The sequence below is a fragment of the Salmo trutta genome, chromosome 34, assembly GCF_901001165.1.
Source record: "Salmo trutta chromosome 34, fSalTru1.1, whole genome shotgun sequence".
In the NCBI taxonomy this organism is placed as follows: domain Eukaryota; kingdom Metazoa; phylum Chordata; class Actinopteri; order Salmoniformes; family Salmonidae; genus Salmo; species Salmo trutta.
In genome coordinates this window covers 17,235,139-17,367,826 of record NC_042990.1, presented here as the reverse complement: position 1 = coordinate 17,367,826, position 132,688 = coordinate 17,235,139, and the positions used below count along the sequence as shown (strand labels likewise).

General features: G+C 43.3%; 2 protein-coding genes and 1 pseudogene across 5 annotated transcripts in view; 2 read left to right on the top strand and 1 right to left on the bottom strand.

Moving 5' to 3' along the window:
• The window catches only part of LOC115173721 (RNA polymerase II subunit A C-terminal domain phosphatase), a 134,455-nt gene extending 86,491 nt beyond the window's left edge, over positions 1-47,964 (top strand). For 3 of the 4 annotated variants that reach the window (XM_029732061.1, XM_029732062.1, XM_029732060.1), the window contains one exon: positions 47,293-47,964. In XM_029732061.1, coding sequence (XP_029587921.1) covers positions 47,293-47,437 — 145 coding nt within the window. In that variant the 3' untranslated portion in view covers positions 47,438-47,964. The remainder of the gene's footprint in view (positions 1-47,292) is intronic. The other variant, XM_029732063.1, reaches the window with a different exon arrangement.
• Positions 47,965-68,628: 20,664 nt separating this feature from the next.
• LOC115173718 (potassium voltage-gated channel subfamily G member 2) lies at positions 68,629-107,806 on the top strand. Its single transcript, XM_029732056.1, has 4 exons — positions 68,629-69,174; positions 83,708-84,024; positions 84,235-84,817; positions 102,879-107,806. Exons 2-4 carry the CDS (start codon positions 83,831-83,833, stop codon positions 103,608-103,610), a joined length of 1,509 nt encoding a protein of 502 aa, XP_029587916.1. The 5' UTR covers positions 68,629-69,174; positions 83,708-83,830; the 3' UTR covers positions 103,611-107,806.
• Positions 107,807-112,177: 4,371 nt separating this feature from the next.
• LOC115173719 (PQ-loop repeat-containing protein 1-like) lies at positions 112,178-132,041 on the bottom strand (annotated as a pseudogene).
• Between the last annotated feature and the right edge of the window lie 647 nt (positions 132,042-132,688).

Below are 132,688 nucleotides of genomic sequence, written 5' to 3'. Positions count from 1 at the left end.
TGTTATCATTACCATTACTACCCATACCATACCACTACTACTACCACCTACACCATCACTAACTGTTATCATTACCATTACTACCCATCCACTACTACTACTACTACCATCACCATCACTATACTGTTATCATTACCATTACTACCCATACCACTACTACTACTACTACTATCACCATCACTAACTGTTATCATTACCATTACTACCCATACCCTACTACTACTACTACTACACATCCCATCACTAAACTGTTATCATTACCATTACTACCCATACCACTACTACTACTACTACCATCACCATCACTAAACTGTTATCATTACCATTACTACCCATACCACTACTACTACTACTACCATCACCATCACTATACTGTTATCATTACCATTACTACCCATACCACTACTACTACTACTACCATCACCATCACTATACTGTTATCATTACCATTACTACCCATACCATTACTACTACTACTACCATCACCACCACTAAACTGTTATCATTACCATTACTACCCATACCATTACTACTACTACTACCATCACCCATCACCATACTGTTATCATTACCATTACTACCCATACCATTACTACTACTACTACCATCACCATCACTATACTGTTATCATTACCATTACTACCATACCATTACTACTACTACTACCATCACCATCACCATACTGTTATCATTACCATTACTACCCATACCATTACTACTACTACTACTACCATCACTATACTGTTATCATTACCATTACTACCCATACCATTACTACTACTACCACCATCACTATACTGTTATCATTACCATTACTACCCATACTACTACTACTACCATCACCATCACTATACTGTTATCATTACCATTACTACCCATACCATTACTACTACTACCATCACCATCACCATACTGTTATCATTACCATTACTACCCATACCATTACTACTACCACCACCACCACTAAACTATTATCATTACCATTACTACCCATACCATTACTACTACTACCACCATCACTAAACTGTTATCATTACCATTACTACCCATACCACTACTACTACCACCACCACCACTAAACTGTTATCATTACCATTACTACCCATACCACTACTACTACTACTACCATCACCATCACTATACTGTTATCATTACCATTACTACCCATACCACTACTACTACTACTACCATCACCATCACTATACTGTTATCATTACCATTACTACCCATACCACTACTACTACTACTACCATCACCATCACTAAACTGTTATCATTACCATTACTACCCATACCACTACTACTACTACTACTACTACCATCACCATCACTATACTGTTATCATTACCATTACTACCCATACCATTACTACTACTACTACCATCACCATCACTATACTGTTATCATTACCATTACTACCCATACCATTACTACTACTACTACCATCACCATCACTATACTGTTATCATTACCATTACTACCCATACCATTACTACTACTACTACCATCACCATCACTATACTGTTATCATTACCATTACTACCCATACCATTACTACTACTACTACCATCACCATCACCATACTGTTATCATTACCATTACTACCCATACCATTACTACTACTACCACCATCACCATCACTATACTGTTATCATTACCATTACTACCCATACCACTACTACTACTACTACTACCATCACCATCACCATACTGTTATCATTACCATTACTACCCATACCATTACTACTACTACCACCATCACCATCACTATACTGTTATCATTACCATTACTACCCATACCACTACTACTACTACTACCACCACCATCACCATACTGTTATCATTACCATTACTACCCATACCATTACTACTACTACTACCATCACCATCACTATACTGTTATCATTACCATTACTACCCATACCATTACTACTACTACCATCACCATACTGTTATCATTACCATTACTACCCATACCATTGCTACTACCACCACCACCACTAAACTGTTATCATTACCATTACTACCCATACCATTACTACTACTACCACCATCACTAAACTGTAATCATTACCATTACTACCCATACCACTACTACTACCACCACCACCACTAAACTGTTATCATTACCATTACTACCCATACCACTACTACTACTACTACCATCACTATACTGTTATCATTACCATTACTACCCATACCACTACTACTACTACTACCATCACCATCACTATACTGTTATCATTACCATTACTACCCATACCAGTACTACTACTACTACTACCATCACCATCACTAAACTGTTATCATTACCATTACTACCCATACCACTACTACTACTACTACCATCACCATCACTATACTGTTATCATTACCATTACTACCCATACCATTACTACTACTACTACCATCACCATCACTATACTGTTATCATTACCATTACTACCCATACCATTACTACGACTACTACCATCACCATCACTATACTGTTATCATTACCATTACTACCCATACCATTACTACTACTACTACCACCATCACTATACTGTTATCATTACCATTACTACCCATACCATTACTACTACTACTACCATCACCATACTGTTATCATTACCATTACTACCCATACCATTACTACTACCACCATCACTATACTGTTATCATTACTACCATACCACTACTACTACCATCACCATCACCATCACTATACTGTTATCATTACCATTACTACCCATACCATTACTACTACTACTACCATCACCATCACTAAACTGTTATCATTACCATTACTACCCATACCACTACTACTACTACTACTACCACCACCATCACCATACTGTTATCATTACCATTACTACCCATACCACTACTACTACTACTACCATCACCATCACTAAACTGTTATCATTACCATTACTACCCATACCACTACTACTACTACTACTACTACCATCACCATCACTATACTGTTATCATTACCATTACCACCCATACCACTACTACTACTACTACCACCACCATCACTATACTGTTATCATTACCATTACTACTACTACCATCACCATACTGTTATCATTACCATTACCACCCATACCATTACTACTACTACCATCACCATCACTAAACTGTTATCATTACCATTACCACCCATACCACTACTACTACTACTACCACCACCATCACTATACTGTTATCATTACCATTACTACTACTACCATCACCATACTGTTATCATTACCATTACCACCCATACCATTACTACTACTACCATCACCATCACTATACTGTTATCATTACCATTACTACCATACCATTACTACTACTACTACCATCACCATCACTATACTGTTATCATTACCATTACTACCCATACCATTACTACTACTACTACTACCATCACCATCACTATACTGTTATCATTACCATTACCACCCATACCACTACTACTACTACTACTACCACCACCATCACTATACTGTTATCATTACCATTACTACTACTACCATCACCATACTGTTATCATTACCATTACCACCCATACCATTACTACTACTACTACCATCACCATCACTATACTGTTATCATTACCATTACTACCCATACCATTACTACTACTACTACCATCACCATCACTATACTGTTATCATTACCATTACTACCCATACCATTACTACTACTACTACCATCACCATCACTATACTGTTATCATTACCATTACTACCCATACCATTACTACTACTACCATCACCATCACTATACTGTTATCATTACCATTACTACCCATACCATTACTACTACTACCATCACCATCACTATACTGTTATCATTACCATTACCACCCATACCATTACTACTACTACCATCACCATCACTAAACTGTTATCATTACCATTACCACCCATACCATTACTACTACTACCACCATCACTAAACTGTTATCATTACCATTACTACCCATACCACTACTACTACCACTACCATCACTAAACTGTGTGTGTGACTGTGTGTGTGTGACTGTGTGTGTGTGACTGTGTGTGTGTGACTGCGTGTGTGTGTGAGTGCGTGTGGCTGTGTTCACTAGAGTGATATCATCAAGCCTCATAATTGTTATTGTCAGATTGTCTCCAATGTGCTTTATTCTCGTTTCATCACTGCCGTCTCCTCGTCCCAGATTTCACGCCGCGGTGCCTCCCAATTCAATTGCACTTATCACAACCTAAGCCGGTCTTTATACAGTGTACTGGAGAGACTTAGAGAGGAGGAACAGCAGGGAGGCGACAGCTCTACCCAGGATTTAAACCTAAGAAACGCTGTCTCTCTGACGAGGAGTGTCTTGGGCTCCAGAAGGCTCTGCAGAGGCATGATAAAGGTTTAATCGCGTTAGCACCTCTCCAGGTGGCGTGTTAGGAGCCATGAGAAGATGAGCGCCATGCCGTGCCTCAGCCATGTCTGACTCAATCAGGAAGAAATATGGAACCCACCTTTCTGTTCTGAACAGGGCTGTTGCTTTATCCAACGCTGCTCTGAAATGGACTGATTGGGACAAGATCAGTGCTGTTATGCTGTATGTCGAGGTTATACCCGGGAATTACTACAGAATGACTTACCCAGGGTATAGGCCTTACTGTTCAGTATGTTTGGCAATCTGGATTTGATTTATTCCCCCTCCTGCTGTTTTCTACCTCCCACCCCCCCACGGCCCAAGGGGTAGCTAAGCCTATGTGTTCCTGTTTGTTTGGCCTTAGTGCGACTGCACAGGATAGGCTTTTCCAAATGGTTTACATCTCTCACGTTAGACATGGAGGAGAAGAGCCGAGCACTGCCCTGGAGCAGTGGAGTGTTGATGTGGACTGAGCTCTGTCTCCGTTGACTGGTCGGTGACATCAAAGCAGCCGTACATCCACACCATGTTTTACTCTCTGATAACAGATTAAATATGAATCAGTGGTGAAGCCCACCGGACAGTGCGAAGGCGCTTGATCGCTCACTCACTCGTTCTTTCTCTTGTTTGCTCTCTCGCTCTCCCTCCCTCCCACTCGCTCTCATCTCGCTTTCTTCTCTCTCCCTCTTTCGCGCATGTATGCACACACTCGCAGTCTCTAAAGCACACATGCACTGACTTGCCCCTTCACCTTTAGAAGCCTGAATTAATACACTAAACAAAAATATAAACGCAACATGCAACCATTAAATAGATTTTACTGAGTTACAGTTCATATAAGATAATCAGTCAATGGAAATAAATGTATTAGGCCCTAATCTATGGATTTCACATGACTAGGAATACAGATATGCATCTGTTGGTCACTTATAACATTAACAAAAAAAGTAGGTTAGTAGATCAGAAAACCAGTCAGTATCTGGTGTGACCACTATTTGCCTCATGCAGTGCTACACATCTCCTTCACATAGAGTTGATCAGGCTGTTGATTGTGGCCTGTGGAATGTTGTCCCTCTCTTCTTCATTGGTTGTGTAAAGTTGCTGGATATTGGCGGGAGCTGGAACACGCTGCTGTCCTTGTCGATCCAGGGCATCCCAAACATGCTTAATGGGTGACAAGTCTGGTGATTATGCAGGCCATGGAAGAACTGGGACGTTTTCAGCTTTCAGGAATTGTATACAGAACCTTGCAACATGGGTGCTGTGCATTATCATGCTGAAACATGAGGTGACGGCGGCGGATGAACGGCACGACAATGGATCTCAGGATCTCGTCACGATATCTCTGTGCATTGAAATTGCCATCAATAAAATTACATTGCGTTTGTTGTCTGTAGTTTATGCCTGCCCTTTCCATAACCCCACCACCACCATGGGGCACTCTGTTCACAACGTTGACATCAGCAAACCGCTCGTCCACACGACGACATACACATGGTCTGCGGTTGTGAGGCTGGTTGGACGTACTGCCAAATTCTCTAAAATGACGTTGGAGGCGGCTTATGTTAGAGAAATGGAGATTTAAATTATCTGGCAACAGCTCAGGTGGACATTCTTGCAGTCAGCTTGCCGATTGTGCGGTCCCTCAAACTTTGAGACATTTATGGCATTGTGTTGTGACAACTGCACAATTTAGTGGGCTTTTATTGTCCCCAGCACAAGGTGCACCTGTGTAATAATCATCCTGTTTGATCAGCTTCTTTATATGCCACACCTGTCAGGTGGTTTGATTATCTTGGCAAAGGAGAAAATCTCACTAACAGGGATGTAAACGAATGTACGTAGAGAAATAAGCTTTTTGTGCATATGGAAAATGTCTAGGATCTTTTATTTCAGCTCATGAAATATGGAACCAGCACTTTACATGTTGCGCTTGTTTTTGTTAAGCGTATATCCCATCCGAGCAGCACCTAGTAGCTGTGAGTCAGGCTCTTATTGATGGTGGACCAGGATTCATAGTCTAGATCTGTCTACGGAGATGAGGCTTTTTATCTCTCTCGTCCCTCTGGAATATTATCATCTCTGCTTTAAAGTGGAAATCCATGGGTTGGGACTTACTGGGCGTTATTGGTATCTATCTGCTCGTCTCTCATCACATTTGGAGCTGCAGTCCGAGCATAGCAGAGGTATAAATAACGAGGATATCATCTTACTGTAGCTTTCCCCTCTCCTTCTCTCCCTGGGATCATTAAGAACGTAGTCTCTGGCCCCGGGGTTTGACGGACAGACAGACAGGACTTGGAGGCTACTGATAATGAAAATGCTCCTCTGTCTGATAATACATTGACTACTTCTCCTCTCTCTGTTTGATAATACATTCACTCGTTATCGTCACCATTATTCAGTTCTGATATCTATGGTTTGTTTAACACTGAGATGGTATGTAGGTGGTGTGTGGACACAGTTCACTTAATGGCTGTATATAGTATATTCTCCCTGGCTGTTTCTAATACCGATGTCCCATTTCTGCTTCCTGATTATTCAATCACCAAACTGAATTTGCACACTAATTTAGCACGTCCTTCAATTGCAACGCTTGTGTAACTGCTCCCTCCTCTCTCTCTCTCTCGCTCTCTCTCCCCATCTCCTTTTCTCTCTTTCTGTGGGTTTCTATAGCATGACTAGTATTGTTTTGCATTTATGAATATTGACGTTGTCATTTCACGCTTGTGAATGTGACGTAAATGTCTTGAAGTCGGTGCTTCCTGCCTCTATAAAACAGAGGGGAGATGGAGAGGAAGGATTTTACGGAAAGTGCTCGCATGTGGAAGTCTTTACGGATGCTATGTTAGTTAGGGTTTTTGGAGGGAGGTTCATTCAGAGGTTGTTGTTAAATAAGGTACATGAGGGGAAGTGTTATTGTGTTCTACTAATCAGGTGAATACCCAGCTCTCCAAGGGGGGTTGTTCTACTAATCAGGTGAATACCCAGCTCTCCAAGGGGGGTTGTTCTACTAATCAGGCGAATACCCAGCTCTCCAAGGGGGGTTGTTCTACTAATCAGGTGAATACCCAGCTCTCCAAGGGGGGTTGTTCTACTAATCAGGTGAATACCCAGCTCTCCAAGGGGGGTTGTTCTACTAATCAGGTGAATACCCAGCTCTCCAAGGGGGGTTGTTCTACTAATCAGGTGAATACCCAGCTCTCCAAGGGGGGTTGTTCTACTAATCAGGTGAATACCCAGCTCTCCAAGGGGGGTTGTTCTACTAATCAGGCGAATACCCAGCTCTCCAAGGGGGGTTGTTCTACTAATCAGGCGAATACCCAGCTCTCCAAGGGGGGTTGTTCTACTAATCAGGCGAATACCCAGCTCTCCAAGGGGGGTTGTTCTACTAATCAGGCGAATACCCAGCTCTCCAAGGGGGGTTGTTGTGGGGAGTAAAGAAGCCCAGTCAGGGAACATTTCAAATTGGGCACAGGAGACCCTGAATTGGGTAGCTTAGGGGTATGATGGTAATGCAGTGGATTTAAGTTGTAGAACACTGTCACTAACCACGTTTCTACCCACAGTTTCTATGTGGGTAAAGTCATACCCATCAACAACAACAAAAAGCTGTGATGGAAACAGGCAGTTTCAGTACAATTTAATAAATGCCGATATATCATTTGTTTGTTCGATATGGTCGGATCTTTTTGTGTCTAAAATGAATTATGCGAGAAATGGTGGTGGAAATGCCTTTATGCACAAATATTGATATAATAACCATTATATCGAAGTGAACTTGGAGTCACGCGATTATTGAGTGTGTGGTCGTCCCAGTACGACTCAGGAAACCATCCAGTTTATTAGTCTACAGATTAAGTAAATTAGTGCCTTCAAAGTATTCACACCCCTTGACTTTTTCCACAATTTGTTGTGTTACAGCCTGAATATAAAATGTATTAAATATAGATCTTGTGTCACTGGCCTACACACAATACCCCATAATGTCAAAGTGGAATGATGTTTTCTGAAATGTTTACTATTAATACAAAATGAAAAGCTAAAAGTCTTAAGTATTCAACCCCTTTTGGTATGGCAAGCCTACATAAGTTCAGGAGTACAGATTTGCTGAATAAGTTGCATGGACTCACTCTTTATGCAATAAAAGTGTTTAACATGATTTCTGAATGATGTTAGGTTCTAAATATCATAGGGAGCTCGATGGACACTATGAAAGCTTAAACCAAGTTTATTCATCCCAAAGGACAAAGACATATTCACACAAACACTGATATTTAACCCTTTTTCCTGTGCTGAGCCTCCTCCTACACATCTGATCACCGAATGCGTCTCTGTTGCTAGACAGAACCTTAGTGATATCTGTTCTTCCTCACTTCCTCTGACCTGACCTCTGCCCCAAAGTGCTCACTCCTCCCCAACTCACGGCTGTCATGGTGACTGGTACCAGACTGTGTCTTTTCTCCTCCCATAGGACCCCTGATGTCTAACAATAACATATCCAGACAGAATGTAAACGTTATACATTTCCCCCCTCTCCCTCAGTGACATGAATAAGGATATTTCATATTCTCAGAACCCAACGATGACTACCTCATCTCTGTGCCCCACGCATACAATTATCTCAAAGGTCGAGCAGCGAATTTCAAACACAGATTCAACCACAAAGAACAGGTAGGTTTTCCAATGCCTCATAAAGAAGGTGCAGGCGCCCTTCCAAAGCAATTCACTTTTAGTCCTGAATAGAAAGTTATGTTTGGGGCAAATCCAGTACAACAAATGACTGAGTAACACTCAGTATATTCTCAAGCACAGTGGTGTCTGCATTGTGTTATTTTATTTATTTATTTATTTTTATTTAACTAGGCAGGTCAGTTTTAAGAACAAATTCTTATTTACAATGACGGCCTACCAAAATGCAAAAGACCTCCTGCGGGGACGGGGGCCTGGGATTAAAATAAATAAATAAATACAATATAAATATAGGACAAAAGACACATCACAACAAGAGACAACAAAACACTACATAAAGAGAGATCTAAGACAACAACATAGCAAGGCAGCAACACATGACAACACAGTATGGTAGCAACACAACATGACAACATGGTAACAACACAACATAGTAGCAGCACAAAACATGGTACAAACATTATTGGGCACAGACAACAGCACAAAGGGCAAGAAGGTAGAGACAACAAAGCAGCCACAACTGTCAGTAAGTGTTCATGATTGAGTCTTTCAATGAAGAGATTGAGACGAAACTGTCCAGTTTGAGTGTTTGTTGCAGCTCGTTCCAGTCGCTAGCTGCAGCAAACTGAAAAGACGAGCGACCCAGGGATGTGTGTGCTTTGGGGACATTTAACAGAATGTGACTGGCAGAACGGGTGTTGTATGTGGAAGACGAGGGCTACAGTAGATAGGGGGGAGTGAGGCCTAAGAGGGTTTTATAAATAAGCATCAACCAGTGGGTCTTGCGACGGGTATACAGAGATGACCAATTTACAGAGGAGTGTAGTGATGTGTCCTAATAAAGAGCATTGGTGGCAAATCTGATGGCCAAATGGTACAGAACATGTAGCCGCTCGAGAGCACCCTTACCTGTCGATCTATAAATGATGTCTCCGTAATCTAGCATGGGTAGGATGGTCATCTGAATCAGGGTTAGTTTGGCAGCTGGGGTGAAAGAGGAGGAATTACGATAGAGGAAACCACGTCTAGATTTAAATTTAGCCTGCAGCTTTGATATGTATTGAGAGAAGGACAGTGCACCGTCTAGCCATACTCCCAAGTACTTGTATGAGGTGACTACCTCAAGCTCTAAACCCTCAGAGGTAGTAATAACACTGTGGGATGGGAAGAGGGGCATTCTTCTTACCAAACCACATGACCTTTGTTTTGGAGGTGTTCAGAACAAGGTTAAGGGAGGAGAAAGCTTGTTGGACACTAAGAAAGCATTGTTGTAGAGCATTTAACACAAAATCCGGGGAGGGGCCAGCTGAGTATAAGATGATCATCTGCATATAAATGGATGAGCGAGCTTCCTACTGCCTAAGCTATGTTGTTGATGTAAATTGAGAAGAGCATGGGGCCTAGGATCGAGCCTTGGGGTACTCCCTTGGTGACAGGCAGTGGCTGAGACAGACGATTTGCTGTTTTTATACACTGCACTCTTTAGCGAACCAGGCCAAAGACCCCTCAGAGACTCCAATACTCCTTAGCCGGCCCACGAGAATGGAATGGTCAATCGTATCAAAAGCTTTGGCCAAGTCGATAAAAATAGCAGCACAATATTTCTTAGAATTAAGGGCAATGGTGGCATCATTGAGGACCTTTAAGGTTGCAGTGACACATCCATAACCTGAGCGAAAACCAGATTGCATACCCGAGAGAACACTATAGACATCAAGAAAGCCAGTCAGTTGATCATTGACAAGTTCTTCCAACACTTTTAAACAGGGCAAAATAGAAATAGGCCAATAACAGTTAGGATCAGCTTGATCTCCCCCTTTAAATAAAGGACGAACCGTGGCTACCTTCCAAGCAATGGGAACCTCCCCAGAAAGCAGAGACAGGCTTGGCGATGATGGGGGCAGCAACCTTAAAGAAGAAAGGGTCTAAACCATCTGACCCAGATGTTTTTTTGGGGGTCAAGTTTAAGGAGTTCCTTTAGCACCGCTGACTCAGTGACTGCCTGCAGGGAGAAACTTTGTAGCGGGGCAGGGGAAAAATAGGGAGAAGCATCGGGGATAGTCACATTAGAAGGGGTGGGAGATGAGGAAATGTTGGGCGGGCAAAGAGGCTGAGTCAAATAGGGATCCTGGCTTAATGAAGTGGTGATTAACCTGTTGGGGCTAGGGGGCAGTATTTGCACGGCCGGATAAAAAACGTACCCGATTTTAACTGGTTACTACTCTTGCCCAGAAACGAGAATATGCATATAATTAGTAGATTTGGATAGAAAACACTCTAAAGTTTCTAAAAATGTTTGAATGGTGTCTGTGAGTATAACAGAACTCATATGACAGGCCAAAACCTGAGAAGATTCCATACAGGAAGTGCCCTGTCTGACAATTTCTTGTCCTTCTGTTGCATCTCATTTACATTACAATTAATACAAAAATGTCAAACAATATGTTTTTAGTTTGTCATTATGGGGTATTGTGCGTAGATGGGCGAGACATTTTTTTTTATTTTATCCATTTCAAATTCAGGCCGTAAGACAGCAAAATGTGGAATAAATCAAGGGCTATGAATACTATCTGAATGCACTGTATGATGAACTTCACAGGGCGGTGAAAGTGCACGGTGATCTTGATGCTCCTTTCCAATAAATATTGGGGGTCTGATTTTGGTGACATGATGATCGATGCATGACTTCTGTTTTCCATAATAATCTCATCATGTAGACGATCCTACCCGCGCATCCTACCCGCACAGCCTACCCGAACTGCATCAGCGAGCTGTTGGCAAGAGCGCTTGTGCCAAGACCAGAGTAGCGACATTTCAAATCAAATTTTATTTGTCACATAAGCCGAACACAACAGGTGTAGACCTTACAATGAAATGCTTACTTACAAGCCCTTAACCAACAATGCAGTTTTAAGAAAATACATTTAAAAAAAGTAACCGATAAGAATAACAAATAATTAAAGAGCAGCAGTAAAATAACAATAGAGGGACTATATACAGGGGGTACCAGTACAGAGTCAATGTGCGGGGGCACCGGTGTCGAGGTAATTGAGGTAATATGTACATGTAGGTAGATTTATTAAAGTGACTATGCATAGATAATAACAGAGTGTAGCAGCAGTATAGAGGGGGGGGAGGGGGCAATGCAAATAGTCTGGGTAGCCATTTGATTGGATTTTCAGGAGTCTTATTGCTTGGGGGTAGAAGCTGTTTAGAACCCTCTTGGACCTAGACTTGGCACTCCGGTACCACTTGCCGTGCAGTAGCAGAGAGAACAGTTTCTGACCTCCTCCCTATAGGCTGTCTCATCATAGTCGGTGATCAGGCCTACCACTGTTCACTGTTGTGTCATCTGCAAACTTAATGATGTTGTTGGAGTTATCCCTGGCCGTGCACTCATGAGTGAACAGGGAGTACAGGAGGGGACTGAGCATGCACCCCTGAGGGGCTCCCGTGTTGAGGATCAGCATGGCGGATGTGTTGTTACCTACCCTTACCACCTGGGGGCGGCCCGTCAGCAAGTCCAGATTCCAGTTGCAGAGGGAGGTGTTTTAGTCCCAGGGTCCTTAGCTTAGTGATAAGCTTTGAGGGCACTGGTGTTAAACGCTGAGCTGTAGTCAGAAGAGCATTATCACATAGGTGTTCCTTTTGTCCAGTTGTGAAAGGGCAGTGTGGAGTGTAATAGAGATTACATCATTAGTGGAATTGTTGTGATGGTATGCAAATTGGAGTGGGTCTCGTGTTTCTGCGATAATTGTGTTGTGAGCCATGCCCAGCCTTTCAAAGCATTTCATGGCTACAGACGTGAGTGCTACGGGTCGGTAGTCATTTAGGCAGGTTACCTTAGTGTTCTTGGGCACAGGGACTATGGTGGTCTGCTTGAAACATGTTGGTATTACAGACTCAGTCAGGGACAGGTTGAAAATGTCAGTGAAAACACTTGCCAGTTGGTCAGCGCATGCTCGGAGTACATGCCCTGGTAATCCGTCTGGCCCTGCGGCCTTGTGAATGTTGATCTGTTTAAAGGTCTTACTCACATCGGCTGTGGAGAGCGTGATCACAGTCGTCCAGAACAGCTGATGCTCTCATGCATGTTTGTGTTACTTGCCTCGAAGCAAGCATTGCAGTTATTTATCTCATCTGGTAGGCTCATGTCACTGGGCAGCTCTCGGCTGTGCTTCCCTTTGTAGTCTGTAATAGTTTGCAAGCCCTGCCACATCCGACGAGCATCGGAGCCGGTGTAGTACGTTTCGATCTTAGTCCTGTATTGACGCTTTGCCTGTTTGATGGTTCGTCGGTGGGCACAGCAGGATTTCTTATAAGCTTCCGGGTTAGCGTCCCACTCCTTGAAAGCGGCAGCTCTACCCTTTAGCTCAGTGCGAATGTTCCCTGTAATCCATGGCTTCTGGTTGGGGTATATACGTACAGTCCCTGTGGGCACGACGTCATCGATGCACTTATTGATGAAGCTGGTGACTGATGTGGTGTACTCCTCAGTGCCATCAGTAGAATCCCGGAACATGTTCCAGTCTGTGAAAGCAAAACAGTCATGTAGTTTAGCATCTGCTTCATCTGACCACTTTCTTTTATAGACCAAGTCACTGGTGTGGTGCTTCCTACTTTAATTTTAGCTTGTAAGCAGGAATCAGGAGGATAGAATTATGGTCAGATTTACCAAATATAGGGTGTGGGAGAGCTTTGTACACGTCTCTGTATGTGGAGTAAAGGTGGTGTCGACTTTTTTTCCCCTCTGGTTGCACATTTAACATGCTGATAGAAATTAGGTGAAACTGATTTAAGTTTCCCTGCATTAAAGTCCCCAGCCACTAGGAGCGCCGCCTCTGGATGAGCATTTTCCTATTTATTTATGGCGGTGTACAGATCATTGAGTGCCGTTTTAGTGCCATCATCGGTCTGTGGTGGTATGTAGACAGCTACGAAAAATACAGTTGAAGACTCTCTAGGTAGATAGTGTGGTCTACAGCTTATTTGCTATTTAACACAATTGTTTTTGTTGACAAAACTATCGGTAGAGTTGAAAATGTGATGGAAACACAGAACGTTTGATTTTTATTCGATACATGAAAACTTAAGCCAAAAAGTACATTTTGTGTGCTCTATGTCGTCATGCACTGATTTCTATCCACAACAAGTCTGTTTGGTGAAAACCCGACTGGTGGGAAAATGCGTGTGTTTTCTTTCTGCAGATTCTTTTATATTCGCATACGATCTGTCGCCAATTGAATGGCAATTTAGGTTTTGGATGGCTATCCAGCATCATAAGCTAACCTAGGTTTGGTAGCAAACTAGCCTCTGAGGTTGTTCTTTGTTCTTCTACATTCATTAGTCAACGTCAGCTTGGTTTCTCCAAGGATAGAATAAATAATAGAAAAGTTTACTTCTGAAGCCTTCAACCTGGAGTCCTGGAAAATTGGTTGATTGCAGAAGAGGTGGGTGAATGTCCTAGATTTTTGATCTGAAATGTATTTTGTCAGTTCCTTCTCTCTTCATCAGTTGTGTTTAAGGCACCCAGCCAGGCCTCTAAAGGAATGAGATTACAGCTGTAGCCCTGTAGTCTCCCAAACTCAACAATTACTCTCTGCTCACCAGATTGTGTGTGGACTGTTCTGACAGAAGGTGGGCTGTCCTCTCGTCTCCTTGAGGGGGGGTCTTGTCAGGGTCTGTCCCAGCTGTCAGTCCAATCTGGCCACCTGTCACTTTCTGTTTCTTTAGCAGACTCCGCCTCCTACTGTGGATGATGACCATTGCCAGTACAGAGCAGGGATCAACCTCCTTTAGTGAGCTATATACTGTAGCCTTTCAAATCCATGAATTAGTTTACCCTTGTAAAGCTAGCTATTGCTCAAGCCGTTCCCAATTGACTAGAACATAAGCATTTTAAGTCTGTATTTTTGGCTCTCCGTGTTGGTTAGTGATGATAACCTTTCCTCTGCTCCACAGTGAGTTGTAGTCTCCTCCTGGGTAGATGAGAGAGGCATGCTATCTCCTCATACACACGTCTGTAAGCTCATTTAAAGCAACCGTGTGTGGTTAATATGAAACCCACCCCATCTTCTCACTTAACACATGAGAGGGTCTCTGAACAATTCTGTTCCGTACTTACCTGTTTTGAATTTTGACTTGTGTGATTGTATTATGCCAGCCACATATTAGTGACTTGTGTGATTTGTGTTGAGCTACACACCAGAACATCTGCAGTAACAAACTGTGCTGTGCTGGTTAATTCATGTCTATTTTAAAAGCACCAATGACTTCTCAGTATGTTGATATAATGTAGACACATCAGTACACCATGAGCTGCTTTCTGCCTTCCACTGCATATTTTAGTCTTTAATTCATCCTGCATTAATTGACTAGCATTATGCAAAACCAAGCTAAGTGTTAATATAGATGTAAGATAAGTCAAACTGGGACACAGATCTCTGACTTAAAACACTACGTACTCATCGTACTGTTGCCAAAGCTTTTCTCTTGATAAATAGGTATCCAGATTTGAGGTTTTAGTATTGTGAGTTCCTGTTGAAAGGTAGTAGTGAACCAGAAGGAATGAAACATTAGATATGTGGTTCATTTTTCTCTATCAGGACAGTACGGTTAGTAAGAACGAGTGGGTTTGGGTTTTGCAGGAATCATGCAACATTTGTATATTTTTAAATGTATGCTCTCAGAATAGTTTAGCCTTTGGCGTCAACAGATAACTAACTCGTGAATTGTTTTGAGAACTTCTGTGTAAACGTTGCTGTAAAAACTCACAAACCACACCTTGCTTGGACTGTATTTTATTTGGGTGTTTTTCCTGTATCGTCACTGCCTTCCTTTCCTTCCCAGCCATCTCTGCCCTCAGGAGTGAGGGGGTTTGTTTTGTAATGTAATGCAGTATTTAGGTTAGGTGCTGCATACACTACTTCGCTACTGTATTCCTCTTCAATGTATCTGCGTCCGTCAGGATGGTCGTGCTATCTGCGTCCGTCAGGATGGTCGCGCTATCTGCGTCCGTCAGGATGGTCACAGTTTAGTCTGAGCCAGAGCATATTAAAAGTACTTACAGTTGAAGTCAGAGTTATTTGAGCTTTCATCACATTCCCAGTGGGTCAGAAGTTTACATGCACTCAATTAGTATTTGGTAGCATTGCCGTTACATTGTTTAACTTGGGTCAAATGTTTTGGGTAGCCTTCCACAAGCTTGCCACAATAAGTTGGGTTAATTTTGGCCCATTCCTCCTAACAGAGCTGGTGTAATTGTCAGGTTTGTCGGCCTCCTTGCTTGCACACGCCTTTTCAGTTCTGCCCACAAATTCTCTATAGGATTGAGGACAGGGCTTTGTGATGGCCGCTCCAATACCTTGACTTTGTTGTCCTTAAGCCATTTTGCCACAACTTTGGAAGTATGCTTGGGGTCATTGTCTATTTGGAATACCCATTTGCGACCAAGCTTTAACTTCCTGACTGATGTCTTGAGATGTTGCTTCAATATATCCCACATCATTTTCCCTCCTCATGATGTCATCTATTTTGTGAAATGCACCAGTCCCTCCTGCAGCAAAGCACCCCCACAACATGGTGCTGCCACCCCCGTGCTTCACGGTTGGGATGGTGTTCTTTGGCTTGCAAGCATCCCCCTTTTTCCTCCAAACATAACGATGGTCATTATGGCCAAACAGTTCTATTTTTGTTTCATCAGACCAGAGGACATTTCTCCAAAAGTATGATTTTTGTCCCCATGTGCAGTTGCAAACCGAAATCTGGGTTTTTTATGGCGGTTTTGGAGCAGTGGCTTCTTCCTTGCTGAGTGGCCTTTCAGGTTATGTCGATATCGGACTCATTTTACTGTGGATATAGATAGTTTTGTACCTGTTTCCTCCAGCATCTTCACAAGGTCCTTTGCTGTTGTTCTGGGATTGATTTGCACTTTTCGCACTAAAGTACGTTCATCTCTAGGAGACAGAACGCGGTATGACGGCTGCATGGTCCCATGATGTACATACTTGCGTGCTATTGTTTGTACAGATGAACGTGGTACCTTCAGGCGTTTGGAAATTGCTCCCAAGGATGAAGCAGACTTGTGGAGGTGTACAATTTTATTTTCTGAGGTCTTGGCTGATTTCTTTTGATTTCCCTGGGATGTCAAGCAAAGAGGCAATGAGTTTGAAGGTAGGCCTTGAAATACATCCACAGGTACACCTACAATTGACTCAAATGATGTCAATTAGCCTATCTGAAGCTTCTAAAGCCATGACGACATTTTCTGTAATTTTCCAAGCTGTTTAAAGGCACAGTCAACTTAGTGTATGTAAACTTCTGACCCACTGGAATTGTGATACAGTGAATTATAAGTTAAATAATCTGTCTGTAAAAGTTTTGGGAAAAATGACTTGTGTCATGCACGAAGTAGATGTCCTAACCGACTTGCCAAAACTATAGTTTGTTAACAAGAAATTTATGGAGTGGTTGAAAAATGAGTTTTAATCACTCCAACCTAAGTGTATGTAAACTTCCGACTTCAACTGTATACAGAGAATCATTATGAACATATTTAACAGAACATACAGGACCAGAAACAGTTTGAACACGTACTCATTCAAGGGTTTTTCTTTGTTTGTACTATTTTCTACATTGTAGAATAGTAGTGAAGACATTAAAAACTATAAAATAACACATCAAATCATGAAGTAGCCAAAAAAGTGTTAAACAAATCTAAGATTCTTTGAGGTTCTTCAGTTGCTACCCTTTGCCTTGATGACAGCTTTGCACACTCTTGGCATTCTTTCAGCCAGCTTCATGAGGAATGCTTTTCCAACTGTCTTGAAGGAGTTCCCACATATGCTAAGCACTTGTTGGCTGCTTTTCCAACAGTCTGCGGTCCAACTCATCCCAAACCATCTCAATTGTGTTGAAGTCGGGTGATTGTGGAGGCCAGGTCATCTGATGCAGCATGCCGTCACTTTCCTTCTTGGTCGAATTGCCCTTACACAGCCTGGATGTATGTTGGGTCATTGTCCTGTTGCAAAACAAATTATAGTCCCACTAAGCGCAAACCAAATGGGATGGCGTATCGCTGCAGAATCCTGTGGTAGCCATGCTGGTTAAGTGTGCCTTGAATTCGAAATAAATCGCTGACAGTGTCACCAGCAAAGCACCATCACACCACCTCCTCCATGCTTCACGGTGGGAACCACACAATGCTGAGATCATCCGTTCACCTAGTCTGCGTCTCACAAAGACACGGTGGTTGGAACCAAAAATCTCAAATTTGGACTCACCATTCCAAAGGACAGATTTTCACCGGTCTAATGTCCATTGCTCGTGCTTCTTGGCCCAAGCAAGTCTCTTCTCCTTATTGGTGTCCTTTAATAGTGGTTTCTTTGCAGCAATTCGACCTTGAAGTCCTCATTCATGCAGTCTCCTCTGAACAGTTGATGTTGAGATGTCTGTTACTTGAACTCTGTGAATTTATTTGGGCTGCAATTTCTGAGGCTGGTAAATCTAATGAACTTATCCTCTGCAGCAGAGGTAACTCTGGATCTTCCTTTTCTGTGGTGGTCCTCGTGAGAGCCAGTTTCATCATAGCCCTTGATGGTTTTTGCGACTGCACTTGAAGAAACGTAAAAAATTCCACAAATGTAACTTTTAACAAGGCACACCTGTTAATTAAATTACATTCCAGGTGACTACCTCATGAAGCTGGTTGAGAGAATGCCAAGAGTGTGCAAAGCTGTCATCAAGGCAAAGGGTGGCTGCTTTGAAGAATCTCAAATATAAAATATATTTTGATTTGTTTAACACTGGTTACTTTTGGTTACTACATGATTCCATATGTTATTTCTTAGTTTGATGTCTTCTATTATTCTACAATGTAGAAAATAGTAAAAATAAAGAAAAACCCATGAATGAGTAGGTGTCCAAACTTCTGACTTGTACTGTATAGACTGGATTGTAATCAACACATTATCAGAATTTATATACAGTGAATGATAATCAACCAAGCAAAATTATTAATACAGCGTCAATCAGAGTTTTCATAATGATAAACATGTTGGGCATTTATGCCTTTTTTCTTTTGGGTAAAAGAAGACTACAGAGACGGTGGATTATTTCAATCTTGCTGCTGCTTTGGGCTTTTTCACTCTGCTCAGTGCAGAACTAAAACACAGAGACAGGCTGTCAACAGCCTTCGCTGCCTATTGTCAAATTTGTTCCTTTGACGGGAATGGAAAGACGAGGCATAAGTATCGCAGTAGCATGCTTTGGCTGTTTTCTCGAACTCTTTTTCTCTTTCTTTCTGTGGTTGTGCGGCAGGTAGCCTAGAGCTTAAGGGCGTTGGGCCAGTAACCGGGCAAGGCTCTTAATAACCCTATTGGCTCGTGTAAGTTGCTCTGTATAAGAGACTAAAACATATTTTGTCCTTCCCTCTCCCCCATCCTCCCTCACTCTCTCTTCTCTTCCTCCCTCCCTAAACTGTAGCTAGACAGATGTGTATGTCTGACACTCTGCCCTTTTGTACAGGGGATTGACTAAACACCTCATTTCCATGTTGTCGTGAAATATAGAATTTCAAACTGGAATGTTCCTTTCATTTACATATTTTCTTCTCTGCCAAATTATTTTTATTCCATCCAAAGTGAAAAGCGGATTCCCTCAGGGGTTTCTATGCGGTGTTATATAATTGGTGGGATAGCTGCTGGTATAATCTGTTTTTATAGTTTTATTCCCTTTGCTTCTTGAGCCGTCTCTCTCCATCCTGCTGCTGCATGCCGCTAACTACACCAGACCCTGTCCACTGTCACACAAGGAGAGGAGTCAGGAGCACTCCCTTGCCGTTCACTCTGCATAGTCGGATGATGCAACAATGTTAGTGACGTGCTGCTTTCAAAAAAAATTCTATAGCTTACACTATTCGCTTGGGTATCATACTGTATGCAAACTACTGTTTGTCAGTTTGTCTTTTCTTAGCAAGGTGTTACTAAAATAATTAGTGTTAGCCGCTAATGCTAATCAGTAGTTAGCTGGCTAGCTAGCTTGCTAAATGTACTAACATCTAATTGGGGTCACCTGGAAACACTGACTAACTTTGGTACCTACCCTGTAAATAATTCCTCACTGGCTTATTCATTTGTTGTCATGTCAAACAACAATGTATTCAAGGTGCTGCCCACTATATTCATACTATAGAATTAGAATAATCACCCAACAGTTCAATTAACTAGGCCTAGATTTTTTTGCCCATATCATGCTGTGTGGCACAGTGTGGAAATGATAAAAGTGCAGGGAATGCAGAAATTGATAAATGTATAAAATATTTTTGTTTGGAGTTGGATTGAACAGTATAAATGGAGAAAGCCCCATTTGAAAATACGTATAAGTTGTGTTGGCACGACTATGGTCATGAACTACTCAAAAAGCATATTTAGAACTTTTATTATTCAAAAACATAAAATACCATCATACCGTGAAAAATATAGTGATGTGATATTTTGTCCGTATCGCCCAGCCCTACCCACCTGTGGAGGAAGAAGGGAAGATTAAGTGTGTGACACGTGTTTGACTGCCTTCCTTCCTGCCCCACTGCCTCTGTAGAGATACTGAGACTGCGTTCCAAATAGAACTCTCTTCCCTATGTAGTGCACTTCTTTTGACCAGCGCCCTATAGGGAATAGGGTACCATTTGGAACACAACCTGAGCCTACTGAGCCCTGCACTGTGCTGGTGCTGCCGTCTCTAGCAGACAGCAGAGACGTGACAGGCTTCTTTCAGCAGAGCAGACCAGGGCAGTCCAGCAGGAATATGTAGTATAGCGCTAGGCAACGTGTCCAGAGTTATTCACACTTCTAGCCAGGCTCTGCTTCTCTCCACCTCAGTTGTTGCTGAACAGAGCAGTGTGTGAGGGAGGAGAGAGAGCGGAGGCAGACTGACTGTGAGAAATGGGAATGCTTACTAAGGCTTTTCACAAATACTAAAAAGGAAGAGACGAAAATGCAGGAAGAAAAAAACTGCAAGTAATCTGACCTAGTTTCCAGTTCCCTTCTCGCTCTGTTCTAAGCCAGTGGTGCAGGAAGCATTTTTCTTTTTATCCTCTTAACCCTATCAGTCCCAAGAACCCAGCAAATAAGCTTTACATTTATCTGACTTTCATTTATCTGCATTTTCAGCCTTTTATATTTAGCCTCACAATGAAGTGTTTTACCATTTTATTTTCAGGACAACCATGGCTACAATCTGACAAACAGTTGCAAAACCTGATTTAAAAATGAATTTATATGAATGCTGTAAGTACATAAATGGTTTTCTCATTGGGAAATGAATATCCAACTAGTCAGTTGCAACTGTGTGGAGTTTTGAGTTTGTGACAGCAGCTTTGAGCTTATTACAGTATTATAGACACTGTCCTGGATTTCCAATGATCTATGTAGAATAACACCTTACCTTCTAACAGCTCTTGCGTAGCTTGTGAGTGTCATATAGCAAAAGATGTTGCACGTGCGAGTTCGTGATCGTCTCAACTTGTCATAGACAGCTTGTAATAGTTTGTAGCTCAAACCATTCTATGTCTACAGATGTTTTTTTCTGACCTGGCCCGGGCCCCTTCGGGATCCGCCCTTGTCTCATAAACACCGCTCTGGCTCAGCCTCCGTTAAACACAAACATTCACGTCCTAAATCCCGCCGGCGCGATGCTGGGACTCATCGGGTTAATGTGATTCATCTTCCGGTTCAAACCCGGATCCCATGTGTGCCACAGGACCGTGTTGACTGTGTTAGCCCGCTAAGCCTTCAGGTGTCAGGCCAGGTTACTCACTACACACGTGTGATTCGCCGAACCACCTCCAGTAGATATGATTGGGCCACGTATCATGGAAGGACTGTATGCGATTCTCCTTCCCCTACAGTCAGTGGGATCTTGCCATTAGTATGACTGGTGGCTCCATGGTTACTGTAGGGGAGGACTGTCTGATACCATGATGCAGAGCGTGTCAGAGAGCCCATTAGGAATGACGCATCACACAGGGCCGAACAGGGCAATTAGTTGTCTGACGAAGTACATGAAGGGGGCGAGGTGGTGTTGGAGTAGGAGGGTGGTGGTGGTGGTGGTGGTGGGAGTCGTCATGTTCTTGGCTGAGTGGTGTTATAGGCTGGTGGTAGAAAGGTGGGTGGTTACCACTCCGACTGTACCTTCATTATCTCTACAAGCCAAGTCTTACGTCTGAGAATATACCGTTTTCCCATCGCCGACAGTCGTTCTGGTTTTCCCATGTTTACTTTCAGCTTTTTTGAAGTCCTCTTTGTAATCTGTGCAGCTTTCTGTTGAAGATGCGTTATTTTGTCTTGTGCCAATTTCACCACCTGGGAGAGTTAATGAGCTGTATAAGGGCATAAGCAAACAAATAAATACTCGTCCAGAGGTGGCACACGTAGTGGCCGGGGACTTTAATGCAGGGAAACTTAAATCCGTTTTACCTCATTTTTACCAGCATGTGCAACCAGAGGGGGAAAAAACTCTAGACCAGATTTACTCCACACACAGAGACGCGTACAAAGCTCTCCCTCGCCCTCCATTTGGCAAATATGACCATAACTCTATCCTCCTGCTTACAAGCAAAAACTAAAGCAGGAAGTACCAGTGACTCGCTCAATACAGAAATGGTCTGATGGCGCAGATGCTAAGATACATGACTGTTTTGCTAGCACAGACTGGAATACGTTCCGGGATTCATCTAATGGCGTTGAGGAGTACACCACATTACTCACAGGCTTCATCAATAAGTGACGTCAGCCCCACAGTGACCGCACGTACATACCCCAACCAGAAGCCATGGATTACAGGCAATATCCGCACTGAGCTAAAGGGTAGAGCTGCCGCTTGAATGGAGCGGGACTCTAACCCGGACGCTTATAAGAAATCCAGCTATAGACTAAATTACTTATTTGCGGATAAGATTTTGTCATTTGAGCAGATGGTCGAGAAATATCAACTCCCAAAGCAGGACCTTTTCCGTTTCCTACAAGTAAGACATATTCTGAAGAGCACCACCTTAATTGGCAACCCTGATATGTCTGTCATTGAAAGAATGCTTTTCTTCCCACAAAGGAAAATGTCTGTAAGTCTGTTTTACGATGACCCTTTTCTGCTGTCGACACACAGAGGGTGAAACAAGTGTGGGAGAAAGAACTGTCTGTTACTATTGACGAAGAGATGTGGGAGGACATTTGGAAATATGCAAAAACTATATCTATATGTAATCGTACTAGAGCAATTCAATTAAGAATAATACACAGATTGCATATATCCCCAAATCGCAGACATGCTTTTAGCCCCGCTTCCTCCTCTCCTCAGTGTCTCAAATGTAAAACTGATACAGGCACCCTAACACATTGTTTATGGTCATGTACCAAAATACAAAGATATTGGTCTGGTGTTCTGCAAGAAATTGAAAAGATCCTAGGGGTCGATCTAGAATTAGACCCAGTTTCTCTACTGTTAGTTCTCCCTAGTAGGCATGTAACTTCTGTGGGTAAGAGGAGGCTTTACAACATCCTCACCTTCGCAGCGAGGAAAAACATACTTTTACAGTGGATTAGTGATAAGGTTCCCTCTATTAAAGATTGGCATAAGATACTATTTGAATGGGTGCCGCTGGAATATCTGACATGTACATTGCACTCTAAGACAGATCAGTTCTACAAAGTATGGGAACCTTACCTAAATTACCTAGAACCTGAAGTATCAGCTATTATGCTGCAAGGATTCTCTTAGAGTGGTGATCTATGTATTTCAGAAATACACTAAGTTCCATGTGGGGAACCCAAGTTCTTGGTTTAAACTGAGCTTTTTATTTTATTATTATTATTTTATTTATTTTTTATTTCTTTTTATGTTTGTTTAAAATGTATGTATTGAGAGACGCAATGAGGGGGATGGGGTGAGAGAAGTGCTGAGCGGGGAGAGGAAAATGGTGTGTGTGTACGTGCGTGCTGTTTTTTTTGCCTTGTCTTTGTTGTATCTCTTAATATGGGTGAAAATTGTGAAACTCCAATAAAAATACTGTTACAAAAAAAAAAGAAATCCAGCTATGCCCTCCAACAAACCATCAAACAGGCAAAGCGTCAGTACAGGATTAAGATCGAATTGTCCTACACCGGCTCTGACGCTCGTCGGATGTGGCAGGGCCTGCAAACTATTACAGACTACAAAGGGAAGCACAGCCACAAGCTACCCAGTGACACTTCTATGCCCGATTCGGGTCAAGCAACACTGATGCGTGCATGAGAGCACCAGCTGTTCCGGACGACTGTGTGATCACGCTCTCCGTAGCCGATGTAAGACCTTTAAACAGGTCAACATTCACAAGGCCGCAGGGCCAAACGGATTACCAGGACCTGTACTCAAAGCATGCGCTGACCAACTGGCAAGTGTCTTCACTGACATTTTCAACCTGTCCCTGACCGAGTCTGTAATACCAACATGTTTCAAGCAAATGACCATAGTCCCTGTGCCCAGGAACACTAAGGTAACCTGCCTAAATAACTACCGACCCGTAGCACTCACGTCTGTAGCCATGAAGTGCTTTGAAAGGCTGGTCATGGCTCACATCAACACAATTATCCCAGAAACCCTAGACCCACTCCAATTTGCATACCGCCCCAACAGATCCACAGATGAAGCACGCAATCTCTGTTGCACTCCACACTGCCCTTTCCCACCTGGACAATAGGAACACCTATGTGATAATGCTATTCACTGACTACAGCTCAGCGTTCAACACCATAGTGCCCCCAAAGCTCATCAATAATCTAAGGACCCTAGGATTAAACACCTCCCTCTGCAACTAGATCCTGGACTTCCTGATGGGCCATCCCCAGGTGGTGAGGGTAGGTAGCAACACATCTGCCACACTAATCCTCAACACAGGGACCCCTCAGGGGTGCGTGCTCAGTCCCCTTCTGTACTCCCTGTTCACCCATGACTGCATGGCCAAGCACGACTCCAGCACCATCATTAAGTTTGCAGACAACACAACAGTGGTAGGCCGGATCACTGACAATGATGAGACAGCCTATAGGGAGGAGGTCAGAGACCTGGCAGTGTGGTGCCAGGATAGCAACCTCTCCCTCAACGTGATCAAGACAACGGAGATGATCGTGGACTACAAGAAAAGGAGGGCCGAGCACACCCCCCATTCTCATCAACAGGGCTGTAATGGAGCGGGTTGAGAGCTTCAAGTTCCTTGGTGCCACATCACCAACGAACTGTCATGGTCCAAACACACCAAGACAGTCGTGAAGAGTGCACGACAAAACCTATTCCCGCTCAGGAGACTGAAAAGATTTTGGCATGGGTCTTCAGATCCTCAAAAGGTTCTACAACTGCATCATCGAGAGCATCCTGACTGGTTGCATCACTGCCTGGTATGGCAACTGTTTGGCCTCCGACCGCAAGGCACTACAGAGGGTAGTGCGTATGGCCCAGTACCTCCCTGGGGCTAAGCTTCCTGCGATCCAGGACCTCTATACCAGGCGGTGTCAGAGGAAGGCCCTAAAAAAATACCCCAGCCACCCTAGTCATAGACTGTTCTCTCTGCTGCTGCGCGGAAAGCAGTACCGGAGTGCAAAATCTAGGTCCAAAAGGCTTAACCGCTTCTACCCCCCAAGCCATATGACTCCTGAACAGGAGGCTACCGTACTATTTGCATTGCTGCTACTCTATCTATGCATAGTCACTTTACCTCTACGTACATATTACCTCAACTAACCGGTGCCCCCACACATTGACTCTGTACCGATACCCCCTGTATATAGTCTCGTTACTGTTATTTTGTTGTTGCTCTTTAATTATTTGTTATTTTACTATTTTCTTTCATTTTTGTTTACTTCGGTTTATTTAGTAAATACTTTCTTAACACTTATTTTTTCTTAACTGCATTGTTGGTTAAGGGCTTGTTAGTAAGCATTTCACTGTAAGGTTGTATTCGGTGTATGTGACAATATTTGATTTGTCTGTGTACTAGTCTGCTGCTTTTCGAAAATGTCACATCTGCTCTCCGTCTGCTCTGCACTGTATCCTCCTATATAATAATGTCATACTGTGTTACCGCTCCATAGCCGCTCCATAGCTTTAGAAATGAATCTGGTTTTCTCCTTGAAGAAATTGAGTTGTTCCAGAGGTAGTGGTGGTTTGGTGTTTATCTCCAGACGAAGCTAGCGAATGGAATACTTATTTTCTTTATCTTTGATAATCCTGTTTATATTGATACTTTTATCCCTGCGGTTTATCCCTCGATCTTCACCTCATCTATATTTTCGTGGTGCCTCGTCATCCATTGATGCGTTTCCTAGTAGTAGACGTGTGCTTTCCTGTGTGTGTGCTTTCCTGTGCCCGTGTGATGTCATTGAGGTGGCGTGGAGGATAGGGTCCCACTTTATTTGGATAGTCTGGATTTTTCATCTGTAGACGGTCTACAGATGGTCATATCTATCTGTTGATAAGCAACTGCTTGCTATGGATACGGCTCGGGTAAGGGTTAAGTGTTTGGTTAGGGTTGGTAGATTCAGTAGGTAGTTGAAATGTTACTGATGGTCTGTAGAGCATCTACAGATGGACTATCCAAATAAAGTGTTACCTTACTTGGAAGCCTGTTGCCATTAGATGGCCTAATGAAACCTGATAACCTGTAAAACCTTATGGCCAAGTGTGAACATTTAACATTTAAGTCATTTAGCAGACGCTCTTATCCAGAGCGACTTACAAATTGGTGCATTCACCTTAAGATATCCAGTGGAAAAACCACTTTACAATAGTGCATCCCATTACAGCCGTGTTAATAGCGTCATTACGGAGCAGAATCAAACGGGCCCGGGTCAAAACGGCTTATTGAGTTACAGACCGGAGACAATAAAGAAGGATTCGTTTAATTACCCTCCATCTTGAAGCTGGGATTGGTCCTCAGGGAAGCCTGATGCTCGGATTGGTCGGTCCTCAGAGAACCAAGCGGAGTCGAGTGTGAAGTGAAACATCTGTGCTATTGAAAACAAACGACTTGAGAGCATGCAGCACGTGTTGCATTGAAATGGATTACGTTGTGTCCTGAGCTGTTGTCAGTGATGTTGTTGCTCATAAAAGACACTGCTGAACGCTTAAATGTCTTTATTATGCCTGTAAAAAAAAAAAAAGATGCAAATAAGGTCATGGTTGAGGTTCCAGTCAGATTCTGTTCCCCCATGGGATCTTGGTTAGAATGCTGATTGTTTGTGGCAGGCATCTAGCTTTGAATGCCTACTCATAATTGGTTAAAATCACAGGATGCATACCGATGATGACATTGGAAACACATTATCTTCCTCAATATGTTTTACTACAAAACATAGAAACGCACCATTTTCACACATGTTGATGTTGGGGTGGTGCTGGACATGATTCATATAAAGTTGGTTTAAAAACAAAAAGGTCAATTGAAATAGGCTATGCAGTAAGGCCAGGGTAATACAGTAGTATACATTTGTGCTTCTATATTTTTGGAATGTGAACTAGATTACCTCCAGAGACCAAAATCCCCAAATCCCAAACTAATCTTTAATATGTTCAGGAAGATGTGAAGAGGCTGAGCTGATAAATAAATTAGCAAGGTTTGGCACGGTCAAACTCCATGAATAAATAATGAGTCATCACGGATAAGGAAGCTGACTTGGTACTGAAACGTGTTAGACCTGCATCGAGGTATCGTGTAATCCTCTGGGCTCAGCTCCCAGGGTGCGTTCCAACGGCACCCTATTCCCAAGTGTACTACTTTTGGCTGTTGCATTTTGGACACAACCCAGTGAGAAACCACCTCCAATTGTCACAGAAGTCCGTGACAGTCCTGCCAGAGGTGTGTCTGTGTCTTCAGGGGGAACAGAGAGAAAAACGTTGACTCGTATGAAAGGAAGCCCGAAGCCTTTAATCTGGTTGTGACGGACGTGGGAGGGCTAAGGGACTGGGTGGACCGGTGAGGACTCACTGGTGACTCCACACACTCGGCTGTCATGTCCAGCTGAGACTGAGATGGCTTTGCTTTGGGAACCTCAGCAGTTTTGCACTGTGTTCGTTCTGTGTTGGTCATTGATGACACAACTTTGTGTGAAAAGAGAAAGAGAGCGTTTTTATTATGTGGGTGCGTGTTGTCGTGCTGTTTTGCATTTCTGTATTTTTCATTCCCCTGCTCTTCTTTGAAACAGTGATTTGTGGTTTCAGCATGGCTAAGCAAAGCTCCCTAACACATCCCTCACAACTTGTCCCCTCCTTTTCCTCACCAAATGCCGTTCTTTCATCTTCCTCTGTGTGGATCTTTAATTAGGTTACAGAAGAACCAGGCTGTGCCCCAAATGCCACCCTATTTCATATATATACTTTTGACCAGAGCTCTATGGACATGGGCAAAAGTTGTGCACTATAAAGTGAATAGGGTGCCATTTTTAATGTTTTTTATTTCACCTTTATTTAACCAGGTAGGCCAGTTGAGAACAAGTTCTCATTTACAACTGCGACCTGGCCAAGATAAAGCAAAGCAGTGCGACACAAACAGAGTTACACATGGAATAAACAAAATGTACAGTCAATAACACCATAGAAAAGCCTATATACAGTGTGTGCAAATGAGGTAAGGTTAGGGAGGTAACCAATAAATAGGCCATAGTGGCGAAATAATTACAATTTAGCAATTAAACACTGGAGTGATAGATGTGCAGAAGATGAATGTGCAAGTAGGGATACGGGTGCAAAGGAGAAGGAAAAAAAATAGGTAGTTGGGTGTGTTATTTACAGATGGGCTGTGTACAGGTGCAATGATCTGTAAGCTGCTCTGACAGCTGATGCTTAAAGTTAGAGAGATATGTCTCCAGCTTCAGTGATTTTTGCAATTCGTTCCAGTCATTGGCAGCAGAGAACTGGAAGGAAAGGCGGCCAAAGCAGGAGTTGGCTTTAAGGGTGACCAGTGAAATACACCTGAGGGTGACCAGTGAGCTGAGATAAGGCGGCGCTTTACCAAGCAAAGACTTATAGATGACCTGGAGCCAGTGGGTTTGGCGACGAATATGAAGCAAAGGCCAGCCAACGAGAGCATACAGGTCGCAGTGGTGGGTAGTATATGGGGACACAGTGTTAATAGAAAAGGTATTTCTGTAGTATTATGGTGTTTTTAATCAGCTGTTCATATGGTGACTACAGCTGCCCATATGGGAACTGCTGGTGCACCGTGATAAGTTCTGTACTCTGCATTCTCTGTTTGCACTCGCAATACACCTTAGCAGAAGGAAAGCCCCCCTTTAATCTCTTTAGTGTACTTGAAAAGTTTCCATCTCTTTCTCCTCTTCCTCTATGTATTAAAACCTCTTACATCTACACGTTCCGCTAGCGGAACGTCTGCTCCAATATCCAATGATGGGCGGGGCGCGAAATTCAAACTCCTCTAAATCCGAAAACGTACACTTTTCAAACATATGACTATTTTACAGCTATTTAAAGACAAGACTCTCCTTTATCTAACCAAACTGTCCGATTTCAAAAAGGCTTTACAGCGAAAGCAAAACATTAGATTATGTCAGCAGAGTACCCAGCCAGGAATAATCACACAGCCATTTTTCAAGCTAGCATATCATGTCACATAAACCCAAACCATATCTAAATGCAGCACTAACCTTTGATGATCTTCATCAGATGACACACCTAGGACATTGTGTTATACAATACATGCATGTCTGTTCAATCAAGTTCATATTTATATCAAAAACCAGCTTTTTACATTAGCATGTGACGTTCAGAACTAGCATTCCCACCGAACACTTCCGGTGATTTTACTAAATTACTCACGATAAACGTTCACAAAAAGCATAACAATTATTTTAAGAATTATAGATACAGAACTCCTCTATGCACTCGATATGTCCGATTTTAAAATAGCTTTTCGGATGAAGCACATTTTGCAATAATGTAAGTACATAGCCCGGCGTTACAGGGCTAGCTATTTAGACACCCTGCAAGTTTAGCCTTCACCAAAATCACATTTCCTATAAGAAAAATGTTCTTACCTTGCTTGTTCTTCATCAGAATACACTGCCAGGACTTCTACTTCAATAACAAATGTAGGTTTGGTCCCAAATAATCCATCGTTATATCCAAACAGCGACGTTTTGTTCGTGCGTTCTAGACACTATCCCAACGCTAAATCTCGGCCACGAGCATGACGCAAAATATGACAAAAAATTTCTAAATATTCCATTACCGTACTTCGAAGCATGTCAACCGCTGTTTAAAACCAATATTTATGCAATTTATCTCGTAGAGAAGCGATAATATTCCGACCGGGAATCTGCCTGTCTGTAAACTGAGGAAAAAACCGAAAGCCGGGGGCGGGGCGTGTCACGCGCCTAAGGCTTAGTCCATTGACTGACCACTCAGCTTTTGCTCTCGTGTGCTTCAGCCAGGGCTTTGAATTACATCATTCCTGTTTTTCCCGGGCTGTGAGACTCCATTGTTGACGTGAGAAGTGTCACGTAAGAGCAGAGATCCTTTGTAAACGATAGAGATAATCAAGAAGGGCAAGAAATGTTCAGACAGGGTACTTCCTGAACAGAAGCATCTCAGGTTTTTGCCTGCCATAGGAGTTCTGTTATACTCACAGACACCATTCAAACAGTTTCAGAAACTTTGGAGTGTTTTCTCTCCAAAGCTAATAATTATATGCATATTCCAGTTTCTGGGCAGGACTAATAATCAGATTAAATCGGGTACGTTTTTTATCCAGCCGTGAAATTACTGCCCCCTAGATGTAAGAGGTTTTAAGTCATACCTCTTTCTTTTTTCCCCTTTTTTCTGTCTCTCTCTCCCTCACAACCACTCTCTCTCCGTCTCTCGCTCTCTCTCTCTCTCACTCTCTCACTCTCTCTCTCACTCTCTCTCTCTCTCTCTGCCTCAAAGCGGTGTGTAACTCTAAGCTGTCAGATGTGTTCTCAAGAACAGCTCAGAGCTGCTTCAAGTCTCTTCTGCCGTGTCAGGGCTTCCACCACACTTTCTTCTACTCTTTCTCTCTGTCTCTCTGTTGCTCTCTCTTCCCTCCATTCTCTCTCACACACACCCCTCTCCTTCTGTCCCATCATCACCACCTCTTCCTCTGTATTGCATAACCTGAATTTGCTTTGAAGAGACCCGACGCACCAAGAGAGGAAAAAAATAGATGTGTTTTGAGTTATTTAGCCTGGTCATTAGCATTTGGCGCTCACCTCTTCTCCTCAGGTGAACTGCACTACTCCTCTCCCTCTTCTCCCTTCTTCCCTCCCCCGTTCTTCTCTGCTGGTGTTTCCCTTTAGCGTCTCCCTAGGACACAGGACTCCCACAGAGCTGTTACTGCTTCTAACTAACTAACAGTTCTGCTACAAGACCATGGTGCTTGCCTACGGAGCTGTGAGGGGAACGGCACCTCCGTACCTTCAGGCTCTGATCAGGCCCTACACCCAAACAAGGGCACTGCGTTCATCCACCTCTGGCCTGCTCGCCTCCCTACCTCTGAGGAAGCACAGTTCCCGCTCAGCCCAGTCAAAAAATATAGATGTACTATTGTAAAGTGGTTGTTCCACTGGATATCATAAGGTGAATGCACCAATTTGTAAGTCGCTCTGGATAAGAGCGTCTGCTAAATGACGTAAATGTAACTAGTGGCTGTCCTGTCCTGCTCTTATCTGTGGGGAACGTTAACTCCCAGATACTGGGTTGGGTACTGCTGCATTTCCTGCAATGCAATGTCGTCGTCGTCGTCCCCCCCCCCCCCCCCACCCACCTCGCTCTCCCAGACCCCCTGTAGCCTGTGTTATAGTTGTGTGATTAAAATACTGCTGCAGAACGCCAGCTTCTGCAATACCTTTCCCTGCCCAGTTCATCTTGTCATATCCTCAGGCTGTGTTATTGTTGCTTGGACTGTCTTGTGTGACTAAAGTACACAGCTCTGAGACAGGAGCGCTTCAGATCATCTTTATCCTCCCAATCCTGTTTTCTCTCATCAGTATGTGCCATTTACATCAGTTACCATCAGACTAATAAAGTTGTGTGGAGCTGGAATGGCCTGGTGTGGCCCGCGGCTGTTAGTTCACCATCACTAGGGCAGGTGGCTGGGGAGCATGTTCTATGCATGCCCTGAACATAATCACAGCACACACACACACTTATTAGTCACAGCGCGCACACACACTGCCTCAGGACACACACCGCCTCACCACAGCACACACAGCCTCGTCACAGCTCACAGATAATAGCATTAGGAAGTGATTTGAGATGCGCCTTGTGTAAAAAGAGAAAGCTGTTTGTCTTGTGTTCTGAATCATCCATGTGTGAAGCGGTCTCTGACTGTTTAATTACATCAACCAGACCGTAATGTTATTGACATGTGGGACAGACCCAGGCACACTAGATCACATTTAGATGAATGCACCAATCTCATTTTAAAGATAACTTGAGCTTTTGATTACTTTTTAAAAAGTTAGCTTTCTCGACCTGACAGTGGTAATTTAAAGATGCATGCGATGCAGAATGAGTTGTTAATAAATCTGTAAGTTACCATGGTAACAGCCAGTAACTATTTCTACTGAAGTGTTCGTTTGGCAGTCTGGTCCTGTGGTCTCTCCAAGTCCATTACAGAAGCTTTGTATGTTGAACTCCAGGACATGTAAGGAACCCATTTTGTGTCCCTATTGGGCCGTGCTGCTATTACATTGCGTAGTGATTTCTAGGAGTTGTATAGTGTTGTTTCTCGCTCTGTCTCTTCCTTCCCTCGCTGAGTGGTTCAGAAGCACGTTAGTGGTGCTCTGTCATTGGCTGATCTCAGAGGTTATAATGAGGAAATGCAAATGAAGGAGCTATTTCAGAGGGTTCCATCATCTTCGTGTTGTAACAGAGTCTAGCAGCGCCTGGGAGGAATAATGGGGAAGTGTCCATTTAGAGAGTTAGGTAACCCTGCTGCAGCAGAGCAGGTTGTGGGACTGGACAGACATACACAGAAGAGTGACAAGTAAACAGATCTATCCTCCATCCTTTCTCTCCCTTCTCTTTCTCCCCCGCCCCCCCTCTCGCTCTAGAGTTTGCTGCTCTCTCTCTGTCTCTCCTTCTCCACTCCTCCCCCCTTTCCCTCCATCTCTCTCTCACCCTCTCTATCTGAATAGAAACCCAGGGGTCTCTTTTTAATAGAATCATGCTGATTGGTCTTCTCCCTAAATTGATATACTCTGTGTAATACAGCGGAAAGAGACATTTGGATATAGATCTGGCGTTATTCTCTGTGTTCAACTGAATTGAACTCTGATGGGCTCTGTCCCTCCCTCTGCCTGGACTGAATCCTCAGAGGAACTAGAGTTAGACTTTGGCCCCTGACCTTTCTGTGCAGACCTTCAGATGAATAGATTACTGGAGCTTTAACCATAGCCAAGCCACCATTACTCAATACGCAGCAGGTTGTTAGAGAGCGGGTACAACGGTGTTTGGGCTAGTTAAGGAGTACTTTAAGGGCAGAGCCCTGAGCGCCTTGCTAATTTGAGATGCTGATGATAAAGGGATAGGGAGGAAAGGGAGAGGAGGAATTGGGGAAGGGAGAGAAAGATGAACAGTAGGTAGAAAATGCTAAACTGTCTAATGAAACGTAAAGTAGTTTCCTGATTTTTAAAAACCTGTTGTTTAATTGATGGGGAGTTGGTTTGAAAGGGTGAGTGTGTGTTGGATTAGTAGCCATGGTGCTTGTGTCTGAGATGGGTGGTAGTCATGTGGAGAGGAGAGCAGTAAAGGAACTCCCCCTGCTGATATACACACAGTGGCTTCGGAAAGTATTCAGACACCTTGACTTTTTCCTCGTTTTGTTAGGTTACAGCATTATTCTAAAAATGTTGCTAATTTCTATTTTTTTAAACCATGAAATATCACATTTACATAAGTATTCAGACCCTTTACTCAGTACTTTGTTGAAGCACCTTTGGCAGCGATTACAGTCTCGAGTCTTGGGTATGACGCTACAAGCTTGGCACACCTGTATTTGGGGAGTTTCTCCCCTTCTGCTCTGCAGATCTTCTCAAGCTCTATCAGTTTGGATGGGGAGTGTTGCTGCACAGCTATTTTCAGGTCTCTTCAGAGATGTTCGATCGGGCTCAAGTCTGGGCTCTGGCTGGGCCACTCAAGGACAATCAGACACTTGTCCCGAAGCCACTCCTGCGTTGTCTTCGCTGTGTGCTTAGGGTCGTTGTCCCGTTGGAAGGTGAACCTCAGTCTGAAAACCTGCTCCAGAGCCATCAGGACTTCATCAAGGATCTCTCTGTTCCGTTCATCTTTCCCTTGATCCTGACTAGTCTCCCAGTCACTGCTGCTGAAAAACATCCCCAGAGCATGATGCTGCCACCATGTTTCACCGTAGGGATGGTGCCAGGTTCCTCCAGACGTGATGCTTGGCACTCAGGCCAAATTGTTTTATATTTTTTTTATCAGACCAGAGAATCTTGTTTCTCATGGTCTGAGTCCTTTAGGTGCCTTTTAGCAAACTCCAAGCGGGCTGTCATGACTTTTACTGAGGAGTGGCTGCCGTCTGGCCACTCTACCATAAAGTTCTGATTGGTGGAGTGCTGCAGAGATGGTTGTCCTTCTGGAAGGTTTTCCCATCTCCACAGAGGAACTCTAGAGCTCTATCAAAGTGACCATCGGGTTCTTGGTCACCTCCCTGACCAAGGCCCTTCCCCCCCCGATTGCTCAGTTTGATGCTCTAGGAGAGTCTTGGTGGTTCCAAACTTCTTCAATTTTTAAGAATGATGGCGGCCTCTGTGTTCTTGGGGACCTTAAATGCTGCAGAAATGTTTTGGTTCCCTTCCCCAGATCTGCCCTTGACACAATCCTGTCTCGGAGCTCTTCAGACAATTCCTTTGACCTTATGGCTTGGTTTTTGCTCTGACATGCACTGTCAACTGTGGGACCTTATATAGACAGGTGTGTGCCTTTCCAAATCATGTCCAATCAATTGAATTTACCACAGGTGGACTGATCATCTTTGAGATATTTCTACAATATAAACAGGATGCACCTGAGCACAATTTCAAGTCTCATAGCAAAGGGTCTGAATACCTACGTAAATAAAGCTGTTTTTGCTTTGTAATTATGGGGTATTGTGTGTAGATTGAAGATTTTATTTTATCCATTTTAGATTAAGGCTGTAACTAGTGATGCACCGATATGACATTTTACTGATATCCGATATTTTCCTTGCCCAAAAAAATTATACCGATATTTAAACTTTTAGCAGCCTTTTAAGCGTTCTAGTGCAGTTAAATAGTTAACACACACATGGACGCAGCGGATGACATTATAAATAAGATTTTGTTCTTAACTTACTTGCCAAGTTAAATAAAGGTTACACACACACACACACACCATACTGACCAATAGGTTATTTTGTTGGCATTTACATATGTCCCAGTTACCAGTAAAACATAATCAAAACCTATTTCTTTCACTTACTTGATGTGCTGTTTCATTGTTCAGTCGTTTCATTCTCAACCAGGATTTCTATGGAACGCCGTTTGGGTCTTTGCATGTCAAAAAATAAAACAATGACCAGTAGATAACACTATTTGACGTGTCAGATTAGCTTGTTGACCAATCAGGACCTGAATATGACTGCACGTCACATAATATTTTAACACGTTCATACATTTTTTACATAGTGTAACCAATGTGCAATAACTATCACTTGTATTTCATGTCACAACGATTCATCGATACGTATGCTATGATGCTGGTAAAGTTGTCTCGCGCACCTACAGTGCTGGTCATAAAAACCGCTACCTAGCTCATGGATGTGAACAATGTTCTTCCCCAAAAAGAGCAAAACTACAATCTGTTTCAGAAGCTAAAGTTAGATATCATCATCTAAAATAACCCTAATTTATAAGACAGTTCTTAATTGATTAATGGTGGTCGGACCCATCTATGCGAAGCTAGCCACAATAAGGATTAGCCACAATAGTGGACTTTGCTGTTAGCCTTCAAAATAAAAGTATGGCATAATTCTACTCTTTGTATTAATTTGCATCATTGTCAATGACATACTTTTATTTTGAAGGCAAACCGCAAATTCTGCTATTGTGCCTAATCCTTATTGTGGCTAGCTTCACAACACATAACCAAGTCCGGTCGAGCCTCACTAGCCAGATGAAGCTAGTTGGCTGCTTATAACGTTAGCTTTGGACAACAGGGCTAAGTAGCTGGCTAGCGATTTATTTTTATGAACTGAAGTTCAATTTCAATAGGCGAACAGATAGTGGCAACCTAGCTAATACTTACTCACAAGGATTCCTAAATCATTGCTAAGAATAATGAAAATGACTGCAGTTTCTTCTGGTCATTGTTTTCAGGCTGGTTGTATTGGTGCTAGCTAGGTACCAAGCAAAAGCTAGCTACCCCAGATGTTGCGGTCGAACAAATTATGTTTTTATTACCGACGCGGTATTGTAAACACATCGTTCGTGGCCGGTGTTTGCTTGTTTGCAGACTTTTTTTGTACAGCTTTGACAGTGCTACTGTATCTTTTTTGACACGCAAAGACCCAAACGACGTTCCATAGTATGTATGTCTTGAAGCTAATAGCAGTGATGCTATTACTGTGTAACTCCGGTAGGGCAACATCTGAAAAATAGCGCACTTGGTAGTGTGTACCGGTGCTCGACCAGTCGGCGAAAGCCAACATCACCCACGACAGAACGGTTGATTGTCAATGAATTCCATTATCTTGGCTTTAATGGATTTCGCCTTTTGAGTTGTCTCGCTGAAATGTTCTTACACTTTCAAATAACTGCTCGACTTGTTGACTGCTCGATCCCCACAGCAGACATTGTGGGCTAGGTTATGAATGCTGTGTGGCACGTGTAGCGCAAAATTTTACGTGGCGTCATTATGGCATGTACCTTCGTTTATATAAACTCAGCAGAAAAAAAAACATCCTCTCACTGTGAACTGCGTTTATTTTCAGCAAACTTAACGTGTAAATATTTGTATGAACATAACTATATTCAACAACTGAGACATAAATTGAACAAGTTCCACAGACGTGACTAACAGAAATGGAATAATGTGTCCCTGAACAAAGGGGGGGTCAAAATCAAAACTAACAGTCAGTATCTGGTGTGGCCACCCGCTGCATTAAGTACTGCAGTGCATCTCCTCCTCATGGACTGCACCAGATTTGCCAGTTCTTGCTGTGAGATGTTACCCCACTCTTCCGCCAAGGCACCTGCAAGTTCCCAGACATTTCTGGTCGGAATGGCCCTACCCTCACCCTCCGATCCAACAGGTCCCAGACGTGCTCAATGGGATTGAGATCCGGGCTCTTCGCTGGCCATGGCAGAACACTGACATTCCTGTCTTGCAGGATATCACGAGCAGTATGGCTGGTGGCATTGTCATGCTGGAGGGTCATGTGAGGAGGAGCCTGCAGGAAGGGCACCACATGAGGGAGGAGGATGTCTTCCCTGTAACGCACAGTGTTGAGATCACCTGCAATGACAACAAGCTCAGTCCAATGATGCTGTGACACACCGCCCCAGACCATGACAGACCCTCCACCTCCAAATCGATCCCACTACAAAGTACAGTAAACGCGAATCCGACCATCACCCCTGGTGAGACAAAACCGCGACTCGTCAGTGAAGAGCACTTTTTGCCAGTCCTGTCTTGTCCAGCGACGGTGGGTTTGTGCCCATAGGCGACGTTGTTGCCGGTGATGTCTGGTCAGGACCTGCCTTACAACAGGCCTACAAGCACTCAGTCCAGCCTCTCTCAGCCTATTGTGGACAGTCTGAGCACTGATGGAGGGATTGTGCGTTCCTGGTATAACTCGGGCAGTTGTTGTTGTCATCCTGTACCTGTCCCGCAGGTGTGATGTTCGGATGTACCGATCCTGTGCAGGTGTTGTTACACGTGGTCTGCCACTGCGAGGACGGTCAGCTGTCCATCCTGTCTCCCTGTAGCGCTGTCTTAGGCGTCTCACAGTATGGACGTTGCAATTTATTGCCCTGGCCACATCTGCAGTCCTTATGCCTCCTTGCAACATGCCTAAGGCACGTTCACGCAGATGAGCAGGGACCCTGGGCATCTTTCTTTTGGTGTTTTTCAGTCAGTAGAAAGGCATCTTTAGTGTCCTAAGTTTCATAACTGTTACCTTAATTGCCTACCATCTGTAAGCTGTTAGTGTCATAACGACCGTTCCACAGGTGCATGTTCATTCATTGTTTATGGTTCATGGAACAAGCATGGGAAACAGTGTTTAACCCCTTTACAATGAAGATCTGTGAAGTTATTTGGATTTTTACAAATTATCTTTGAAAGACAGGGTCCTGAAAAAGGCACGTTTCTTTTTTTGCTGAGTTTAGGTATGCACTTTGCATCGATATTGCACATCAGCGTTGAACTACACATCGGCCGATACCGATGTTGGCATTTTTAGCTAATATCGTCCGATTCCGATATGTTCAACGAGATATCGTGCATCCGTAGCTGTAACGTAACAAAATGTGGAAAAAGTGAAGGAGTCAGATTTTTTTCTGACGGCACTGTATACACACACACACAGACAGACAGACAGACAGACTCCCCCCTGAGTCTGCCTATTAATGTCTGAAGGTAGAGCGGTTACACAAATAAGCACACACATTTTTCGCTGTCAGCAGCCAGCTTTCACTGATGGGATCAGTTTGATTACCCTACTGCTCAGATGACAGCCTGCTGAGTTGGCCCTGTTTTGATAAGATGACAATAATAAAACTATAATACTAGACATCATTAAACTCTGTTCACCACATGACCTTACTATACCTTACTAAAACATCAGCATGTAATACATTTTATAAATTGTATTTGTAGATTCGATTATTAGTAGTAAGTAATAGAAACCAGTAACGGCTTCTTTTCACAAAGCAAGAAGAATATCAACCCTCAAGCGCGCACAGTCAAATAATTTGCCGCAAACATAATCACCAACACTTGATAAATAATGTAAAAGATTAATTGTATGAAGAAACCTTTGTGGAAATATATCCTTGAAATTATATAGAAAGAAGAGTCAATTATAGATGTACAATAGTTGTTTTTATATGCATGTACAGTAGACTATGGATACGTTTTGTATTTGCCTACTCTACAGGCCTAAAATATGTTTTTGTTTCTCTCGCAATGAAAACACCACAATGTAATACATTTGATAAATGTTAATTGTAGATTTGATTCGTTGTAGGGTAGTTGGGCCGTAACCCTGGTATAAGGTATATATGGTAATCTGGAAAAAGCCTGGGGATGTTTCTTTTTAAGTAAATACCTGCAGTCAACTTCTGCAATACGTTAGGAGATAAAGTAAATTGCATTCTTGATTTCACCTGTCGCATAATTCTTCATTATGAAGCTTTCCGGTAGTCCCCATTCACATGGAGTTTGTTTACAAACACACAGTGACGAGTCCGAAGCCTTTTGAGTTACTCAAATTATCTAATTTCAGTAGGGAATTCATAACTAAATGTTTGCCACCTAGATATGACTATTAAGTTAACTGTCTAAAATGTGCTAAATGCTCTGCAGTTGTACATTTGTTTTGCTAATTTAGTAGTTAGCTATCTAGCTAAGTGGTTAGCTTCTTCCAAAATCAAGCATTCGCTTGTTAACAGCAGAGAATTCATTCCTGAATCAAGAGCCTTGCTGGCTAATATTTTTTCCGTGCTTACCTCAAACTGTGAGTAGTATTTTTGAGTTACTTGTATAGTTTAGGTCATATTTGTGACGTGCTCGTCGTTAGCATTTAGGTAGCATTCTCTATGAGATTTTACATGTATTTGTTAGCATTGCTAACCTTCGTATTAGACTGTCAGTGGGGTTGGAAAACCATGGCCGTTGTGTTCAGTGCCGGTATTACAGAATATCCCGGTATGGCACAAGGTCTGTATGAAGGTATGACAATCTGGATACCGCCCAAGCCTAGCCAGTACTGTTATTCCAATGTGCAGGGGTACTGGAGGGATTGAGGAAGGAATGTACATGTAAACAAGTGTAAAAGTGTATTTTAGCTGGATAAATACAAATGTAAATGTGTTCCGTCTGACCACAAGTCAGAGACCACTATGATGACACACCAAATGCGTTCGATGGATCCTTTTTGTCCTCTTCTAATGCCTCTTAATGAGAAAGTAATCCAAAAGTTACCTGTCCAAGATTGTAATAAGTATGGTAACTGTAACATATTACATTTAGAAAGTAACCTACCCAACCATGAGTAAGTAATACAGTCCAGTAACAGCTTCTTTTGATGAATTATAAAGAAAAGATGCATATCAACCCGCAAGGCGTGCGGTCAAATGATTTGCCGTAAACATGAGCATCACCACTTGTGCTTATGGTGAACAACAAAATCAAACGGCAGTGGGGGTTAGTGGGACAAACTGACAGAAGACCACTAACGAGAGAGCCACCTTCTCTCTCTCTCTGGAGGTCTGTGTGGTGTAATCCTACTGTACACATTCCCCTACCTGCCTCATTAGTATCATGCTAACAAACCCTCTGCTGAAGAGGTGTCACTGGGTGGAGAGGGGAGATGCCACAGAGCGAGGGGTGGAGGAGGGGAGAGGGGGGCATGTTTAACCCTTCACCCCCTGGAGGGATCTCTGTGGGCAGAGAGAGGAGAGTCCCTCGGTCTTGAATACACATGGTATCCTCGCACTCTGTTTGGTTTCACCCCACCCACTCTGGCTTTATTGGCATGGGAAACATAAGTTAACATTGCCAAAGCAAGTGAAATAGATAATAAACAAAAGTGAAATAAACAATAAATGTACTGTAAACATTACACTCAAGTTTCAAAGGAATACACACATTTTAAATGTTATATTATGGTTATGTACAGTTATAATGATGTGCAAATAGTTAAACTACAGAAGGAAAAACAAGTAAAGAAATATGGGTCGTATTTACAATGGTGTTTTGTTCTTCACTGGTTGCCCTTTTCTTGTGGCAACAGGTCACAAAGATTGCTGCTGTGATTTCACACTGATATTTCACACAATAGATATGGGAGTTTATCAAAATTGCATTTGTTTTAAAATTCTTTGGGTCTGTGTAATCTGAGGTAAATACAGTTGAAGTCGGAAGTTTACATACAAACCTGACTCCGTTACACCAGCTCTGTCAGGAGGAATGGGCCAAAATTCACCCAACTTATTGTGGGAAGCTTGTGGAAGGCTACCTGAAACATTTGACCCAAGTTAAACAATTTAAAGGCAATGCTACCAAATACTAATTGAGTGTATGTAAACTTCTGACCCACTGGGAATGTGATGAAAGAAATAAAAGCTGAACTAAATCATTCTCTCCACTATTATTCTGACATTTCACGTTCTTAAAATAAAGTGGTGATCCTAACTGACCTAATACAGGACATTTTTATTAGGATTAAATGTCAGGAATTGTGAAAAACTTAGTTTAAATGTATTTGGTTAAGGTGTATGTAAACTTCTGACTTCAACTGTATGTCTCTCTTGTATGGTCATACATTTGTCAGGAGGTTAGGAAGTACAGCTCAGTTTCCACCTCATTTTGTGGGCAGTGCACATATAGCCTGTCTTCTCTTGAGAGCCAGGTCTCCTACGGCGGCCTCTCTCAATAGCAAGGCCATGCTCACTCTGTACATAGTCAAAGCTTTCCTTAATTTCTGGGTCAGTCACAGTGGTCAGGTATTCTGCCACTGTGTGTATGTACTCTCTGTTCAGGGCCAAATAGCATTCCAGTTTGCTTTGTTTTTTTGTTAATTACTTGACACATTGGAATTTTATCTTTCGGGCTCTGTCGTGTCTAATTGTGTTTGTGTTCAGAGCCCCAGAACCAGCTTGCTTAGGGGACTCTTCTCTGGGTTAATCTCTCTGTAGGTGATGGCTTTGTTATGGAAGGTTTGGGAATCGCTTCCTTAAAAACTTATTTGGGATCAGTGTCCCTTCCACGGGATGGTTGAGCTAATGTAGGCTAATGCGATTAGCATTAGGTTGTAAGCAACGAGCATTTCCCAGGACACAGACATATCTGATATTGGCAGAAAGGTTAAATTCTTGTTAATCTAACTGCACGGTCCAATTTACAGCAGCTATTACAGTGAAATAATACCATGCTATTGTTTGAGGAGAGTGCACAATTTTGAACATGAAAAGTTATTAATAAACAAATTAGGCACATTTGGGCAGTCTTGATACAAAATGTTGACCAGAAATGCAGTGGTTTGTTGGATCAGTCTAAAACTTTGGATATGCTCTTCTGCCATCTAGTGGCCAAAATATATATTGCACCTGGGCTGGGATAATACATTATGGCCTTTCTCTTGCATTTCAAAGATGATGGTACAAAAAAATACAAAGTAACGTTTTTTTTCCTTTGTATTATCTTTTACCAGATCTATTGTGTTATATTCTCCTACATTCCTTTCACATTTCCACAAACTTCAAAGTGTTTCCTTTCAAATGGTACCAAGAATATGCACATCCTTGCTTTAGGACCTGAGCTACAGGAAGTTAGATTTGGGTATGTCATTTTCGGCGAAATGGTAAAAAATTTGGTGTTTTACGTAGCACACGGGGGAAGTTATTTTTTTATATTTATTTATTTACTCCTTTTCTCCCCAATTTTGTTGTATCCAATTGGTAGTTACACTCTTTTCCCATCGCTGCAACTCCCGTACAGACTCGGGAGAGGCGAAGGTCGAGAGCCGTGCGTCCTCCGAAACGCAACCCAGCCAAGCCACATTGCTTCTTGACACAACGCCCGCTTAATCCGGAAGCCAACCGCACCAATGTGTCAGATGAAACACCATACACGTGGCGACCGTGTCAGCGTGCATTGTGCCTGGCCCTCCACAGGAGATGCTAGTGCGCAATGGGACAGGAACATCCCTGCCGGCCAAACCCTCCCCTAACCCGGACGATGCTGGGCCAATTGTGCGCCACCCCATGGGTCTCCCGGTCGCGGCCGGCTGCGACAGAGCCTGGACTCTAACCAGGATCTCTAGTGGCACAGCTAGCACTGTGATGCAGTGCCTTAGACCACTGCTGCACTCGGGATGCCCACACGGAGGACATTTTTGCAGAATCTCAATTTGGTGTTGGTCCCATTTTGTGAATTCTTGGTTGGTGAGTGTACCCCAGACCTTACAACCATTAATGGCAATGGGTTCTATAACTGATTCAAGTATTTTTAGCCAGATCCTAATTTGGATATCGAAGTTTATGTTCCTTTTGATGGTGTAGAAGGCCCTTCTTGCCTTGTCTCAGATCGTTTACAGCTTTGTGGAAGTTACCTGTGGTGCTGGTGTTTAGGCCTAGGTAGGTATAGTTTTTGTGTGCTCTAGGGCAATGGTGTCTAGATGGAATTTGTATTTGTGCTTCTGGGAACTGGACCTTTTTTGGAACACCATTGTTTTTGTCTTACTGAGATTTACTCTCAGGGCCCAGGTCTGACAGAATCTGTGCAGAAGATCTAGGTGCTGCTGTAGAACGTCCCATGGTTGGGAACAGAAGCACCAGATCATCAGCAAGCAGTAGACATTTGACTTTAGGTTCTAGTAGAGTGATGCCGGGTGCTTCAGACTGTTCTAGTGCCCTCGCCAATTCATTGATATTAACAGTGCCTTGACTTATTCCAAATGTTGTTACATTACTGACTTATTCTGAAATGTATGAAATAGAAAAAAACTATATCTACACACAATACCCCATAATGACAAAGCAAAAACAGGTTTGTAGACATTTTAGCAAATGTATATATAATAAAAAACGTAAATAAATAAATAAAAATTTGATTAGTCACATGTGCCAAATACAACCTTACAGTGAAATGCTTACTTACAAGCCCCTAACCAACAATAAACTTAAAAAAATATGAATAAGAAATAAAAGTAACAAGTAGTTAAAGAGCAGCAGTAAAATAACAGTAGTGAGACTATATACAGGGGGTACCAGTACAGAGTCAATGTGCGGGAGCACCGGTTAGTCGGGTAATATGTACACATAGGTAGAGTTATTAAAGTAACTATACATAGATCATAACAGAGTAGCAGCAGCGTAAAAGAGGAGGGGGGGCAATGCAAATAGTCCAGGTAGCCATTTGATTAGATGTTCAGGAGTCTTATGGCTTGGGGGTGGAAGCCTCTTGGACCTAGACTTGGTGCTCCGGTACCGCTTGCCGTGCGGTAGCAGAGAGAACAATCTATGACATGGGTGGCTGTGGAGTCTTTGACAATTTTTCGGGCCTTCCTCTGACACCGCCTGGTATAGAGGTCCTGGATGGCAGGAAGCTTAGCCCCCGTGATGTACTGGGCCATACGCACTACCCTCTGTAGTGCCTTTAGGTCAGAGGCTGAACAGTTGCCATACCAGGCAGTGATGCAAACCGTCAGGATGCTCTTGATGGTGCAGCTGTAGAACCTTTTGAGGATCTGAGGACCCATGCCACATTTTCAGACTCCTGAGGGGGAATATGTTTTGTCGTGCCCTCTTCACGACTGTCTTGGTGTGCTTGGACCATGTTAGTTTGTTGATGATGTGGACACCAAGGAACTTGAAGCTCTCAACCTGCTCCACTACAGCCCTGTCGATGAGAATGGGGGTGTGCTCAGCCCTCCTTTTCCTGTATATCAAATTTACCTAAGTATTTAGACCCTTTATTCAGTACTTTTGTTGAAGCACCTTTGGCAGCGATTACAGCATTGTCGTCTTGGGTATGATGCTACAAGCTTGGCACACCTGTATTTGGGGAGTTTCTCCCATTCTTCTCTGCAGATCCTCTCAAGCTCTGTCAGGTTGGATGAGGAGCGTTGCTGCACAGCTATTTTCAGGTCTCTCCAGAGATGTTCGATCGGGTTCTAGTACGGGCTCTGGCTGAGCCACTCAAGGACATTCAGACACTTGTCCCAAAGCCACTCCTGCGTTGTCTTGGCTGTGTGCTTAGGGTCGTTGTCTTGTTGGAAAGTGAACCTTCTCCCCCAGTCTGCAGTCCTGAGCGCTCTGGAGCAGGTTTTTATCAAGGATCTCTCTGTACTTTGCTCTGTTCATCTTTTCCTCTATCCTGACTAGTGTCCCTGCCTCTGAAAAACATCCCCACAGCATGATGCTGCCACCACCATGCTTCACCATAGGGATGGTGCCAGGTTTCCTCCAGACAAGACGCTTGGCATTCAGGCCAAAGAGTTCAATCTTGGTTTCAACAGACCAGAGGATCTTGTTTCTCATGGTCAGAGTCTTTAGGTGCCTTTTGGCAAACTCCAAGTGTGCTGTCATGTGCGTTTTACTGAGGAGTTGCGTCCGTCTGGCCGCTCTACCATAAAGGCCTGATTGGTGGAGTGATGCAGAGATGGTTGTCCTTCTGGAAGGTTCTCCCATTTGTCATTGTTTAAAATGTTCTTACGTTGTCTGCTTGAAATGTTTAGATTTGATAGGGAAGCTGAAAGGTCAAATATACTGTTTAAGGCTTTCAACTGCCAAGTTTACATCTCCACTATTTCAGTGAAATGTTTTGTCCAGGAAGTTGAGATTGAATTTGTTGTTACCTAATTGTTTTTTGGTACGTTTCTACACTACTTTCCTTCCGTCTATAGCATTTCTTAATGTTGTGCAGTTCCTTTGGCGTTGATGGCTCATGGTTGAGTATTGTTTCGTTCAAGTAGACTGTGATTTTGCTGTGATCTGATAGTGGTGTCAGTGGGCTGACTGTGAACACTGAGAGACTCTGGGTTGAGGTCAGTGATAAAGTAATTGACAGTACTACTGCCAGTGGATGAGCTATAGGTGTATCTACCATAGGAGTCTCCTCGGAGCCCGCCATTAACTATGTACAGAGCTGCAGGAGTTGTGACCCGTTTTTGTCATAGTTGTGTCTATGGGGGCATATTTGTGAGGGAATACTGTCACCTCCAGGTTGGTGTTCCCCTGTGTGCTGAAGAAGTATCAGGTTCTTGTCCAGTTCTGGCATTTAGGTCGCCACAGACTAGTACATGTCCCTGGGCCTGGAAGTGTTTGTTCTCCCCCACTAGGATGGAGACGCTGTCATCGTTAAAGTATGGGGATTCTATTTGGGTGATATAGGTAGCACACATGAAGACATTTTTCTCTGAGATAATTTCCTTCTTAATTTCGAGCCAAATGTACCAGTTTTGACTAATTTAATTGAGTGGGTTAGGTCTGCTCTATACCAAATTAGCATACCCCCTGAGTCTCTTCCCTGTTTCACACCTGGTAGTTTGGTGGATGGGACAACCAGCTCTCTGTAACCTAGAGGGCAACCAGTGGGTCCGTCTCCTCTATACCATGTTTCTTGTAGGATGGCAATGTCTGTATTTCCAATTTCTTTGAAGTCTGGGTTCCTGCTTTTTAGGCCAAAGGCAGATGACCTCAGACCTCGTATATTCCAGGATGAGATAGTAAAAGCTTTGTGTTCTATAGTGTCTAGTGCTCTTTCTCTCTTCCTGTATCACACACACAGAGTGCTCTGTATGTGTGACTTTCTATTACGGCCTCTCTCTCTCTCTCCTTTGTTCTCTGTCCATCACCACAGCACAGTTGGGTTCTTTTAACATAACCGAGGCTTCACATCTCCTAGCAGTTGTCTTTTTCTTTCTTAGCCTATTGTGAGTGGCGTCGGCCGGGGGAGAATGGAACCACGGCAGCAGTAACTAGACAGCTCCAGTAGAATAAAACCAGCTGCGGAGTAGAGAAGAGTCCTACTCTCTCATTACATCAGACGTGTTACTGTTAGAGCAGTCTTATGTGGATCAAGGCAAATTATTTATGTAGCGATGAATCCTTTTCATGTTGGGAAGGGAGCTATGCGGTTTGGTACATCAGTAACTCCCTGTTCTGTCTGAATATTGTTGCGATAAGATCTTGCATGCAATAGTTACCGAAGACCAACACATGGCTGCAATACTGTTCAGTCTTCAAGTCTGTTTGTTTCCTCAACATCGTTGCCTTTGTGTTTTGCTGTGTTGCTCTTTCTGCTAATGGCTAAATGACATGCCTTCAGTATTATCTATACACATGATATAACCTCATGAATATTAGTAGAAAATTCCATTTGTAACAATAGCAGTATGTGAGTGTCAAGACATAAGGTTTTACTCATCAATCAACCAATCTCTCCCTCTTTCTCCAGGGGACAGAAGCGCAAGCTTGAGGAGGAAGAGGGGGAGTCGGCGGACGAGTCCACCAAGGATTCTAACGAGGAAGAGGAAGGAAGCAGCTCAGAGGCTGACGAGATGGCCGCCGCCCTGGATGCGGAGCTTAACGACTTCATGTGACAACGCTGAATTTGATTTGGACAAATGAACTGGATGTTTGATTTGGACGTTTGTGAACAATGACTCACAGAAGCACTCCCCCGAGTTATCCCTGCAGCTTTTCAGCTACGTGGTACCTGAGAATCATTCTGTCTCTACGCTGTGTGCGTGCTTGTGTTTTAACGAGGTGAATGTGTTGTACAGAATGAAACGCTAGGTTAGTACAGTAGGAAAACGTTGGTGTGTAAATATAGTTGTAGATCATTTTTAGGGTTAATATAGGAACTTTCGACAAACACATTTGTGGTGTTTTATTGTGAAATATAAATAGGATGTTTTACTTGAGTTTGTTTTTCTATTAAGACTTTTTTATATAAATTCAACAAATTAACTTTATTCATTGGTCATATGATGCCAAAGAGTTTGAACTAGGCCAATCAGAGCCTGCAGCTAAACATTTTACTCTTGACGTCACATTCTGTGATCCTATTTCCTGTTGTTTTTTTAGGGGTTGATCATTAAAACGTTGTTACCGGCAGAAAGACTAAGATGCCTGAATGTGTCCCATTGGATCTTTTCCTCTGTTCTTCTCTACCTTGGCGCTGGTACCAGAGACATATATAGAGATCGATATGTATGTATGACTCTGGTTGGTACCTTATAAAGTCAACTGAGCTATCTGAGACAAACACCCAGGATGCACTGCAATATCAACATCATCTTCATCATACCACCGTTAGATATCAGCAGTCTATCTTTTGACTGACCTGGCTGAAAGCTCAAAGCAGGAAGTATAGGAGTTGCACTGTGGCAGTCATCCTGGCTCCACCAATGAGATTTGCCGGTCCTCCTGGCTCTACCAATCAGCGGTGCCGGTCTACCTGGCTCCAACAATGGTCTTGATCAACATTTCCAACACCAACTAATATGTGTTTTACTTCGAAAGGTTAGCTGGTCTAGACCATAGATGACTCTAGTGCCCAAAAGCCCATTTTAACATGGGCAGCGTCATTGACGACTTTCACCGTTTTGAACTAGTCAACTAGGTTGGACTTTCTATGGGTTAAGGAAGGATCACATAATTCCATCCAGGTCATCAGCCAATGAATTATACTCGTAAGCGAGCATTCCATAACTCAGGTGGCAGTAAATGGGCAACCTTGGCTTTATATCTGTTCAAACAACACACTCCAGGTGGCAGCATGCACCCTTTCAGTTAGTTTGCCAACTTATAGAAATGGTAGTAGAAGAAAATGGACTACTTGAAAATGGACTCAATGGCACTGCAGGTTTTCTCAGACGCAATAATGGGACAGATACAATGATGCCATGTCTATCTAAGTCTATGGTCGAGACCCAATTACCTGTCAAAAGGTTATATGGTCAAGGCCCACCAACCAGGTCACTGCCACCACCTTCCCTCACTGGAGCCTGTGATGGTGGATGCATTTTGTTGTTTTGCTTTATGCCATTCTTATTAGGTCTTACAGCTACTTCTATCAGGTGATTTGTGTTTTAGTCAGTTGCGGAGTGAAATGCTAACGGCTACATTTCAGCCAGGTTATGGAGTTCACCAAGTGTCGTCGTGTCAGCTGCTCTTAGTAGGGACCTCCAACGTTCAGGCTGCTGCACAGACACTACGGAGGCTCTAGTCTAGGGCGCCTGGTTAAATTGTGTTTGACAGCATTTTTTAACTCTCTAAATTGTTAAATGTGTAAGAAATAGATGCAATTGTTGCAATAGTTTGTGAGTAGGAAACATAACACTGAGTGTATAAAACGTTAAGGACACCTGCTCTTTCCATAACATGGTGAAAGCTATGATCCCTTATTGATGTCACTTGATAAATCCAATCAATCCGTGTAGATGAAGGGGAGGAGACAGGTTAAAGAAGGATTTTTAATCCTTGAGACATAGATTGTGTATGTGTGCCATTCAGAGGGTGAATGGGCAAGACAAAATATTTAAGTGCCTTTGAACGGGGTATGGCAGTAGGTGCCAGACGCACCAGTTTTATTGTGTCAAGAACTGCAACGCTGCCAGGTTTTTCATGCTCAACAGTTTCCTGTGTGTATCAAGAATGGTCCACCACCTAAAGGGTGGGAAGCATTGGAGTCAACATGGACCAGCATCCCTGTGGAACGCTTTCAACACCTTGTAGAGTCCATGCCCCAACGAACTGAGGCTGTTCTGAGGGCAAAAGGGGGGAGTGCCTCAGTATTAGGAAGGAGTTCCTAATGTTTGGTATCCTCAGTATATATATCATCTTAAATTGACATGTTGAATTATTTTGCCATATTATTTTATTTTCCTTTAATTTCCCTAATGTGGACACTTGCTGTTACTACCTTACACAAGCTTGCATTTACACCCCATAAAATCTCTATTAAAGTCGTTGGCCACACACCAATATACGGATTTGACAGTCCGACTATCACCTAAATAGCAGCCAACCGTTGTCACTGTCGATATCCTATGCTGCATCGTGATTCGTTGAAGTTAACAGAAGTGGTTTGTTCCCTTTTCCATGATGGCAGCCTCCTGAAATGAACATCCGATATTCCAAAATATAGATATAAGCCTTCTACAAGTCTTCATCTAACCAACCATGTACAGTGCCTTCAGAAAGTATTCACACCCCTTTTTCGAAATGTCATTGGTCTAGACACACTGTACCCCATAAAGTCAAAGTGGAATTATGTTTTACAAATGTAATTAAAAATGAAAAACTGAAATGTCTTCAGTCAATAAGCATTCAAACCCTTTGTTATGGCAAGCCTAAATAAATTCAGGAGTAAAAATGTGCTCGCATAATAAGTTGCATGGAATCACTCTGTTCAATAAGTGTTTAATATGATTCTTGAATGACTACCTCCTCTCTGTACCCCACACATACAATTATCTGTAAGGTCACTCAGTCGAGCTATGAATTTCAAACACAGATTCAACCACAAAGACCAAGGAGGTTTTCCAATGCCTCATAAAGAAGGGCACCTATAGGTCGATGGGTAAAAAAAAAAAGCAGATGTTAAAAATCCCTTTGAGCATGGTGAAGTTATGAATTACACTTTGGATGGTGTATCAATATACCCAGTCACTACAAAGATACAGGCATCCTTCCTAACTCAGTTGCCGGAGAGGAAGGAAACCACTCAGGGATTTCACCATGAGGCCAATGGTGACGTTAAAACAATTAGAGTTTAATGGCTGTCATGGGAGAGAACTGAGGATGGATCAACAACATTGTAGTTACTCCACAATACTAACCTAAATGACAGAGTGAAAAGAAGGAAGCCTGTACAGAAAAAAAAATATTCCAAAACATGCATCGTGTTTGCAACAAGGCACTAAGTAATACTGCAATAAATGTGCTAAAGCAATTTACTTTTAGTCCTGAATACAAAGTGTTACGTTTGGGGCAAATACAATACAACACATTACTGAGTAACACTCTCCATATTTTCAAACACAGTGGTGGCTACATCATGTTATGGGTATGCTTGTAATCGTTAAGGACTGGGGAGTTTTTCAGCGTAAAAAAACAATGGTGCTAAGCAGAGGAAAAATCCTAGAGGAAAACCAAGTTCAGTCTGCTTTCCACCAGATGCTGGGAGATGAATTCACCTTATCAGAGGACAATAACCTAAAATGCAAGGCCAAATCTACACTGGAGTGGCTTACCAATTTACAGTTTTAACTTAAATCTACTTGAAAATCTATGGCAAGACTTAAATGGTTGTCTAGCAGTGATCAACATCCAATTTGACAGAGCTTGAAGAATTTAGAATAAATATTAATGGGCAAATGTTTTACAATCCAGGTGTGGAAAGCTCTTAGACTTAGACCCAGAAACACTCACAGCTGGAATCACCGACAAAGGTGCTTCTACAAAGTAGTGACTGTCAATACTTATGTAAATTAGATGTATGTATTTCATTTTCAATGGATTTGCTACAATTTCTAAAAACATGTTTTCACTTTGTCATTATGGGGTAAGTGTGTAGCTGGGTAAGATAAAAATATATATATATATACGTAATCCATTTTGAATTCAGGCTGTAACACAACAAAATGTGGAATAAGTCAAGGGGTATGAATGATTTCTGAAGGCACTGTATAGGTTATTCCAAGTTTCCGTGTGGTCTTTGAGTAGTGTTAGTTTAATCAGCGCTATAGCATGAACGTTTGCCCCCTGTCCTATTGATTTCGGAGTGATATGGAAGTGATTAACAAAAGGTGTGTTGCGTTACACTTACCACGTTGGTGACCAACTTGATTCAAAATGCAACACTTCAAAATGGAGCTAGCTGTCTTCTACAAGTTCTCCTCTAACCAGTGATGTACACATTATAGCCTGATTCAGTGGGGTTTTTGAGCTGTTTTAACAGGATGTGCAACCTCATCTCACCTCTCTCGTGCAATTGTGTTCTCCAGGTTGTCCTCTAACCAGTGGTGTAAAAATATCTCCATACCCCCACAGATCTATGAGTGATTTATTGCTACAGTACTTGTCAAAAAAAAATACAAGTCATATGATTACTATTGTTGTAGATGGTACATTTTGTGTTAGGTTTTCAAAATCACAAACTGCATATCGGTTATTGATTTTGGCTCTGGGCTATTTATCAAAATGTCTTGTCAACAGAAAGCAGCAACAGCATGATGTTCAATTGAACTTTCAACGTTAATTTCCAATGGCATTGTACTTAATCAGGTAAAACTGCTGAATGAGTCCAATAACGTGCTGTGATTGATTTATTTTGATGAGACCGTGCATTCGGAAACTATTCAGACCCTTTACTCAGTACTTTGTTGAAGCAGTGATTACAGTCTCGAGTCTTGGGTATGACGCTACAAGCTTGGCACACCTGTATTTGGGGAGTTTCTCCCATTCTTCTATGCAGATCCTCTCAAGTTCTGTTAGGTTGGATGGGGGAGCGTCACTACACAGATATTTTCAGGTCTCTCCAGAGATGTTTGATCGGGTTCAAGTCCAGCCTCTGGTGGGCCACTCAAGGACATTAAGAGACTTGTCCCAAAGCCCCTCTTGTGTTGTCTTGGCTGTGTGCTTAGGGTCGTTGTCCAGTTGGAAAGTGAACCCCAGTCTGAGGTCCTGAGCGCTCTGGATCAGATTTTCATCAAGGATCTCTCTGTACTTTGCTTTGTTAAACTTTCCCTTGTTCCTGACTAGTCTACCAGTCCCTGCCGCTGGAAAAACATCTCCACAACATGATGCTGCCACCACCATGCGTCACCGTAAGGATGGTGCCAGGTTTCCTCCAGACGTGACGATTGGCTTTCAAGAGTTCAATCTTGGTTTCATCAGACCAGAGAATGTTGTTTCTCATGGTCTGAGAGTCCTTTAGGACTCCAAGCGGGCTGTCATGTGCCTTTTACTGAGTGAGGAGTGGCTTCTGTCTGGCTTGATTTGGGAGAGGGCTGTTGTCCTTCTGGAAGGTTGTCCCATCTCCACAGAGGAACTCTGATGCTATGTCAGAGTGACCATTGGTATCTTGGTCACCACCCTGACCAAGGCCCTTCTCCCCCGATTGCTCAGTTTGGCCGGGCGGCCAGCTCTAGGAAGAGTCTTGGTGGTTCCACATTTCTTCCATTTAAGAACGATGGAGGTTCTTGGGGACCTTTAATTCTGCAGACATTTTTTTTGCTACCCTTTCCCAGATCTGTGCCTCGAAACAATCCTGTCTCGGACCTCTAGGACAATTCCTTCGACCTCATGGCTTGGTTTTTGCTCTGACATGCGCTGTCAGCTGTGGAACCTTATATAGACAGGTGTGTGCCTTTCCAAATCATATCAAATCAATTGAATTTACCAATGAAGTTATAGAAATATCTCAAGAATGATCAATGGGAACAGGATGCACCTGAGCTCAATTTCGAGTCTCATGGAAAAGGGTCTGAATACTTATGTAAATAAGGTATGTTTTTTATTTTGTATAAATTAGCAAACATTTCTAAAAACCTGTTTTCACTTTGTCATTATGGGGTATTGTGTGTAGATTGATAAGGATTTTAGAATAAGGCTGTAACGTAACAATGTGGAAAAAGTTAATGGGTCTGAATACTTTCGGAATGCACTGTACACCAAAACGGGTTTGCCCTGCCTGCTCTTAGGTCATTTTAGAATCCAGGGCTGCGATTGTTCAAGGGTGAGAGGTCATGGGTCAGGAGTTAAAGCTGTGATGCTGGGTCCTCACCCAGAACATTAACTGCCACTTCATTATTAACCTGATTAGATAGATAAAGATGAAATAGTTATTTTTTCATTGTGTTTAAGCCATTCACCCCACCCTTGGTTGTTTTTCTCTATTCTGTTTTGGTTTGTTATTAATTTCAATGAAAAGACTGATGTGTAAAAGTATTTGTATATTCTATTTCATACTTGACCTGACAGAAAATATACTTTTCGTTTAATAAATCTTTGTTGTTTTTTTAAATTGTCTTTGAAGTGTGTCTATCTCAATCTGTGTGTGTGTGTCTGTGTTGAGAAAAGTAACAAATAACGAGTTCCCAGAGGTAAATCTGTTTGGTGCTGAGCTCAGTGGTGGCATTGAGCAGCAGTGGATAGAGATTTGTTTAGCCAGTCAGACTAACAAACTTTACGAACAATGTCTCTGTTGGAGGAAAAGCAGGCAGTCCATTACCTCTGGATGAACTGCTGCTGGCCCAGATATGGAGCGTGCACATACCATACACACACTATACTCACCACACACACACACACTAGTGTTGTTTTACTTCACATCTCTGGGCCTCATTCCCCCCCCCACCATGTCACAGGAAAAAAAGGATTACTTCAACATATGGTCTTAAGAGTGAGTTGATAGACTGGCAGTGAGCCACCACATGTGACTTTATGATAAGATGATTGGATATGAACTGAGACTTTGTTGTTGTGGCTTCTTAGGTTGTGAATTAATTATCCCTAGCTTCAGTCAATATGTCTACTGAAGCTCTGTGGAGTCTGACAGACTGACGTCTATCTACCTACATGGTACTGAAAAATGCCTTGACAGCAAACTACTTTTTTCCTCAGTTTTCTGAAGTTCGGCTGATTATGAGTATTGATTTGGGACATTTTTTACGAGTAGTATTAAAATTCAATCTGTTTTTGAAATGCTTACTCACTAATAGACCTGTACTCACACAATTTTAATTGCACCTTTTGACATTGTTGATCAATGGAAAATGGATTGAATCCGAAGAAATCCATTCCCGCCGACCATTAGTCCCTTTGCCAGACATCCCTCTCACACGACTTATTGATACATGTGTAATGATGTGTAACGAATGGAGTTTATTGTACCTATGCTTCCCAAATGGCACCCTATTCCCTATATATAGTGCATTACTAGTGCACTAAATAGGGAGTAGGGTGCCGTTCGAGACCATTCTAATGTATGGAACCTGAAATGCACCTCTGGGTTTCTCATCATCACAGAGACAGTCTCATTATCTGAATGTACATTACACAGCAGGAGTCATCATGTAGAAGTTGATTAGTAGTTTGGAATGATGGGGAGGGGATGGAGACCAAGGGACTGTAACTGGGGAGAAAAACATGAGACTTCCAAAGCATTTTCATGATCATTTTCCTTTTAACCATACTCTTACTCTCCAGACAACGAGCCTAGAATATAACGTAGCGTTTTGTTGTAGCTGATCTTCTTCAGAGATGGTCTCATTGATCTCATTTACGCAAATGTTTTATTCAGTGTGACGTTATAGTTTTCCATTAGGTGTAATGTAAAATACAATCTATAAGTCTCTGTACAAGTATGCTATATACAGGCTTTACAGTTGTCTGTTTTATGCCGTTAAATCATTTAAATGGGTGTTAGTTGAAGGGAGGCACGTTTGCTACATGAGCTGTAGCCTCTCTGGGTTCCGAGATTACATGAGCTGTCAACTATGATATGTTTAGCTTCTGTAAGAACAGGGAATCTCTACTCTTTTCATAGTACCTTGTCCTCTTTAAAGGTAGCAGTTTCCCCTGTGAACTTTAACCTTTCCTGAAGGTAAAGACATATTGTTGGTGAGCAAGTCAGCCATCCTACAGATCTCCTATGTCCCACAGCTCTCTCCTCATCCCAAGATACCACCCTTAAACAGGGTTGTTAGAGTCTCAGGCATTGCTCTCCTGTATGTAGGCCAGGAAGAGGAAACCAAACCGGCTGGTAGTGGAAAGGTGTTCAAGCAGAAAGGTTCTGTTAACGGGAGATTGAGGATGAATGAGCACCCTGAGTTCACCAATATAGCAGCATGAGCATCAAAGTTATTACTCAAATCCATTACAATCAATGTGGTTTGTCATGAGAATATATGTGGGGATGTGTGGCATATACTTTTGAATAAAGCGTCATTCTTCTTTATTGTCAATTATCGAAACTGCAAGAAATCGACGATTTATTGCATAAATTGGTTGGGTTGGCAGGGGTGCGTGAGGGTACCACAGTAAATCAACTCTGAGTGTTGCTCCCTTAACACAGCAGATGATGGAGGGATGCTGTTCAGACGCATGACAGAACACATTCAATCATCATGCAATAGTGTTCAAACTGCCCGGCCGGGCTTTACTGTCATCGATCAGTAACATACTGCCGCCTTGCAAGTTTCTCAAGTTCTGTTTGAATGTTTTTTCAAGTTAACATCAGGATTAGACTAGTTTCTGAGTGAACCTCCAGCTGCCTCTCACAGGGGCTGTGTATGCTTCCCAAATGGCACCCTATTCCCTATATAGTGGGACCCCTATGGGCCCTGGCCAAAAGTCATGTGAACTTTAAAGGGAATAAGGTGTCATTGGAGACGGCCCGTGTCCTGGTTGTCCTGCTTGCAGACTGAGTAAAACCAACTTTTGAAAACATGTTTTTTAAGCTATTGAGTGCTTCCCAGTCTTAGCTTCCCAAAATAACTCCTGGACTGTATTTCAATAGCTGCAGTGTAAATCAGATCATGTGTTTAGTGCTGCTGGTAATAACTGGGTCAGTTCAACAAGACAAGACAGCAGCTCGTGTGTGTTTGTGTTTGTGTTTGTGTGTGTGTGTGTGTGTGTGTGTGTGTGTGTGTGTGTGTGTGTGTGTGTGTGTGTGTGTGTGTGTGTGTGTGTGTGTGTGTGTGTGTGTGTGTGGAGCAACTATTCCATGCCAGCGGTGCTACTGTCAAAGTGAATGAAAAATGACTTTGTTATTTTTGCTCTGTAACTCAGTCATGTCCCTCTCACATGCTTATTACATATCCCTCTTTCTCTGTCTGCCTGTGACTCTGTCCCTTGTGTCAGCCGTAGTGACAGGGCATATTATTCAGAATCCCAGACCTCAACAGCCAATTTCTGCTCCTCCAGTCATGCAGCGGTGGGTTGTTAATGCTGTGGGTATTTTTGTCCAACGGCAGAGTAGCGTTTTAGCAGCTGCTTATTTTAAATATTAAAGTGGAGTACATTATGGCAGCATGCTCCTATTTGACTTTATAAATCCATGAATTGACAATGTAATGGAGGCTTTAAAATAAAATAACGTGGACCCCTTGTGACATCACAGATGGAACTGGGAATAAAAATGTGTTGCATTAGAAATGTTTCATCTGAACTATACTGGGTTCAGTAACAAGTAGTTGGACTTGGAGATTTGACAGTGCTGTGCAGATACCATTCTTCTCTTTATCTCTGAGACATTACCTTCATTAATACATTAATTGGGGCGGCAGGTAGCCTAGTGGTTAGAGCATTGGACTAGTAACCGAAAGGTTGCAAGTTCAAATCCCCGAGCTGACAATCTGTCGCTCTGCCCCTGAACAGGCAGTTAACCCACTGTTCCTAGGCCGTCATTGAAAATAAGAATTTGTTCTTAACTGACTTGCCTAGTTAAATAAAGGTAAAATAAAGTACTTTCTAGGAACATTGGATTTCTTTATAGTAGCTATGTATATTTTCAACCGAAATGTTCTAGATTATTTGTGCTGCAATTTCCCTCTCACTGTGCAAAATCCATCGAAATTGCCTTGAGTCTTTGCACAATTCACTATTCCCTTTAAAATAAGATGAACCTTGAACCAGAATACCAGGAACCCTGTATTTTAGGTAACACCCGCAGCCATGTCTTTCATGCCCCTTCTGAACTTGACCTTTAGAATCATGAAGTTTATCTCAAAGCAGAACCAGAGGTCTGAGGGGTCCTGTAAATGTCCTGATGTCCATTTCCATGTTCCACCACACAGTCGCCAATCACCATGCTTCCCTAGGTCGCTTCACAAGGATTCTGACAGAGCTAACAAGCTACACAACAACCTTCCCTTTAAATATCCTCTCTCTGATGGCTTCTGTGTTTTTATCTGCTAGCTGTTACAAGGCTAGCTCATCACACACAGACAGTCAATGAAGATCATCAGATTGGCTTATACATTTTTTCAAGAATCCCTACAGTATAAATTATTAGTGGGAATAATCATATTTTCATTGATGGTGAGATATTATACATTGAGGGAATTTGTATTTTGGGAGTTTCTCCCATTCTTCTCTTCAGATCCTCTCAACCTCTGTCAGGTTGGATGGGGAGCGTTGCTGCACAGCTATTTTCAGGTCTCTCCAGAGATGTTCGAACAGGTTCAAGTCTGGGCTCTGGCTGTGGCAATCAAGGACATTCTGAGACTTTTCCCAAAGCCACACCTGCGTTGTCTTGACTGTGTGCTTAAGCTCATTGTCCTGTTTGAAGGTGAACCTTTGCCCCATTCTGAGGTCCTAATCGCTCTGGAGCAGGCTTTCATCAAGAATCTCTCTGTACTTTGCTCTGTTCATCTTTGCCTCAATCCTGACTAGTCTCCCAGTCCCTGTCACTGAAAACATCCCCACAGCAGGATGCTGCCGCCACTATGCTTCACCGTAAGAATGGTGCCAGGTTTCCTCCAGACGTGACACCTGGGATTCAGGCCAAAGAATTCAATCGTGGTTTCATTAGACCAGAGAATCTTGTTTCTCATGGTCTGACAGTCCTTTAGGTGCCTTTAGGTGCCTTTTGGCAAACTCCAAGCGGGCTGTCATGTGTCTTTTACTGAACAGTGGCTTCTGTCTGGCCACTCTACCATAAAGGCCTGATTGGTGGAGTGCTGCAAAGATGGTTGTCCTTCTGGAAGGTTCTCCCATCTCCACAAAGGAACTCTATAGCTCTGTCTTAGTGACCATCTGGTTTTTGGTCACCTCCCTGACCAAGGCCCTTCTCCACCGATTGCTCAGTTTAGCCGGGCGGCCAGATCTAGGAAGAGTCTTGGTGGTTCCAAACTTCTTCCATTTAAGAATGATGGAGGCCACTGTGTTCTTGGGGACCTTCAATGCTGTGTACATTTTTTGGTGCCCTTCCCCAGATCTGTGCCTGGGGAAGGATAACACAATCCTGTCTCGGAGCTCTACGCACAATTCCTTCGACCTCATGGCTTGGTTTTTGCTCTGACATGCACTGTCAACTGTTGGACCTTATATAGACAGGTGTGTGCCTTTCCAAATCATGTCCAATCAATTTAATTTACCACAGGTTGACTCCAATCATCTCAAGGATGATTGGAGTCCATGGTCGATGTCAACAAGATGCACCTGAGCTCAATTTTGAGTGTAATAGCAAGGGTTCTGAATACTTATGTTAATAAGTCTTTTTTTAATGAATTTGCAAAAATTTCTATTAACTTGTTTAAGATTTGTCATTATGGGGTATTGTGTGTAGATTGCTGAAGATATATATTTTTTAATCTATTTTAAAATAAGGCTGTAACGTAACAAAATGTTGGAAAAGTCAAGGGGTCTGAATACTTTCCGAAGGCACGGTACTTCAGCTGGGCTTGGTTTACACTGAAAAAATATGTAGAACGCAACATGCAACTATTTAAAAGATTTTACTGAGTTACGGTTCATATAAGGAAATCAGTCAATTTAAATCAATAAATTAGGCCCTAATCTATGGATTTCACATGACTAGGAATACAGATATGCATCTGTTGGTCACAGATACGTTTTTTTAAAAAGGTACGGGCGTAGATTAGAAAATCAGTCAGTATCTGATGTGATCACAATTTGCCTCATTCAGCATGACACATCTCCTTCACATAGTTGATCAGACTGTTAATTGTGGCCTGTGGAATGTTGTCCCACTACTCTTCAATGGCTGTGAGAAGTTGCTGGATATTGGTTTGAACTGAAACACGCTGTTGTAAATGTTGATCCAGAGCTTCCTAAACATGCTCAATGGGTGACATCTCTGTTGAGTATGCAGGCCTTGGAAGAACTGGGACATTTTCAGCTCCCAGGAATTTTATACGGATCCTTGCGGAATGGGGACGAGCATTATCATGCGGAAACAGGAGGTGATGGGGATGGATGAATGGCATCACAATGGGCCTCAGGATCTCGTCATGGTACCTCTGTACATTCAAATTGCCATTGATAAAATGATATTGTGTTTGTTGTCCGTAGCTTATGCCTGTCCATACCATAACCCCACCACCACCATGGGGCACTCTGTTCACATTGTTGACATCAGAGTATCTAAGTGTGGACATTTTTAAAACAGATCTTTAAACACACCTTTTTCACCCTTGCTTTTCCTTAGGGTGCTTTTTAGTCGTTCAATTTTCATTGTTTTTCTTTTGTTATTTATCCTCTTATGTTTGTTTTGTAGTAAATATTTCCGTTTTTATTTTCATTGTTTTTATTTTGTTTTTTCCTGTGAGCACATTGTGTTGAATTCCATGTCTGAAATGTGCTGTATAAATAAAGCTTGATTTGATTTGATCAGCAAACCGCTCACCCACATGACGCCATATGCGTGAATTGCCATCTGTCCAATAGAGTTGAAACCGGGATTCCTCCATGAAGAGCACACTTCTCCAGCATGCCAGTGGTCATTGAAGATGATAATTTCCCCACTGAAGATGACCTTCCCTAAGACGGTTTATGACAGTTTGTGCAGAAATGATTATTTGGTTGTGCAAACACACAGTTTAATCAGCTGTCCGGGTGGCTGGTCTCAGACGATCACGCAGATGAAGAAACTGAATGTGGAGGTCCTGGGCTGGCGTGGTTACACGTGGTCTGCAGATGTGAGGCCTGTTGGACATACTACCAAACTCTCTAAAACAACATTGGGGGGCGGCTTATGGTAGAGAAATTAAGATTAAATTCTCTGGCAACAGCTCTGGTGGACATTCCTGCAGTCAGCATGCCAATTGCACGCTCCCTCAAAACTGCACATTTTACAGTGGCCTTTTATTGTCCCCAGCACAAGGTGCACCTAAGTAATGATCATTCTGTTTAATCAGCTTCTTGATATGCCACACCTGTCAGGTGGATGGATTATCTTGGCAAAGGAGAAATGCTCACTTATTGGGAGGTAATACGTTTTTTTGTGAATATGGAAAATGTCTGGGATCTTTTATTTCAGCTGGGATCAATACATGGGATCAATACTTTACATGTTGCGTTTATGTTTTTGTTCAGTGTATCTTTCCTAGTGAAATGGAACCAATGCCATAGTCCCCAAAGTGCAAAACACTCCAGACCAGCTCAATTGATGAGAAGCTTCTTGGGTAGAATAGCGCCTGGAGATATTTAGAGAGACTTTGAGGCTTTAATGTTTGGATGTGAGAGATCATCATGGTTTTCCTTTTCAAGTGCTGTGTAGCCTCTTAATTAATGTTGGCTTCCCCAGCTTCTTGGAAACTTACACAGTATGTGCTTGAATAGTTGAGCCTCACGGAAAAACTAGCAGTGCACAGTGCTGAGGTCTCGGATGCTGTTGTCGTCACACTGTGATACATGATTCCAATCGCCTTCCATACATTCCAGGACCTTATAATAGGTGGGCTGACCAAAAGACAAACCCTCTAACATCTGCAGCATAAGACATTTTGTAAGAACCATGACAGTAGCTGTAGTATACAGTATACTGTTTGGCGGTTAAATGTGAGGTGGAGAAAGATGATGAGGAGGAGGATGATGACGCCCACAGCAGCAGCCTACCAAAAAGTCTGGGTCCTTTACTGTGACGTTGTCTTTTTGTAGAAGGTGGAGGGTCAGAACTACCTCTTGTAAAAACTGCCTCTCAGCAGCAGGCTACTGTAGTGGCATGAGTTGTAAATAAACTTGATTTATTTCATTGTAAATACTTTACTGTGAATATATTTGGGTGAGTGAATTACAATCTTTCCTTTTTAGCTGGACATGAGTCACGATTTATCTCAGGAATATAATTTATTTGTCCGCCACAGAGAGAGCTTGTTCTTAATGTGATATCAAATGCCATCAAAGGAGTTACTATACTGATAGACATACAGTATACCTTCATATACATACTGTACATCCTGGTAAACTTTTGTTTTGCATACTTCACATGCACAGTAGGCCTACCTACTAATTACCGGGGTTCTTCTCTTTCACTCTCCTCTCTTCAGTCGTTGTCTTACGTCAGATGACATCACTCCTGCGTGATAGTCGTCCCTCAGTGCAGGCAACGCTCTTCAGTATTACACAACACAAGTCTCCCTTTCAGAAAGGACCAATCAGGAGATGAAGGGTTCTGACATCACACGGATGCTCTCAGTAAGATGATGCATTATTGAATCTCTTCTGCACCTTCATGTCTACTTTACCAACTACACACACACTTTTCTCTGAGATGTGCCACAAAACTACACACACACACACTCCTCCCAGAGACATGCCACAGTTCCCCTTCTCATCTCTCTCTTTCGCTCTTCTCTCCTCTTCTGTTCTCATTTCTTGCTCTCCAACTCTCAACGCTCCAGTAAAACAAACACACTCTCCGTAGCGTCTCAGTAGTCCTGCAGCGATGGCCCCCCGTGGTCAGGTGCGTTTACGTCGTCGTCTTTGAAGAGGTCACAGATAAAGAGGTTCTGAGAATTGAAGCTGAGATTATGGGAAGAGATGACATTATTGTGCTCCTTGTCCTGTAAACGAGGGTTGTGCAGGCAATTCAGTTATCTAGTTAGGAAATACTGAGACACTTAATAATAACATTTGAGGAACATAGATCTTTAGCTGCCATATACCTGTTCATTTCTACTATAGACACTACTATTCTTAGGTTTGACAATATAGAATCTATACATGGTACCATGTTTGTGAAATTGTGTTTGAATGTGTTTGCCTAATTTTAATCTAATTTCATCTAATCAATTAAAGTTTCATGGAACTGGATTGAGTGCATTTTTTATGAGGCATATTTACAAGGGTTATGGATTTATATGCAAAGCTGATCTCTGTTAGTGGTTGGTGCCTGTTGGGTCTTTATCAATATAACCAGAGAAGCAGAGGCGAAGCCAGAGATTTCACTCTCGCCAACACCTGTCCAAAATAAGGCCAATGCATTTCTATGGGCTTAAATTGGACCTAAGCTTGTCGACCTGCCTTCCCGCCTTTGGGACAATGACTCCTATTGTTAGGGCGGAGACATGAGCATCTCGTCGTTATATTCAGATCTCAGATATCTCCCACGGGGGATCCCTTCTAAGACCTGTATAGTAGCCTGGTTGCCAGTCTCTATTACCTAACACTCCCCTCCTTCTACTTCGTGTCAGAATACACGAAGAATATATATTGACAGAATACAAGGAATGAAAACCAGTCTTCCTGTTTAGACCAACGGTTATGTCATTGGATTTGATCTTAGTTGAGCTCCAACCTCACAGCAGGCTATGAAAGGAAAGACATCCTATCGTGTATACATCCCTCTCTTCTCCGCTGTAGGGAGGCGAGGGTTAATATGACTAATACAGCTGACTCAGAACCTGTCAATCACATTAGCTGTTCTCTCAGCACCCTTTAATTTCTCTCTGATGGATGGAGAACTTAAAGAGCAGGAGTGAACATTTCTCGCCTCAACTCAGATCCAGTCAGCTCTCTCCTCTAAGGTCTGTCTATGACGGATCCCTGCTGAATGCACTCCCAGCTCCAAGTCATTACGCAAGTAACATTTCAAAGTAGAGCAATTGAAAATGAGAAATTATCTATGATTCAGACTTACATTATCCAAATGGGCACTTTATTCAAATGGTTGTGACTATTAATTTTTATTAGCTTGTTATAATTCATTTGAATGCTGCCTTTAAGTTTCTCTCCATGCTTTTCTCGGCGAAGTAGAAGGCAATAAGGTTGAAAGCTTAGCAAGAATAAAAGGCAGATTTGGTAATAAATGTTATTTCGAATAGAGATTTGTACTTTACGTTTGTGTGGGTGTCGGTTTATTTGTGTGAATATTTCTCATTATTATGTGTGCCCATGAAATGCATTTGTGAAATATTGAGTGTGTGTCTGCCTGCCTGCCTGCGTGCGTGCGTGCGTGCGTGTGTGTGTGTACAGTACCAGTCAAAAGTTTGGACACACGTATTCATTCAAGGGTTTTTCTTTATTTTTACTTTTTCCTACATTGTAGAATAATAGTGAAGACATCAAAACTATGAAATAACACATATGGAATCATGTAGTAACCAAAAATGTGTTAAACAAATCAAAATATATTTGAGATTCTTCAAAGTAGCCCACCTTTGCCTTGATGACAACTTTGCACACTCTTCGCGTTCTCTCAACCAGCTTCATGAGGTAGTCACCTGGAATGTATTTCAATTAACAGGTGTGCCTTGTTAAAAGTTAATTTGTGGAATTTCTTTCCTTCTTAATGCATTTGAGCCAATCAGTTGTGTTGTGAGAAGGTAGGGGTGGTATACAGAAGACAGCCATATTTGGTAAAAGTCCAAGTCATTACTTTAAGACATGAACGTCAGTCAATCTGGAAAATTTCAAGAACTTTTACAATTTCTTCAAATGCAGTCGCAAAAACCATCAAGCGCTATGATGAAACTGTCTCTCATGATGACCGTCACAGGAAAGGAAGACCCAGAGTTACCTCTGCTGCAGAGGATAAGTTCATTAGAGTTACCAGCCTGAGATTGCAGCCCAAATAAATGCTTCACAGAGTTCAAGTAACAGACACATCTCAACATCAACTGTTTAGAGGAGACTGCGTGAATCAGGCCTTCGTGGTTGAATTGCCACAAAGAAATCACTACTAAAGGGCACCAATGAGAAGAAGAGACTTGCTTGGGCCAAGAAACACGAGCAATGGACATTAGACAGATGTCCATTGGTCTGATGAGTCCAAATGTAAGATTTTTAGTTCCAACCACCGTGTCTTTGTGAGACGCAGAGTCGGTGAACGGATGATCTCCGCATGTGTGGTTCCCACCGTGAAGCATGGAGGAGGAGGTGTGATGGTGCTTTGCTGGTGACAGTAGTTAGTTTTTCATCAGGACAATGACCCAACACACCTCCAGGCTGTGTAAGGGCTATTTGACCAAGAAGGGGAGTGATGGAGTGCTGCATCAGTTGACCTGGCCTCAACAATCACCCAACCTAAACCCAATTGAGATGGTTTTGGATGAGTTTGACCGCAGAGTGAAGGAAAAGGAGCCAACAAGTGCTCAGTGTGCAAAGTTGTCATCAAGGCAAATGGTGGCTACTTTGAAGAATCTCAAATATCTAATATATTTTGATTTGTTTAACACTTTTTTGGTTACTACATGATTGCATATGTTATTTCCTAGTTTTGATGTCTTCACTATTATTCTACAATGTAGAAAATTTTAAAAAATGAAGAAAAACCCTTGAATGAGTAGGTGTGTCCAAACTTTTGACTGGTACTGTGTGTGTGTGTGCGTGCGTGCGCATGTGTGTGTGTGTGTACAGTATGTGTACATAGAGAATAAAGCAACCCAATAATACAAACTAATCTAAACATAATGCATAGCCAGACCATGTCGGCACTGTTCTGGAGCTAATTATGATTGTGTCAATTTAATATGGGTCAAGAGCGCCACAATTACTGTGAAAATGTGGTCATCGTGTTCGTGCCTCTCCATTTGCACAGAGCAGAACTGAAGTGTCACGATTGTTTTAGGAGTGGACCAAGGCGCAGCGTTTGTATCGTTCCACATTTTTATTTCAACTGTGAAACTATGCAAGACATACAAATAAACTAATAAACAAAACAACAAACTGTGACGAAGCGGTGCAACATACACTTACTCAAAATAATCTCCCACAAACCTAGTGGGAAAAACAACAACTTAAATATGATCCCCAATTAGAGACAATGATGACCAGCTGCCTCTAATTGGAGATCATTAAAAAAACAAAAAAACATAGAAATACAGAAACTAGAACCCCACATAGAAATACATAAACTAGACAAAACCCCAACATAGAAAAAAGAAACTAGAACCAACATAGACATAAATAACCTAGACAAAACCCCCTGTCACGCCCTGTCCTACTCTACCATAGAAAATAAAAGCTTTCTATGGTCAGGACGTGACAAGAAGTGATATTTTGACATACTACTAATGAGGGCATGGTTTGTCTAAACATAATCTCTTGTGGATAGACTACGTAAACATCTGACATCTGGATTAACTGGGATTAGTCCAAACAGCAAGCTTTTATGATTTGCCCGTGACCTGAACACTTGCGTTATCTCACCAAGCTAATGCTTCGTCTATAGTATTTTCCTTGATTATTCCTAATTAGGAGATATTTCCAGTGTGATTGGCCAGCATGACATTGTAGGAGAGCCTGCTGTGGTAGTTCCATTCTAAAGGTTTAAACTCCCCTCATCCTGTGTATCATTGATCCGTAATGGCTGGGAACAGCCTAGTCTGGTTAATCAATACCTGATACTGAGAGCAGCATCATTAGGAGTCATTAGTTCAGAACAAACAGAACTGCATGTTTAACCTCAGTGGAAACACACTGGTTTAAATGGCACTCTATTCCCTATTGTGGACTTCTTTTGACTAGCCATCTGGTCAAAAGTAATACACTATATTAGGAATAGGGTGCCATTTTGGTAATCACAACAGACTATAAATGAAAAGGTAGGCAGCATAGTGGTTAGAGCGATGTGCCAGTAACCGAACGGTTGTTTGTTCGAATGCCTGAACCGACAAGGTGAAAATTCTGCCGATGTGCCCTAGAGCAAGGCACTTAACCCTAATTGCTCCAGGGTCGCCGTTGATGGCAGACCATGGCCATGACCCCACTCTCTGGGATATGCAAAAAAGCACATTTCCAAATCACAACTGTGTATTAATACACACGTGTACATGTGAAAATAGGAAGAAATTCTATTTTACCTTTATTTAAATAGGCAAGTCAGTTAAGATCAAATTTGTATTTACAATGACGGTCAACACCAGCCAAACCCCGGACGATGCTGGGCCAATTGTGCGCCACCCTATGGGTCTCCCAATCACGGCCGGTTGTGATACAGCCTGGATTTGAACCAGGGTGTCTGTAGTGACAACTACAGACACCAACGAGCCTCATGGAGTCAGCAGATTGTCCCTAAAAGGGGTTGGTTGGACAGGAGGAGTGGTGACAGAGAGAGTGGAACCAGAGTTGATGCTGTAGCTCCTCCCAAGCTGGTGTTGCACATTCTAAACCCCGTAATTCATCAATTTCACAAACCGTAGGGGCCGTTTAATAGTGCTGTAACGTAATTCACATTTACTCATTTTAATGGAATCTAGTTTCTGCTGATTTGTTGCTTTCTTGTACAGGGTGGTAGGAAGAGGTAAACCTGTAATGTGCACTCAGAAAACCTCCTGAGGACATAAAAGCCTTTAGAAGTAATTAACAATCAATCAATAGACTATAACTCTTTCTAACACAACTTCATCTCTTCCCATTTCATATAGTTCAAGGTTAATCTTGTCCACAAGTCGGCTTTCTCTCAGCAATTTGAGGCTGGGGACAAGGTTAGCTCCAGGCAAACCCCCCAAAAAATGTTTATTTTAGGGAACAGTCTCTAAAACTTTATTTTCCACCAAAGTTGAGACATTTTGGTATCACCATAAAGTTAGAGACATTTAAATGTCTGAGGGACATTACGAATCAAGCCTAGACAAAAGGAGGCATTTGCTCCAGATCTTATCTAACTACTTATTATCTCTTGCTCGATACTTCTGAGGGATGTTTTCTTTGAGATGAGACTTTGTGATGTCCCAATGTAGAAAATCCAATTAACTTTATCCTCAACAAAGTTTTTCATTTTAATCAGTAAAATTATTCCACTGGGGCTCACATCTTCAGGTGAAGCTAAATTACATCATAACCTGAGTCATCCTTCACCACAAAATGATTTTATTTCATTGATATGCCATAGTGGTAACAGCTAATTAACACTTTTAATCAAATCACTGAACAGTAGGATAGACTTCTCTGTCTCCCTCTAGAGGTGACGGACTAGGAACCGGCAGCTGACTAATGACTTTACAGTGAAAGGTACCAATGCTCAAGCTCTCGTAGTTAGACCTCATCATAACTAGGGTCCAGAGTTACCGGGTCAGGAAAAACTCCTGGCCCCAACTCTCTATTTCTATATTTGTATTTACTGTAATATTCCTTGAGAGGCTAACTCAATCCAGTCACCACTGAGTGTGGCAATTATTCATTCCAGCCAATGGTGTGCTTGCTGGTGAATAGGCCTAACAGTATCAGTGTAAAAATGCCAGGTCATCACCTGCCCTGTGTCAACCCTCATCTGTTTCCAGGCTGTCCATCTACAGACGTCCATCCTTCAGACCCTCATTAGTGATGTAATGATTATCCGGGTTTGCTTTGTTTCTTCATCCATCAAACACATTAAGCAATTACAGCCTTGTGACGCAGATGTGTCCTATAGTATTGATATATGTTGTAACAGACTCAAGCACTGAAATGAACAGGCACATGATGTATTTCTGTGCCTGGCTGCTACCTGCTTTGTAAGATAGGCATCGATCATCACACCTATCAATCAAGGAGGACGAACTGCCTCACCATCCTTCACTTCCCCTCTTCTATTAGGTTTTCCTCCATTTTGGTGGACTATCACTCTAAACCATTTATTTCATAGGCCTACACCGTAGTCTACGGTAGTCCTACACCATTATAGGACACTGAGGAGGCTATAATCATGTAATAATGCAGTAACATAACTGCAGTAGTCCTAGCTGTGTTTATCCCGTCGATATTGTATAACTCACAGAAAGTTCCAAACTCGAATTATGCATAACCTATATTTTATTTGTACGCACACAATTCACTTGTGCGCATTTAATAATTTGCATGCCTCATGATTTTTATTTATTTTTTATTCTGCAATCACAGAGGGAGCTACTTGAATTGGCTGTTGGAAGCAGAAGTCAATTCCGGGAAGAAGCGAAGCAGAGCAGTGCGCGATTTTGTAGCGTGAGCAGAACAGTGTCCGACTCCAAGACAGTCAGAGAAGAGACGTAAAATTGGAATTATCTCAGAGCAGCAACACCCATTCATTCACGCTGGGCTCTTCTCAAATCCGCGGCGTCTGTTCCAACTGTTCTATCGTGAGTCTCGTCCGGTTGAGTGGGTTATTTTGTTCATTTCAGTCCCTTCGATTTAAAACAATCAAAGTAGTTTTCAGTATTTTGATTATTCTATGCGGGTGTGCAGCAAGTTTACCAAACCTTCAAACCTGCTCCTAATGGTTCGGAAGTTACCTGGGATTGAGTGCACCTGCCCTGGTATAAAGTCAAATACCATGTTAGGACCATTTATTCAGAGGACGGAGTAGATTGGACCATGTGTTTTATGTTGACCAATATGCGCTTTCATAACTGATATCGAAATGTGGGGAAGTTCTCTGCCAATGGACACAAGCCGAACACAGCGGGTAGGTGTGATAATCATGAATGATATTTCAATGTTTGTACAGACACTTAGACAAATATTTATTGAGCATTCATTTTTGTAAGTGTTGGAGTGCGCGGCGAATTTGGGCTACCCGGCTATTGTCGGCTATGCTGTAATGTCCATCCATATTATAGGCTAGCTAGCCTAATGTTTATTTACGGTGCATGTTGTGTGGATTTTTTAAAATGCATTTTAAACCCTTACAATGAATTACTTGTCCAACGGTCGGTCGGTCTCTCTCTCTCTCTCTCTCTCTCTCTCTCTCTCTCTCTCTCTCTCTCTCTCTCTCTCTCTCTCTCTCTCTCTCTCTCTCTCTCTCTCTCTCTCTCTCTCTCTCTCTCTCTCTCTCTCTCTCTCTCTCTCTCTCTCTCTCGCTCGGCACGGTAGGCTACGGCAGCGGCTCTTTTTTGCAAGATGGGCAAAATCTGACAGAGACAGGTTGAAAGTTGTCTCCTATATAAAATTAATCTCTAGATTATTTCAAATATAGGCTTTTAAACCGGAGTATTCGGGGTTTGATCAACTTGGCTCAGTGCAAGCATTCTGGATGCCAATAATTGTATAACCCCAAAACAAATGGGGCTATAACTGTATATAACGCAATAGAAAGGATGTTTCTATTGTAGGCGTCTAAATGTTACCCTCTAGGCTAAACTCTGTCTTGAACCTATCATGTACCCTTATCAGGGGATCCACCATACAGACTATTTGTTTTTACAGTCAATACCTGGGAGATTGAGTTATTTTCAAGTCAATGGGTTATACACCCTTTTAAAACAGCTCCTACCCTCTTGAAGGGCTCTCCTTTTACTGCCTGTATGGATTATCTATAATACACTCCTCCCGCATTTCATTCACTTGTTGAGGTGTGGACTGGACTGGGGGTCGGGTTAGGGTGGAAGTATAGGGATGTGGACTGGGGGTTGGGTTAGGGTGGAAGTATAGAGATGTGGACTGGGGGTCGGGTTAGGGTGGAAGTATAGCGATGTGGACTGGGGGTCGGGTTAGGGTGGAAGTATAGGGATGTGGACTGGGGGTCGGGTTAGGGTGGAAGTATAGGGATGTGGACTGGGGGTCGGGTTAGGGTGGAAGTATAGGGATGTGGACTGGGGGTCGGGTTAGGGTGGAAGTATAGGGATGTGGACTGGGGGTCGGGTTAGGGTGGAAGTATAGGGATGTGGACTGGGGGTCGGGTTAGGGTGGAAGTATAGGGATGTGGACTGGGGGTTGGGTTAGGGTGGAAGTATAGGGATGTGGACTGGGGGTCGGGTTAGGGTGGAAGTATAGCGATGTGGACTGGGGGTCGGGTTAGGGTGGAAGTATAGGGATGTGGACTGGGGGTCGGGTTAGGGTGGAAGTATAGGGATGTGGACTGGGGGTCGGGTTAGGGTGGAAGTATAGGGATGTGGACTGGGGGTCGGGTTAGGGTGGAAGTATAGGGATGTGGACTGGGGGTCGGGTTAGGGTGGAAGTATAGGGATGTGGACTGGGGGTAGGGTTAGGGTGGAAGTATAGGGATGTGGACTGGGGGTCGGGTTAGGGTGGAAGTATAGGGATGTGGACTGGGTGTCGGGAGGCTGGTACACATGACACTTCTCCCATTTGTCCTATACGTTTCCCAGAACCACATAGACAGACCATGTAATACGTGAGGATTTACAAGGAGAGATGATTACCTTCAAGACCGATGCTATAGGCGAGATCAACTTTATTGCCCTCAAGGATATCATAAGGTGAATGCACCAATTTCTAAGTCGCTCTGGATAAGAGCGTCTGCTAAATGATGTAAATGTAAATGTAAGGAGGAAATTAGTCTACGTGGAGCTACGATGTCCGTCTCTAAACTACATGATACAGCCACTATAGACCACCTGCATTTCATACATCACATTCTACCAATAGAAAAACAACCACTGTTTTGTGTGGTTGTGTAAAGATGCAAATGTGTGGAAAAATAGAGAGACTCGCATGAAAGTGTTATTGTTGATGGACTTCTCATACCGGTGCCTGTACAGAAACCAGTGCTCTACTGTGCATCTCAGTGGGCATCAAACAGCGTCTCTAAGTCTTTACCTTGAGGTTATTTATCTGATACTGTACCTTGGATTCTCTCTAAAGCCCTTTGCAAATTAACAAAGTATCGCATTTTTAATAACAAAACTACCCAACTACTAAGATTCCATTCCTTTCTGTTTGAGTAGATCATCTGAGTATTGGTCCACTAGATAGCTCACATCTGATACATGTCACATTTTTTGAATATCTACTTTCACCTGGTGCAGTTTATAATTGCTTTCATTAATGGTGTGTTCGTAAATTCAATCTGTAGTGCTATAGTGCGCTCAGTGTGCTCTGGGCATTCTTAAATTCAGAGCCTTTAGCTCTAGGATTGAAAGATGGCACCGACATTGCAAGATGGCGCCGACAGAGATGGTCGCCTCGCTTCGAGTCCTTAGGAAACTATGCAGTATTTAGTTTTTTTATGTATTTCTTACTGTTACCCCAGGAAATATTAAGTGTTATTACATACAGCCGGGAAGAACTATTGGAAATAAGAGCGACGTCAACTTACCAATATTACGACCAGGAATGCGACTTTTCCGAAGCGGATCCTCTGTTTGGACCACCACCCAGGACAATGGACCTAATCCCAGAAGCCGACCCAAAACAACGGTGCTGCAGAAGGGGCAGACGGAGCGGCCTCCTGGTCAGGCTCCGTAGACGTGCACATCGCCCACCGCTCCCGAGTATACTATTCGCCAATGTCCAGTCTCTTGACAACAAGGTAGATGAAATTCGAGCAAGGGTTGCCTTCCAGAGAGACATTAGAGATTCTAACATTCTCTGTTTCACGGAAACATGGCTCTCTCGGGATATGTTGTTGGAATCGGTTCAGCCACCGGGCTTCTCCATGCATCGCGCCGACAGAGATAAACTCATCTCTGGGAAGAGGAAGGGCGGGGGTGTATGCTTCATAATTAATGACTCATGGTGTAATCATAACAACATACAGGAACTCAAGTCCTTTTACTCACCCGACCTAGAATTCCTTACAATCAAATGCCGGCCATATTATCTCCCAAGAGAATTCTTGTCAGTTATCGCCACAGCGGTGTACATTCCCTCTCAAGCAGAGACCAAGACGGCCCTCAAGGAACTTCACTGGACTCTATGTAAACTGGAAACCATATATCCTGAGGCTGCATTTACTGTAGCTGAGGATTTTAACAAAGCAAATTTGAGAACAAAGCTACTTAAATTCTATCAGCATATAGATTGCACTATGCGCAGGTGTAATACACTCGATCACTGCTACTCTAACTTCCGCAATGCATACAATGTAGAGGTTGACCCGATTATGATTTTTCAACGCCAATACCAATACCGATTATTGGAGGACCAAAAAAAGCCGATACTGATTAATCTGACAATTTATATATATATATATGTAATAATGACAATTATAACAATACTGAATGAACATTTATTTTAACTTAATATAATAAATAAATAAAATCAATTTAGTCTCAAATAAATAATGAAACATGTTCAATTTAGTTTAAATAATACAAAAACACAGTGTTGGAGAAGAAAGTAAAACTGCAATATGTGCCATGTAAAAAAGCTAACGCTTAAGTGCCTTGCTCAGAACATGAGAACATGTGAAAGCTGGTGGTTCCTTTTAACACGAGTCTTCGGTATTCTCAGTTATGAAGTTTTAGGTTGTAGTAATTATATGACTATTTCTCTCTATACCATTTGTATTTCATATACCTTTGACTATTGGATGTTCTTATAGGCACTATAGTATTGCCAGCCTAATCTCGGGAGTTGATAGGCTTGAAGTCATGAACAGCGCTGTGCTTCAAGCATTGCGAAGAGCTGCTGGCAAACGCAGGAAAGTGCTGTTTGAATGAATGCTTACGAGCCTGCTGCTGCCTACCACTGCTCAGTCAGACTGCTCTATCAAATATCAAATCATAGACTTAATTATAATATAATAAACACACAGAAATAAGAGCCTTAGGTCATTAATATGGTCAAATCCGGAAACTATCGTTTCGAAAACAAAACGTTTTATTCTTTCAGTTTTATCGAACGGGTGGCATCCATAACTCTGAATGTTGCACAACCTTCAATGTTATGTCATAATTATGTAAAATTCTGGCAAATTAATTACGGTATTTGTTAGGAAGAAATGGTCTTAACACAGTTCGCAACAAGCCAGGTGGCCAAACTGCTGCATATACCCTGACTCTGCTTGCACAGAACGCAAGAGAAGTGACACAATTTCCCTAGCTAATATTGCCTGCTAACATGAATTTCTTTTAACTAAATATGCAGGTTTAAGAAAATATACTTGTGTATTGATTTTAAGAAAGGCATTGATGTTTATGGTTAGGTACGTTGGTGCAGTGACAGTGCTTTTTTCACGAATGCGCTTGTTAAATCATCACCCATTTGGCGAAGTAGGCTGTGATTCGATGATAAATTAACAGGCACCGCATTGATTATATGCAACGCAGGACAAGCTAGTTAAACTAGTAATATCATCAACCATGTGTAGTTAACTAGTGATTATGTTTTTTTTTTTACAAGATAAGTTTAATGCTAGCTAGCAACTTACCTTGGCTCCTTGCTGCACTCGCTTAACAGGTGGTCAGCCTGCCACGCAGTCTCCTCATGGAGTACAATGTAATCGGCCATAATCGGCGTCCAAAAATGCAGATTACCGACTGTTGTGAAAACTTGAAATTGGCCCTAATTAATCGGCCATGCCGATTAATACAAAGCCCTCCCCCGCCCTCCCTTGGGCAAATCCGACCACGACACCATCTTGCTCCTATCGTCTTATAGGCAGAAATTCAAACAGGATGTACCAGTGACTAGAACCATTCAACGCTGGTCTGACCAATCGGAATCCACGCTTCAAGATTGTTTTGATCACGCAGACTAGGATATGTTCCAGTCAGCCTCAGATAACAACATCGATCTATCCACTGACTCGGTGAGTGAGTTTATAAAGAAGTGCATTGGAGATGTTGTACCCACTGTGACTATTAAAACCTAACCCTAACCAGAAACCGTGGATGGATGGCTGCATTCGCGCAAAACTGAAAGCGCGAACCACCGCATTTAACCATGGAAAGAGATCTGGGAATATGGCTGAATATAAACAGTGTAGTTATTCCCTTCGCAAGGCAATCAAACAAGCGAAATACCGGTACAGGGACAAGGTGGAGTCGCAATTCAACGGCTCAGACATGAGACATATGTGGCAGGGTCTACAGGAAATCACGAACTACAAAAAGAAAACCAGCCATGTCACGGACACCGACGTCACGCTTCCAGACAAACTAAACACCTTCTTTGCCCGCCTTGAGGATAATACAGTGCCACCGACCTCACCCCTCCCCCTTCTTCGTGGCCAATGTGAGTGAAATATTAAAACGTGTTAACTCTCGCAAGGCTGCTGGCCCAGACGGCACCCTAGCCGCGTCTTCAGAGCATGCGCAGACCAGCTGGCTGGTGTGTTTACAGACATTCAATCGCTCCCTATCCCAGTCTGCTGTCCCCACATGCTTCAAGATGGCCACCATTGTTCCTGTACCCAAGAAGGCAAAGGTAACTGAACTAAATTACTACCGCCCCGTAGCACTCACTTCTGTCATCATGAAGTGCTTTGAGAGACTAGTCAAGGAACATATCACCTCCACCTTACCGGCCATCCTAGACCCACTTCAGTTTGCACACCGCCACAACAGGTCCATAGATGATGCAATTGCCTGCCCACTGCCCTATCCCATCTGGACAAGAGGAATACCTATGTAAGAGTGCTGTTCATTGACTACAGCTCAGCATTCTACACCATGGTATTCTCCAAGCTCATCATCAAGCCGGAGGCCCTGGGTCTCAACTCCGCCCTGGGCAATTGGGTCCTGGACTTTCTGGCAGGCTGCCCCCAGGTGGTGAAGGTAGGAAACAACATCTCCACTTCGCTGACCCTCAACACTGGGGCCCCACAAGGGTATGTGCTCAGCCCCCTCTGTACTCCCTGTTGACCCTCAACTGCATGGCCATGCATGCCTCCAACTCAATCATCAAGTTTGCAGATGACACAACAGTAGTGGGCTTGATTACCAACAACGACGAGACAGCCTACAGGGAGGAGGTGAGGGCACTCAGAGTGTGGTGTCAGGAAAACAACCTCTCATTCAACGTCAACAAAACAAAGGAGATGATCATGGACTTCAGGAAACAGCAAAGGGAGCACCCCCCTATCCACATCGAAGGGACAGCAGTGGAGAAGGTGGAAAGTTTTAAGTTCTTCGGCATACACATCACGGACAACCTAAAATGGTACACCCACACAGACAGTGTGGTGAAGAAGGCGCAACAACGCCTCTTCAAGCTCAGGAGGCTGAAGAAATTTGGCTTGTCACCCAAAACCCTGACAAACTTTTACAGATACACAATCGAGAGCATCCTGTCGGGCTGTATCACCGCCTGGTACGGCAACTGCACCGCCCTCAACCGCAGGGCTCTCCAGAGAGTGGTGTGGTCTGCAGAATGCATCACTGGGGGCAAACTACCTGCCCTCCATGACATCTCTAGCACCCAATGTCACAGGAAGGCCGAAAAGATCTTCAAGGACAACAACCACCCGAGCCACTGCCTGTTCACACCACTACCATCCAGAAGGCGAGGTCAGTACAGGTGCATTAAAGCTGGGACCGAGAGACTGAAAAACAGCTTCTATCTCAAGGCCATCAGACTGCTAAACAGCAATCACTAACTCAGAGAGGCTTTAAGACCCAATCACTGGCCACTTTAATAAATGGTTCACTAGTCACTTTAAACAATGCCACTTTAATAATGTTTACATATCTTACATTTTTATTTTATTTATTTATTTCACCTTTATTTAACCAGGTAGGCAAGTTGAGAACAAGTTCTAATTTACAATTGCGATCTGGCCAAGATAAAGCAAAGCAGTTCGACAACATACAACAACACAGGTTACACATGGAGTAAAAACAAACATACAGTCAATAATACAGTAGAAAAATAAGTCTATATACAATGTGAGCAAATGAGGTGAGATAAGGGAGGTAAAGGCAAAAGGCCATGGTGGCAAAGTAAATGCAATATAGCAAGTAAAATACTGGAATGGTAGATTTGTAGTAGAAGAAAGTGCAAAGTAGAAATAGAAATAGAAATAATGGGGTGCAAAGGAGCAAAATAAATAAATAAATAAATACAGTAGGGGAAGGGGTAGTTGTTTGGGCTAAATTATAGATGGGCTATGTACAGGTGCAGTGATCTGTGAGCTGCTCTGACAGCTCACAGATCACTGCACCTGTACATAGCCCATCTATAATTTAGCCCAAACATTACTCATATCATATGTATATACTGTATTTTATACCATTTGTTGCACCTTGCCTATGCCGCACGGCCATCGCTCATCAATATATTTATATGTACATATTCCCCTTCACCCCTTTAGATTTGTGTGTATTAGGTAGTTGTTGGGGAATTGTTAGATTACTTGTTAGATATTACTGCACTGTCGGAACTAGAAGCACAAGCATTTTGCTACACTCACATTAACATCTGCTAACCATGTGTATGTGACCAATAAAATGTTATTTGATAGGAGCATTCAGAGCGCACACTGGACGATCTTGCCGAGGAGTAGGGTTGATCCGACAGTTCTGACCTCACAACAGTAGTCAAGCACCCACGCTAACTGGCTAATGTTGGCTAGCTTGCTAGCTACTTCCTGACACAAATGAGAGAACACTTCACTCTGACCATTTTACTCACCCTAACAGAGCTGGTTAGGCTGTTTTCATGTTCTCCAGAGCGTTGGGGACTGCAACTGTGTTGCTGACAACAATTTAATTATGCTTTTTTGCCGACATTTACTGACACCGGCCATATTCAACGGGTGTTGAGCGTTCATAAATTCATCAGTTATTCTGCGCTCTAGCACGCTCAGACGAGAGTGTTATGAAATCGGAGTAGATAGCCAGAGTGAATTTACGAACGCACCCTAAAGGGCTGCCTAAATAGGCCACAATTATCATGCATCCAAGGAAATGAGTGACACAAACTCATTTCTATAACCCCCCGGGGCAAGAGATGCTTTAGAAAATTAGTTTTATAACCTGCAAACTTTTATTTGAAGTGAATTCATTAGAATGGATTTTTTGGTTTTGTAATTTTCATTACCCCATCTTGGGCTTTCAGAATGTTTATGGTAAATGTGTATTTGTGAAAGTGGTTAGTGAAGCAGGATTATGCTTCCATGTTTCAGTTGTTCAGTCAAACACCAGCAGCACTAAGAAGAATCAATTCCACAACGTTACAACAGCCATGACTGAAAGAGCAGCGCAGCAGCTCTCTGTTATCTCTTCAGATAAACGTTTAGCCCTTCAAATATGGATATTGGCTTCTTCCCCAAACCATCAGAGCACTGTCACAGACACTATCACAGATTAAGTTGGAAGCCCAAATCACTCTAGTATGGCAGGATATGTAGAGTAGACATGTTGCTATGATACAATATCTTACTACAGAGACTACACGGGACTCCTTTTTGAGAAGGATGGTGTAGTCCCTCCAGCGGTCACAACTGGTGAGCACTACCTGAGTGAGGCTACTTATAGCTTGCCATCAGTGCAAAGTCACAGAGGACTAACTTGTGTTTCACATCTCTCAGTAGTCCTGTATGTAGGACCAAGCATTGTACTACCCTCAGATTGATTATCTGTCTAACTAGCAAGACGGCACAAACGGATCTGGGACCAGGCTACTGTCTCAGCATTCATTATTATGTTGACTACTAGTCAAAGGTCCTATATGTATGAATACATGGTCCATCATAAAGATGTAGGATCTTCATTTTATCAGTATTGTCGTAGCAAAATAATCCTGCAGCAACAGCATTTTAACGTTTAGTCTATACTGTTGCTTGATCGGTGGTTAGGCTATTAGCTGGACAAAAGTAGGCTACATGAAAAGTGCAATTCTGTTAATATAACCATATGTTAGTGCAAGTTTTCAGTTAGTTTATGTAAATCACTGAGTTAATCTGCATTTCCTGCAGTGCAGGAATATTGTCAGCAGTAAGAGTGATCAAATTTAAGATGTTACACCTGTAAGTGACGACAATGTATGGTCTATGGCCTTTAGGTCTCCTGGGTGTTATGTCACGGTCCATAACCTTCTCCTCTCAGCGGTGGTGTTCTGTGCATTTATGGACCTGTCATTTTCTGAGAGAGAGAGAGAGAGGGAGGGGCCAGTTTGACTGACATTGCTAACCAATTACATTTGTGTACCCTACACAGAAGACTTTTTACATGTAGTTACATGTAATCTGATTACAAAACGAGTAATTATAATCAGTTAAGTTACCCGGAGAAATATTGTAAGCAGATTACAGATACTTTTGAAAAACTAGAGTATTACTTCTTGGATTACTTTTGAATTCAGAAAGGACGTTTGCAAAAGAATACATGATGACACCTTTCTGTTTTGTCAATGATATTCAATTCATCATTGAAAAAAGGCATAAATGTAAGTTTGTTCCACATGAGCGAGTCTGACCACAAGTCAGAGACCACTATGATGACAGGTAACGAGTAAATGTATCAAATTAGAAAGTAACCTACCCAACTCTGGACAAACACACTCAATTATCTGCGCTTGACCCTGAATCCATTCCCATTTTTGTGCCCCTTTTGCCCATTGTAAAATAAAACAAAGAGCATGTGGTAAATACATTAGAACACATAAGGCTTCAGCAGAAGACGTGACATTTTATCTGGGGCCTATTTTCCCCTTGGTTGTCACATCAGTACGTGTGAAAGGAGCGTTACTGAGCCAATCCACCCAGGCACTGGAGCGCACTGACACGTTTCACTGTGTTTAATCAGCAGGTGATGGATACTCCTGGCTCAACCTTGTTTTTTTCTGGACTTTCTAAATCTGCAGTTGTCTTTCATGCATACACATTACAGCATTAATACATATATTCTGTCCTGCTGTCACCTTGTCTGTCTTTCTCTCTGTTTCTCTTTCTCTCCCTCTATCTGTTTCTCTCCCTCTGTTTCTCTCTGTTTCTCCCTGTCTCTCAGTCATTAGTGTAGCAGCTTTCACCGCTCTACTTCAGTTGCAGAAGGGACTGACATTTTTTTTTACATTGTAGAATAATAGTGAAGTATGAAATAACACAAATGGAATCACGTAGTAACTAAAAAAGTGTTAAACAAATTCAAATATGTTATATTTGAGATTCTTCAAAGTAGCCACCCTTTGCCTTGATGACAGATTTGCACACTCTTGGCATTCTCTCAACCAGCTTCATGATCTAGTCCCCTGGAATGCATTTAAATTAACAGGTGTGCCTTGTTAAAAGTTCATTTGTGAAATTTCTTTCCTTCTTAATGCGTTTTAGCCAATAATTTGTGTTGTGACAAGGTAGGGGTGGTATACAGAAGATAGCCCTATTTGGTAAAAGACCAAGTCCATATTATGGCATGAACAGCTCAAATATGCAAAGAGAAACGACAGTCCATCATTACTTTAAGACATGAAGGTCAGGTAATCCGGAAAATTTCCACAGGAAAGGAAGACCCAGAGTTATCTCTGCTGCAGAGGATAAGTTCATTAGAGTTACCAGCCTCAGAAATTGCAGCCCATATAAATGCTTCAGAGTTCAAGTAACAGACACATTTCAACATCAACTGTTCAGAGACTGCGTGAATCAGGCATTCATGGTCGAATTGCTACAAAGAAACCACTACAAAAGGACCCCAATAAGGAGAGACTTGCTTTGGCCTAGAAACACGAGCAATGGACATTACACCGGTGGAAATTCGTCTTTTGGCCTGATGAGTCCAAATTTCGAGATTTTTGGTTCCAACCGCCGTGTCTTTGTGAAACGCATAGTCGGTGAACGGATGATCTCCGCATGTGTGGTTCCCACCGTGAAGCATGGAGGAGGATGTGCCTTGCTGGTGACACTGTCAGTGATTTATTTAGAGTTCAAGGCACACTTAAACAGCATGGCTACCACAGCATTCTGCAGCAATACGCCATCCCATCTGGTTTGCACACACTACCAGTCAAAAGCCACCCTTTGCCTTGATGACAGCTTTGCACACGCTTGGCATTCTCTCAACCAGCTTCACCTGGAATGCTTTTCCAACAGTCTTGCCAGTTGAGGACTTAGGAGGCGTCTGTTTCTCAAACTAGACACTCGAAGGTACTTCTTGCTTAGTTGTGCACCGGTGCATCCCACTACTCTTTTGATTCTGGTTAGAGCTAATTTGCGCTGTTCTGTGAAGGGAGTAGTACACAGCGTTGTACGGGATCTTCAGTGTCTTGGCAATTTCTCGCATGGAATAGCCTTCATTTCTCAGAACAAGAATAGACTGACGAGTTTCAGAAGAAAGGTCTTTGTTTCTGGCCATTTTGTGCCTGTAGTCTAACCCACAAATGCTGATGCTCCAGATACTCAACTAGTCTAAAAAAAAGGCCAGTTTTATAACTTCTTTAATCAGCACAACAGTTTTCAGCTGTGCTAACATAATTGCAAAGGGGTTTTCTAAAGATCAATTAGCCTTTTAAAATGATAAACTTGGATTAGCTAACACAATGTGCCATTGGAACACAGGAGTGATGGTTGCTGAAATGGGCCTCTGTACGCCTATGTAGATATTCCATAAAAAATCTGCCGTTTCCAGCTACAATAGTCATTTACTACATTAACAATGTCTAAACTGTATTTCCGATCAATTTGACATTATTTTAATGGGCAAAAAAATAGCTTTTCTTTCAAAAACAAGGACATTTCAAAGTGACCCCAAACTTTTGAACGGTTGTGTGTGTGTGTGTGTGTGTGTGTGTGTGTGTGTGTGTGTGTGTGTGTGTGTGTGTGTGTGTGTGTGTGTGTGTGTGTGTGTGTGTGTGTGTGTGTGTGTGTGTGTGTGTGTGTGTGTGTGTGTGTGTGTGTGTGTGTGTGTGTGTGTGCGTGCGTGCGTGTGTATATGAGTTTCTCAAAAGATTTTGGAAAAGTTTTAATGTTTTCCTCTTATCCACCAACAGTCACAATGTGTCCTGTTTTGAGGTTCAGAACATTGGCAGCTTCATTAAAAAGTACCCGCAAAACACCAGTCTCAACATCAACAGTGAAGAGGCGACTCCGGGATGAAATGAAACTGATGAAAGTTTTAGTGTGATGCTGCATCATGAGGAGGAGTTTTGTGGCTGACAGTAGTTCACTGTGATCTAATTTGGTTTCGTATGAATCATTTAACCCTCGCTACACAGAGCTGCATTCTGTCAGTCTTAAGACTGGAAGGTGCCATTGGAAAGTGCCACATTTTAGGGGTTTGTTTCATCAGCTGTGGTTATACTGATGTAAAAATCTGTTGGAATAAGAAGATTAAAACAAGACATTATTGCTGCAGAATTAATTGCCCTTTTTCTGTTGTCATAAACAAAGTCAATGGCCCATGAAAGATTAATCATCGGAAGTTTTACCAAGTATATCCAAACAGTTTGTTCTTTTCTTTGTCGACATTCCACAGCTAATTGCTCTGTATTTATTTTAACTTAGTGAACCTTGATAAACAATCCTTTAAAGAGAAGCATCTCATTTAGGGCCTCAGCGATGCGTTAAATACCACAACAACTTAACGAATTCCTCTCTCTGCATCGGGGTTCCTGCTGATGCAAAACTTGTTGGTGTGATGAGAGAGAAAAAAAAGGAGCCTGAAGAGTGACTTGTACAGTGAGGGAAAAAAGTATTTGATCCCCTGCTGATTTTGTACGTTTGCCCACTGACAAAGAAATGATCAGTCTATAATTTTAATGGTAGGTTTATTTGAACAGTGAGAGACAGAATAACAACAAAAATATCCAGAAATTCGCATGTCAAAAATGTTATAAATTGATTTGCATTTTAATGATGGAAATAAGTATTTGACCCCCTCTCAATCAGAAAGATTTCTGGCTCCCAGGTGTCTTCTATACAGGTAACGAGCTGAGATTAGGAGCACACTCTTAAAGGGAGTGCTCCTAATCTCAGTTTGTTACCTGTATAAAAGACACCTGTCCACAGAAGCAATCAATCAATCAGATTCCAAACTCTCCACCATGGCCAAGACCAAAGAGCTCTCCAAGGATGTCAGGGACAAGATTGTAGACCTACACAAGGCTGGAATGGGCTACAAGACCATCGCCAAGCAGCTTGATGAGAAGGTGACAACAGTTGGTGCGATTATTCGCAAATGGAAGAAACACAAAAGAACTGTCAATCTCCCTTGGCCTGGGGCTCCATGCAAGATCTCACCTCGTGGAGTTGCAATGATCATGAGAACGGTGAGGAATCAGCCCAGAACTACACGGGAGGATCTTGTCAATGATCTCAAGGCAGCTGGGACAATAGTCACCAAGAAAACAATTGGTAACACACAACGCCGTGAAGGACTGAAATCCTGCAGCGCCCGCAAGGTCCCCCTGCTCAAGAAAGCACATATACATGCCCGTCTGAAGTTTGCCAATGAACATCTGAATGATTCAGAGGACAACTGGGTGAAAGTGTTGTGGTCAGATGAGACCAAAATGGAGCTCTTTGGCATCAACTCAACTCGCCGTGTTTGGAGGAGGAGGAATGCTGCCTATGACCCCAAGAACACCATCCCACCGTCAAACATGGAGGTGGAAACATTATGCTTTGGGGGTGTTTTTCTGGGGACAGGGGACAGGACAACTTCACCGCATCAAAGGGATGATGGACGGGGCCATGTACCATCAAATCTTGGGTGAGAACCTTCTTCCCTCAGCCAGGGCATTGAAAATGGGCCGTGGATGGGTATTCCAGCATGACAATGACCCAAAACACACGGCTAAGGCAACAAAGGAGTGGCTCAAGAAGAAGCACATTAAGGTCCTGGAGTGGCCTAGCCAGTCTCCAGACCTTAATCCCATAGAAAATCTGTGGAGGGAGCTGAAGGTTTGAGTTGCCAAACGTCAGCCTTGAAACCTTAATGACTTGGAGAAGATCTGCAAAGAGGAGTGGGACAAAATCCCTCCTGAGATGTGTGCAAACCCGGTGGCCAACTACAAGAAACTACAACTACAAGAAACCCAACAAGGGTTTTGCCACCAAGTACTAAGTCATGTTTTGCAGAGGGGTCAAATACTTATTTCCCTCATTTAAAATGCAAATCAATTTATAACATTTTTGACATGCGTTTTTCTGGATTTTTTTGTTGTTATTCTGTCTCTCACTGTTCAAATGAACCGACCATTAAAATTATAGACTGATCATTTCTTTTTCAGTGGGCAAACGTACAAATTCAGCAGGGGATCAAATACTTTTTTTCTCTCACTGTATCTGGTTCATCCTGAGATTCTGAAGTAATTTGTCCCAATCAACCGGTAGAAGTCATTTCTAACAATGTCTAAACTTTCTTTCATCTGCTTTGTTTCCATAGAGCCCAGCCCTGCTCCTGGATGGGTGAGGTCCCTGCCAACCCAGTCGGCCACTGAAACCCCCTTCGCCCCCACCTCTCGCCTCCCAACGAGGACCCTCTAGGTCCTCCAGAGGAGCAGCAGGGATGTATCAGGAGGTGGCCTTCCTAGCGGGCAGCACGGAGAAAGAGTTCACGCCCTTCCACTTCCCCATTGAGAACCAGCAGGAGGTGGTAACCAAGAAGGGTGTGTTCTTCAAGCGGCAACGGCTGCTGCGGAGGCCCAGTGAGGGGCAGGAGGAGAACGACCTATCAGCCGTCATCAACGTAGGCGGGATCAGGTACAATACCAACAGAGTCAAGAGTTGCTGTGTTCATCTCGATAATCAATAGTCCATAATCAGAAGATTTTGGGTGCAAGATTTAAAAGGCATATAATCCAGGCATTGGTCTTGCTGCTGCTAAAGAGCATTATAACTTGAAGAGTATTTCAGTGACTATTGTGCAAAGTTGTTGTGCAGCGGTAACATTGTGTGTTTTCCTCTCACCAGGTACCGTATCCCCTGGTCCGTTCTGGAGGAGTTCCCTCTGACGCGGCTGGGCCGGCTGAGGGGCTGCAGCTCATTGGACGAGATCATGGAGGTGTGTGACGACTACGACGACGGGTGCCAGGAGTACTTCTTTGACCGCAGCCCATCTGCGTTCCGCACCATCGTGACGTTCCTAGCAGCAGGGCGGCTGCGGCTGCTGAGGGAGATGTGTGCCCTGTCCTTCCAGGAGGAGCTGGTCTACTGGGGCGTGGAGGACACCAGGCTGGAGTGGTGCTGCCTCCGAAAGTTACGCATCAGGCAGGAGGAGCTCAAGGAGCAGCTGAGGATGGAGGAGGCAGAGCTCACCACAACCCTGACCCCCCAGAGCTGTGAGGATGGGCAGGGGCACGCCGGAGAGGGAGGGGGGGAGGAGGAGGAGAGCCGCATGGCGGGGTGTATGCGCAGGCTGCACGACATGGTAGAGAACCCTCAATCTGGACTACCTGGGAAGATCTTTGCCTTCTTGTCGGTGGTGTTTGTGGCCATCACCGCAGTAACGCTCTGCATCAGTACCATGCCCGACCTCAGGGAGGAGGAGGAGAGGGTGAGTTCACTTCCTGTTTACTCCCTACTCACAGGGTTTTACTTCTGGGTCACACTCGGGTGGGTTATACATAGGGCCAGGAGTTTGACCTGAGTTACAGACCTGGAAACTCTGGGCACATCCATATCTACATTCTGCTCTTAGTTGGATGATGTTTGAGGGACAACCTCCACATAGTGAGTCTTCACCCTAATAGTAACTAATCTTCACAGAGGCAACGTGATGGCTCAGGGATGTTGTCATGGACGACTGCCACACTCAACTCCCAATCACATTAATACCAGATTATTCCATTTGTCAGATCACTGCTGCTGCTGTTAAGGCACTCTCGTCTTGCTCTTATTCAGGCAATAAAGGAATAATTAACAGAGAATATACAGTGCCTTCAGAAAGTATTCATACCTCTTGACCTATTCCATTATTTTCTTTACAGCCTGAAATATTAGCAAATGTATTGAAAATGAAATACAGAAATCTCTCATTTGCATAAGTATTCACACCCCTGAGTCAATACATGTTAGAATCATCTTTGGCAGCGATTACAGCTGTGAAACTTTCTTGGTAAGCCTTTAAGAGCTTTGCACACCTGGATTGTACAATATTTGCACATTCTTTTAACAATTCTTTAAGCTCTGTGAAATTGGTTGTTGATCATTGCTAGACAGATATTTTCAAGTTTTGCCATAGATTTTCAAACCAATTTTAAGTCAACTGTAACTAGGCCACTCGGGAACATTCAATGTCATCTTGGTAAGCAACTATATTTGGCCTTGTGTTTTATGTTATTGTCTTGCTGAAAGGTGAATTTGTCTCCCAGTGTCTGTTGGAAAGCAGGCTGTGAACCAGGTTTTCCTCTAGGATTTTGCCTGTGCTTAGCTCTATTCCGTTTATTTTTATCATAAAAAAAGTCATAGTCTTTGCCGATGACAAGCACGCCCATAACATAATGTGTTGTGTTGGATTTGCTCCAAACATAACGCTTTGTACTTAAAACATGAAGTTAATTTCTTAGACCATTTTTTTTTGTAGTTTTACTTTAGTGCCTTATTGCAAATAGGATGCATGTTTTGGAATATTTCTATTCTGTACAGGCTTCCTTCTTTTCATTTAGTTTAGTATTGTGGAGTAACTACAATGTTGTTGATCCATCCTCAGTTTCTCCTGTCACAGCCAGGAACTCGAACCGTTTTAAAGTCACCCTTGGCGTCAAGGTTGATATCCCTGAGTGATTTCCTTTTTAGTGACTGGGTATATTGAAGTGTTAATAATAACTTCACCATGCTCAAAGGGATATTCAATGTCTGCTTAAATTATTTTTCATCTACCAATAGGTGGCCTTCTTTGTGAAGCATTGGAAAACGTCCCTGGTCTTTGTTGTTGAATCTGTGTTTGAAATTCACTGCTCGACCAAGGAACAGGTAGTTGTATGTGTGGGGTACAAAGATGAGGTTGTCAATAAAAAATAATGTTAAACACTATTATTGCACACAGAGTGAGTCCATGCAATTTATAAAGCTCCACAGTGGACGTGTCATAATACCCATAAAATCTAGCGGTCAAACAGGGAAATGGTTCCAATAATTTTTCCACCATTCATTTTTCCCATAGGAGATTTTAGAAACACTTAAAATAAGGGCTGTGGTTTGTGTAGGCTTACCCCTGCGTGACATTTTGATAACCGTGTAAATCTCTCTCCAACAAGATTACTATTATCAATATATTTGGCTCTATTCGAAAATGCTAATTAGCATCAAAGTAGACATTATGCAAGACTACAAATCCCTGAAAGCCTCTGCACATCTTTAGCTAACACCTTTACTAACAGGTATTGTGTAAATTTAGCCAATTTATTCATTACTACATTTAGTTAGTTAATCCAAACTTTACCTCTATTCAGCAGTGTCATCCAGATCATGGCATTTGTAGTTCTATATGATATCCACAGTAGCAGTTAATTAGCATTTAATTTTGGGAGCTAAATACAGGCAAATATATTGATTTTAAAAATCACCTTGTCCGAGAGAGATTTACATGGTTATCAAAACGGGTAAGGATGAGCTTACATGAAACACAGCCCTTATTTTAAGTGTTTCTAAAATCCACTATGGGAAAAATGTATGGTGTAAAAACAATTAGAACAATTTCCCTGTTTGACCGCTAGGTTTTATGGGTATTCTGACACATACTGTGGTACTCTGTGTGACTTGTTAAGCACTTTTTTTACTCCTGAACTTTATTTAGGCTTGCCATTGCAAAGGGGTTGAATACTTATTGATTCAAGACATTTCAGCTTTTCATTTTTACTTATTTTGTAAATATTTCTAAAAACATAATTCCACTTTGACATTGTGATATTGTGCGTGTGTGTGTGTGTAGGCCCGCGACAAGGGGTCAAGGGGTATGAATACTTTCTGAAGGCACTGTAGATTAATAATCAGTACATTACGCCAGAGGTTGTCCTCTTGTGGTCCTCAGGGGTCCCATAGGGCTTAGAACTTGGCCAGTGGCCACCTAATGTTACTGCACCAATTTCACTGAGCAAGATAAGTAATTATATTATCTTCTTCTTCTGGGTGTTTCATGTCTAGTAGTTGTGCCTCTGAGACCTCAGTGTTCCTGCTGGAGTGTCTTTGTGGGGCAACACAGTCAACCTCCTGAATGACATCAATAAAGCTTTAGAATGATTTAAAGAGAACCTCCACAGGCTTCTCCCGCTACCAAAGAGACCTCTGCGTCGGGGTGAGAGGAGGGTGGAGAGGGGGTGAGGATGTGCTATATCTTCAAAGTGGAAATCAGAGTGCAAGGAGGGTTAACAAGCGAGCTACAAGGAGGGTCAGCGAGCTAACTACAAGGAGGGTTAGTGTTAGCGAGCTAACTCCCCAAACAATACCATCTCTTAGAGCGTTCATCTCCTATTAGGTGAGGTTACTGGCTGAGCTTTAAAAGAGTAAATACTGTAAGTTATTGAGGGAGACAGAGGTCAGGCGAGGATATATACAAATGTTGTGTTACAATGAGAGGGAGAGAGAGACTTGACAAATGGCCAAGAATACTCTGTACTTGTTGATAGGGAGCAGTATCTATGGAATGTTCTCTGTTTATTCTCATGTCCATGTTTGAAGGTTAAGGAGGGTTGTCTAAGCCCATGTTGTAGGTGACGCTATGGGCTGTATTTTTGTATGTGTTAATGTTAAGCAGAGCAATATTGTGACTAAACACTTCATAGAAATCCAAATCAACTATCTTCATTAGTGAGAGCTAATAACCTGAGCTGTGTGAATGGAGTCCGCCCACCAGCCTCCTCCGTTAGTTTAGCTAATATTCATTAACAGGAGGAGGCTTTGATGGTGATCAGCATAGATCTTCCCACTATGGATGTAAATGTCATGAAATCCCTAGGACGCTGCCTTTATTGAGGTGTATGCTGAACAAAAACATAAACGCAACATGTGAAGTGTTGTTCCCATGTTTCATGAGCTGAAATCAAAGATCCCAGAAATGTTCCATATGCACAAAAAGCTTATTTCTCTCATTTTGTGAACAAATTTGTTTACATCCCTGTTAGTGAGCATTTCTCCTTTGCGAAGATAATAAGATAGGAGTGGCATATCAAGAAGCTAATTAAACAGCATGCTCATTACACAAGTGCACCTTGTGCTGGGGACAATAAAAGGCCACTGTAAAAGGTGCAGTTTTGTCACACAACACGATGCCACAGATGTCTCAAGTTTTGAGGGAGTGTGCAATTGGCATGCTGACTGCAGAAATGTTCACCAAAGCTGTTGCCAGATAATTAAATGTTCATTTCTCTACCATAAGCCGCCTCCAACGTCATTTTAGAGAAAGGCAGTACGTCCAACCAGCCTCACAACTGCAGACCACGTGTAAGCACACCAACCCAGGACCTCCACATACAGATTCTTCAGCTGTAGGATCATCTAAAACCAGCTACCCGCATAGCTGATGAAACTGTGGATTTGCACAACTGAAGAATTTCTGCACAAACTGTCATAAACCGTCTCAGGGAAGCTCATCTGCGTGCTCGTCATCCTAACCATGGTCTTGACCTGATTTCAGTTTTGTTCTCACCTTCAATGGCCACTGACACGCTGGATAGGTGTGCCCTTCACAGATGAATCCCGGTTTCAAATGCTATGTATGGCATCATGTGGGTGAGCGATTTGCTGATGTCAACGTTGTGAACAGAGTGCCCTATGGTGGCAGTGGGGTTATGGTAAGGGCAGGCATAAGCTACGGACAACAAACACAATGTAATTTTATCGATGGCAATTTCAATGCACAGAGATACCGTCACGAGATCCTGAGGCCCATTGTCGTACCATTCATCAGCCGCCAACATCTCATGTTTCAGCATAATAATGCACGACCCCATGTCGCAAGGATCTGTTACACATATCCTGGAAGCTGAAAATACCCCGATTTTCCATGGTCTGCATACTCAGCAGACACGCCGCCCATTTCTCTGGATCTACGTGTACGACAACGTGTTCAATTTCCAGACAATATCCAGCAACTTCGCACAGCGTCTGCTAAATGACTTAAATGTAAAAATGTAAAATAACATTCCAGGCCACAATCAACAGCCTGACCAACTCTATGCGAAGGAAATGTGTCACACTGCATGAGGCAAATGGTGGTCACACCAGACACTGACTGGTTTTCTGATCAACGCCCCTACCTTTTTTTTAAGGTACAGTATCTTTGACCAACAGATGCATATTTGTATTCCCAGTCATGTGAAATCAATAAATTAGGCCATAATCTATGTATTTTAATTCACTGATTTCCTTATGAACTGTAACTCAGTAAACATTTTGAAATTGTTGCATGTGTTTATTTTTTCTCAGTGTAGATTCAGATGCAGTTTATCATGATATGTTTCCGCTATAGGCTAAACTCATGAACGAACTAGACCAGCAGGATAATAATCGAATACATTTGTAGTCTTACAGTAAGAGTTGGCGTCCTCAACCATGTTAAATGTTACGTTCTGTTTATGAATTTAGCTTGTTGTTCCTCCGTCCAGAGGGCAGGCTTGTCTCACCTGCTCAGAGATGTTCTGACAACCCTTGTCTTCCAGACTCAGTTAGACTCTAACCTTCATATCCCTTTGCCTGTGTGCAGTTGTGGATCCATTAAAACTGAAAAAAAGTTGTGGTTTTTGTAAAAGCATCAGAGGACAAAACCAAGGTGGTGTTGGTGATGGAAAGCACTTAGCTTGTCTGTTCTAATACAGCTCAGTGATTCAGGTCCACATAACAACTGCACATACACATATGAAGAGTTTTATGGGTGTGCTTATTGCCTCTATCTGGATGAATAGAGGATTAAAGTGTGTGTGTGTCCCCTCAGAGTAGAGTGTTTCCCAAACTCGGTCCTGGGACCCCAAGGGGGGCACGTTTTGGTTTTTGCCCTAGCACTACACAGCTGATTCAGATAACCAACTTATCATTCAGCTTTGATTATTTGAATCATCTGTGTAGTGCTAGGACAAAAACCAAAACGTGCACCACTTGGGGTCCCAGGACCGAGTTTGGGAAACGTTGCTATAAGTAGTGTGTCCTCTGAGTTTGTGTGTCAATTTCAGTCTTTTCACACCTCAGTGTCAAAATGGCTTATTTCTCCCCCTGTAAACATCTGTGGAAATGTAGGACTTGTTTTATCCGTTTTCTTCTCTCTGATAAATACAGTGCATTTGGAAAGTATTCAGACCCCTTGACTTTCTACTTTATGTTACGTTACAGCCTTATTCTAAAATTGATTAACTAAAAAATGGTCCTCATCAATCTACACACAATATGATCAATAATGATGGTTTATAAAAAATAAAAACAGAAATACCTTATTTACGTAAGTATTCAGACCCTTGCTATGAGACTCAATTGAGTTCAGCTGCATCCTTTTCCCATTGATCATCCTTGAGATGTTTCTACAACTTGATTGGAGTCCACCTATGGTAAATTCAATTGGTTGGACATGATTTGGAAAGGCACACACTTGTCTAAGGTTCCACAGTTGACAGCGCATGTCAGAGCAAAAACCAAGCCATGAGGTCGACGGAATTGTACGTAGAGCTCCGAGACAGGATTGTGTCGAGGCACCGATACCAAAATAATTCTGCAGCATTGAAGGTCCCCAAGAATCTCTCTTGACAGGCAACAAGACCGCCTGGGTTCAGGCCAGCGTACGTCTGCTGTAATGTAATTGATTGCCAGCGTGAATTATGGGAATTATTCCAGTGAGTTATTTCAGTCTAGTGAGAAACAATTACATTTAAGAAACATAATAAATTTTTTAAATAACTGGAAAAGAAGCCAGGAAAATAGATGATTTAATGTGGGAGATTAAACTTCTCTCACTCAAATGAAAAATATCAATGACTTCGAAAGTCTAAAGAAATGTCCTACTGTGGAGAAAGTCTGTTCCTCAGTCATTGTATTGGATTAGTGTGTTAGTCATCATATGGGGAACGCTTTGCCAAAAACAAAATCATCCAAGACGAGGCTTCCACAGAAACAGGCACACCCTTTGGAGAGGAATGAGACAGCTACTATCACTCTGCTCTGATCATACACCAGGATCCTGAGGCCATCTACCCTCAAGCATTTTCTATCACACGTACACACACAGCATGGCTGGCGGGCAGCACCTTGATCCTCTGGATCTCCTGCTGTCTCTAACAGCATCTCTGTGAGTTGAGTGCCCCTACTGCCTCTTTAGGCAGCTTTATTTAACCAGGTAGGCCTGGCCAAGATAAAGCAAAGCAGTGCGACAAAAACAACAACACAGGGTTACACATAAACAAATGTACAGTCGTGGCCAATTTTCACAAAGTCTGCTGCCTCAGTTTGTATGATGGCAATTTGCATATACTCCAGAATGTTATGAAGAGTGATCAGATGAATTGCAATTAATTGCAAAGTCCTTATTTGCCATGCAAATGAACTGAATCCCCTAAAACATTTCCACTGCATTTCAGTCCTGCCACAAAAGACCAGCTGACATCATGTCAGTGATTCTCTCATTAACACAGGTGTGAGTGTTGACGAGGACAAGGCTGGAGATCACTGTCATGCTGATTGAGTTTGAATAACAGACTGGAAGCTTCAAAAGGAGGGTGGTGCTTGGAATCACTGTTCTTCCTCTGTCAATCATGGTTACCTGCAAGGAAACATGTGCCGTCATCATTGCTTTGCACAAAAAGGGCTTCACAGGCAAGGATATTGCTGCCATTAAGATTGCACCTAAATCAACCATTTATTGGATCATCAAGAACTTCAAGAAGAGCGGTTCAATTGTGGTGAAGAAGGCTTCAGGGTGCCCAAGAAAGTCCAGCAAGCGCCAGGACCATCTCCTAAAGTTGATTCAGCTGCGGGATCAAGGCACCAGCAATACAGAGCTTGCTCAGGAATGGCAGCAGGCAGGTGTGAGTGCATCTGCACGCACAGTGAGGCAAAGACTTTTGGAGGATGGCCTGGTGTCAAGAAGGGCAGCAAAGAAGCCACTTCTCTCCAGGAAAAACATCAGGGACAGACTGATATTCTGAAAAAGGTACAGGGATTGGACTGCTGAGGACTGGGGTAAAGTCATTTCCTCTGATGAATCCCCTTTCCGATTGTTTGGGGCATCCGGAAAAAAGCTTGTTCGGAGAGGACAAGGTCAGTGTTACCATCAGTCCTGTGTCATGCCAACAGTAAAGCATCCTGAGACCATTCATGTGTGCTTCTCAGCCAAAGGAGTGGGCTCACTCACAATTTTGCCTAAGAACACAGCCATGAATAAAGAATGGAACCAACACATCCTCCGAGAGCAACTTGTCCCAACCATCCAGGAACAGTTTGGTGAAAAACAATGCCTTTTCCAGCATGAGGGAGCACCTTGCCATAATGCAAAAGTGATAACTAAGTGGCTCTGGGAACAAAACATCGATATTTTGGGTTCATGGCCAGGAAACTCCCCAGACCTTAATCCCATTGAGAACTTGTGGTCAATCCTCAAGAGGCGGGTGGACAAAAAAAAAAAAAAACACATTCTGACAAACTCCAAGCATTGATTATGCAAGAATGGGCTGCCATCAGTCAGGATGTGGCCCAGAAGTTAATTGACAGCATGCCAGGGCGGATTGCAGAGGTCTTGAAAAAGAAGGGTCAACACTGCAAATATTGACTCTTTGCATCAACTTCATGTAATTGTCAATAAAAGCCTTTGACACTTATGAAATGCTTGTAATTATACTTCAATATTCCATAGTAAAATCTGACAAAAATATCTAAAGACACTGAAGCAGCAAACTTTGTGAAAATTTATATTTGTGTCATTCTCAAAACTTTTGGCCTCGACTGTACACAAAATAAAAGAAAAATAGAAAAATCTATGTACAGTGTGTGCAAATGTAGAAGAGTAGGGAGGTAGGCAATAAATAGGCTCTAGAGGCGAAGATAATTACAATTTAGCATTAATACTGGAGTGATAGATGTGCAGACGATGATGTGCAAGTAGAGATACTGGGGTGCAAAAAGAGCAAGAAGGTAAGTAATGATATGGGGATAAGGTAGTTGGGTGTGCTATTTACAAATGGGCTGTGTACAGGTACAGTGATCGGTAAGCTGCTCTGACAGCTGATGCTTAAAATTAGAGAGGGAGATATAAGACTCCAGCTTCAGAGATTTCTACAATTCGTTCCGGTCATTGGCAGCAGGGGTGCTGAGATGTTGGTCAGGGTAGGGGTAGCCAGGTGGACAGCATGGCCAGCCATGGAAAAATGCTTATTGAAGTTATCAATATACTACCAGGTGTCAGAGTATGTGAACAGAGTGGAGCTGGATCGTGCCCAATTTGACTGGAGTGTGGAGCGAGTTTCCCAAAATTTGGAGCTTTGGCCTTCTAGTCCCCTCCAATTTCGCTCCAGTAGCGCTCACTTCACGAGCTCAGGGCATGACCGCCCCAGCATGCATTTGTAGTCTACTTGTGTGCTGCTATAGCCCCTTGCTTTAGCTACTGTCATCAAGTATCCTTTTCATAAAGAAACTAATAAAACACACAGGTGATAAATCAAGGTGACTTACCAATATGAGGAGGACCAAGAGCAAGAGACGAAGTGTGGTGATGTGGTGTCCACAACTAAAGAATCATTGTGGAATCTGAAAAGACACATATCCCAAAGGCAGGATAGTGTACTTACTACGTCCACATGCTAACAGAAAGGAATGAGGTGGGTAGCTAGCTAAATGTGTCATTGTAGCAAAATATTTATGAACAAAAATCTGACCTCTATACAATAGGCCAGCATAGATTTTGGCCCAATAGTCCTGGCATATTACCTCTTTCAAGGAGCTTTCCATTTTGATCGGGTTATTTTACCTAAAATCTTTTGGGCTTACTTACAGAAAGAAAACAACTACGCATCCTGCCCAGCCTGGCAAGAGTAGTCCGAAGGGTGATTAGCATCCCAGTGACTCTGCAAGTGTGGAGAGGATATTCTCCACTGCTGACCTGCTCTCCAGGCACCGTCACATGAGCCTGATTCCACAGACTCTAGTCAAACTCGTGAATCCAAAAATTAATTCAAAGACACTGGAGACTGAGCCTAATAAGGCATTTTTTGTTTAATTTGTATTTAATTTTAAGCAAGTCACAGCCTATATGCACAATTTATAGACTATAATGATTTAATACAATGAAATGTTGTTTAAATGCTGAGTGCTTAATATCTCTGCTAGCCTAGTGTGTCACACTCACAAATGCTTCAAAATACATTTCTTTGTAGACTAAAACCTTGAAATAATTTAAATAGTATAGCCTATTTAATTAGGCTACCTGTCTGGCTAATGACTTATTTAATGTTTATATGCTGTTTAGTACATTCATGTAGCCTATTTGAAATGATGAGCGCTTCTTAGTCACCTTTTCATTGAAATACTTTCAATACTTCAAAACCGTATGGGAGGTCCAGGTAGTTACAAAAATAGATGTGTGTTGGTTAGGGCTGTGGCGGTCATGAAGTTTTGTCAGACGGTAATTGTCAAGCAAATAACTGTCTCACGGTAATTGACCGTTAATTAACATAAACACATTTTGCATCTCCTGGCTTCTACACATGGATTACAAGCCACTGATGCAGACTTTTTGGAACATCTATATCTATAATAAATCCACGTAATATAGCCTACACCTTCACAATAAATCCATTATTTATATTAGACAGGTCTAAAGAAGCATGACATGTAGTCTATTTCAGAAGAACAGAATAGCATACTCTGAGTTGTCCCTATGTTAGGTCCTGATCTGGCTATGCCATATGGTTGTGGGCTACACTAGTTCATTTAGCAGACAAGATTTGCTTAGAATTCCGTGACATTATTTTACATTATTTGATAGTATGAAGAATACAACTGAACAAAGCTGAATAAAATAGAAAGGATATTTTCTCCACAAACGATTTGAGGGAGTGCGCACATGCGGCTATTCTGTATTGAGCGGTTAACAAAGAAATAGGTACTCCTATATGCTTAATTTAGTGTTATTAATTTGACTTTAGTTGTTCTACAAACGTTAGGCTATATGCTTTGATTTTTAATATGTTGTACAGCTGCATGATGTGACTCTAATGATGATTTGAAAATAGTGGCTTGAAAGGCATGAGCTCTGCTTTGTTTTTTTTGCGCAGGCTGTACACACTACATCAGTCTCTCATTCACAATTTGACAAGCACTTGATAATGCCTAGAATTTCACGGCACATCCCATTTGTGTGTCCGTAATGCACCCAAATTAATACAACCACTAGCATCCCAAAAACATTTTTACGCAATGTAACAGATTAGAACATTTAGCTTAAAATGTTGACAAACTATTAACCTATTTCTTCACATTATAAGCGCAGCAATGCGCACATGGCAGTAGGCTATAAGCGCAAATGGTCCATTAGCGGAAAACACCATTATCAAAAGTTACCGCAAATGCAATTATGCATGTAATGCTTTTATTATAAAGGTGCTTTTTTATGGTGAAAATGATCTTCCCCAAACTTGAAACTCACACGCAGTTAGGCTCTACACCCCTTGTAAAGCGGGTTATTGTGCTTAATTTTAAGAAGTTATTTGGCCACTTTAGTAATACAAACCGTATAAAAACATATAGGCCTATGGGCTAGGCTACATGAGATGTGCGACTATGATTAGAAAAAGTCACAAAATAAATACTTTGTTTCTTATGCTGGGCATAATTCACGTGATAATATATAATTCACAAGTGAGAGGATAATATTGTCAGCCATCAGACTATTCTTGATTTAATCTTGACTTTATATTATTTAGTATATGTGTGAAATTTGTTTTGATTTAGAATGGACCATTATCATGCACCTGTCGAAACCGGGTCAGCGGGGAAAATACATGTATTCTATGCACTTAAATAGTGAATGGAGGATGCTTTTCCCCATTGTTTATTCTCATGCCAGCCAGGTAGGCTATACTCCTGTTGTAAATATAAGCAATGTGCTTAATATTAGGAAAGTTGAGAAACAAATATAGTAGGCCTATCCTATAGAAAACTGAGCCTCCTATTTTTAGTAGAGGCCATCCCTCTGTTTTCTCACGCCTATTGAAACGTTGCGCAACATGAGCTCATGGGCTCTCATGAAGTGTTTGATTAGAGGGACAATAGAGTGCTGAGTACAATGCAGTCTACAAATCCGGTGTGTCAGCCCACAGTCTGAAATTGAGCAAACAGTGTAGAATTTAAGCAACCAGGAAATGACAGAGCAATTTCCACTAGATAATACAGCCACAAATTCAGAACAGCTTTCCCATTTTGACAACAGTTGCTGCTCCGGCGGTAGAAATCAATAGGTGAATATCACAGCCATTCACAACACTGGTGGGCAAGTAATACTGTGAAACACTGGTCAAAGGTTTGGACACACCTACTCATTCAAGGGTTTTTCTTTATTTTTACTATTTTCTACATTGTAGAATAATTGTAAAGACATCAAAACTATCTCTGAGTAGGTGTGTCCAAACTTTTGATTGGTACTGTATATTATGGACATTTTCAGAAATTACAATGCAAAAATGTAAAAAATCCTACGTGTACCACCTTTAACATCTTAACATTAAACCACAGCAGCCTTCAGAATCACAAGGTGCAGGCTCTTCTGTTCACTGAGTGTGAGATAGCTGGCCAGTGCCCTCTCACATTGATGAGAAGGAGATTATCATTTTATAATAAATAAGTTATTTTTATTAACTTGCATGACATACCAGCAGTAACCTTCACACACTGAACACCATTTCCCATTTAAAGGAACTGCAGTGTTTGAGGGAGGAGGCCACAGGTGTGTGAAATTAGATAATTAGCAAAGCTTGCAAGCTGTCAGCTGACAATTAAAGGGACCACTGGGCAAAAACTTGTTAAATCAACATTGTTTCAATGTAATTTCTCAATGTATTGTGATGTGGAATCTAAGGGGAAAATGTTGGATTTGAAAAAAGTCTAAACTATTGTTTTGAGGGTGAGATTTCTATCACATGATTATGTAATCATGGTAACTCAATTTCAACAGAGAAATCTTGTAGAAAAATATGTTGAATTTTTTACCTTTTAAACCAATGTCAGGTCTTCACCAGTATATCCACTATCAGGAAAAACAACAATAGGCTGGGCAGCACCACCTACTGGAGAAATGATCTATGGCAACCCTTTTGTCTCCCATCCAGGGTTTTAACGAAGCCCAGCCCTGCTTAGCTATAATATTGTCGCTAACTATTACCAATGTGCTATTATGAGAATGATTGTTAATAGATCTCCATATAAAAATGAAATAGATTCACTATCAAAGTCATTCCAAAGGGTAGGTTTAACAGAGCAAATGAAACATAACCATACGTTATCACTCATATACCATCAATGACGCTATATAGACCTATATAACAACAGCTATTGTTTTAATATAACCCATAATTCAACTAAATAGACAATAAAATAGACCTATGATTTCAAGCTCTGGTTGATTTGAAATTGTATGATATTTAGCAATGTTGACTTGTTTGGTTGTCAACGCAACCAAATATCAACATTTGAAGGAGACTCATCTTCTGCTTGGATAGTTCCATCTGTGCCATGGACTTAGTCTGGCTTGAATTCCAGTGTGTCTAAAAATGTATAATTGATATGTTGGATTCACGTCTCTATCTCAACCAAAAATAAAAGTGAAAGAATAGGACTAAATCAAATAAAACATTATTTAAAGCGCATTTAAAGTTTGATTTGATCTATTCCTAATGTATAACTTCAATTGTTGGTTGAGATGGAAATATGAATCACTTTTGAAATACAATAAATAGCCTATTAACTTGTTGTCAAGTTAACAAATGATATGTTGAATTCACATCTCAACCAAAAATAAAAGTTTAAGAATGGGATTAAGCCAGTGGCTCAGATGGAAATATCCAAACAGTAGATACATCTCCTTTAAATGTTGATATTTGGTTGCATTGTCAACCAAACACAATTCAGTATTACTTTTGTAATACGTAAGTAGCCTATCTTTCAAAGTAATGTAACATTCAACCTTAAAATAGCCACATTGAGGTTACTGTAACTATACATTTCTACTTATGTAATCATATAAAGCGTGCATGTTCAGGATAGCATGCACAGGTCATCGCAGGTCTGTGGAGATCTTCACGTGCTGTTATAATCTGCAGAAAATCTCGAATGACATTGATCACTTGCTCTATGTACTTTATGGTGCGTTTTTAAATGGTTGAAAGAGCAGTGATAGACATTTGGATGACAACTAAACCGAAAATTAGACATCGTTTTTCCATTGGAATTTGGATGTGCTTTTAGATGGTTGAAAGCATAGTGATAACACACTGGAAATTCAACTAACTTTTGGCTGTCTTTTTGAGTGGGTGAATATAGGTTGTAATCATTAATCAATGTCTCAACCAAATATTATCCACGTTGAAATAACGTGGTGTGCTCAGCGGGATTCCACTCAATCTAACATTGAAACAAACAGGAAAAGGTTGAGCTGATTGGAAAAGATCAATTAACTGGATTTACATGTGATAATGAATTGACATTTTAGGATCCTAGCTATATAAACACACAATACATTTATAGAAATTAGAGTGAAGGCTACTCCTTCACAGAGAATGTACCATAGCTCTAACAACAATTCCATGAAACACCTAACAGATGATTATCTACCACATTCTACACTGTTGTTATTGTGGTTCTGCAATAAATATATAATACCAGTTGGAGAATCTAGACCAAAGAAATGGGTGTTCTCGTATGGGGAACTCTTGAAATGTAAAATGGCCATGTTCTGTAGCTCCTATATTCACACACTCCTCTCCCAGCCCCGCCCAGTGAGGTGAATGAGATGAGTGTTATAAGGGCTGAGGTAAACAAATTGACTAAAGCCATTTAAAAAACAGTGTGTGTGTTTATAATAGCAGCCAGCTCAGCATTACGCTAAGTCTGTTTTTTAAATCATGCCCACTTACACACACCTTGGGGACCAAAGGTCGTCCTCCTCCTGCGGTGATTGGCCGTGTTGTTTAGTTAACACGCGACATGGCTGCTACACACCTGTCTGGAGCTCTGATATGGTCAGAGTAGCGTGTTTGCTGAATCTGATTACTGTGTGTGTGTTCATTTGATCCACTGTAGCCATGTGCCTTCAGAAAGTATTCATACCACTTGACTTACAGTACTCCACATTTTGTTGTATTACTGCCTGAAGTGAAGTGATAAAATATGTATTTTTTTTAAACATTTTTACAAATGTATTAAATTAAATGCATAAATATCTAATTTACATAAGTATTCACACCCCTGAGTTAATACATGTTAGAATCACCTTTGGCAGCAATTACAGCTGTGTCTTTCTGGGTAAGTCTCTAAGAGCTTTGCACACCTGGATTTTACAATATTTGCACATTATTCTATTGAAAATTCTTCAAGCTCTGTCAAGTTGGTTGTTGATCATTGCTTGTCTTTCCACAGCCATTTTCAAGTCTTTCCATACATTTTCAAGTGGATGTAAGTCAAAACTGTAACTAGGCCACTCAGGAACATTCAATGTCGTCTTGGTAAGCAACTCTAGTGTAGAATTGGCCTTGTGTAAGGTTATTGTCCTGCTGAAAGGTGAATTTGTCTCTGTTGGAAATCAGACTGAACCAGGTTTTTCTCTAGGATTTAGCCTGTGCTTAGCTCTATTTCATTTATTTTTATCCCTAGTCCTTGCCGATGACAAGCATACCCATGACATGATGCAGCCACCACCATGCTGGAAATATGAAGAGTGGTACTCAGTGATATGTTGTGTTGATTTGCCCCAAGCTTAACACTTTGTATTCAGGACATAAAGTTAAAATCTTTGCCACATTTTTATCAATTTTACAGGATGCATGTTTTGGAATATTTTTATTCTGTACAGGCTTCCTTCTTTTAACTCTGTCATTGTAATTACTCCACAATACTAACTTAAATGTTGTTAATCCATCATCAGTTTTCTCCTATCACAGCCATTACACTCTGTAACTGAGTGGTTTCCTTCCTCTCTGGCAACTGAGTTAGGAAGGACGCCTGTATCTTTGGGTGTATTGATACACCATCCAAAGTGTAATTATTAACTTCACCATGCTGAAAGGGATATTCAATGTCTGCTTTTTTTTATTTTGACACATCTACCAATAGGTGCCCTTCTTTGTGAGGCATTGGAAAACCTCCCTGGTCTTTGTGGTTGAATCTGTGTTTGAAATTCACTGCTCGACTGAGGGACCTTTACAGCTAATTGTATGTGTGGGGTACAGAGATTAGGAAGTCCTTCAAAAATCATGTTAAACACTATTATTGCACATAGTGAGTCCATGCAACGCATTATGTGACTTGTTAAGCAAACTTTTACTTCTGAACTTATTTAGCCAATCATAACAAAGGGGTTGAATACCTATTGACTCAACCCATCAAAGGACATTACCACAACAACAACTGGCCAAATTGTGCATATATTTTACATGCACGCACACACACTCGCAAGCACTTACATACACACTTCACTCTGGGGGAAAAACTGGTTGATTCAACGTTGTTCCACGTTATTTCAACAACAAATCATTGTGATGACATTGAATCAACGTGGAAAACTGATTGGATTTGCAAAGTCATCAAGGGATTTTCCTATTTTATTTTTTTACTTTTAGCCTAAATCCAATGACATGGTGACATCTTTTGTTGATTTCACGTTAGTTGGTAACTCAACCAAATGTAAATCACAACTAGATGTTGAAATGACGTCTGGGCCCAGTGGGTTTATTGTTGTGCTCTGTGAATAACCAAGCATAGTGAAGCGGGTTGCATGTTGTTTGGATTAGTAAACGTGGAAGAAAGGTTTACGTTCCTCTGGGTTTATATTTTTGAATGCTGATTTCTGTGCTGCCTTTTGCCTTTCAGATACAGCTTTTGCTTTGATTAAAGTATATTTACTGGAATAATGAGAGGCTAAAAGTCACCCAGCCCGGTTCTTAAACTCCCTCCTCACTCCACTACTTTGCATGTCTCCAAGGATACACTGGAGTGGTTTTTAAGATGCATATTTTCTTGGTTGTTTTTTTTTAAGCACCTCTAGCATCTTATTCACAAGTGATGATTCTCTAACCGGTCAAAAACACGTGTTTCCTAATAACATTTAAGGAGTAATTGAGGAGACTATGATGGAACGGAAGGATGTACTAACTGGAGGAAAGTTACTAAAAGTTGGCAAAAGTAATTAAGACATTATTTCATGCTCACTTCTTCCTAAACATGTTGATGAAGCGTAGCTAGGTTCCCCAGAGCGAGAGCGCATTAAAAGGAGAGACCGACAGCTTGGCTTCTTTCTTTCGTACAAACAAATTATTATAGATGTTTGTACAGTATAAACCTTTACGCATACACCCCATCTCCACCCCCACCTCCCCCTTGCTCCTCATTCTCCTTCTGGGTCTGTTTCCATAATCACATGTAAATACAGTTATATAATATTTATGGACCCATTTAGAGCAGACGGAAAATTGATTACGCTACAGGAAGTAAGGATATTTCATCATGCCAGAAGTAAATTAAAGTATTTATAATGTAGTCAAGGTTGGCTTTAGCTTAGTCCCCGCTGATCCCAGGAAGGAAATTAATTTCCTTTAATGAAGTTGCATTAATAACAGTCAGATAGGAGAGAGAGGGAGGAAAGGGAAGGAATCAATGGTTTCTCCTCAGCTTCACGTTGCTGTTGACATTGTGGCTGCATGAGTTCTATGGATCTATCTCATGGCACACTTGTATGACTTTATTTATTGTGGATGGACACCAGTAATACATTTTTTGGGTACAAAGATTCTGAATGTATTACCAGATATTGCTACCAGGGTGATTTGTCTAAAGGAGTTGACAGTCTACAAACAGAGCCTATAATAATATAAATACATTGGGCTATACAGTACAGCTTAGCCTTCCCAATTTAAGGAAGGAATTTCTGACATCATCAAAGCCTCTCCTCTCAGTTTTATAAATCATGTAAAGTACTGCTGACAGACTGCCTGTCTGTTTTATAATACACAGGAAGAAAAAAACATATCCCTCAGGCTGTTTGATCAAAGTTACTCGTCTCTTTTCCTTATGATCCCAATCAACTAACAGGGATGTTCAGATGGTTTATGTGCTGCTCCAAAACCCTCTCCAGCTCTCCCTCGAAACATTGCTCTGGGACCCTCCCTCTCATCCCCAAATCTCTACCCCCTCACCCCCCCGGAGCCGCTGCTGGTGTAGAGGAGTCTGACGCCACTGGTGGCTGTTGAACTGGTCCTTCGAGCCGGATAGGAACAACTGACTTGTGTGATTAGGAAACAGTTATCCAGAATGTTTTATAATAGTGAATGTATTGTCATTTCCTACCAATGTCTTGCATTATAATTGTTGCTCCCCTTAACACTGTGTGTTCACTCTCTTCTACTGTGAGTTTTTCATAACACTATGTTTCCTCTGTCTTCCAGGGTGAGTGTTCTCAGAGGTGCTACAATATCTTTGTCCTGGAGACTGTGTGTGTGGCCTGGTTCTCTCTGGAGTTCCTGCTGCGCTTCATCCAGACGCCGAGTAAGTGTGTGTTCCTGAAGACGCCCCTCAACATCATCGACGTGGTGGCCATCCTGCCCTACTACATCACTGTGATCGTAGACTCTCTGTCTGAGGGAGGGGAGAAGCCCAGCGGCGGGAACAACTACCTGGAGAAGGTGGGCCTGGTGCTGCGGGTACTTCGGGCCCTGAGGATCTTCTACGTGATGCGTCTGGCGCGCCACTCCCTGGGGCTGCAGACCTTAGGCCTGACGGTCCGACGCTGCACCCGCGAGTTCGGCCTGCTCCTCTTGTTCCTGTGTGTTGCCATGGCACTGTTCTCCCCGCTGGTGTTCCTGGCAGAGAGCGAGATGGGCGCCAAGTACGACTTCACCAGCATCCCCGGCACCTACTGGTGGGCGGTGATCTCCATGACAACGGTGGGGTACGGGGACATGGTGCCGCGTAGCATCCCGGGTCAGGTGGTGGCGCTCAGCAGCATCCTCAGTGGGATCCTCCTCATGGCATTCCCCGTCACCTCCATCTTCCACACGTTCTCTCGGTCCTACCTGGAGCTGAAGGAGGAGCAGAACAGAACGCTGAGACAGAAACCTGACTTCCATGACTCCAGCAAGTCTCAGAACAGCGAGGACTCGGCCGAGACGGACAGTTAACATGGCATCACTGAAATCGCCACCTCTGCTTTACGCAGGAAGTCCATTGCCCTTGCGTCACAGAGGAGGGCCATGCAGACTCAAGACTGAGTGTGTGTGCAACGTGAGAGCCTGGGGGTGTGTGGAGTGCACTGTGGGAAACTCGTACTAAAGCTGGAGGATCTAAACAGGGATGGGCTATTTTTCTCAAGCTTAAGAAGAAAAGGAGCCTCCATAGCTCTGTCCATCAGAGTGTGTTCAAGAGTTTCTAAGATTTTATAAGACAGCTGCAGAAGTCTTTCTGCTGACATTATTGGTGTAGAGCTGACCACAATATAAAAACACAAGTTATGTGTGGTCAAAGGACACTTCACCCAGGAGTATAGAAGCCCTACAACACAGGAGTATAGCCCTACAGCACAGCATGGGGAGAAAGCTTCTCTCTCACATATTCAGTATGAAAAAGCTATTATTTTAAGGGAAAAAACACCTAAAATATTATAATTTTGGTATATATTTAGGATAAGAAATATTGCAACAAGATATAAGTGCAATAAGAAAGATTTGACTATAAACACATTTACAGATTTCAGAATGCTTAGTTTGCATCTATTTAGACTAAGGATCTGCATATTTTAATAAATGTAAGAAAACCATGACCTCGGCTGATGCAATGTAGGATTCTACACTTTATTAAATTAATTTCATCCCATGATTCTGTCTGGAGGTTTTCCTCCAATTTCACATCTCCTCTGAATAATAATGGCCTTGGCTCCAGACATGTTATATTAAATCTAATCAGGGGCGCAAATTTGGTTTTAGAAGTGGGGGGGACATAATTATTATAATTTTTTATCCAGTCGGATAAACACTCCATACAGCCTACCCGATCGCTCAGAGGTGTCCGCATGGTCATGAAGCACACCATTGCCTTGTTTTGTATCACATTCAAATGATAATATATCGGGGGACAAAAATGCAATTTCAGAATGTGGAGGGGACATGTCCCCCCCGTCCCCCGTCATAGTGAAAGTTGCGCCCCTGCATCTAATAAGTATCGAAAGGATGGCGAATAATTGTATGGCTTAGATCATGGAAACCCATGGGAATCAATATGGACTGAACAGACCGACTAAAAGAGATTAGAAACAAATTAAAACAATCTTGATCAGATCTAGAGAATCACGTGTTAATTTAAGGTGTAATAAGGGCTATAAATAGACCTTTTTTGAGGAAGGGCACGGGCAAGGTTAGAACCTGTGACCTTCTGGTCCCTATCTCAGTGCCTAGTCCACTGTGCTAGTAGGGGTGAGGGCATCACCATTGTTATTTCCACATACATAAAGCTGTTAAAATCAGTCATTTGGAATGTCAGCAGATGAGAAATGTGATTAGTTAAAGGGCAGCTGAACTCACTGATTCCGCATGTTTTTCTGCTGCTCATTAAAAAAATATGATTTGCGTCTTGGGGGTGTGATTGGATGAGGGTGTGTTATGTTCGCTATATCATACCCACAGTTATTGTTTTGTCCCTCTTGAGTCCCGGTAGAAACCTTTCGACCTCTGAATATGATAATTCAAGAAATCTGTCATTTGGACGTTTTTGCAGAGGTCTTTGTCGCGCAATTTTACATTTAGCTAAGGTGTTTGTTTTACTTGAAGTAATGCACCAATGTGCATGAATACTAGTAGTGCACTGCAGACAGTATCGGGTCAGCTGCTGCTGCGCTCACTACTGATTTCTCACTACTGATGTCTACAACTTCATCAGCAAGCTGTCAAAATATCGTAAATAAAGCAAAGCTACATGCTGTTTATCAGTGCCCTAAATTACTTCTTAGCTAGCTAAGTTCCATCTCTGTGTTTGTCAATGTAGCTAGCTAGTAGCTAGCAGGCACATTTAGCAGGCAGGCCACGTTGGCTAAATCAGCTTAACAAGTCACTGGCGAGTGGCAAAGTACTTTGGTGCCACTTAGTTTTTACAACTTGCTCACTACGTATTACCGGAGTGAGTCCGTCTGGCAGTGTTTCATAGCGAATCATGTCACGAAACAGTTCACGGCGTTACACGATGCTAGAGAAATGGGTTTTGAATTTTTTTAAGATTATCAAGTGACAGTTGGGATGGAAGTGCACATTGTCTCAATTCTCATTTTTCCCAAGTTTAATTAAAATAATACATTGACGATGTGCTGTCTTATGTAAACAAGACCGAGGCGCTGCGTAATGTGGACAGTTTTTGCCATATGATTGAATAGAGCGTAATCAGCACAGCTGATTGATAGTTTGGGTTAGTGTTCCCACTCAGCCATATCTCCATGTTACAGCACTTGTTTACGGAAAAACAGACAGAAGACGAGGCGATGACCTGTGCTAATTAGCATGCTCTGAACACCTGTGCTAATTAGCTATCTAGCATGCTTTGAACACCTGTGTGTAAGCTTAACTCAGGAAATGGAGCGGAATGGAGCTAAGAACATAACAGCTTCCCTACATCTCTCAAATATCCATTTTACTGACCAAAATTATGCTATTTACACTCAGTAGTACATCTTTACACTATAATCAATGTTTCTGAGTAATATCGATGTAACAGGCCATTTTCAACCAGATAAGTTAGTTGAGTTCAGCTGCCCTTTAATATGTTGAGTAAATTTGGAAAATGAAAAGGTGCATTGGGATTCGAACTGGCGATCTTGTGTGTTTAATCAAAAGTGCATTTAAAATTTGATTTTATTTAGTCCTCTTCGAAAATGTAGATTTTTTGTTGAGATGGAGACGGTAATACAATTTATTAATTTGTAGACAACCTGGAATTAAAGCCAGACTAAGTCAATGGTACAGATAGAACTATCCAAGCAGAAGATACATCTCCTTCAAATGTTGATAAATAGCCAATTAACTTGTCAACAAATGATATGTTGATTCATATCTCCAACTCAACCAAAAATAAATGGGATTAAGCCAGTGGCTCATGTGGAACTATCAAAGCAGTAGATACAGATGTAGGATCTTAATTTGAGCCAGTTTGCTACAGCAGGAAAATTATAATCCTGTAGCAACAGGAATGGATTTATGTGGATTACAATTAATGGAAATGTTTGTAAGGGTTTATACATTTTCCTGAGAGAAAATCAAAGCCTAGATTCAAAAATAAATCAGATCAAGCGTTAACTGACGATAGCAGACACCCGCATAGCAGATGCTTTGGTGGTGGAAATGCATTGGCGCTGTCAAATCGGTGAGCAGCTGTTCTTGCAATCATTGTGACAAGAATCGACGAGTTGTGCGTTCCGTGGTGCCGTTCTGCGCCACTTTTTGCAGCTTCGCCTGTTAGCTTGCACGATTCTCGCCATTCTCCTTCGACCTCTCATCAATGAGCTGTTTTCGCCCAAAGGACTGCAGCTGACTGGATGTTTTGTTTGTCGCACCATTCTCGGTAAACCCTAAACACTCTCGTGCGTGGAAAAGCCCAGGAGACTGACATTTTCTGAGATACTGGAACCAGTGCGCCTGGCACCGTCGATCATACCACGCTCAAAGTCGCTTAGGTCACTCATTTTGCCCATTCTAATGTTAAATCTAACAGTTACTGAATGCCTGTCTGCCTGCCTTATATAGCAAGCCATGGCCACATGACTCACTGACTGTGGGAGCTAACCATTTTCGTGAACGGAGTGGTGCACCTAATTAAACTGTCCACTGAGTGTATTTATCCTGTCTTGAATGAAAAGGTCATTTTGCAATCTCCCAAAATAAATGCAATCTCTGACAAGAGACAGGCATTACAAACACTACACTTGTCCATTCAGTAGCGGGGCAAGACTCTGAAGATTACATACTGCGCAATGCTCTAGAAAGTGGCCCAAGGTCCCGACTTGGCTGACCATTCAAAACATGTTTCCCAATTTGAAATGTCTAAATGGAAATTACAAACTTCAGAAGCCTTTTTAAATTTCAAATACACTACAAGTTTAGAATGTCCTGCAACAAGGTGATCAAATTAAGATCCAACATCTGTAAATCCTCACAGGTCTGTTGAGAGCTTCACAATTGTGGTAATAATCTGTGCAGAATCTCAAATGGCATTGATCACTTGCACCATGTACTTTTAATGTAATCTCAACTGCAATCCAGTTAATTTGGTTCTGCTATTAAATGAAGCACAGTGAATTCACATTAATATGCTGTATAAATAAACAAAATATCACATTGTATTCCCATTTGAACTTTGGTTGTGCTTTTAGATGGTTGAAAGCACAGTGATAACACATAGTTGAATTTCCTAACTTTTGGTTGTCTTTTTGAGTGGGTGACTATAGGTTCTAATCTCGTTGATCAGTTTAAACCAAATATGACCCAATTATCTACGTTGACCTGACCCAGTGGGTTCTGTACACTAATTGAAATCATCCTCCTCCCCTAAAAAAAGTTCATTTAATTTGCATGTTTACTAGAATTTATAATTAGGACTGCGCGGTACAATGCTGTGTTTATAAGCAATTGGGAAGGTGGTAATTACCGGTTGTTTAGTCGTAAATACGAGTTGGGTGCATCTACATTTGAATACCATCACACATGGAGGTCATTAGAAGGCTTGTGATGGTGTTGCTCTTTTTTGCCCTTAAAGTATATCCAGAGATGTTCACTTTCTAAATCAAAAGGAAGATTAAGACAATTCATTGTCTATCAACAATTAGTATTTTGTTCTTACCATAAACTACAACTGCTGAAGATGCCACCACGCTTGCCCTCTTTTTTGTAGACAAATGACGTCAGCAGTGCATTGGAGGGGTGTTCAAGCGGATTTTTCCCAGTCGTATGCTGGTATTTACGAAATTACAAGATGTGATCGCAGCATTAGTCCATTCGTCCTATGATTAGATTGAACTAATGCTACGATCACATCTCGTAATTTAGTAAATACCAGGATACGACTGGGAAAAATGTTCCCTTGCACCGCTGACGTCGTGTCTAAAAAAAATAAAACAATACAAATTAAGAGGGCAAGCATGGCGGCATCTTCAGCAGCTTTTCTGTTCCTCCCAGTTTTCCAAAGGGGACACCTTATCCTATACAGTGCACTACTTATGACCAGGGCCCATAGGACTTTGCTCAAAGGTAGTGTACTACTACTGTATGTAGTTAATAGGGTGCCATTTGGAACTGACACCGAGTATAATTTCCCCTGGACTAGTTCTACTGCGGCTGGCCGACACATTCCTGTTTGTTTAGAATACGCTTTACGTAAATTATTTTGACTAATGTTGGTATAGTGTGGTCAACACAGTGCTTGTTGTGAAGACACAGCGAAGGTGCATTACCATGTATGTTGTTGATGGCCGTGGAGGCCACATGCCTCCACATGCCTGGAGCCCAAACATGGACCGTGGTTGGTGAGCCAGTAGTTCCTCTGACAGAAGATGCTAACCAGGTCTCCATTGTTGATGGAATAGTATTGTCAGGACAGTGCTAATAGACCTGCGTCAGAAATGGTACCCTATTCCCTGTATCGCACACTACTTTTCCCCAGGGCTCTAGTACAAATGAGTGTACCATTTAGGGAATAGTGTGTCATTTCAGATACACCCTTCATGCAAACGTCAGCAGCATAATACACGTTTTTACATTGGTCTTTAAATGACAGCGCCACAGAGATTTCATGAATATTGGCTTTTTAACATTATTCCCCCATACTGGCTAACGACAACAATTAACAGTATAAGACGGCCCATAGTGAGGTTGATTTACAGGTAATTCGGGAAAGTATTCAGACCCCTCCATTTTTCCCATTTTGTTACGTTACAGCCTCATTCTAAAATGGATTAAATAAATGTTTTTCCTCATCAGTCCACACAATACCCCATAATGACAAAACGATAACAGGCTTTATAAATGTTTGCAAATAACAAACAGAAATACCTAATTTACATAAGTATTCAGAACATTTGCTATGCAAAGTCGAAATTGAGCAGTTGCATCCTGTTTTCATTAATCAATCTTATTATTATAATCATTTTTTAAACTTTTTTCTCCCCAATTTTGTGGTATCCAATTAGTAGTTACAGTCTTGTCTCATCGCTGCAACTCCCATACGGGAGAGGCGAAGGTCGAGAGCCATGCGTCCTCCGAAACACAAAAGAACAAAGCTGCACTGCTTCTTAAGGAATCGGGGAGAAGGGCCTTGGTCAGGGAGATGACCAATAACCTGATGGTCACTCTGACAGAGCTCCAGAATTCCTCTGTGGATATGGGAGAACCTTCCAGAAGGAAAACCATCTCTGCAGCATTCCACCAATTAGGCCTTTATGGAAGAATGGCCAGACAGAAGCCACTCCTCAGTAAAAGGCATATGACAGCCCGCTTGGAGTTTGCCAAAAGGCACCTAAAAGACTCTCAGACCATGAGAAACAAGATTCTCTTGTCTGTTGAAACCAAGATGGAACTATTTGGCCTGAATGCCAAGCGTCACATCTGGAGGAAACCTGGCACCATCCCTACGGTGACGCATGGTGGTGGCAGCATCACACTATGGGGATGTTTTTCAGCGACAGTGACTGGGAGACTAGTCAGGATTGAAGGAAAGATAAATGGAGCAAAGTACAGAGAGATCCTTGATGAAGAGCACTCAGGACCTCAGACTGGGGCGAAGGTTCACCTTCCAACAGGACAACAACCCTAAGCACACAGCCAAGACAATGCAGAAGTGGCTTCGGGACAAGTCTCAATGTCCTTGAGTGGCCAAAGCCCGGACTTGAACCCTGATCGAACATCTCTGAAGAGACCTGAAAATAGCTGTATCGCGATTCTCCCCATCCGACTTGACAGAGCTTGAGAGGATTTGCAAAGAAGAGTGGGAGAAACTCCCCAAATACAGGTGTGCCAAGCTTGTAGCGTCATACCCAAGAAGACGCAAGACTGTAATCGCTGCCAAAGGTGCTTCAACAAAGTACTGACTAAAGGGTCTGGATACTTATGTAAATTTGCTAACATTTCTAAAAACCAGTTTTGCTTCGTCATTATGGGGTATTGTGTGTAAATTGATGAGGGGAACAAAACAATGTAATACATTTTAGACTTTGGCAGTTTTACCCATGAACAACTAAAACTGAATAACCACTAATACAACTTAACATGACAAACATATGGAACAGTGAGAGGTGTTGAGGCCATTTTTGCCCTGGTGATAAGACACAGCCAGAGGTCACTAGGCGCACAACTTCTTCATACAGTTACAACAACTGTCACCATTTGACATGCACTGCCATCATCATCATCATCATCATGAAAAAGAGCTTGATAAAAGGGCAAGTGTACAAGGCTTGTGATTATATTGGCATTTCAGGATTATAAAAAGATAGATAACAAAACAAATATTAAATCACCAGTGATTAAAAGAAAGTTTACCAGCTAGAGTTTACCATCCAGGCTGTGCACATTCGGCCGTGATTGGGAGTCCCATTGGGCGTCATCCGGGTTTGGCTGGTGTAGGCCGTCATTGTAAATAAGAATTTGTTCTTAACTGACTTGCCTAGTTAAATAAAAATAAATACAATATCCAGCGTGAAACTCAATCTGCGTCTGAAATGGCACCCTATTCCCTGTACACGGCACTACTTGGTCAAAAAGTAGCAATAAACAAGGAATAGGATGTCATTTTGGATGCAACCACCAACTACATTTTAGAAGGCAGTCCAGAGGTGAGTATAACAGCTGTAGCGCTGGTATAGTCTTGGCTACACCCAGAGAGATTCTACTTACCTTATGGTCAAACATACCAAGTGGTAGAGTCTGGACACACTTACTGCTTGGCTAGAACAAAACCCTACACCAGCCCTTGGCAGGGTAAGATTTGGCCACCCTTGACCGATTCCTGATTCAGCCACTGTTCCCACCCAAAGCAGACATCTAAAACACTTAACAGCTGAATAAATAAATATAAATTAAGAAATTAAAAAGATCTCATTTAAACAAAAAGGTTTCTAGAGGTGCTTGAGGCTGAGAGGAGCAGGGAGGGGAGGAGACTAAAGATGAGGTGTCCACAGACTAGCAAACAGTCCTCAGAAGCCTTGTTTATACCTGGTGCTAACATGCATCCTTGATCTTGTCCACATTCTGATTGTGCCCACATTTTCAGAAATACTGTATGTCTATAGATGAGATATATATATATATTTATATTTTCACCTGTCTGGTAAGATCAGGACAAAAGATTCATGTTAGAACCAGGTATAAATGGTGCTAGAGGCAGAAGGTTTATACTTAATGTCCTTCCTGATGCTTTGTTGTTTCTATTTACCATTAAAAATAAATAAAAAACTGAACAGAACAGAACGGTTTTCCAGTTCCCTGGCCTAGCAACGTGGTTGCTACTCATTGAAATGAAAACAGTAACAACAAACGTAATATAGATTTGTTTCACACAATTTCCTCAAGTTGAGACTTCCCTCCCTCCACTGACTCCCTTACTGTCAGTAATACCAGCAACATAGTGGTCCACTGAACCACTGAGTCTTCAACCTTTTCCTAAGAGTCATCTGGAGGAAACATGTTGGGCTCCCAGGAACCTGGCCCTGACAGCCTTTTCATTTTTGGTAAAACTGCTGTTTTCAATTGCTTCCAGCTGAATTCATCTTGTGAATTTTCCAACAAGCGGCAGCAGGTCATCTTCCAACCAGACCAGACCAGAAGAGGCCTGAGTCAGACAGACCAGACCAGTGGAGAACTGACCAGCATCAATCCACTGAGACCGAAGAAATAGCTATCTAAATGAAATGCGGATTCTAAATGTAGATTTTGTATGTATGCTTGGGTATATTCGTATACAGGGATACATTCTTAGGGATATATTTCTATAACCATCCGCACAACATACACATACATATAACTGGACGTCCCATCTGTTTTGAAATGAAACGTAATAAGTGTCATTCAGCAGGAATTCTTCAGGCAAAGTTACACTGAAACTGTGTGCTTCATGACCGACTGATAACGATCGGGGTGTCAGAGTGCCTTGGTGCTGGTTGTGTGTGACGCACTGTGTGAGATGGGTTTCTGCGGGTAGCGGCTGTAGTAGTACACCTGGAAGAGAATGGTAAATGTCCACTCCCACCTGCAGCAGACCACAGGTCCAGAACTGGACAGGAGCCTCGGTCAGCAGGAAGTAACCCGTCTTAAAGGTGTCCCCAATCGTCCACATCATCACCATCTTTATACTGCAGGGAGCGAGGGAGGCGAGAGAACAGAGAGGGTGAGATAAACAGAATTTCAATGTTGGCAGAGCTAGAGACAGTGGCTGTGTCCAAAATGTGTCTTGCTTAAAATCTACTAAAACTACATACTGTGTACTAATAATACTACATACTATTTACTACATACTGTTTAGTATAAATGCACGCTGTAAGCAACAAATGACCATGCTCGTCTATACTGAGAATGCGTCACCTAATGCGCAATTGCGTTGTTTCCCGCCATTCGTTCGTTTTGCTACAGCCTGTCCTCTTATCTAGTTATCAACTGATTATCAGCTGTTGTCAAACACACGTGTGTCTGAAAACATGTTTTTTCTTCCTTAATAGTGTGCAGTAATTTCTACTAGATGAAAAGTCGAAACGAGTACGACATCCTGGCATTTAAAGCGTACTACATTTTCTAAATGTCACACTATAAAAATGTTCTATTTTCGCATACCAAAAAAGCTTACTATTTAGAGCTTACTAACTAGAGGCATTCGGACACTGCCTTAATCCTGACAGAAAGAGACTTCATGGGAATCATGGGAAAAGATTAACACAATAACAGACCAAACACAGTTTCAGGTGGGGATACTGACCCACTATTTCCAAAACAAACTTTTAAAAAGGAAAGATAACTGGAATTACTTCAAGTTCATTTGCCACCTCAACTCTTCTGGACTTTAGTTTGTGACGAGAGTGTTCCTTTAGGGCAGAGCTCTCCAACCCTGTTCCTGAAGAGCTACCTTCCTCTAGGTTTTCACTCCAACCCTGTTCCTGGAGAGCTACCTTCCTGTAGGTTTTCACTCCAACCCTGTTCCTGGAGAGCTACCTTCCTCTAGGTTTTCACTCCAACCCTGTTCCTGGAGAGCTACCTTCCTGTAGGTTTTCACTCCAACCCTGTTCCTGGAGAGCTACCTTCCTGTAGGTTTTCACTCCAACCACAGTTGTAACTAACTGATTCAGTTTATTAACCACCTAATTATTAGAATCACGTGCGCTAGATTAGGGTTGGAGTGAAAACCTACAGGACAGTAGCTCTCCAGGAACAGGGTTGGAGTGAAAACCTACAGGACAGTAACTCTCCAGGAACAGGGTTGGAGTGAAAACCTACAGGACAGTAGCTCTCCAGGAACAGGGTTGGAGTGAAAACCTAGAGGAAGGTAGCTCTCCAGGAACAGTGTTGGAGTGAAAACCTACAGGACAGTAGCTCTCCAGGAACAGGGTTGGAGTGAAAACCTACAGGACAGTAGCTCTCCAGGAACAGGGTTGGAGTGAAAACCTACAGGACAGTAGCTCTCCAGGAACAGGGTTGGAGTGAAAACCTACAGGAAGGTAGCTCTCCAGGAACAGGGTTGGAGTGAAAACCTAGAGGAAGGTAGCTCTCCAGGAACAGGGTTGGAGTGAAAACCTACAGGACAGTAGCTCTCCAGGAACAGGGTTGGAGTGAAAACCTACAGGACAGTAGCTCTCCAGGAACAGGGTTGGAGTGAAAACCTAGAGGAAGGTAGCTCTCCAGGAACAGTGTTGGAGTGAAAACCTACAGGACAGTAGCTCTCCAGGAACAGGGTTGGAGTGAAAACCTACAGGACAGTAGCTCTCCAGGAACAGGGTTGGAGTGAAAACCTACAGGACAGTAGCTCTCCAGGAACAGGGTTGGAGTGAAAACCTACAGGAAGGTAGCTCTCCAGGAACAGGGTTGGAGTGAAAACCTAGAGGAAGGTAGCTCTCCAGGAACAGGGTTGGAGTGAAAACCTACAGGACAGTAGCTCTCCAGGAACAGGGTTGGAGTGAAAACCTACAGGAAGGTAGCTCTCCAGGAACAGGGTTGGAGTGAAAACCTAGAGGAAGGTAGCTCTCCAGGAACAGGGTTGGAGTGAAAACCTACAGGAAGGTAGCTCTCCAGGAACAGGGTTGGAGTGAAAACCTAGAGGAAGGTAGTTCTCCAGGAACAGGGTTGGAGTGAAAACCTACAGGACAGTAGCTCTCCAGGAACAGGGTTGGAGAGCCCTACTTTAGGGTGAGATGTGGTCCCTCCTCTCGGTGTCACTGAGCGGATAGGGAAGTAAAACAATAATAGTTACAGTGGAAGGGTGGTACAGCAGGAGGCCTCTCTATGCATGTTGTCTACTGTACAAACCCAGCTTTGAAAACCCCCTTCTTAGATGAAGAAAACAGCATTGCTTATTATAATGGGTAAATGTAAAGTCTCATGGACAGCTGGGTTCCCAGGATCTCTACTCTACTCAGAGTTCGTTTTTAAAACGAGAAAAGCCTTGACAGAGTGTTGGTGATTATGGATGAAGCACAATAGACTGAGTCTCCCCAGCTACTCCTCTTCCACCCTCCCTCTCTCCTCTTTGTTTCTCACCCCAGTCTTCGTACTGAAGACAAGGACGGAAGGTAAATGCTGACAAGGTTAGGACTGAGGCACAAACACGGTTATCTAACAGCATTCAGCCTTCAGAAGTGTTTACAATAACTGCCTACCACAACAACACTCCTTTCTGAAAGCAGAGGCATCCTTCATCTGCTCTTCTTAATACAACCTGCCTTTTGTCGTGTCGTGACATTTTGGAGTCGGGACCTCTGCTCTGAGTGCCAGGGCCGAACCTGACATGTCAGGACTTTCTATTACTGTGTAGACCACAGGAGTTTTCATAAATCAACGGATAGAACGCTAATCTGAATATAAACGCATTCATTAAAGGGTGAGGGAGATGGAGAGGCTGAGGGGGGAAGCCTAATCTAATTGGTGTCAAGGGAAGACCTGGGTAGGGTGTTGTATGGTTGCAGTGTACGTTTAAAATGAAAAATAATTATTCAGACAAAACATTTCTAGGCGTTACAGGGAATGGGTTTCTGCCCTAAGCAAATACACTGATGCCATATTTCATCATGGTATGCAGTACTAGGCCTAATAAATGAATCCATAATAAATCAAATATGCATCCTATGAATATTATACTGATTGGGCCGTAACCATACATTAATGTCTAGTATTGACTAGACTAACTGTTCAACATCAGTGCCCGACCTCACTAATGCTCTTGTGGCTGAATGGAAGCAAGTCCCCACAGCAATGTTCCAACATCTAGTGGAAAGCCTTCCCAGAAGAGTGGAAGCTGTTTTTCCCCCTTTTGTATCCCAAAGTGTAATGGATTTATACTATAGTTCAGTTGGGAGCTGTAATGCAAAACTGGATGCCAGACGATGATGATGAACACGAAGACCGTGTGAGTGACTCACTGTTGTGCAGCATGCACCAGGTGACCTAGTTACAGTATGGAATTCACAACTACATGTTTACCAGTTAGATATCTTAGAACTATCAATTTAATTGTCTAAAAATGTGCTTTTGTTTTATAATTTACAAGCTAGTTAGCTATCTAGCTAAGTGGTTAGCTTCTTCCAAAATCCAGCATTTGGTTGTTAACAGCAGAAGATCCCCTCCTGTTTGGTGTTTGCAGCAAACCGTGAGAAGCATTTTTGAGTTACAAGTATAGTTTAGGTCAGAAACTGTATAAAATGTTTACAATGTGCTCGTTAGCATTCTCTATGGGATTTTACATGTACTTGTTAGCATTCCAGGAAACGTCCAGTATTATATGGAGCTCCATTCCATCTTATACAGCGCAAGTGAACAGCAAACCTGGTTTCAAAAAACAAATAAAGCAACACCTCGCGGCACACCTCTCCCCCATGTGCCCTACTGGTTGTGTGTATGTATTGACATGTATGTGTAACTGATAGATGCACACACACACACACATTTAAAAACATTAACATGTAGTGAATGTAAATTGGAGTCTTTGTCGTTATGTGTCGGACCCCAGTAAGACTAGCTGTCTCCATTGGCGTCGGCTAATGGGGATCCTTTAAATCAAATAATTGCTAACCTTCGGATTTAAGTGGGGTTTGAAAACAGCTCCCCTTGTGTTCAGTGCTAGTATTACAGAATATCCCTGTATGGCACAAGGTCGGTATGAAGGTATGACAATCTGGATACCGCCCACGCCCTGTATTGACTACACTGCCAATACTTCTAATATGGTACCACTCTCCCAATGTAATTTGTCTGACCCTTTATCAATGTTATTGGCAAGGTAATATGTTCAATGATTCATACAAGTGAAATGAATTGATGAAGATTTGATGCATTGAGGCCACAATGGTGGCTTCAAAGTAAGAAGACTATTGTCTAGCAGAAGCCACTCAGCAGATATTCAGAAGGGTTTGGAGGTAATTATCTTCAGGCTCATTACAGGGTACAGGTTCACCCCTCAACCCAAACACAGCCCCCATCGCAGGCTGTCTAATAGCTAGCACCTACAGGATGAGGGGAGGAGGAGGAGTGGGACCTGTCAAATCTTCTACATTATTCATGTCGCCATCTTCACCTCCCTCCACCTAGCTCCCATTTAGCCCTTTCAGTTGTAACAAACTTTTTAATAACTTTACCCTGCATCTACTCATACGCTCTCCCTCCCTGCCTCTCCTTGCATCTGTCTCTCCCTCCATCCTCCCCCTCTCCCTCCATCCTCCCCCTCTCCCTCCAAGGTACAAAGTTTGTTAGTCCTGGGGAAGAGGAGCAACATCTCTGTATTTTCTCTCAGCGTGCTGACATTCAGTTTGGGCCAGCCCAGTGTGTAATGATGTGAAAGCAGGTTTGAGGGGTTTTATCAGTCCTCCTGCTGACTGTCTACGTCCCAAAGGGCACCCTATGTAGTGCACTACTTTTGACCAAAGCCCATCTATATAGGGAATAGGGTGCCATTTGGGACACACACTCAGAGAGAATGCTGGGAGGTCGGGGACGGAGTCAGAACATGCCTGGGAGATGATTTTAGAAGTCCCCAGCCACTTAAAAATAAGCCTGTATGTATTGGATGTGGTGGAGGATGAAAGATGCTCTGCATTTCATCAGGTAATCAGCAGGTCCAAAGCCAGGGGGGGGGGGGGGGGGGGGGGGGGGGTCTGCTTAGACAAGTTGTCGTAGACTAGTCTGACAAGGTAGTGATGTAGTGTTGTTGAATGCAGACAGAGACTTGTATACTGAATTGATTTAATGGTCAAACAACAGTCACACGGCAGGCTAAATAAGGAAGTCTCTCAGAGTGCCATCTGTCCTTGTGAAACAGCTTATACAGAGAGGACTTATAAGGGCAGTCAGTCAGTAGGTGGTCTGCAGAACCTGTCCCTCCATGTTTCATTACCTTTATCTCAGGCCAGGGCCCCAGACACCAGCACCCCAGTCTCCACCGCCTCGTTCCCCCCACCCCGGTCTCCACCACCTCGCACCCCCCTAGCCCAGTCTCCCCCGCCTCGCTCCCCCCCGGTCTCCACCACTTCGCTCCCCCCCCCCCCCCAGTCTCCACCACCTCGCACCCACCCCCCAGTCTCCACCGCCCCCCCCCCCCCGTCTCCACCACCTCGCACCCCCCCACCCCAGTCTCCCCCGCCTCGCTCCCCCACACCCCAGTCTCCACCACCTCGCTCCCCCACACCCCAGTCTCCACCACCTCGCACCCCCCCACCCCAGTCTCCCCCGCCTCGCTCCCCCACACCCCAGTCTCCACCACCTCGCTCCCCCACACCCCAGTCTCCACCACCTCGCACCCCCCCACCCCTCGCACCCCCCCACCCCAGTCTCCCCCGCCTCGCTCCCCCACACCCCAGTCTCCACCACCTCGCTCCCCCACACCCCAGTCTCCACCACCTCGCACCCCCCCACCCCTCGCACCCCCCACCCCAGTCTCCCCCGCCTCGCTCCCCCACACCCCAGTCTCCACCACCTCGCCCCCCCCCACCCCAGTCTCCACCACCTCGCACCCCCCCACCCCAGTCTCCACCACCTCGCACCCCCCCCGTCTGCACCCCCCCCCCCCCGTCTGCACCCACCCCCCCAGTCTCCCCCGCCTCGCTCCCCCACACCCCAGTCTCCACCACCTCGCACCCCCACACCCCAGTCTCCACCGCCTCGCTCCCCCCCCCACCCCAGTCTCCCCCGCCTCGCTCCCCCCCCCCCGTCTCCACCACCTCGCACCCCCCCCACCCCAGTCTCCCCCGCCTCGCTCCCCCACACCCCAGTCTCCACCACCTCGCTCCCCCACACCCCAGTCTCCACCACCTCGCACCCCCCCACCCCAGTCTCCCCCGCCTCGCTCCCCCACACCCCAGTCTCCACCACCTCGCACCCCCCCACCCCTCGCACCCCCCCACCCCAGTCTCCCCCGCCTCGCCCGCCTCGCTCCCCCACACCCCAGTCTCCACCACCTCGCTCCCCCACACCCCAGTCTCCACCACCTCGCACCCCCCCACCCCTCGCACCCCCAACCCCAGTCTCCCCCGCCTCGCTCCCCCACACCCCAGTCTCCACCACCTCGCACCCCCCCCCCCCAGTCTCCACCACCTCGCACCCCCCCACCCCAGTCTCCACCACCTCGCACCCCCCCCCCGTCTGCACCCCCCCCCCCCCGTCTGCACCCACCCCCCCAGTCTCCCCCGCCTCGCTCCCCCACACCCCAGTCTCCACCGCCTCGCTCCCCCCCCCACCCCAGTCTCCCCCGCCTCGCTCCCCCACACCCCAGTCTCCACCGCCTCGCACCCCAGTCTCCCCCGCCTCGCTCCCCCCCCACCCCAGTCTCCACCACCTCGCACCCCCCCACCCCAGTCTCCACCACCTCGCACCCCCCCACCCCAGTCTCCACCACCTCGCACCCCCCCCGTCTGCACCCCCCCCCCCCGTCTGCACCCACCCCCCCAGTCTCCCCCGCCTCGCTCCCCCACACCCCAGTCTCCACCACCTCGCACCCCCACACCCCAGTCTCCACCGCCTCGCTCCCCCCCCACCCCAGTCTCCCCCGCCTTGCTCCCCCCCCCGTCTCCACCACCTCGCACCCCCCCACCCCAGTCTCCCCCGCCTCGCTCCCCCACACCCCAGTCTCCACCACCTCGCTCCCCCACACCCCAGTCTCCACCACCTCGCACCCCCCCACCCCAGTCTCCCCCGCCTCGCTCCCCCACACCCCAGTCTCCACCACCTCGCACCCCCCCACCCCTCGCACCCCCCCACCCCAGTCTCCCCCGCCTCGCTCCCCCACACCCCAGTCTCCACCACCTCGCTCCCCCACACCCCAGTCTCCACCACCTCGCACCCCCCCCCCCCTCGCACCCCCAACCCCAGTCTCCCCCGCCTCGCTCCCCCACACCCCAGTCTCCACCACCTCGCACCCCCCCACCCCAGTCTCCACCACCTCGCACCCCCCCACCCCAGTCTCCACCACCTCGCACCCCCCCCCCCGTCTGCACCCCCCCCCCGTGTGCACCCACCCCCCCAGTCTCCCCCGCCTCGCTCCCCCACACCCCAGTCTCCACCGCCTCGCTCCCCCCCCACCCCAGTCTCCACCGCCTCGCACCCCAGTCTCCCCCGCCTCGCTCCCCCCCACCCCAGTCTCCCCCGCCCTCGCTCCCCACACCCCAGTCTCCACCACCTCGCTCCCCCACACCCCAGTCTCCACCGCCTCGCTCCCCCACACCCGTCTCCCCCGCCTCGCTCCCCCACACCCCAGTCTCCACCGCCTCGCTCCCCCACACCCCAGTCTCCACCGCCTCGCTCCCCCACACCCGTCTCCCCCGCCTCGCTCCCCCACACCCCAGTCTCCCCCGCCTCGCTCCCCCACACCCCAGTCTCCCCCGCCTCGCTCCCCCACACCCCAGTCTCCCCCGCCTCGCTCCCCCACACCCCAGTCTCCCCCGCCTCGCTCCCCCACACCCCAGTCTCCCCCGCCTCGCTCCCCCACACCCCAGTCTCCCCCGCCTCGCTCCCCCACACCCCAGTCTCCCCCGCCTCGCTCCCCCACACCCCAGTCTCCCCCGCCTCGCTCCCCCACACCCCAGTCTCCCCCGCCTCGCTCCCCCACACCCCAGTCTCCCCCGCCTCACTTCCCACACCCCAGTCTGGACCAGTCTCTCAACATAACACCAAAACACACTCTGTTCTACTCATAGACATTAACATCATCAGTTTGACTTCTCCCATCGGTTTGTGATCATTGCTGCCCTGCTACACACAGACGCATGCACACCCACACACCGCTGGAGACTGGCGTTATGCCAGCACACCTAGAACAAAGTGCCATCAATTCTACACACAGAGAGGCTGAGAGGTGCAGCCATACACACATCTGTCTCCAAAACCACTGGTCAAACCAACCCCACGCTAAATCACCACACCAGGAAATATTCACAACATAATACCTCTCATCTAAAGTGACCACAGGGGATACATGCAGCAGGATTATCATTATGTGTTTCGTAATTTACTGTGGAACAGAGTTTCATCTTCAAACAGCCCTGTAGTTAAGCCTCAAATTCATTCATTGTCTTAGACCATGGAGCTTGTTTTGACCTTGGAGCTTAGTTTGACAATGGAGCTTTAAAACAAACATTTCCTCCTCGAGGTCGTTCAGCTAATCAGAACTCTCATTCATCCCCTTAAAACAAATACAGGACGGAGTGCAAAGGTAAAGTAACCTAGCAACAGCCTACCATAAACCCCGGCCCATAAACTGGCTGAACAGGTACAAAACAGCGGGAGAGAGAGGAGGCGGACGAAGTACAGACACCTAACAGAGCAGAGCAGGCAGAGAGAGAGAGAGGGAGCAGGACAAAACAGGCAGAGAGAGAGAGGGAGCAGGACAGAACAGGCAGAGAGAGAGAGAGAGAGGGAGCAGGACAGAACAGGCAGAGCCACTGCTGAGCAGATAACGTCACACTGAGATCTGCTCTTCACGGAGTCTGTTTGTACTGGGGACAGGACACGGGGCCAGGCACAGACACGGGGCCAGGCACAGACACGGGGCCAGGCACAGACACGGGGCCAGGCACAGACACGGGGCCAGGCACAGACATGGGGCCAGGCACAGATACGGGGCAGACACGGGGCCAGGCACAGACACGGGGCCAGGCACAGACACGGAGCCAGGCACAGAGCCAGGCACAGACACAGAGCCAGGCACAGACACAGAGCCAGGCACAGACACAGAGCCAGGCACAGACACAGAGCCAGGCACAGACACAGAGCCTGGCACAGGTGTGTGCACACACACACAACATAAATGGGGTTGACTTGACATCGTTGAAGTAAATACATGATTTGAAGCTGTACTGTAGCTATAGAAATGGAGGACTATATTTACATCAAGTTTGAACTTAATTTCCCATCAAATCATGACAAGACAGATCAGCATTCACTTCCTGTAGACCAGCCTCCCCTATCATCTCTTCCCTCAGCCAACATCCACCATTATAGCAGCCATGTTTGGTCACCCATGGCCCCCAGTCGCCCTCCTCTTTGTGTTGTAGTAATGATCTGTTTGGTAACTGTCTGCTAGAGGGGTCTTGCGCCTGGCTCTGACAGGTAGTGATGGAAAAGCAGATGCATGCCTATAGCATCATTAGCATCAGTTGTCACAAATGGCACCCTTTTCCCTAATGAGCCCTGGTCAAAAGTAGTGCACTATATAGGGAATAGGGTGCAATTTGGGATGCAGTCCTGTTGTCATTAACCATCTCTGGACCTGACTGGCATGGCATGTTCTGAGGTTTGGCTTAAGCCACCGATTCTTTTATAAAAGGTCTATTTCTTATTATGTGTCCTTGAATCATCAATATGGTAACGAGCCACTCAATCTTTCTAGTTTTTGTGATATATTATTTCGCCCACATTAGTCTGATGCGTGATCATTCAGAGACTATTTAAATTGTGTGTGTACGTGTGTGTGTGTGTGTGTGTGTGTGTGTGTGTATATAGGTGTACATGTGTGAGTGTGTGTTGGTCATGACTAGTCACTACTGCATGACTCACAATAAGAACTCGGGGAACAGATCCACAAAACTAAACGATGATGACAGCAACGGCACTAAAGCTTGCATTATTGAACATCTTCATAATCATTATGATGACAGCATAAGAATGGAGCATTAACAATGAAGGTTCATGTTTTAAATGTATTTAATTGTCTCAGTGTGAATCCTGCCTCAGGATTTAATCGCTGGGGGAATGAAGGCAGTAAAAAGCCAATAAGTTGTTAAATTAAAGACACATCTAAGGAGGCTTCCTGTTCAAAACAAAGTAATCAGTTTAAATCATATAAACCAAACAATATCTTCACTTCTAGTAGAAAATCCTTTCACTGAATGAACTAAATTCAGTACCAGGCGGGTCTGTGAATTACATACCCAAGTGTTTAAGTGTTCCATAAATAAGAGAGAATTTATACACAGGTCTGCAAATTAAAATGAAAAGACCAGTTTGAAGCAATAGATCTCATATTATAAACTGGGTGGTTCGAGCCCTGAATGCTGATTGGCTGAAAGCTGTGGTATATCAGACCGTATACCATAGGTATGACAAAACATTTATTTTCACTGCTCCAATTACGTTGGTAACCAGTTTATTTAAGAAATAAGGCACCTCTGGGGTTTGTGATATATGGCCAATATACCACGGCTAAGGGCTGTGTCTAAGCACTCCGCTTTGCGCATAAGAACAGCCCTTAGCCGTGGTATATTGGCTATATACCACACCTCCTCGGGCCTTATTGCTTAAACTAACCACTGAAGCTCAGCAGCTGGGATATGAAGAGTAAGGAAGCAAGAGATGGGATGAAAGACAGTGAATATCAAGTGAGAGAAAGGGAAGACAACTGAATGGCGGCTGTAGTGTGTGTTTCGTCCTCACCTCGTCCCCTCAGAACTCTTGTTCTGGTAGTTACAGTAGAGCTGCGGCGTCCCCAGCATGGCATCAGTGAAGACAGCTAGGAAGCCCAGGGTCTCTATGAACACAGAGGAGTCCAGCAGCAGGTAGGTGATGTAGGCCACCAGCAGGGTGAACGGCTCCATTCAAAGTCTGAGGCAGACAGACACGTGCAGAGAGGAGACAAGTAATACACTACGAACAGTGTTAAAACTAACAGTTCTTACCCTTTTTATCGCCATAATAATACACTGGCTTGAGAAGATCATAATAAAAGCATTGTGACGTGAGACAAGGACACATAGCTGCATGGAAAATGCATTTGGAATACATTTGGGAAACCCTGAATGATTTACTCTAAAATGTTTCTGCCTCACCAAATGTTTCCTTAAGTTCGTTTTTGCTTTGTTCCCTTTTCATCGGGGGAATAAACAACAAAAACACTGACAAAGTTCAGTTTAAGTCATGAATACAACATGAAGATTATACAACTGCAGGCCTCCAATAGAATCTATAGTGACATCTCAGCTCGGAGACTGGCACCACCACAACACATTGTGCTGCCTCAACCTTTCACCCCCAACCTATACGAGTACCCAAAAACAACCGTAAACACGATCCGTGAACGGATAAGAAGGTTAGCGATGAGGACGCATCCTTGTTTGGTGTGCTGAGGATTATGCTATGTCAAAATGTCATACGTTATTGTCTTTATTGAGGCCTTCCCTGCCATTATATCTGGGAGGTCAACACTGAGCTGCACCTAACACATTTTAATATTTCTCGGACCCTGACCCTGCTCTAAACAACGTTAGAGGAGAGAAGAATACACTGAGGAAATGAAGTTGTCGCTGAACGGGGGGGGGGGAGAGGTGGAGAGAGGGGGGGAATCCACTGTGCAGTATCTTCAATAGGATTTTTTACAACCCTCTACCTCAATGATGAAATGAGATTCTACTGCTCTAAAAGACAAGCTCCTTGATATTCCGACTACAACACACCTAAACTAAATAAAAGTGAGCAATTTGAACAGACTCATACAGTTTGCACCTCTCTGATTCAGAGGGGTTGGGTTAAATGCAGGGGACACATTTCAGGTGAACGCGTTCAGTTGTACAACTGACTAGATATCCCCCTTTCATCTAAAATGACATGGTTGATTTGGTTTCCTACCCTTTTCCATAATCACATTGCCTTCTGACACACACGAAGAGGTACGACACCTTACATTACCCGTCCTGCCGACTTACTGAGCCTGGTTGCGTTCTAAAGTGGAACAATTGCTAGGTTTGACATTTCAATTGAACGCATTTTATTGAAATACTGACGATAAACGGTGATTTAGATGGGATTTCTGACTAATGCGCATGGCAGACAGGTGTATATGTGTGTATGTGAGAGTCAGGCGGTGCGTGATCGATCATGTCTGCAACTCAAAAATCACCCAATCAGGGTCATGCTAGCAGTCTGACCTGTTCGAACAGGATCTAAAAGGAAATGTATGCCCAGAGATGAGTGTACTGGGGATAACATAGAGTACTAAACATAGAGTACTAAAACCCATCCTCCGTAGACACGCCACAGAACAGAAATGTTCCTTCCATAAATACAGTTCCTGGTTCCCAACGTGAGAGAAATTAAAAGGGAAATGGCTTATTGTAGTGGTAGAAGAGAATTGTTTCAGGTGTTAACAGCTGTACCTTAGCGTGCGACACCCAACTGTGCCACTCATCTACCCTGGGGTGCTCTCGTTCCCCTCCTCCTCTCATCCCTCTGTTTTCTCTGACACGGTGCCACTGTGTGTGTGTGTGTGTGTGTGTGTGTGTGTGTGTGTGTGTGTGTTGTCCCCACCACGGGGACAGTGTGGGGGAGAGAGCTGGCTTCATGTACCCCCTGCTGCCCGTGCACAACACGCACACACACACACACCCTTTCTGCTCACTGAACAATGGTAAATGTGTAAGCAGGCAGGCATGTGCCAGAGCTAGATATTGTTTTGCAGTAGTTTATCTCCCCAGGACATTAGTTAGAGGGTGTCGTTTAGCCTGCCAGGTCTATACTTCCCATAATCACATGTTGTCAATCAAGTAATTCATAGTCCATAATCATGCTGGGAAAATAGCTACCTAAAAAAATGGTCTAGAAAAAAAAAAGAACCTGCTTTTTGGGGCTAAGTCAAAGCGAGGTGTGTGAGGAGAGTAGGACGTGAATCTGAATGGTTCCCATGAATCACACCATACAGGAGAGACTGATGACTAATAAGCATCAGAGAAGATTATATACGTAGACTTTTCTCAATGCCCCGACTGTCCCTGTCCTCCCCGACTGTCCCTGTCCTCCCCGACTGTCCCTGTCCTCCCCGACTCTCCCTGTCCTCCCCCGACTGTCCCCGTCCTCCCCCGACTCTCCCCGTCCTCCCCCGACTGTCCCCGTCCTCCCCCGACTCTCCCCGTCCTCCCCCGACTGTCCCCGTCCTCCCCCGATTGTCCCCGTCCTCCCCCGACTGTCCCCGTCCTCCCCCGACTGTCCCTGTCCTCCCCGACTGTCCCTGTCCTCCCCGACTGTCCCTTTACCAGTACACAGGTCTAATAACCAACTCCCCTCACATCTCTGGTAGTGCCAAATACTGCTCAATGCTCCTATTCGCTGGTCCAACTGTCAACAAAGACATCCTAAAAGGGAACAGAATAGAAGACAAACAATAGCATGTGATTTGAATTAGAATTTTGACGCAGAGTGAAACAAAATGTAGCCCATCCCTGGATCTGCAGAACACTACAACAAAGCTGAGAAAGATGATCTAAACTAGACCGCCATTTGAGCAGCTTGATACGTTTGACTTCCACCTGGGTAGGTAATCCGTAGGTTGATTTATACACCTAAACGGCGTGCTCTCTCAATCTGAATCATCTGTTTAAAGTCATGCTTCCCTTCGGCCTGATAGCCGTCTCATAAACCAGATTACGATCCTATCATAACCAGTCACTAACTTCATAATACCAGAACTACCATATCTACCTTGAGGATTTAACAACAGATACGCTGAGATCTAGGGTACAGTATGCATGCTTGCGTGCACGATACACAAACACACAGTACCAAATGACAGGGGCGGAGACAGAGACATAATTGTCTTGTGAAGTCGTTACCCTAAATTCACAGCCAATTTAACCCAGAACAGGTTCCAAACTAACAAACAGTCCACTGACGCAGGGAGGGAGGAAAGAGTTTGCTCTTGGTTTGAACTCACAGGGAGCTTAATGCACTTCTCCAGAGTGATTGGGACATAATCGTTTTTGATTGGACAACCTGCCATGATAATGGAGCCTGGAGAGAGAGCCACAGAGGGAAGCCAGCTCTGTACACCACAGTACGAACAGAGAACAAACAGTTCAATACAAGCACAGAACACACACAACAACGTTAGGAATATACAGAAATATACTGGTTCAACGGGTCCGCATTACACTTCATGTAATGTGTCAGAATACTGTTTCGTCTGTCTCAGTTTGACACTCACATTTACAAACTTCAGTGAAAGCAGGTGAAGATAAAAAGATAAGGAGACGTCAGAACTATCTGTTACTCCCAAACTACATTGGGACAATCGCCCTTTAGGAAGTTCGCCAGAGAGTTGTTGGCTGAGGAATTCCTCTTTCCTCTCTCATCAATAGTGGATTACAACATGCCTCTCCTTCATATCACCTCCTGGATTAATCAATAGATGAACAGACCCATACGTGTATAGCAGACAGACAAGCAACAGTTCTGTCAATGCTAAGGTTGGCAGAGAGAGGTGATGGATTGCCAGAGAGACTGCGAGAGGCCAGGAAGACGGCTGAGAGAGGCCGCACAGGCCAAGGAGGTAGAGGCAGGGGCAAAGAGAGAGGCAGAACCAGAGAAGAGGAAGAAGGTCTGGGAGACAGAGAGCCCGGAAAGCAGAGAGGCTGAGCTCCAGATCCAGCCCTGGGCATGCCAAAGCCAGGCAGAGGCCAAGGAGAACACAGCCTGGCTCTGGTTCCAGCTCCACTGCCAAGAAACGTGCCAACTAAACTCTGGTTCCAATGCCAAGGGCCAACTGCTTCATGTACAGTCCAGAAACATGATCATGTGGCACACGAAACGGCAGCTATTAAAATGTGTTTATTTATTAAACCAGCCAAGTCAGTGAAGAACTAATTCTTATTTACAATGGAAGGCCAACCCCTCCCCTAACCCGGATAACGCTGGGCCAATTGTGGGCCACCATATGGGACTCCCGATCACGGCCCGTTGTGATACAGCCCGGGACACCTCTAGGACTTCGACGCAGTGCCTTAGACCGCTGCGCACTCGGGATCCCCTTTTGACGAGGTAAGTTGAAGTCAGAATGAAGCGTTTTCTACTGCGATGAGAAGAAAGTCAGCTTACCATACCACTGGAGTTAAGCTGTAGAACAACATCATGCTGGGTGGAAACAATTTGATAAGTTGTAAGAAGTTGGCAGCAACTCCGCCAATCAACTCCTAGTTCCCAATCACACAAACACACAACTCTGAACACAGAGGCTGAATAAAGGGTGAAAAATCATTTGGGATTGCTGAAATTAATATCTCAGACAGTCTGCAGCTTTCTCTGCCACTATCATTGGATTCTACAATGCACAATCAATCAAAGAGAGAAGACGAGTGAACCCAATAAAGCGTGATGGATAGCAGTTCTGAGAAGGTAAATTACATCACTGTCAGTGAGGACTCTGGCCAATATACAACACAGAGCATTACTGCATCTTCACAGGCTCTGTGGGCATTAGTTATTTCCCAGCACCACCTACTGTTCACACAGAGGATAGCAACTGCTCCCCAAGTACAAAGCAGCAGTGTTAACTAGAACTAAACACAACATTGAGATCCATTGTTAGTAAATCCATATTTATGATGGGCTACTCACATGAACACAGTTCTCAGCACAATGAAACAGGCACAATTGATGGATTGAAAGGTTGTGAGACTCCATTGTCTCAACATTATAGCAGCTGGTCCTCCGCCCCTCTCAGCTGCCTGAGTGAGGGAGCAGTGCAGTAACAAGAGGGAGTTGAAACAAAGGGCAAAGATAGAGGTAGAATAACAAGGACAGAGTAAGGAAGACTACAGTCTCATAAACTGTCCCATCGGAGTTGTTTGTGCCTCTTCAGCAAGCTGGTGTGAATCCAAGTCATCATCATTGCTGTTTTACCAGACAGGACCACAGAGGAGAGGCCGTGGGTAGTGCACATTAGCTTTCACATGCAGCATTTAATACAATTGTTGTTGTAACGCTATCAACAACAACAAAAAACACTGAGCATAGTTCATTTCAAACCAAGAAACAGTCAAGTCATGACTTCTCTAGCCACAAAATAGCCAAGCAGTTAGTCTCTCAAGGTCAATAACATTAAGTAAACAGCAACAATCAGTCTTAATACATATGGCTAATCAATATATACGAGTCTAGAATGCATGCATGTTAATGTTCATCACAATCAGACATCTCAACGAACTGAAGCAAAATTCGATTTCCATGAACAATCACTGCAATACATATACGCATGCTATAGTAAACTAAAATCAGAGGCATAAAAGCGTTTTACACACCAACACACTTCAAGCTATTGTGAACTTCCATGCGAACACTATAACAACTATATTGGTTCTTTATGAATCACAAATGGAGATGTGACAAGGAAGGATCACATGCGATGTAGGAGGATGCATGCCAGGTTAATGCAGGAGGATGCATGCCAGGTTAATGCAGGAGGATGCATGCCAGGTTAATGCAGGAGGGTGCATGCCAGGTTAATGCAGGAGGATGCATGCCAGGTTAATGCAGGAGGGTGCATGCCAGGTTAATGCAGGAGGGTGCATGCCAGGTTAATGCAGGAGGATGCATGCCAGGTTAATGCAGGAGGATGCATGCCAGGTTAATGCAGGATGATGCTGATGAGTTAGCGGCAGTTAGTACTGTAAACGGAGCAATAACAGAGGGAGTGCCACACAAGACCATGTGGTAAGAACAGAGAGAGCGAGATTAAGGAGGAAGGCAGATGAATGACTGGATGGCAGAGAGAAACAGACGATACCGACCCAGAAAGAACTTCTTAGGGACTTTGATCTCCTCCTAAGTGACTGTTACTACAGACAAAACAAAATATGAGGAAAGGGAGAAAAGAGAGCTCGGTTTCCCTAAAGAGAGCTCGGTTTCCCTAAAGAGAGCTCGGTTTCCCTATAGAGAGCTCGGTTTCCCTATAGAGAGCTCGGTTTCCCTATAGAGAGCTCGGTTTCCCTATAGAGAGCTCGGTTTCCCTAAAGAGAGCTCGGTTTCCCTAAAGAGAGCTCGGTTTCCCTATAGAGAGCTCGGTTTCCCTATAGAGAGCTCGGTTTCCCTATAGAGAGCTCGGTTTCCCTATAGAGAGCTCGGTTTCCCTAAAGAGAGCTCGGTTTCCCTAAAGAGAGCTCGGTTTCCCTAAAGAGAGCTCGGTTTCCCTAAAGAGAGCTCGGTTTCTCTAAAGAGAGCTCGGTTTCCCTATAGAGAGCTCGGTTTCCCTATAGAGAGCTCGGTTTCCCTATAGAGAGCTCGGTTTCCCTAAAGAGAGCTCGGTTTCCCTAAAGAGAGCTCGGTTTCCCTAAAGAGAGCTCGGTTTCCCTAAAGAGAGCTCGGTTTCTCTAAAGAGAGCTCGGTTTCCCTATAGAGAGCTCGGTTTCCCTAAAGAGAGCTTGGTTTCACCTTGTGCTACAGACCAGAACTGACCCACAGTGTCAAGTGAGGAGAGGTTTCTTCTTGCCATATGGTTAGTGATTTCAAAAGGACAACCCCCATAACTTCCCTGTAGGAATTAACAGAGTTGAAACCTCAACGTTTGGATCTGACAGAGTTGAAACCTCAACGTTTGGGTCGGACAGAGTTGAAACCTCAACGTTTGTTTTAAGTCAGAGTTGAAACCTCAACGTTTGGGTCGGACAAAGTAGAAACCTCAGCTGTTGACCAGAGTTGAAACTTCAACATTTGTTTTACGTCTGACAGAGTTGAAACCTCTACGTTTGTTTAAGAGTTCGACTGATCTCAAACCAACTGACCCACCTCCCATGATCCTGCCAACTTGATTGGTTACCAAACTCTGGATTGAGGCCCCATGAGTGCAGCACTGAGCGTTTAATGTTCTAATATTGCTTTGGCAGAGAAACACAGGTGTAGGTCAGTCAGTCAGTGTATATAGCCAACAGGCTGAGGGAGGGCGTTATGAACCAGATACAGCAGCCAGCGCCCTCTAGTTCCGCAACAGATGATCAACATCCTGTTATTATGACTAATGGCATTATTTAAGATGAAGAATGTTAATGTTTAGCATTTTATATCTTCCCTTTCTGTAATACACATGAATCTACCAGTGTTCTGTTTGTGCAAGGTGCGGGTGAATTTGATTTTTCACCAGATTAGTCTCATTGAGATTAACAATCTATTTTACAAGAGAGACCTGGCCGAAAATAGCAGCACACAAAGTTGCAGACACATTTACAACATAAAACACACAGCAATACAATAGAAAGAAAAAACATCCATTTACACATTGAACAGCAAGATGGTTCGGGAAAGTGTGGAGCAACTAGGGGTCAAAACACTGACAGCCCCCTGCTTCATCAGTGTGAGTATTCTGTTCTCATCTCTCTGTTGATTGTATTTGACACCAGACTGGAGGTGCAAGGGCCCGAGGACACACTGATTATCACTGCATTCTGTGACACTGTGATTCTGCAGCAGCTAACAAATCAATGCCTTTTTGTTTTCCTCCAAGCCTCTCGGGCTGGTGTTTACAGAACATGTGGTGCTGTCTGATTAGGATATTAAGGGCCCGTCTCCAAGAGGACAGTTAGATATTTCTCTGCTCCTGTGCGGGATACTGTTCTCCATTTCGCAAACTTCTAATAAAGTGGATCGATTTTTTTATTGACTTTATCTGCGACTGCTCTTCTCTTTTGTTCACCTGCAAATTCCTATTACAAAGACGAACTAGAGGTGTACAGTACAAGGCCACGTTCAGTAGGCCAATGGCTTCAAACATTGCAGATAGAAAACGTCATGAAGAGCCAACATGTGACATATGTTTTACTGCTTAAACAAACCACTTAAATCTAACTGCACACACACTCACAGAGACAAACACCCAGCTTATTCTACATGTCAGATGCATGTTTGATCTACAGGTTGGTGATAAAACCAAGCGTTATCAGTAGTTCACACCATGACGCGAACAGAGGTTATAAACTGATTATAAAGCCCCAAAGAGGAGCTAGGAACCGGGAGGTTAAAGACACGTGTGAAGAGGTGAGTAGGGCCAGGCCAGGGAGGAGGAGACTGACCTGGGAATGAACGTCGCTTAGTCTGGGGTTCGGTGGCCACGCGGACGTCGGTACACAGGTCGAGCATGATCAACATGGTGGCGATCATGACGATGCTCTGCCACAGGAGTGGCGTCTCAAAGTAGCGCCCAAACCTGGAAAGAGAAGACCGGGAGGGAGGGAGGGAGAGAGGGAGGGAGGGAGGGAGTAGTCAGGCTCAAGGGCAGTAATAATGTTCTGCTTGGAGACAATAGGCATTTGTTGACACCAAATCAGAACTGTGCTATTCAAACTAATATGACTATTCAGTGAGAGGCTGTAAATTCTGAAGGGCCAAATAGTTGACGTCTGTCTGTTCTTTAAAATGCACTTAGTCTACAGCCTTCACATGCATCAATGCACATTTGGAATAATATGCAACAAGTGTACCACACCTGTGGCAAAACTTACCTGAACAGTATACTAGAATGTTAGCCACCAGTAGGACGAGAATCCCTCTGCTTTCTGTGTCTGTCTGATGTCCCTGTACTGGGGGATGTAAGGTACCACTCCACCAAACACCATGGCCCCCGCAGTGATCCATGTCACCAGTTGGTTCAGGACATACATGAGCTGCTCAAACATCTCATCTTCCATGTTCTCTCTCTGTTATCTAGTCTACCAGGGCACAGCAAAACATGGAAAGTGCCAAAGGGCTGTGCAAAGTTCTAGTGAACTGCACTTGCCTTTCAATAAAGTGGTGTAGCCGAGTCAGAG

Bases quoted from the DNA above. Each gene is read 5' to 3' on its own strand.
- LOC115173718 (XM_029732056.1), top strand. From the start codon at position 83,831: ATGTATCAGGAGGTGGCCTTCCTAGCGGGCAGCACGGAGAAAGAGTTC. The intron at 84,025-84,234 runs GTACAATACCAA...TCCTCTCACCAG, and splicing joins ATCAACGTAGGCGGGATCAG to GTACCGTATCCCCTGGTCCG. The intron at 84,818-102,878 runs GTGAGTTCACTT...TCTGTCTTCCAG, and splicing joins TCAGGGAGGAGGAGGAGAGG to GGTGAGTGTTCTCAGAGGTG.